The sequence below is a fragment of the Equus asinus genome, chromosome 2, assembly GCF_041296235.1.
Source record: "Equus asinus isolate D_3611 breed Donkey chromosome 2, EquAss-T2T_v2, whole genome shotgun sequence".
In the NCBI taxonomy this organism is placed as follows: Eukaryota; Metazoa; Chordata; class Mammalia; order Perissodactyla; family Equidae; genus Equus; species Equus asinus.
Window position 1 is genome coordinate 150976010 of NC_091791.1, and position 115851 is coordinate 151091860.

A 115851-nucleotide genomic window follows, 5' to 3' on the forward strand; every position below is an offset into this window, starting at 1 on the left:
CTCCCTAAGGGGGAAATTCACGCCTCCTCCACATCTGTTCTTCCAATATTATCAGACCGGACTAAGAGAATTAGCAGATGAAATTGTGTATCCATATAATTCCCCATCATCACTATAGTTTTATCAAAAGATTTAAAGTAAACTCCAGAAATCTATTTCTATCTCTGTTTCTAGGATCTCCAGCAGGAGACAATTCCCCTGCAATGCAGTAGCTTTGGGGTTTTTCCAGAATCAAATCCCAGCTCCACCACTTACAGCTGTGTGATCCTGTGCAGTTACTCAGACTCAATGAATCTCAGCTGTCCTCATCTGCAAAATCTCCTCATCTGCAAAACGGTGATAACAATACTGTGGTATGGTGATAACCTCCAAAGGCTGTTGTTCCGAATTAACATGTGTCAAGCCCTTGGCATATATCAGACACTCAAGAGAGCTGGGGCTCTGAATTTAGGCTTGGGAGTAAGCTGGAAGTAGATCTTGGATTAGAAATTCAACCAAGATGAGAATAAGAAAGAAATTGGACAAAACAAGGGGAAAAAACCCAGCAAGCAATGAGAGCAGGCATGTGTCTGACAGCAGGACTGCACCTGAGTGCTGGTCACCAATATCTTCTTCCTTGAATTCCTGGATCAGTAGGCATCGAAATGCATACACTCCTAAGCAGCATCCTTATTAAATTAATGTATACTAAAACACTTTAAAAAATATAATATGCTAGAGCAACCTAAAAGACAATGATGTCAGATGCTTATAGTTGCAATAAATAGAGATTTGTTAAGGTTCTCTCATAAATGGAGGAAGCAGGGGACCAGAAGATGGTATTGTAGAATATCCATGGAAAACAGGAATTTTACCAGTAATCAAATCCCATAGGAACCCAAGAAAAGCTCAGCACTCAGGTCACACAGAGCCTTGTACAGGAAAACTGCTCAGGATCCAAGGCATTTTGAGCGGTTTGATGATCTTGTCCCCTTTCAGAAGTAGTTCATGGATCCCTACGCCTCCCCAGTTAACACTCAGCTGCTCTCTGTCAGCCTCTGTGTGTCTTCTCCTTGCTCCTTCTTCTCCTAAACAGCTGATGATCTCTGAATGAGGACTCTAACACATATTCCCAGACGGTAATTGGCTAAGCCAAGGAGAGTCTCTGAAGTCCCCATGCAGGCAGAGTTTTTCCTGCCAGGCTAATTTTTCACCAATTAGCCCACGGGTTGGCTGCCCTTGGGCCAGGTCCCCACCCCAGATCCTACCAGCTGAGGCCCAATGTGGAGCGTCAGGGAAACAAAAACAGGGAACTCCTGGGGCTTTCGCCCACAGCAAGGTCTTTGGCCTGGAATGCTTTTCCTAGAAGAGGATTCTGAGCATGGTTGACGATGATATATTAATTGATTATCACTGGAGAAGGGAAAAAAAGAAAAAAACAAAAAACAAAAAACTCATGCCTAACATCAAACTAGGAGACTCAAAAAGCTAGGAAAATATAGTGTTAAATCCTATCAAATGTTTCACACAGATCAGTTTCAAACACCTCACTGTTTAAAGTTCAAAGCATACAGAAAATCTTGATTTACTTAAAAAGCTATAATTAAAAATGCTTAGGCCAAACTGCTTCATCGAACCATTTGAGACAACAGACTTTGTAGAACGAGGTGAGCTACGAGGACCTACCACAAGATGGCAGCATTATCCCATCTGTGCTTTACCAGGCGGCAAGTCTAAGACACGCTCATCTGTTGAGCCTGCTCTAAAACTGCCCAGCTCTTCCCTGAAGCCATTCTTAAGAGTTCTGGACAGGCCCTAGCTGATAGGGCAGGTGGAAATCTAAACAGTAGATGTGGCATTGTTCCTCTACAGTCCAGTACACCCATGATCTCTGAACTCCTTTGATTCCCAAGATCTTGGGTCTGGCTATCATTATTTTTCAGTCTAATTGAATATGGAATTAGTCATAGAAGCAGCGCCTTAGGTATCCAAGGATTACAGTCTCCTTGTCCATGTTTGATTTGCAGGAATTAAATCTTTTTATTGTAACATTCCTTATTTGGCATTTATGTAATGCAGTTTTTTATTATAGCTATTTTTAATGTCTGCACAATCTCACACTAGATTCAATTCAATCTCAACTCTGATGATTATTTCTATGTGGCAACTTGGCTAGACCACAGTATCTAGATAATTGGTCAAATACCAGTCTAGATGTTGCTGTGAAGGTATTTTTTAGATGAGACTAACATTTAAATCAGTGGACCTTAAGTAATACAGATTACCATCCATAATGTGGTGGACCTCGATCAATCAGTTGAAGACTGAGGTCACCTGAGGAAGAAGGAATTCTGCCTCTAGACTGCCTTTGGACTCAAGCTTCAACATCAACTCTTCCCTATGTCTCCAGCCTGCCAGCCTGCCCTGCAAATTTTGGAAGTGCCAGCCCCTACAATCATGTAAGCCAATTCCTTAAACCCAGTATCTATACACACACACACATCCTATTAGTACTGTTTCTCTGGAGAACCCTGATTAACACACCAACTATAGGCCAGGCTCTACTGCATGGAATAAAAAGGTGATTAAGAAATATCCTCATCTTGAGAGCCACATGAACACATAACTAATGCTGTACATATGAAGTCAAATGTATTATGAGGTAGTATGGGAACAGAGAAAAAGAAATTCTTTGGAAAGTGGTCTGAAAAACCATAAAGTGACATTTGAGTTGCAAAGAATAAGTGTCCAAAAGGCAGACATTATAGGATAAAGGATCCCAGGCAGAGGAAACCCTGTAAGCAAAAACAGACGTGCAAAAAGGGGCAAACTAAGTTCCTCCCACCCCACATGGATATCTGACTTCCAGATACTATGTATAACACTCAACGTTTCTTCAGCTCCTACTATTCTGTTAAGGGTTTTTATGCGTAAATCATGAAACCTTATAACCTTATGAAGCTAGAAACACTTATTATCCCAACTTCACAATTTAGGAATCTGAGGTACACAGGGTTTCAGCAAGTCCAAGGCCCCAAATCAAGCAGGCATATAAACCACAGCAGTGTGACTTCAGAGTCCACAATCCTAACCACTATATTACTAAGATGTTACATACTTTAAAATGTAGAACTTCATGATCAAAGCAGAGGCCAGGAACCTTCAGGTCTATATACACATTTTTGTTTCTTAGTACTCCCTTGCACCAAGTGTTCAATATACTTTTTGACTGTCTTTTCCAAAGTTCTAATAAAAGTCCAGCCTAGAATAGGAGTAAGCAGCACCCATACATGCTCAGAGTGGCCTTCAGCCCCGTCCTCGTGCACATTTGAGCACTGCAGGCCTCCTGAAGCACGTGAGGAGTGTATTTATGATCTAAACCAGAAGGAGCAGCTACAACCTTCTCTTCCGTTTACAATGAACTGACAGTAGGGGGCGACCTTTCACTACTTTTATCCTAAAATACGTGGATATTTTAATAATTTATCATCCTATAAGCCTCCCTTATTCAGGGTACACGAAGGATACATTGCCTTTCCCATCTACATCTGTGCTGGCCTTTCCTTTCCTCTTTCTCCATTACCACACCCATCCCACCCAAAATGTGACCTGCCTTCTCTTTGCCTCCCTTCCTTCATGTTGTGTTTGTGTGCTTTAAGAGCTTTTCAAACTAGTCATTGGAACTGTCTCCCTTAAGTACTCCCTTTACTCTCTTAACGGCTTTGAAAATAAACCTAGTCTCAAATGCTAGCACCCAAATGCTAACCTGAAGACTACATGGCATCTGGCCTCACACATGCAAACAAAGCTAAAACAGTATGAACAAGCTAGCCACACAACAAACCTTAAACATCTGGTTAACATGAACAAACTTGTAATACAGGAACTATCTTCATCCAAAAGGAAAAGCTATAAAGTAAGTACCTAAGTAAATACATGCACAGTGAGGTCTGGAGGTTTTATGATTAAGAATCATGGCTTTGGAGGAAATTATATACATACGCAGCAGCAACAGTGCTAGGATCTGAAAAGGATTTCGTGAGTGGACCAGCCAGTTCCTCACACAATTTACAGAGAACATTAAGAGGAAAATGACAGGAGAGGAAAGCAAAGCAGTGGAATGTTTGAAATAATGTACCTAAAGGGAACTACACAGTGCTGGGCACACAACAGTGCTGGATAAATGACACTGGATAATTCAGAGACTTTTTTTTATTAAATGTGTAAAAAGTAATCCTCATTTCACAAGCTCAATATCAGACAAATGTATGAGGTGTATAATTGGCATATTTACAAACTGTATCCACCCAAACGCTCACTGCGGACACAATCCATATTACATTCAGCATCTGCATATTTACATGACACCCAGTGCAATGGAAATACAAAATTAACGCCTATCATTTTAGTTCAGTACAGATATGATATAGTTTCAAAATAAAGGTAATTTTTTCAGCCAAAAAACAGAATCCTCCCAAGTACCAATTCATTATTTTGTGCAAAAATACAGCAGGACTAATTATAAGGGTTCCACTCAGGTTTAGTCAGTAAGATATGTTTCTATGCTCCTAAAATACAGCTACAGTTTTAGGTTTTAATTACTAGAGTAACAGTACTTCTCACTTACAATTGACCTAAAAAAGTAGATGCTAACATACATTCCTGACACTTTAAAACATCTTCAAAACCCAAATAATACAATTCTAAAAGTATCTATGTGCCTTCCCATTCATCTGATAAACGTGATTTTAATACAGGTCACCAAAGTTCAATTAATTAACCAGAATTCTATATCTATGTCCTGCCTGCTATCTATTTCAGTCTCAAATCCGACTTTATATCAAAAGCAGCAATTCAGAATTTATTTCATAAGATTAATCCCAAGAGTTACTGGGTAGCTTTTAAACTATTTCACTACTTACAAATATAACACTAGATAGTCTAGACTGGTGGTTCTTTGCATCAGAATTATCCACGGAGCTCTTTAAAATTTACATGAGTCTCCCCTACCAAACTAATGAGTAAGAATCTTCCAGAATGTCGGTATTTTTTTTAAAGTTCCCAGGTGATAATGATATGCAGTTTAGTGTGGGAACCTCTGACCTAGAAAAGCCAGACCAGTGCAGTGGTTCTCAACTTTTAAGGTACATCAGAATCACTTGGGGAAACTTTAAAAAAAAAAAAGGCAAAACAAACATTTGCTTCGGTGGATTGAGAGTGGTGTCCAGGAGGCAGCATTTTAAATAATCATTGCAGTTGGTCCACAAACCACTCTGAGAAACAACGCACAGCCTTTGTTAGATTATAAATGAGTACATTCAGCAATTTAGGTGACATTGTCCTGCAAGTTCTAATGAATCCTGCCCTAGGAGTTTCAGCTAGTGTTTGAGGACAACACATAGCCTTTTTAAGTAAAATATATCTATATTCTTAAATATAAGGTCAAAGTCAAGTGAAGTGTGAGATCATAATTCATTCATAAAGAAGGCAAAGGCTTTCAAACAAACTAAACCTTTAAACAGACCAGTTCTTAGCACTCAACTTAAATCCAAGGCCCTCTCCATCATTAACTAGCCTGAGAGGTGATCAGAGGTAGTGATTCCAGCTTACCAAAAATGTAATGCAGATCATAAAAGATACACATTCTAATCATACAGCCTTACAGGTTCTGTACAGTCTCTATGGAACAGAGATTGAAGACCAGTTGGGTATTAAATAATACTAAAACAGTGAATAATATACTCTCAATATTAAACAATGAAACTTCATAATATTTCCCTCACATAATAAGTTTCTATATATAATACTGGACGGAAAAATCTAGAAAACACTAAAGGTATCATGCTGCCTCTTTTGTGTAGAAATTATCTACTAATTTTTCACCATTCCTGTCATTATCTACAGAATGGGCTGTTGATATATACCATTCTACTTCAAGAATTTTTTAAAAGCACAAAAAAGTAACCACATTAAGGCAACACAGCCAATCAGAGGATAGACAGAACCAGCGATGAGACCTCCCATTTGGAAAGATGGGCTGCTCCTCTGATAAACCTGACAACTGTATCTCAGTGTGTGACAACTCAGTTACTAAGTATTACAAATATTTAAGCATTTGTGTGTGACAGTTCCACCACCACTGCCACACTTTAGGAACAGATATAACCTCCTTTGAACCCAGAAGTTCCGTAAGAACTAAACAGCAACAACAATGCTAAGAAGCAGACAGAGCATACAGTTAGCCAAATCTATCTGGCATCTTGCTCACCTATCCCATGTCTAAGACGCTATTATTTCCTGTGTGCACACTTTCTAGCATGTTCTGCACAAGGGCTTACACCACCTCTTTTCCAGTGGCCTACGTGATTAACCAGTTGACATTTCTTCTTAACCAAGTAATTAAAAGGCAATTGCCAAAATCCAGCAATGTACCACCAGAAAGGCAAGTCATTTCATAAAATAAGAAACTGTAACTTTTAAATCCACACTTATTAAGAACCTAAAAAATTCACACTAATTTTTAACCACTTAGAGTCTAGACTATTAAAACAATCAAACCATTCTCCAGTTTATAAATGATTCAAAGCCAAAAGAAGGAATTTTAAAATTAAGCAAAAGAGAAGTTGAAAAAGTTACATATAAATATCCAAACCAACACACATTATGTCTTCTACTTAGAAAACAAGCTTCTTTAAAGGCTGAAATGAAGATATGCAGACAGGGCTTCTGGGAAAAGGATTTCAAAATGTGACACACTGGTATAAGGCACCACTTTAACTTCAGTCACCACTTAAGTCATCTTACATCCAAAGAACACGGGATAGTGGAAGGAACACACACACACGGCCAACTCCTCACGTCCGTTTAGCTGGTTTGGCAGTTAACTGCTTTTCTCTTTCAAATTCCTTCTCTCGTTGCTGTTCCCTTTCCAACTCTTCTTTTTGCCTCTTCTGCTGCAGCTTAAGTGCTCTTTTCTAAAAAATTTAAAAGCCAAGAGAACACTCAAGGGTTATAGGTTATAGCCTAATTTAAAAGTAATATTGCTTTGAATTGAGGTAAACAATACATATTAATAAATTTCATGTTTAACGTTTAAATTTGTTCTGGGTAATTTAAGGTCTACTTTGATACAAAAAAAAAATGTTACTCCAAACTCCTGTTAAATGAGAATTGCAGTGACATATTCAGAGAATATGAGCCTACTAGCCCAGCTACTAGGAGACAAGCCCAGAGTGGGGTTCAAGGCTCTATGTTTTAAAAGAAAACAATGTACCATGAATTAAGTATGTTACTGTATATATGTCAGAAAATGAATACTGAAGAAAGACAGTGAATCTCTGCTTTTATAACAAATGTGAAAGAATTTTCAACTCACTTTTAACTTTGATGTCTTTTCATGAAGCATCAGCATCTCTTTTCTTATATTCACCAACTTGGCATGATAGTGTTTCGCTTCAGTGAACTTAACGGAAAAGGAAATGAAAAGTCAAGTTAAAACAGACTGAAATATCAAAATGCATAAATAAGTCAATGCCTAAATTACAGTTCATTCTTTTAAGTTGGTCAAATTTTTTAAAGCCTTAGTCCTTTCCACATTTTAATTCCAAAATTCAAATTTCATTTAAACCATTAGTCAGATTTTGAAAACACCTGATTCAGTTCAGACAGATAAAAAAGAGGTACTAAACATGAAATAGGTATTTATACTGTGTACACATAAAATTTTGCTTTAAAAACAGGCAATATATAAAATTCCAGGAAGACTATCCAATAACACTACTGGTTTCACTTTAGAAAAGTCAAGCCCTCTCCACTGGCTTCACAGGGGAGAGAGCGAGCCGCGGAACGTGGGCCAGTTCAAGTGAAGCGTCTGCCCATCAGGGAAAATCAAGCCGTGCCCAGGGAGCCCTGAGAGAGCTGTGGACAAGTTGCGTCATGTCCTTGGGCTTCTGAAGTCAGACCAAGCAGAAGAACCTCTGTGAGGACATTTTTCTTCCCAAGGAGTGATAAGTATAGACTTTCTATCTCAGCCAGAGAGGGGACAGAAGGAAAAAAGCACCTCACTCTGAGGCAAGGTAACAGAAAGAGAAGACCAGCTAACAAAAATGAGAGAAGTGTCAGTGGAGATTAGCCACCTTCACGTAGCTACAAGTCACAGCACAGTCTGATGAGCTCTAGAGCTTACAGACCCTCTTCCTCTCTCTCTGGGCCTTCCAGTTTTCAGTTCCTAAATGAGAATCAAAACCACTCTTGGGCTGAGAGAAGAAAAACGAGTTAGACTTAGTTTCTGCCCCTTCAGACTGAAGCAACAGTATTACATCTGCTTCGTTCATTCATTTATCATTCATTCATTCAACAATTACTGGTTCTGCTGCACCATGAACTCAGTGGGGAAGACAAAAGTAGGTCAGTTGAGCCCAGCCCACTTCCTTCACAAGAAGTCAGGACTACTGAGTAGAAGACTTTGTATTTACTACCACAGGCCCCTGCCTAATGCTAGAGAAGACGGACTTTGTTTTTGATTGTTGTAAACAGAAAACATTAATAAGCCACATTTGTCCAAAGAAAAGTCCATTTTTTGAGGTGCGTATGAAAGTCCGCAAAATCATGCAAACCAAGCTATTTCTAATATTCGAGGTAAAAAGGAAGGTAGCCACAAGTTTCTTATTCTTGTTAATTCCGTCTCTTAAAATAAAGAGTATCAGTTCCTCTTATCAAAAAGCTAGAGCTTCTGACGAAATTCAACAATTGTCATTTACTGTCAGAATGTGGCTTTGGAATAGATATAAAGGGTCCGAAAAGGACCCTCAAAGGGTCTGTTTCAGCATTGATTTGTTATGGCATTATGAAAATGCCATACAATTAAATAAAATGCTAATTTTAAAAACCATGTAATTGCTAGAGATGCACATTCCTTACTTTTACTTCTCTAAGTCTTTAATTATGAGATCTATTTCAGACTTCCATACATAAGTTTAATTTGCTATCAAAAGTTCAACATTTGAAAGATAACAATTGAAGACAATGGAAGTTCTAGTAAAATAAATCCAGGTTTCTTGTTAAAAGATAAATTCTAAACTTTAAAAATTAGAAGATCCTAAACATACATAAATACATAGTTGGGAGAATAAATCTTATTTCTCAAATAAGATGTCATTAAGCTAGGTCAACTAAATCATACTTACCAAAGCATTAATATCCAACATGGAATGACATTCTTTAAATTTTGAAATTTCTTGTTCCAGTGTGTCTAATAAGACAACTTGGTTCTGTCTGAAACAAAAGCACACAGCCAAAATAAACTTTACATACTGTAAGTTCTGGTCCATTAAAAGGAGTTACATTCATCTTGGTTAATATTAAAGGTGGAAATAAGGTTGGAAATTTATTGACTCTTCAAGGCTTATTTGGTTTAGCATAACTTTTTTCAAAATAATATTCCAAGCCACATTCTGATAACTAAATGTGCCTTTTAGTTTTGCCTCAATTTCAGACCCTAATAACTAAAATCATCAAATCATTTTAAATTATTTTTATAATGTTATTTCTAGCAACTCTCGGCATTATCCCAAAAAAGTTTATACTATCTTGCCCAAGAAACTTGATGTTTTATATATATTAAAATTGCAACATTCCCATAAAGGAAATGAGGAGCAATGACTTTTCAGATTAGAGCTGGAAAAAATGCAGTATCAAGCGATAAATAAGAAACAAGATGAGGGGCTGGCCCCCATGGCGCAGTGGTTAAATGCACACGTTCCGCTTCGGCGGCCTGGGGTTCACTGGTTCGGATCCCGGGTGCAGACATGGCACCGCTTGGCAAGCCATGCTGTGGTAGGCGTCCCACATATGAAGTAGAGGAAGATGGGCACGGATGTTAGCTCAGGGCCAGTCTTCCTCAGCAAAAAGAGGAGGATTGGCAGCAGATGTTAGCTCAGGGCTAATCTTCCTCAAAAAAAAAAAGAAAGAAAGAAACAAGATGGAAAAAGCATAGGACTAGGAATCACAAGATCCCCTGCCAATAACTAGTTGTGTGATCTTGGAAATTTAGTTTCTTTCTCTGGGCCTAAATTTCTTCATTTATAAAGTGAGAAGGTCAGACTAGATAACTTTTAAGGTTCCACATTAAAATTCTGACTCAAAACCTGTTGAGGAAGAGATGCCAACTTCCCTAATATTCCTCTCAGATCAACCAATGGATCACAGGAAAAAGTGACCCTGAGGGGTCACCTAATTGAAGATTTTAAAGAAAACTACAGACAAACAAAAATATGACGTGATTTCCTTGCAAAACTATGTTAAACAGAACAGAGCTGAAAAAAAGAAACAGCAATGAAGAGCCTGAAGGGCAGTTACAACATCACCACCCCATAAGGAGTTTGTCATATCCCACACGTCACATTCAGCTCTGACTAGAGATCACAGAAGGTGAAATACAGAATGGATGAGAGGAGAACCCAGGCAGACAACGATGTGAGATAAGCAGGACAGCAAAAACAGGCTGTTACAACCGGAAAACAATAGAGAAAAGTCAACAAAACCAAAAGCTGTTCTTCAGAAGATCAATAAAATTGATAAATGTCTAGGCAGACTAACAAAGAAAAAAAGAGAGAAGACACAAATTACTAATATAATTAATGGAAGAGAAGTGATCACTACTGATCCCACAAACATTAAAAGGATAATAAAGGAATACTTTCAACAACTCTATGTCCACAAATTTGACAACTTAGATGGAAATTACTAATTCCTTGAAAGACACCAAAAACCAAAACTCACACAAGGAGAAACAGATACTCTAAATAGGCCTATATTTATTAGAAAAATTGAATCAATAAGTAATAGCCTTCCAGAAAGTACTAGGACAAGATGGCTTCACTGGTGATTTCTACCAGACACTTAAGGAAGCAATTATACCAATTCTCCATGATCTCGTCCAGAAAACAGAGCAAAGGGAGCACTTCCTAACTCATTCTATGAGGCCAGCATTACCATAAAACCAAACTAGATAAAGACAGTACAAGAAGGGAAAACTATACACCAATATTTTTCATGAACAAAGATGCAAAAATCCTCACCAAAATATTAACAAATCAAATCCAACAATGTATAAAAAGAATTATACACCATGACTAAGTAGGATTCACTCCAACTATGCAAAGCTGCTTCAACATTCAAAAACCAATCAACATAATCCACCACATCAACTGGCTAAAGAAAATCTGCACCGTCATATCAGTTGATGCAAAAAAAGCATTTGACAAAGTCCAACACCCATTCGTGATTAAAAACACTTTCAATAAACCAAGAAGAGAGAGGAACTTCCTCAACTTGATAAAGAACATCCAAAAAACCCTACGGCTAACATTACACTTGTGGTGAGATACTAGATGCTTTCTCCCTAAGATCAGGAACAAGGAAAGGATGTCCACTCTCACTACTCCTATTCACCAGCATACTAGAAGTCATAGCTAATGCAACAAGCCAAGAAAAGGAAATAAAAGGTATACAGATTGGGAAGGAAGAAATAAAACTGTCTTTGTTCACAGATGACATGATTGCCTATGTGGAAAATCCCAAAGAATCAACAAAAAACCTCCAGGAACTAATATGTGAGTATAGCAAGGTTTCAGGATACAAGGTTAATATACAAAAGTCCGTTGCTTTCCTATATACTAGCAGTGAACAATTACAATTTGAAATTAAAAATCAATACCATTTACAATAGCTCCCCTCAAATGAAACACTTTGGTATAAATCTCACAAAATATCTACAGGGTCTATATGCAAAAACTATAAAACTCAAATGAAAGAACTCAAAGAAGATCTAAACAATGGAGAGATAGTCCAAGCATATGGAATAAAAGACTCAATATTGTTAAGATATCAATTCTTTCCAACTTGATCTATAGATTCAATGCAATCCCAAGCAAAACCCCAGCAAGTTATTTCATAGATATCAACAAACTGATTCTAAAACTCACATGGAAAGGCAAGGACCTAGAACACGGAACACATACTGAAGAAGAACAAAGTTAGAACACTCACACTGCCCAATTTCAATAAAACTACAGAAATCAAGACAGGCTGGTATTGGCAAAAGAACAGACACATTGATCAATGGAACAGTATAGAAAGCTCTTAACTAAACCCACACAAATATAGTCAACAGCTCTTTGACAGAAGCAAAGGCAAGGCAATAGAGAAAGGATAGTCTTTTCAACAAATGGGTGAGGGAGCAGTTGGACACTCATATGCAAAGAAATTAATCGAGATGCAGACCTTATACCTTTCATAAGAATTGACTTAAAATGGGTCACAGATCTAAATGTAAAATCTAAAACTTCTGCAAAAGACACTGTTAAGAGAATGAAAAGACAAGCCACACACTTGGAGAAAATATTTGTAAAACACATAAAGGACTCGTATCAAAAATATACAAAGAACTCTTTTCTCTTTTTTCTTTTTTTTTCTTTTTTTTTTTTTTTTTTTGCTGAGGAAGATTTGCCCTGAGCTAACATCTGTTGCCACTCTTCCTCTTTTTGCTTCAGGCAGATTCACTCTAAGCTTACATCTATGCCAATCTTCCTTTATTTTGTATGTGGGTCACCAGCACAGCATGGCCACTGACAAGTGATATAGGTCCACGTCCAGGAATCAAACCCTGGCCGCCAAAGCAGAGCACGGTGAACCTAACTACTAGGCCACAGGGCCAGCCCATACAAAGAACTCTTAAAACTCAACAATAAGATGATAAACAATCCAATTTAAAAATGGGCAAAAGATCTGAAAAGACACCTGTTATATAATCATGAATTTGTCTGATCTTTGTCCCAGGTTTCTGGCATGGCAATTCTAAAACCCTTTGAACTTTCCAAATGATAGGAATTTATTATTCATGAGCCTAAGTTTATGTTACTGAGGTGACTTATGGTGGGCCCCCCAGAGCTTCAGGATGAGGACTGGACAAGTCAGAAAGATTAATTATGTGGTTAGAGGGTTGGGGCTTTGAGCCATGTGGTATCAGCCCATTCTCCAAGGAAGGGAGGGTGACTGGAGACTGAGTTCAATTATTTGGCCAATGATTCGATCAATTACACCTACGCAATGCAGCCCCAATAAAAACTCTGGAGACCCATGCTCAGTGGAGCTTCCTGGTTGGTGAACAGACTGATGTGCTGGGAGGGTGACGTGCCCTAATTTCACCAGGAGAGGGCACAGAAGCTCTGTGTTTGGGATGCTCCCAGACCTCGCTCTGTCTCCTCATTTAGATGGTCCTGACCTGTATCCTTCATAATAAAACTACAATTGTAAGTACAGTGCTTTCATGATCCATAAGTCTAGACACTGTAGAAGAAGGTTCCAGAGAATATTTAGCTATAATGTAGTGGGGCAGAAATGATTGAACTTCCTTTGCCTTGAAGTTTTGTACAATCTAAGGTAAATATGCTGGGAGTGATTATGAGGCCTTGATGCAGTATCTGAGGAGTGATCTTCTGAGGAACAGGTATTTCCTTGGAAGGTCCAAGCCTGAATTATCTCAAAGGAGGCAACTTACAACTGCACCTCCCCAGCTACTTTCAGGGACCTGGATCCTAGAACCTCTTCTTTCTTTCTTTCCAATGCTCTTAAAATGACAAATACATACAAAAGAATATTCATAGCCTGTCTTATATATAAAACTAAATTTCTTTCTTGGCCTCCCTTATCCATTGTTAGCTATAAAGTAAACTTAATTTGTATCTACTACTATCTGCTCCCTCACCTCTGTAAGCCTCTTTCTATAATGGTAAAGTGGCTTAATGAAGATTAAACTGTGTGATGACAGAGCCAGGACTAGAACCCAGGTGCCTCTCTCAGCCCAGCAGTCTTTCCCCTACATCTTCATCTGCAGTGAAATTGCTGGAGAGATGGATGAAAGAAGCAGCTACTAGGAAACACGTCTCTATTTCCTTTCTCTGAAATTTGCTTATATTTCCTTAATACTCAAGAGGTATAGTAAGTGCTTATCCATCACGTTCAATTGTTAATTCTGCCACTACCTGTGTAATCTTTTTCAAGTTACTTAACCTCGCTGACTTCAGTTTCCTCAACTGTCAATGGGAATAATGTTAGATACTTCATAAAGGGGGTGTCAGGGTTAATTGAGATATGGTATATAAAGTGCTGGGCATGCAGTACATATAGACAGTAGCTGATTTTATCATCATCATCATTATCATCATCATCATTGGCTGGCTGCCTAGGAAGATAAATGGGGTTATTCAAAACACTAAATTTTAGCCAATGTCTTCATCAACTAAACTCTGCAAATAAACATGGATTCCCAGCTTCTTGTAAGTAAAGTGTGATCCAGATATGCTTTGCTTGCAGAGTTTCTCACCTTCCTTCAGTCTATCTTACCTTATCCAAACTCCCCCACAAAATCTTTATGACTTTTTCGCCCTAAGCATTGACTGGCATCAAAATACAAGGCATACCACACACTAGGGATAAAAAAATCTCACTTGGAACTAGAAGAAAACTGAGAATGTTGCCAACTCTTTAACTAAAGTAATGTCCCACATGTGCTAGAACATAGTACTACTTTGATACTCATTTATCACTTTCAAACCCAAGGATTACAACATTACTTACTAACATTTATTAAATGGACACAGTTGATTATTCCTCTCCTTTTGCCCTCATAAAGGCTTGTGAGATAAATTTTCAAAGGGTAGGTCTTAGGGCAGCAGCACTTCACAGCCAGTTGAAAGCTGACCACCACAAAAAGAAATGACACGCCAGCCTGGGCAATCCAGAGAGGTCCTGACGCAGGAGGAAGCAGAAGTTAAGTCTGCTATTTCTGGGTGGGAGCTGATAAAGTCAGAGTGTATATTTTTGCATACTGATCCCACTCTGTGGGTTCTGTTCTTCCTTATCCTATTCCTCTCTTAACATATCCTCCAACTCTTTATTTAGCTAGTAGAGTTAGCTACCAGGAATGAAATGGGTCATCTCAAAAAAAGATACTTAACAATTTCTGGAAACTCATGTGAACGGACAACTGAAAAAAGTGTGACTTTTACAGAGGCAATCTTTCAACTGTACTCAGAAACAGTTTTATACCCATCCTGCAACACTCCGACACACAATACTTTCATAAAATAATGGTAAAACACCAAACTAATCAGAGTCTAGATAAGATTTAGGGGTACTTCTCAGAAGAGATCATACACTCTAGGAGTATTCATTTCGTATTTTTTTACATTTGTACCCGTCCACTTCCATTTGCTATCACTAAAGATATAGAAATACTTGATTGTATTAAAGGTTACAAAATATACCTTCACACAGAATACACTCATACAGTAAATTACGACTACGCCCGAGGGGAAAGGAGCGCTTCTGTGGTTTCTGTTAGCTCACGTGAGTTCCTGGAGGGCCTGTTTGGATCTCTGCAGATCGGGCAGGTAGTGAGAAAGCAATCCTTCCGCCAGCTGCTCCACAGCTTTGTCGTCTACCATCAGGTCCTCTACTAACCCTTCGTCTGGAGAAGTGTCACTTAAACCTGTTCCCAAGCAAAAATCGAATTTAGGAAACTTTTACACTGACACAGAGAGTGGGAGGGAGGGAGGGGAAGGAGAGGAGGCTGGCAGCGGGTTCAGAGCACACACACACGATACTACAGCATCCTGCTTTTCTGTTTTTTTAACATTTACCTTCTGAGCTGCCTCTAAAAAGTGGGTTATAAGCACTCAAAAATTGTTTTTAAGCTACTAGTATAAGGTAAAGTTCAAGTTAAAAGAATACTAACACAAGCAAAATTCTGTATATTTGCATATTTTTCAAGTAAAGGATTTAGTTTTCAATGGATTATTAAAGGAGTCTGAGTTCTAAAAATGGGAAACAGTCACTAAATTAAAGTAAGAAATTCTCACTTTCAGAAGCATACAGAAATTATATTTTAAAAAATGCAATGCCTAAAAATATTTTTTTTCAATTCTACGCAAGTAAAAACATGGGTCAATATTTACTTTGCCTATTGCTTGATATATTATTTACATGTAATGGGGGGGGTTGTTTTATCATTTGTTAGAGAGAAGAGGAGAGATTTTCTAAGAATTTCTCTTCTCTTGAGATTCAGCACCTTAACTTCTCATAGAAAATAGTGTATGACTGTCTAGCGTCATCGATCTAGACGTGATGCCAGGTACTATGCCTCATACTCTTCCTTTGAATAATAGCAGTGTAAGCCCTGTGCCAGGCATTCAAAAATGTCTAAAAGGAATACCCATCAATCACTACTCCTTCCAAGAAAAGTACAAAACAATTTCTAAACCAGGTTCTATTAATGGTTTGTGAGATTTTAGAATCACTAGTTTAGAGTGAGAGAAAAAAAAAAAAAGTGAGATGGTCACATTACCAAAATTGAACTCTAAAAGCATTTTTAAACTATTAAACTCTGAACATCTCTCTTCAATCATAATGTGTTAATAACTGGTGACATCAAATTAGAAAATTATATAGAATACATTTATCATGACACATTGCTTTTAGACCATTTCCAAGCATAGTTTTTACCACAGATTTAAATTTTGGCAAGATTGAGAAAAACAATATGCTGCCATGTTCAAAATAAGCTTTCAGAGATGAGAATAAAATAGTGTGATTTTTATTTTGATCCTGAGAAACATGAACAAACTTAGGAATTCTCAAAGTTGCAAGGCAATATTCAAACAAGTAAGAGCTAACTAGAAACTGAAGCACTCCATAAGTGAAATAAAAATATAATGGGAAAAGTGGCTCATTAATGAATACTGCCATTGCTGTACCATCAGATGGGATGTGAATAAATTATACACGAGAATTAACACCATGGCTTAAGGCTTGATTACAATAACAGTGCAAACAGCAGCAACTTTAAGAAAATACAGAAAACATAAGTATTACAGATAAAGAGAAACACCCAAATAAGGATATTTCAACTTTAAGGTATAACAACTAATATACTTCCCTTACAATATATATACATTTAACTCTTAGGACATCCCTCCCCCCAACTTGCCCCTGCCCCAATCTTCTGGTGAATTATTGGAAGAGTCTAAGTTACTCAAGTTTCTGTATACATTTAGTTACTAAGTTCAAGGTACTTCATTATGAGAGATCAAAGAAAAAAGGGTCTTCACCGTATTCATACAGCAAATCTATATTATGTACTAGGTTCTGAGGTTACAACAATAAACTAGGCAAATCCCCTTCCCTGAAAGAGCTCAATCCAAAGGAATCTTAGAACGCGAGAAGGGCCATTAGAGAGACAGAGACTGTCAGGGGAATTCAGAGGAGAGAAAGATCACTCTCATCAGGGAAGTCTGGGAACAATTCCTAAAGGAAGTGTGGGCATTTGAGGCTGAAGAAGTTTTAAAACTGGATGGAATTTTCATTTCAAGTGTTACTCATAGTAAAAATTTAAAACACAAGAAAAGGGGGCATAAACTGAAAAGTAAAAATATTCCTTTTCACTCCTTACTCCAGACAGAGTCACTCCGGAGTTTCTTAGACAGCCTTCAAGAAACTGTCTTTGCATACGCACACATAGAGCGTTTTTATCACAAAAGAACTATTACTCATATTGTTCTAAACTTTTAAATATACATCTTAGGTATTTTTTCCATATCAATATATACAGATCTACTACCTTCTTTTTAACAAAATAGAATTCTACCATATTTGTTTAATCAGTTCCCTATTGTTTGGGACTAAATGTTTGTGTTCCCCCAAAATTTACATTTAAGCCCTAACCTCCAACGTAATGGTAATAGGAGGTGGGGCCTTTGGGAAGTAATTAGGTTTAGAGGAGGTCATGAGAGTGAGGCCCCCACGACGGGACTGGTGTCCTTAAAAGAAGAGGAAGAGAGACCAGAGCTCTCTCCCCCCACCACGTGAGGACACAGTGAGAAGGCAGCCATGCGCAAGATAGCAAGAGGGTCCTCACCAGGAAACTAATCTGCCAACACCTAGATTGTGGACTTTCCAGCCTTCGGAATTTCCAAGAATAAATGGCTGCTGTTTAAGCCACCCAGCCTACTACGGCATGTTGTCAGAGCAGCCCAAGAAGACTCAGACACCTATGAATGGGTACTGAGGTTATTTTCACTTTTTGCTATTTCAAACAATGTGTCAGTCTTTCTGTACAAGAAATTCTTAGACTGACAGGACAAAGGGTTTATGAATTGTTAAAGTACACAGTGCAGAACTGCCTTCCTAAGAAACGGCACCAATTTATACTCCTACCAACAATCTAAGAAGAGGACTACTATTTCCACATGGGTACGAATTCTAAAGAGGAGAAGGGAGTCAATATGAGTAAAGAAAGCAGTACAAGGGAAGGAGGGAATATGGGATTGCTCTGGAAAGAAAAGGTAGTTTGGGATGTCTGGAGTATGTGGCATATAGCGTAGTGAGCTATAAGATCACGTGGCCAGCCTATAAGAACCCTTGAGCGCCAAGCTAATGGGCTGGACGTATGTTTAGTGAGTAGCAAGGAGCCACTTAAGGCTTCCAAGCAAGGAAATGACACAAGTGGAGCTTTATCTTGGGGCACCGATGGGCAGGAGAGGGATAGATAGACTGGAGGTGGACTAGTATTACAATTGTTGTGCTAAGGGTGAAAATACAAAGAGGAGGTGGAAGTTGGATAGTAGAACCCCCTAGACCTAAGAGAGGCTGGAGGCAAGTGAGAGGAAAAAGTCAACAGTAATGTCAAAGTATCAAGTGAGAGTGACTTGGCACCATTAATAGGATCAGACATCTGCTTTTATTTATGTACATGCTGTATGTAAGGTTAGTGCAAAACAACCACGTCAAAGTATGCAAGCAGATGGAGAAGCAGGCAAGAGTTAGGAAAGGGACCCCAGCTTCACATACATATAGGGAAGTCATATTTATAAAAGCAACTTATTAAGGAGTGAAGAGAGGGGGAGATCACTGAGGACAAGCAAGACCAAGAAAGGGATGAGAGCACTATTTTGGGATAATCCCTATATTTCTGAAACAGGAGGTAAAACAAAAGGCACATCCAAAGTCCTGCGGCCTTTCTCATCTAGGGTTCCCTATCCGTAACACAGAAACTGCTTTGAGCAACTATTTTCTCAATTCTCCCAAAGATGGTACATAAATAGTACCATTCTGGATGCAAAGCAAGTCAACTCATTACATTCAATGCATGCCTTAGAGCATTAGGACTTAAACCTCTCCTGGAACTCCAGATGAGAAAGACTGCTGGAGGAACAGGGACACAGTAATGTCAACCAGCAAGACAGGGCATTCCATGATTGAGCGGTCAATAATACTGGATACATCAATTCTCTGAATTTCAAACCGATCATCCTTCTGACAAATTCATCCTCAACCACTTACGCCTAACAAAGAACCGATGTGCTGGAGTCAGCGCACAAACTCAGAACGACTTCACCACCAATCGCCTCCCACTGCACCCCATACACCGCTTCCCCTCCAGGCCTCCCGTCCCGCCCACTCCACCGGGCAGGGGGCTCGGCGCGCTTCCCCACTTCTGCACGCGGGCAAGAGCCTCGGGGCCGCAGCTGCCAAAAACTGCTTACTCCCGCGGGGCGGCCCGGGAGACCCAGCCACTTGGTCCCGGCCGCCCGCCCCGCCCCGCAGCACGTACCCAGCGTAGGCTCCGCGGCCCCCAGACAGTCCGGCGGCGCTGTCAGGACCCCGTCCGGGGGGGACGGCCCAGGGACGCTCATGTCCCTTCCGCTGGTAACAGGCAAGGGGCAGCTGTGTAAACTGTCAGATGCAGGAAGGAGGAACCGAACGCATCCAGCGCCCGGCCGGACAGAAGCGACGGTCGCACCGGAAGTGACGAAGCCGGAAGCTGGCAGCCTCGGGGCACGTGACCGCCTCCACCACCACCACCACCACCACCCACCCCCCCCCCCCTTAATCCCCCAACACCATCCCACGCTGGGCGCTCCCGTGACTGGGCGCTGACGTCCTAGTTGGATGGAGGAGGTGGTGTCAGTAGACTCAGCGATGCTGGCTTCCAGTCCCTGCTGCCCTGTTGTAGGGGGCGGGGGACAAGAGGGCGGTGGGCGGAAGGGCCTGCTCCGGGTGGGTCTGGAAGACGGCCAGAGCTTTCTGTTGATGGTGGATGAGCTTTCAATTTGTTCACTGAGGCCATGCCCAGCTTTTCAATTCTGTGTCCGTGTTAAAGCAACACCTTAGAACGAGGACTGCGTGCTTTGCCTGCGAGTTGGACTATTAAAAAAATTCCGTGTTTAGCTCTGTGTGAGCTTCGGCCTTGCTAATGATTGGGAGATTTTCCACCATTCTGGTTTCCTCTTGTTGATTGTTAAGTGGATGATTTGAGGCCCGAGTGGCAGCATCTACTGAATGAATTCAGCCAAATTACTGGAAATTGTACTTGCTCAGATCCTGTGGGATGATGTCATGAATTTTGATGGAAAACAAATTGGCAGAGGCAACCTCACACCAACAAAACAATCAGCTCTGCCCTCCTACCTTAAACTCTTTACCTCGCCTGTAGTTGTGACCTTCTAATGTTGCTCCTCAAAATTGCCTGTCCAATTTTCTACGCTGCAGTCAAAGCTGTCTTCAAAAAAATGAGAATTTATGTCAAGCCTCAGAAATTTGCACCTTACCAGTGCATTCACACTCCTTCCTCTTTTGGCCTCCTTTCTTCTCAAGTTTAGCTCCTCCTTACTACCTGTGGTAGGCAGAATAATGGCTGCCCAAAGATATCCAGTCTTAATCCCCATAATTTATGAATATAAATTTCATGACAAAGAGGAATTAAGGTTTCTAGTCACCTGATCTTAAAATAGATTATCCTGGATTATTGAGTGGGCCCAATGTAGTCACCAGGGCCTTCAAAACTGGAAAAGGGGAGGCAAGAGAGTTGAGTGAGGAGGGAGATGGGACTATGAAGAATGATTAGAGAGATGTAACACTGCTGGCTTTGAAAAGAGAGGAAGGGGGCCACCCACCAGGATTGTGGTGACCTCTAGAAACTGGAAAAACCAAGGAAACAGATTCACCCCTGGAGCCCCTGGAATGGAACTCAGCCCTCCAGCTCCTAAATTTCATCCCAGTGACACCTTTGTTGGACTTTTGACCTACAGAGCTGTAGGAAACTAAATTTGTATGGCTTTAAGTTTATGGTAATTTGTTAACCTTGGCAACAGAAAGTAATACACTACCTTCAAACATCCTTTGTCCCATCTGAGCATACTCCTAAAACTAAGCCCTTTCACGTCTGTCATGCTCTTGCTCATGCTTCAGCCTGGAATATTCTATTCTTTTCAAAGTCCTACTCATCTTTCAAGGCTTGTCCTAAATAATACCTTTACTTTAAAATCATTCACGATGTTACCTCCCCTTTCATTCAGAAGTTACAGTAATAACCTTTTCTCATCTACAAAGCATCCTCCTGCTATTTAGCACTTAATCTATTCTTGTATTAGTCAGTTATTTCCCTTGACTTCCTATATTAGATTGCAAACTCCAAACAGAAACTCTTATTCACAGGGAACCATAATAGGTTCTTAATAAATATTTGGTGAATGAATGAAGTATTAATTCCAGCCTCAAATCCCAAATATCTATAATCTCCAAAGTCTGCATCACACAAGATGGCACTTGGTAAACTGCCTGGTAACCTTAGCTGATTCTTAGTATTATCTCCCAACTAGTTACTGAGGCCCTTCAGAAAAGACCCATGTTCTATGGGTTGTCTGTAACCTCTTTATCTCTTAGCACAGAATTAAGCATAATACGTGGATTTTTAAATGTTGGTTTTTTTAATTTAATGGATGAAATTAAACTAACACTCTGCCTATTTTTATCATCTTTTCCTTCTATTTGTCTTTAAGGGAAAATTCACATTAGAAATTTTGATGAGTGTTCCTTTTCAGCATTGTAACTTCACTTAATGTGACAAAAATGAATCAGACAGACAATAAGGACTTTCTACCAGACCCATCTTGCTTTTCTCTTTCTCCTTTTCCTTCTTTACCCCTACAGATTTCAGCTAAGGGATCAAGTGGTTGTTGAGGACGCTCTGTGTTCCTGTCTCCATTAAGCAGGTACTGGGCCCCTATACTACATGTAACACAGAGTTCAAAATCCAAAGGTTGGAAATTGATGCCAAGGAAGTAAATACAGTTCATTGAGTTACATATGTCTTTCAAAATGCCTGTTATTTCTCCACTGGTAGTGGCCATTCTCTTTTATGAACCAAAGTTATAATCTAGTCCAAATGGCTGAGTACCAAAAATTGGACCAGGCACTTTAGGGTGTAAAAAAAGAGGTAAGATTTTGGTTCCCATCCATCAGGAATTTATGTTCTACCATTTATACATAGCATTAGTGAGCATGACAGTAAAGTGCTAACTTATGTGGAACAGACCTAGAGGATTGTAAAGGATGTAATGATACTGTACTAGTTTCCTATGGCTGCTGTAACAAATTACCACAAACTTGGTAGCTTAAAACAGCACAGCTTTATTATCTCACAGTTCTGGAGGTCAGAAGTCCAAAATCACTCTCAGTGGGCTAATGTCAAGGTGTCAGCAGGGCTAGTTATTTCTGGAAGCTCTGAGGATAATCCACTTCCTTGCCTTTTGCAGCTTCCAGAGGCTGCCCACATTTGCTTGGCTCATGGCCCACATCACATTACCTTTTCTCCCTCTACTACCATTGTCACATCACCTTCTCTCCTAGTCTGATCCTCCATCTACCTCATGTAAGGACATTGAGTCCACCTGCATAACCCAGGATAATCTCCCCATCTCAATGTCCTTAATTTAACCACATCTGCATAGTTCCTTTTGCCATGTAAGGTAACATTCACAGATTCTGGGGAATCAAAAGTGGACATCTTTGGGGAGGCCATTACTCAGCCTACCACAGATGTGCAGTTGTGGAGTGTACAATTTGGAAGTAACTAGAGAAATTTTAAAAACTTAAAGGAAATGAATGTAAGCCATACCTTGAAGGACAGGTCAGGTGTAATATGCAGAGAAAAGCTAATAAAACCTACCAACAGGAAAAAACACCATAGTTAGCAAAAGTATACTTCAGAGTCAAGGACCTTACTACTGACCACAAACACAGGTTCGTTACCCAAGGTGAGGAAGGCCAAATCACTGAAACATCAGGCCTGTGATAAGGAAAGAGGTTTATCACGGAAAGGCAACCAGACGAGGAGATGGGAGTTAAAACTCAAATCTAATTCCCAGAAGGGAAAAAGGTAAGAGTTTTTATCTGGGGTTTTAGGTAGGGGAGAGATGTGCTGGGTTTTTAGGTAGGGGAGGGGAAGCATGTGACTTTGGCTGGTATCTTCAGCCTGTGTTTTGTCTTGAAGATTGAATCTCTTTTTTCCTTGACAGTCTGGACTTTTCTGGTTGGTTTTCATGCTCAGCCTTCATTTCGCCTTATGAGACTGAATATTTTTCTTTCCTCTTGATGTCTGGACCTTGACTTCCTGGGAAAAACAGCCCCCTCATATGCTAAGGAGGGACAGAAAGACCTGGTTAGGTTTAAACAACAGTTAATTATGTTGAGTATGCACAGCTGCAGTCAGCAGAACTTATCTCAAATTTTTTCTCTCTTTTAACTCATTCGTTCTCGGTTTTGACCTTAAGGTGCTAACTGTCTTTTGGAGGAGACAAGAGTAGTGCAGATTAAATGGTTAGTAAAAGAACCTAATGGAGAAAGGTATTGTATAGTCTTTTAGACTAAAAGAACTTTTAAGAAAACAAAAGATAACACAAAATGTAGTCATATAGCTCTGAAGAGGTTAGTCCAAAGAAACGATATCCAGATAGAGTTAAACACTGTATATATTCATGCAAAAGGAAAATAAGTCCATTGGATTTCAAGGACCTTGAAATCCAAAAGAAGGAGAGCAAATATAATGCAATAAATACGTCAAAACTGTTTATCCACCTTTCAGTTTTGCTGTTTTCCTTAAATTTTCCTATATCCTTTTTTTCCTAACCAAAAGGGATTAGGTTGGTAGGAATTTCAAGTAAATAAAAACAAACATTAATACGTGAATATTTTCTATTTGTTTTATTGATCAGGATGACTTATATTTAGAATGTACTAGGATTTGATAAAATCTACTCCCAGTTTGACCTACTTCTCTCACAGGATTTGCTTCCCCTCTCACCTTTATCTCTCTCCATCCTTTTCCAAAAATAGAAGAAAGAATGGTGGGGGGCGGGGGGCAAAAGGCTTTGAGTGAGAAAGATATAGGGACCAGGAGCTACAGAGAAAAGGGATGGAAAAAGGGAACATACACAGGAGAAAGATGTTACCGCCTGTGACCTTATGATTCCAGCGGATTAAAGTGTTGAAAATTTGAAAAAACTCATATAGGGTGATGTGTTTGCAAAATAAAAAGGAAATAAGGGTACAAAATCAGAGAAGTTGAGATACTAAAAAAAAAAACAGTTTACCATTTTGCCTATGGGTAACCAATCTGAGAAAATAATATTTTATCAAGCAATTTTCACCACTTTTCTCTTCATATATTTACATGAGAAATGTTCTTTCACATTAGCAAAGTGCTAAACCACTTCCACCCAATGCAGCTCTGCTACACTCTCCATCGTAACTTCCTTGGATTACGTAAAAACCATATTTTATACAGATTATTTCACCAACACATTCTCCTAACTTTGCCACCAAAAAGTTTGTAAAATATGTGCAGAGGTCAAAAGCCATGGCTTTTGAGGGTTTTTTAAATAGACTTTTTTAGAACAGTTTTAGGTTCACAGCAGAATTGAAAAGAAGGTACAGAGATTTCCTATATACCTTCTGTCCCCACACATGCATAGCCTCCCCCATTATCAACATGTGCACTGGAGTGGAACATTTGTTACAATTGATGAACCTACAGTGACACATCATTATGACCTAGAGGCCACAGATTAGAGTTCATCTTCATATTGTACATTCTATGGGACTGGACAAATGTATAATAACGTGTATCCACCAGTACAGAATCCTACAGCTAGTGTCGCTGCCCTAAAAATCCTCTGTGCTCTACCTATTCATCCCTCTCTCACCCCTAATCCATGGCAACCACTGATCTTTTTACTCCATAGTTTTACTTTTTCCAGAATGTCATATATTTGGAACCATACGATACATAGCCTTTTTAGATTGGCTTCTTTCACCTAGTAATATGCACTTAAGGGTCCTCCATGTCTTTTCATGGCTTGATGGCTTCTTTCTTTTTGGTGCCAAGTCATATTCCACTGTCTGGATATACCAGTTTATTTATCCTGTCACTACTGAAGGACATCTTGGTTGTTTCCAAGTCTTGGCAATTATGAATAAGAGTGCTATACACGTCAATGTACAGATTTTTGGTCAGACATAAGTTTTCAGCTCCTTTGGGTAAATACCAAGGAGCATGATTTCTAGATCGTATGGTAAGAGTATGTTTAGTTTCATAAGAAACCACCAAACTCTCTTCCAAAGTGACTGTACTATTTTGCATCGCTACCAGCAATGAATGAGACTTCCTGTTGCTCCACATCCTCAAAAGCATTTGGTGTAGTCAGTGTTCTGGATTTTGGCCATTCTAATAGGTGTGTAGTCCTATCTCACGTTTGCTTTTTTGTATTTTGTATTTCCTGATGACATATTATGTGGAGCATCTCTTCATAGCTTATGTGTCATCTGTATATCTTCTTTGGTGAGATGTCTGTTCAGATCTTTTGCCCGTTTTTAAATCAAGTTGTTTATTTTCTTATTTTTGACTTTTAAACTTCTTTGTATGTTTTGGATAACAGCCCTTTATTAGAAATGTCTTTTGCAAATATTTTTTTCCAGTCTCTGGCTTGTCTTCTCATTCTCGAGAGAATTTTAAAAATGGAAACTTGAAGGGAACCTAGGACAGTGTGTCTCCATGAAAAGAGGGCAAGTTCTCAAATCTCCCACAAAGGCACTTGATCAGTTTTGACATTTATTACTGAAGGATGCAGCAGTGGAAATAGCAAAGGATTTGATGTCAAAGGATGTTTCAGTCATAGCTAAGACATTTATTAGCTGTATTAGTCAGGATTTTTTGGTTGCAAGTGAAGAAGTCCAAACCTGCCTAAGTAAAACAAGGAATTTATTGACTCACTGCACTTGAAAATCCAGGAGTTGATCTGGCTTCAGGGACAGCTGTATCCATTTCCTCAAATGAAATCAGAAGTCTTTCCTTCTTTCTCTTTGATTATCCACACAGCTCTCCTCTCTGTTGGCTTCACTCCAGCAGCTCTCAGTGTGGTAGGAAAACAGCTCCAGGTCTCATGGTCCCTACAGCTCCCAAGTGAAGCCAGCTCTCTCCTAGAATTCGTTTATTTCAATTTATTTTAAAAAAGTAAACTCAGGGGCCGGCCCCGTGGCCTAGTGGTTAACTTCGCGCGCTCTGCTGCAGGCGGCCCAGTGTTTCATTGGTTCGAATCCTGGGCACGGACATGGCACTGCTCATCAAACCACACTGAGGCAGCATCACACATGCCACAACTAGAAGGACCCACAACGAAGAATATACAACTATGTACCTGGGGGCTTTGGGGAGAAAAAGGAAAAAAGTAAAATCTTTAAAAAAAAAAACAAATTATTTGGATCACATGCCTGTCTGTACACCAGCCTCTACATCCAGGGGGAAATAGAGGGTCCTGATTGCCAGTGTGGGTCACATGTAACAGAAGGAGGCAGAGCCCTATGATTGACAGTCCTTCTAAGAGTCATAGAAAGGCGCAAGGGTAGTTCCTTAAAAGAAAATCAGAGTCCTGTTACCAAAAGGAGGAAGGAAATTGGCCCAACCAAAGCGACAGATGTCAACTATGTCAGTTACAAGATTTTAGTCAAGTCACTTAATCTCTTTGAGCCTCTGTTTTTTTCATCAGTAGAAGATGTAGGGAGATGATAATACCAGACCCATTACTTGACATTTCTTGTGAGAATCAAACACTTGATAAGACATACGAAAAGGACCTGTGAGCTGTAAAGCACTGTCACAAATAATAGCAGCTGCTAACTAAGTACTTACTATGTGCCAGAAGAAATATTATCATTTCTGTTATCCGTGCCTTGGTTATGTCAAATGACAAAACTAAACAATTTAGTAATGAGTTTGATGTCCTTTATTCAAGGGGAAAATAGTCTCTGGAATGGGGGAGTCCAGTGCCTCACAAGCATTGGGGGCAAGAGCGAGTTTTATAGGGCGGTAGAAGAGACATAGCAGGGACAGGGTATGACTGGCTAGGAGGTCGGGGATTTCCTTAGAAGGCTGCGGGTCCTGTTTTCTAGGGTGAGGTACGCTAGCTACAGCGGAGTTGCAGTATAGTGATTGGCGGACGTCAGGGTTCTTTGACAGGTGTTTCCTGTAAGTGCAGGCTGACAGGTTTAGATGTATGATGTGGGCTGGGCCACTGGGGTGGTGTCCATTTTGTGGGTTCCGATATACAAATTAACTTTATCGTTATATGTATTCACCCACCTTAATTTGGTTTCTAAGATAGGCTTTAGGTTTCTTAAGTAACCTTTCAAGCTTAATTTGGTGTCTTAAGTAGACTTCCCTGGTGAGATGAGAGAGACTAAATGATTTAAATGAATACCTGGGAACTTGGCAATTATATGTTTTGTTACAAACTCACTTATTTTGTACAAATCAATGTCATACGATAGGGTAGTTTTTTAGGGGTAAATCTCCATGGCTAAGCTGGCAACTAAAGTTCCAGACTTGCGGAGTTAGAAGATCAAGTCTTGAAGTATAGGGACCACCAGCAACACCAAGGCTTTCTTTACCATCAACACCACTTTCAATGTTTTGCTTTTATTGGGGGGTGAGGTGTCTTGTTTTCTATTTCTTCTTTTTAGCCTTATGATGTCTGACATGACATTATTCATGAGTAAATGAATATTCATAGTATTGAGCGGTAACAATTTGAAATATTGTCAGCATTTTTGGACGATTAGTAAAACTAGTGGCAAAAATTTTATTCATTGGAAAAACTTTGTCTTAAAATTCTCTTTTCATGTGCTTATATTGGTTCAAAAGACAATGGTTCTTCCACTTTGGGTTTTCACAAAATCCACTTGTTAATCTTAGTGTATAGATATCAAAGTGACCACCAACCATTATTGCTTTATTTTCTTCCTGTGTGATGCAGAAAGTGGGATTTTAATGACTATAGCCAGCATATATTGTTCCAGGACTCAGCTTTTCTTTTAAGATAGATTTATTTAAATTAGCTAGGACATATTAATCATGCTTCATTCAAAATTGCTAAAAGTAATACACGCATTAGCTTTCCAAAATAGCCCTATTTCTTATTTAAAGTGTGCTCTTCAAAGTGTTTCTGTTGCTAACTATAACTAATTTCCAGAGATTCTCCAGACCAGCTGGTGAGAAGATATATAATAATTCAATTTTTTGGTAATGTGGTGAGGTCAATAATACAGTCTCCAGTTCCTTTTTTAATTTAAAAATTCCAGTGGATCAAGTTATTTTTAAATTGTTGTCCTAGGGGCCAGCCCAGTGGCACAGCGGTTATGTTCACACGTTCCGATTCTTGGCGGCCCGTGGTTCGCCGGTTCACATCCCGGTTGCAGATATGGCACGGCTTGGCAAAAGCCATGCTGTGGTAGGCGTCCCAGTATAAAATAGAGGAAGATGGGCAGGGATGTTAGCTCAGGGCCAGTCTTCCTCAGCAAAAAGAGGAGGATTGGCAGTAATTAGCTCAGGGCTAATCTTCCTCAAAAAAAAAAATTGTTGTCCTAGTCTTTGACTTTCCTGTAACTTTCTTGTCAAAACCTTTTGAATTATTTTATGAAAGTGCTATCTTTAAAGTTAATTATTCACTTACCTTCATCTTAAAGTATTTTTTCTAAACTGCTCATTTAATTTACTAAATGAAAGAGCACATTTAAAAGCTTTTTTTATTAACAGGTAAAGATTTCAATGTGTCATTTTTCCTTTTAAGTTTTCAGGAAGTCTCTATTATGTCTTCCCAGAGGAAAAAATAGACTCTAATTTACTTAATGAGACAAATATAATCTGTCTATATTTCAACATAAACCTAGTAGAACTAATTCCTTAGTGACTAGGCAGGATTCTGCCAGTCTTTGTTGCCCTCAGATCCATTCCTCACCTTTCCCCTTTCTGCTCTGTATTACAAGGGCCTGTGTTCCCCGGTCCCTGTGTCAGCTGGCTCCCAGTTGGGTTTGGCCAATTCAGGGCACTTGTGGAGACTGCAGGCTGGGCGATTGGGAGACTGAAAGGAGAGAGTAAAGGAGAAATCAGGGTCTTTGTCCCTCCTTCCTCTCTGCCTCAGGAGGCAACTAGAGCAGTGACTGGCTCTCGTGTCTGGTGCTAGCTCCCCACTGGAGAGTCCCACCATGATTCCAGCTTTGCTGGTATGTCAGTCAACAGTCAGGGTCCAGTCAGGAAAGAGAACCCACACAATAATGTGAATAGGGAAAGTTTAAAATAAAGAATTATTCACTATAACAGACATTGGGATAATGCAGGATTTAGTCAGTAAGAAATAAAGAGAAAACTAAAGAATACAAGCTCAGCAAATATAAAGAGCAGTCACAACCCCAAGGCGCAGATACAGCGTCTGAGTACGATCCTCCCCAGCCCCAGCAAGATGAAGGTCGAGATCTTGTTGGAGACAGAATAGCCTTGGCTCACCGGATGGTAGAGACATTTGCTGCAGGGCCACCCCAGCAGAACTTGCTGAGGTACTGAAGAAGCCAGCTACAGGGAGAAGCCTCACCTTGTAACTCACTGCAAAGCCACTCTAGGGGATGCTGGGGAAAGTGCCTACAGGAGATACTGTGTGCTACTGGCTAGGGGATACTGCAGAAGCTGCATGCACTGCCGGAGCTGGACGCTGCAGAGACCGTGCATGCTGCAGGAGCTGGGCATTGCAGAAGCAGCACATACTTAGCCACACTGGTGAAAGAAAAACAGAGAGTCAGGGAGAGGAACAAACAAAACAAAACTTTCTTCCTGCAGTGTCTCACCAGCACCTTCTACTGACAAAGTTGATCATGCCAACTGATGAAGGAGAAATACTTGGAGAAATATTTACAGGGCCTATATTAGCTTGCTATTGATGCGTAATATATTACCACCAACCCAGTAACTTAAACAACACAGATTTATTATCTCATAGCTTCTGTGAGTTAGGAGTCTGGCACATTTTGTCTGGGTCCTCTGCCCAGAACCTCACAAGGCTGAACTCAAGATATCAGCTGGCTGCATGCTCATCTGGAGGCTCAATGAGGAAATGATCCACTTCCAAGCTCGTTCAGGTGGCTGGCGGAATTCAATTCCTTGCAGATGTAGGAGTGACGACCCAGTTTTCTTGTTGGCTGTCAACTGGGGACCACTCTCAACAACTAGAGGCTGCTCTTGACATGTGGCTTCCTCCATAGGCCTTCTTTTTTTTTTTTAAGAAATTATTTTTTTTTAGGAAGATTAGCCCTAAGCTAACATCTGCCGCCAATCCTCTTTTTTTCTGAGGAAGATTGGCCCTGAGCTAACATCTGTGTCCATCTTCCTCTACTCTATATGTGGCACGCCTTACACAGCATGGCTTAACAAGCGGTGTGTAGGTCCGCACCTGGGATCCAGACCAGCGAACCCCGGGCCACCGAAGCAGAATGTGTGAACTTAACCACTGCACCACCAGGCCGGCCCCCCTGCATAGGCCTTCTTAAACTTTGAATCTCTTCTCTCAGGAAGAGTCCAGTCCCTTTTAAGGGATCACCTGATTGGGCCAGGCCCACCAGGAAAAATCACCCTTTTGATTAACTCAGAGTCACTTGCTGTGGAACTTCAATTACATTTACAAAAGTCCTTCACCTTTATCATCTGATACAATCTAATCATGGGAGAAAAATCCATCATATTCACAGTCCCACCCACATTAAGAGGAAGCAATTACATAGAACATGTACACCAGGGAGGTGGGAATCTTGAGGGCCATCCCAAAATTTTGCCTACAGGCAATGAAGAGTGGATTTGGAGTAGAGAGGCAATAAATTGACAACTGGAACACCAGGTAACCCCAACCCCTGGGTTCCAGAAACACCTCCTCCTCTCCATCCGAGGGGAAAGTGGCTGCCTACCCTTGCTAATCTCTGGATTGCCTCGCCGTCCCCTGTTATTTTTCGGTTCTTCTATCACCTATATTTTACAATACCCTGTACCAAATTCTTTGTTTGAAATACTCAGAATAATTTCTCTTTTTCTAGTTATACCCTTATTAAGACAAAGTTTTTCTGGTATCTTTTCACCCAGGCAACTTTGGGTAAAACCATAAAAGTGGCAAAGTTTATACAAGCAACTGAGGTCTGGACTATCTGCGTGTGCAATTTACTTGTGTCCTCTCACCCTGCTCATATGCAGTCCAGATACAGCACTTCTGTATTACAGTGGGTTGCTGTTAGGCCCATCTGACCTTATGACTTGGTGGGTCTTACAGAATCCAGCTCATAGTGGTCGGTTCTGTCCACAAGGATACATGGTTGCATAATCACATGCTCTGTTTCTGTCAAGGCCCAGTAGCACACTAGGAGCTGATTTTCAAAAGGTCTATAGGTTTTATGTATATGATGGGCCTTGTTCCAGAACCTAGTCTATGTGGGGCTTGCCATAAACTGCACCGCTAATCCCTCCAACATCATAGGGTCTTCCAGATCTTAAGTTCCAACCAACAGTGCTGCTTGCACCTTGGGCTCTAGGAAGTCTTCCATGTTACTCAGTAAGCAGGTTAGAATGTGGAATATGCTGCCTCCAGAACCCAAAGAAGTCTACCAGGTGTTGGGCTTCCTTCTTCGTGGTGGGAGGTACAGTCACACTAGTTTGTCCTTTACTTTAGAGGGGATATCCTGGCACACTCAGACCACTGGACCTCTAAATCTTCACTGATGTCGCGGGCCACTGAATCTTCATCAGGTTCATCTCCCACCCACTGGAGAACAGGTATCTTTCCAAGGCCAACCGCATACTTGTGACTTCTTGCTTACCCAGCCTAATGAAGCCATAAATATAATAGACCAATGTGATAGTCTGCATCTCCAGGGGGTCCAGGTCCATTTGTACTATATTGTGTAAGAGGATGGAAAGTTAACATAGCCCTAGGACAAGAACATAAATGTATACTGCTGTGTCCAGCTGTGCGCAAACTGCTTCTTATTCTCCTTTCTTACCAGGGTGGGAAAAAAATGCATTCATCATATCAACAGTCTGTATCTGAGATCATATTAATCTTCTCTAGCAGGGATACATCTGACGTAACAGACTTCACCCCATGGGCCCTGGATCTGAAAACTGACTCAGATACAGAAACTGGGCAAGGAATCATGACTTTCTATTTGGCTGGCTGCTCTCAGCCTCCTAATCATCCTTGATTTTTTCTTCTACAGATTGAGCAATACTCAAAACTCTTTATTGGTCATCCATTCACCTTGCCCCTAGACACACAATCTCTTAGCCATCTCCATAGCTCTCTCTGTGTCAGACTCCCTGAGGACCACTCCACCCTTTCTGCTTATTATGATAACTGCGTCTGCTTTGCTTCTGTTGCTTAGGTGCTACCACCTGGCCTCTGTATCTTTAGGACCCTATCATCCCCATAGCTATCAGGGAGCTCAGTCTTCTAACAAACAGCATAGCTTACTTCTGTAGCCCTGGCCTACAGAAGATAGTCACCACTGAGTTTCTCAATGATTCTGGTGCCCCTTGTATCAGCACATTCCTCATCACTTTAGTAAGTGGAGTATCGTCTCGATTCTTCTGGTTTTTTGGACTTCAGGTGGGTTTTTCGGACTTACATATCTACTCTAGAATGCACGTATCTCTGTGCCTTTTAATCCTTTACTGTTTTCCAAAGCAGTCTGAATTTTCTACTTCACTTTTTCAAAGCTTCCTCAAAACCATCCATGCAGCAAGTTAACACTATTTCCCAGGGTGTTAAACCCTAGGTTAGAGAAGAATGTGTCTATATCCGTAAATTCTTCTTTATCCAATGTTACATCTCACCCCCATTAATCCAGCATCCTTAGGGTCCAGTCCCATATATACCCTCTGAGCTCCTGCCAGTACAGGAGCTATGGCTAAATCCTGGGGCTCCACTAGCATATGGTCCATTTCCTCCCCTAGCAGCTAAACAAAGTGCTAGGTTATATTGTTTTGACCCTAGTAATTAGTCTGGTACCAGCAGGGGAGATGGGGGTTGATTATGGGGAGTGGGTACACATTGTCTTACAAGGTAAGGACCTCTATCATCTTCAAGAGGAGGAGGATCACTGGCATTTAACGGGAAGGAAAGGGCTACTTCTTCAAGCCCAGAGGATCCAGGGGAATCCAAGGATGAAGATTTTCAAGTTCATCAACCCAGATGAGATACCCCCATCTCCAGTTTCAGGGTCCCACTCCTTCCTGTTCAAGACCCTAACCTTGATGTAACAGACTTGGTGTGGCTGAGAATTCACTCTTCTATGGAGTTTTGCTACTATTGTAAACTCCTGAGCCTGATCTTCAACTTTTGCTACCATCGGCTACAGGATTTGAAAGTCTATTTATATGCTGCCAAGAAGGCCCTTGGCTTTCACATTCATCTTGAATTGGAGGTTAATTGCCCTCCATATTGCATTACTTTTTCTCCAATGCTTCAATAGTATACAGCAAGAGCCATTTAATTCCAGAGTCCTTATAATTACTACTTCCCCTAAACATCTCAAAGACCTGAGTTATTACACCTTGCGGTGCACTCTTTCCACTAGAGCCCTATCCCAGTTCACCATCAGTGAAAATTGTAACCATTGCACAGCTGCAGCATGCCAGGCACTATCAATACTCCACCTACTATGGGTGATGGGATCCATTGCTAGCCAGCCAGTGAGCTGTCAGTGCTAGGACAGCATGGGCACCAACTTTCCTAGAAGGGATTCCTCAGGAAACAGATTCTGAGGCAGAGATTTGCATGTAAGAGGCTTATGGGAAGGTTCTTTCAGGAACGATAACTGTAAGGAAGTGAAGGAGGTAGGATTGGGAAGAAGGAGATGAGTTGAACTGCTTAGAAGTTGCATCAGCGGTGTTAGTTGATCTGTGGGGAGCTCTGGAGGTACAAATGACCCTTCAAGTTGTCTTAAATAGAGGCAAGGGGCCAAGTCTTTGTACACCTTCAGCAATTAATCATTGGATACAGGCATCCCCTGGGAAGAGGTGTAAACTTAGGCAAGTCAATGCCCTTCAGCAAGGAGCTCAGCTGTGTGAGCCATCAGCGGCAGCACATCCAGCTTGTGGGAGAATTAGCACCTCTGTCCTGAAGGAGGAATCTGGGCAGCAAACCACAACATCTACTATAATTAGTTTCTGCTAACACCAGACAGATTTACAAGCCAAGAGAAAAAGAGATATATTGAAGCCATCCAAAAGAGATGAGACAACTATCACATTCTTGAAGGGGTTTGCTTCTAAGACAGGAATCCTGGGGAAATGATGGGTTAATGATGAAAGAATACTTTTGACATTTATAAAGAAGAAAACTGAGACCGTTTATAACTTCCTTGACATCCATGATCACGCCTTTCTCTGAGACTCTTCCTACCTAACTGATCACTCCCAGTTCCCTTCACTGACTCCTTTTCTGCTGTCTTCTGCCTCCCCGCACCCCTAAAGATGTGGCCTGTGTTTCCTCTTCAGCCCTCTTTTCACTCTGTACTTTATTCCTTGTCTATTTCATTTTATCCCTTAGATGTGAATGATATCCAGATCTACACTGCCAGTTCTCACCTCACTTCTGAGCTCCAGAATCTAATTTCCTGCTACCTGCTGGCCATCCCTTCCATCCCACCTCAAATCCAGTACATTCAAAACCAAATTCCTTAATATAACATTCAAAGGCCATCACAATCTGGCCCCTATCTAATTGAGATATTCCTCCTCTACATTCACTGACATTCTGCCTTTTCTGCTGGTTATTTTCTAGATACGTGTGCTTTTTTGTGTCTTTGTACCTTTACACATACTGTTCCTTCTGCCTGGGATGCCCTATTTATCCTTTTCCATTTATCAGAATTCAATGCATTGTCCAAATCCCAAGTTTCATATTACCTTATTTAAGAAGTCTTTCTTAATACCACCATCAGAATTAATCTCTTCACTTTGTTTATACCTCCAATAAAGCAGTTACCATAGTCGACCCTGTATTCTAGTTACTAAATTTGTATCTGTCTCTCTCACTAGGTTGTGAACTCTCTCAGGACTTGAAGGTCAAGTTGTTTCACTCATCTTTAGACATTCATTACCTAGCTCAGTCTGCTACCCATGGTAGGATTTATATTAGTTAGGGTACATCTTTAGCAGCTGTAACAAAGACTAAGGTAATAGTGGCTCAAACAAGATAGAAGTCTATCTCTCTCACAAAGGGACACAGGCTCCTTGTAGCTTGTAGCTCAGTCATCACTTGAATGTTGGCCTCATCTATATGTCCCAGAGAGCCCCACCATGTCCACATGTCAGGCAGCAGAATGGAGAAGAAGGGTTGGAGAGAAGGGACACACCCTCTCCATGCCATGATCTGGAATCGTGTAGACACTTCCACTCACATCCCATTGGACAGAATTCAGCCATGTGGCACACTTAGATGTGGGAGAGGCTGGGAGATGTAGCCTTTCACCGAACAGCCACATACACAGGTGAAACATTGGGAAGATGGGGAGAATGGATGTTGGAAAGCAACTAGCAGTTTTGCCACAGAATCAATGGATGCCTGCTTTTAAAAATAACAAACACATTCACTTCACTCACAGAAGCATGTAGCAGATTGGGAAAGAGGAAAGGCAGAAAAGAAAAGAGGAGGGACGACTGCAACAAGATACTTGCTGAGTGGGAAAGAGAAGAGAGAATGAGAGGGCATCCGTGTGCCCTCCTCCTCAGTTGGCCTTACCACTAGATGCCCCTGGCTGGCTGGGGTCCAGTTCTCTCTCAATAAGATGGCCTTTCCTCTCTCAGTAAGGACTTCTTCAAAGTCACTTGGGCCTCACAATGGGATTCGCATTTCTGATTTGTGTCAGAAATAAGAAACAACTCAGGATGGTCACAGCCAATGATGATTCCAAGTAATTAGGTACCTCACCTATTAAGAGCTCTTTCTCCTTCAAATACTGTTTACCCCAAACTTTCTAGAATAGCTGTGTTTTCCCTTCTATTTAAGGGAGGAAGAGGACAGGGAATGGGAAGATAGACCCACAGGAAAGACTTGAGGAGAAATTTCCAGTCCTCTGCTTATACCGTATTCTCTGTATTAACCAAATTTTAAGGGCTTGATTTATTAGTGGGACTAGGGTTTGTCCAATGTCCTTTCCATAATTTATTTATTCTCTCTCTCTCTCTTTCTCTTTCTCCCTCCCTCCACCTCTATTGTGCTATAAATAACTCAGTAGCCCTAATTGTTATAAAAGTCATACATATTTCTTAAAAGGAGGCATATCCCAAAACTCAAAACAACTCAAATATCCACCAAGAAGAGAACAGATAAACAAACTGGAGTTCACACAATGGAATAGTATGCAACATAACAAGGATCAAATTACTGGTGCACACAATGTGGGAAAATCTCAAATTCATCATGCTAAACAAAGAAGACAGACACAAAAGAGTACATTTTGTATGATTCCATTTACACTGGAAAAACTAATAATAAATAAATATATAAAACTAATAATATATGTATAATAAATATATAAATATATAATAAATATATAAATAAATATATAAAACTAACAAATATAAAAACTAATAATAAATAAATAAATAATAGAACTGGCAAAACTAATCTATAGTAATGGAAAGCAGAAATGTGGTTCCCTGGGCCTGAAGGGAAGGGGGTTGACTAATTAGAGGCATAAGGAAATTTTTTGGCTTTTATTTTTATTTTTCATTGTGGTAAAATACACATAACATAAAATTTACCATTTAAATCATTTGTAAGTGTACAGATTTGTGGCATTAAGTACATTCACATTGTTGTGCAACCATCACTACCTTCTATCTTCAGAATGTTTTCATCTTCCCCAACTGAAACTCTGTACCTATTAAACACTAACATCCCCCCTCTCCTTAACCCAATAACTACCATTCTCCTTTCTATCTCCATGAATTTGGCTACTCCAGGTACCTCATGTAAAGGAATCACACAAAATTTGTTCATTTGTGACTGGCTTATTTCACTTAGCACAATGTCTTCAAAGTCCATTCATGTTGTAACATGTGTCAGAATTTCCTTCCTTTTTAGGCTGAATAACATGCCATTGCATGTATATCCCACATTTTGTTTATCCATTCATCCATCAATAGACATGTGTTGCTTCCACCTTTTGGCTATTGTGAATAATGCTACTATGAACATGGGTGTACAAATATTCGTTCAAGTCCCTGCTTTCACTTCTTTTTGGTGTGTATTTAGAAGTGGAATAGCTGGATCATATGGTAATTCTATGTTTAATTTTTTGAGGAATTGTCACAGCATTTTCCACAACAGCTGCACCATTTTACATTCTCACCAGCAATGCACAAGGGCTCCAATTTCTCCACATCCTTGCCAACACTTGTTATTTTCTGGGGTTTTTGTGTTTGTGTGTGTGTGTGTGTGTGTGTGTGTGTGTGTGTGTGTGTGTTCATTGCGGTAACGTTGGTTTATAACATTACATAAATTTCAGGTGTACATAGTAATATATTTCAATTTCTGTGTAGATTACATCATGTTCACCACCCAAAGACTAATTACAATCCATCGCCACACTTATGTGCCTAATCACCCCTTTCACCCTCCTGCCTCCCCCTTCCCCTTGGTAGCCACTAATATAATCTCTGTTTCTATGTGTTTGTTTGTCATTGTTTTTTTTTTTTTAATAATAGACATCCTAACGGATGTGAAGTGTTATCTCATTGTGTTTTTGACTTGCATTTTCCTAATGATTAATGATGTTCAGCATATTTTCATTTGCTTATTGGATATTTGTGTATCTCCTTCGGAGAAATGCTTATTCAAGTCTTTTGTCCATTTTTCAATTGGGTTGTTTGTTTTTTTATTGTTGAGTTGTAGGAGTTCTTTATATATTCTGGATATCAATCCCTTATCAGATGTATGATTTGCAAATATTTTCTGCCTTACCATGGGTTGCTTTTTCACTTTTTTGACAGTGTCATTTGATGCACACAAGTTTTAAATTTTGATGAAGTAGAACTTAGCTATTTTTTCTTCTGTTGCCTGTGCTTTTTGTACCATATCCAAAAAGTCTTCCAAATCCAGTACAATGAAACTTTTCCCCTATGTTTTTATCTATGAGTTTCATAATTTTAGCTCTTACATTTAGGTCTTTGATCCATATTGACTTGTTTTTTGTATATGGTGTAAGGTAAGGGTCCAACTTCATTTTTTTGCATTTTTTTGATCCAGTTTTCCTAACACCACTTATTAACAAGACTGCCCTTTCTCCATTGAATGGTCTTGATTCCCTTGTTGAAAATCATTTGACCATATAAGTGAGGGTTTATTTCTGGGCTCTCTAGTCTATTCCTTTGGTCTGAATGTCTGTCTTCATGCCAGAACCACACTGTTTTGATTACCCTAGGTTTGTAGCAAGTTTCGAAATTGGGAATTGTGAGACCTCCAACTTTGTTCTTCTTTTTCAAGATTGTTTTGCCTATTCAAGGTCTCTTGGGATTCCACATGAATTTTAGGATGGATCTTTCTATTTCTGCAAAAGATGTTGAGATTTTGATAGGGATCATATTGAATCCATAGATCACTTTGGGTAGTGTTAACATCTTAAACAAGGAAATTTTCTGATGATGGAAAAGTTCTATATCTTGATTGTGATGATACTCACGAGTATATACCTTGATTCAAAATTCATAGTGCTGTATACTTAAAATGAATATGTTTTATTGCATGTAAATTACACCTCAATAAATTGATTAAAAACTTTTAAAAGATACCCATAGACTGGGTGCTGGAGAAATCTGTGCCAATGGACACAAGCGAAAAAAAAGAAAAAAAAAAGCCCCAAGAAAAGCCTTTTCTCTCTAGACAAAGCACCCAGAAAGGAGCAGCCTAACAAGACAGAAAACTGAACAGTAACCTTGGGCCACAGGCCTTTAGGCCTCTTCCTACAGAACCAACATAATTTACATCCTCCCTTGATTTTTTGGATATTGTATTCTCTGACCTTCTTCTGTCTTTTCAACTACCTCTTCTAAGCCTGTCCTAAGCCTTATCGTCTTCTCCTAATTGTCAGTAGGCTTCAGCCTCACTCAAATGAAAGTAATGACATAGTGCCCCAAATGTGACTATCCAACCATCTACATCCTACATCCAAACCCACGAGCAGGCTCTGAATTATTCCTGCATCTTCAGGCCTCACATTTGCTCATGCAGCTCGCTCAACCTGAAATACACTTCTCCATCCATCAAAATCCTTCTTAACTTTCAAGTCCCAGCTGAAGGGCTCCGTTAAGCTTTCCCAAATCTCCCAGTCAGAATAACTGCTCCTTCCTCTGTTCTGTGCTTGTTTCATTCTATCCCCTGTACTAGATGCCAAAGTCCTTTGGCCTAGGAATTGAGTTTGTTTATTTTACATGTATCACCTGCCAGTGCCCTAGATAAATTTGACAGATGAATGAATGAATAATTTGGTCTTCAAATTATAGGATACTCCTAGAATTTTATAGGACTCTTATAACTTCATAAAGCTCTTATAGCTTTATAGAAAACAGATTAAACATGAGAGAAAGGTGTGGTCCATAAATATATGTATGGGGCCATGGGGGTGTGTGAAGCCCAAATGTAGATATATTAGGTGTAGATCTCAAGGTATGTTCTTGGAAGGAAACCTAGAGATGCTCATGGAGAGATGTTGAGCAGTTATGTTGGTGGGGGTGGTGGAGGAACATACGCAAATAAAAGAAAAGATTAGGAATGGTTTATACATGAGGAGATTGAGGGGGAGATGTGGGACAATGAGAAAGAATGACTATACCTGTGGGCAGTCCTGGCCTTTTGAATAAGCAGGGGTTTTCATTCCCATCCCTACTCCACCTTAACTAACACATACTTTAGCTATTTTTATCTCATTATTGTTTCATTCCTTTGCTTCTTGAAGATTTCTTCATAAAATGAAAATACCCCTGGGAAGCATTCAGCTCCCATCAATTAACAATTTAGTTACCAATTAAGCCAGTATGTAAAAGCCAAATCTTAAAGAAAATAGGGTGTGGTGGTCAGTTTTATATATCAGCTTGGCTAGACTATAGGTCCCAGTTATTCAATCTGTCCTGAAGGAAGGAAGGGCATCAAAGAAGTGGGGTGTACAGAGTGGTTATATACCCTCAAAGAGGATGTTTCACATATGATTGAAAAGTCCCTTTTATGATAGTCACGAGACTGCTCTGTCAGCACAGCAATTGATGGACACAGCAGGGTGGCAGGTCTGTATTCTCAAGCTGCGTGGTCACAGGTGAGCGCAGCAATCAGTTCCCAGCCTAGGGAAAGATGCCTATCCTAAAGGAAATGCCAATGTAGGGGGAAATTGTACCTTTATCTTAAGGGCGTTTGTTCTTGCCATGGGAAATGCTTAAAGCTGATACACAATGCATGCTCGATAGCCTTGTCAGGCCCTTTTGGAAAAACAAAGTCATGCCAAATTAGGTTTACACCAAATGGCTTCCTCATGTACTCCAATATATCCTGTTGCTTGCCATTTCTATTTGTCAAATCAAACACTAATTTAGGTGTTACAGTGAAGGTATTTTGTAGATGTGAATTAAATCCATAATCATTGACCCGAAGTAAGAGAGATTATCCTAGATAATCTGGGTGGGCCTCATTCAATCAGTTAAAAGGTTTTAAGAGCAGAACTAAAGACCCTCTGAAGAAAAAGAAATTTCTGTGTGGATAACAGCTTTGGCTCGTGCCCAAGAGTCCCAGTCTGCCCTTCCTGATGGCCTACTCTATCAGTGTGCCTTGCCAGCCACCACAATAGTGTAAGCCAATTCCCTGCAATAAATCTCTTATTATATATCTCTTCTTGGATCTGTTTCTCTGGTTGAACCCTGACTGAGGGTTGGCCTGGGAGAGGCTTGTGCAATGAGGAGTAAAGGAAGAGGAGCAGGCAGCAAACGGGGTGCTGACAGAGGAGATGATTTGACAGTTCTGCCCAAGGCAGGCTCTATTTGGGAAAATAAAAAGAAAGGCCAGAAAAGACAGGAGCCAGAGCACACTGAGAGTTCAGAGTAAAGAAAGGTTGAAAAGATGGGGAGATTGCACCGCATTCTCACTCTTCTTCAGCAGCTTTAGTTACTGGCTGCAGTGGGAAGGAGAGGGCGTATGGACTTTCTAATGGAACCTGGTATTTGCAGATTTTGTGAAAGTTATTCCTTAGAACAGCACAAGCTCACTTTGGCTTCTTTGTGAATTTCTCTTTTTTTGTGTAACCAGAGAGCCAAATGCATACCTTTGTGGTTAATGCTTCCAGACTCATCTACAAAGTTAAAGGCATCTGGGAAAAAAAGAACAGAGAGGGAATTGGGTTCTTTCTATATCTAAAGTATTTTCCCCAAATACCATGAATAACTCTGGCAAATTTTCCAGAAACTAGTAGGTATTCTAAACTAAGTATGTATTTGAATAACTCAACATCAAGAATATAATTTAAAGTAGGAAAAATAGGATGTGTGGATAAATACACACTTACATAAGCAAGTTAGTAAAAAAGATGGCAATGTATATGAGCTTTGAAAGAAATAAGAAAATGACCCTTGACTATGGTACAGCCTTCAAGGAACTCTAAGAAGGCAACTACATGGGCGTGATAAAAACCAGGAATAAGTGAAAAGTTAGAGACCAAAACTGGACTGGCTTAAAACTGTACCAAAAATTAAAGGAGTCAGCAATTGGATGAGAAATATAAAAAAATAAGCTAGTAGGCTAGAATTTTTCACATAGAAATTACATGAAAAAGAAGTAAGTTGAAATAAATTAGAAAATCTTTGTAGTAAAAGTTTCTTCTGAAGGAAACAAACTGCTGATACACACAACAATACGGATGAATCTTAAAAAGATTACGCTGAGTGAAAGAAGCCTACGCTGAAGAGCGTATCCTGTGTGATTCCTTTTACACAGAGTTCTGAAACAGGAAATACTGATCTATGGTGGAAACTAATCAAAACAGTGGTTAGTTCTAGGGGGTAAGGAAAGGGATTGACTGACTAGAATGAGCGAAAAGAAACTTCCTAGGGCAATTATTAGTCATCAGGAAAAAAGAAATTAAATGCAAGTTAGAACTATGATGAATCACTCCAACGAAAACTATGCCCAAGGGACAGCCCATGGCTGAGTGGTTAAGTTCATGCGCTCCGCTTTGGCGGCCCAGGATTTCACTGGTTTGGATCCTGGGCACGGACATGGCATCGCTCATCAGGCCATGCTCAGGCAGCATCCCACATAGCACAACCAGAGGCACTCACACCTAGATAATACAACTATGTGCTGGCGGGGGGTGGGGGGGGGGGACTTGCGGGGAAGAAGAAGAAAAAAAAAAAGGAAGAAGAAGATTGGCAACAGTTGTTAGCTCAGATGTCAATCTTTAAAAAAAAAAAAGTATGCCCAAGAATAGGCATATAAATCAATGGAATAGAACTGAAAGTTCAGAAATAAAACCATACATTTGTGGTCAATTACTTTTCCACAAAAGGACCAACACAATTCAATAGGAAAATAACAGCCTTTTTAACAAGTGATCCTGGGACATGTGGATATCCACATGCAAAAGAATCTGTTTGGACCCTTACCTCACACCATATACAAAAATTAAATCAAAGCTGGTTATAGACCTATACATAAGAGCTAAAGCAATAAAACTCTTAGAAGGAAATACAGGTATAAATATTCTATGACTTTGGATTAGGCAATGATTTCTTAGATACGACACCAAAACCACAAGCAAAAAAAGAAAAATAGATAAATTGGAATTCAACAAAATTAAATGAAAAAGATGGACAATACCAAGTGTTGGTGAGGATAACAAGTGATCCTTCATACTTTCCTAATGGAGGTATAAAATGGCATAAGCACTTTGTATAACTGGCAGTTTCTTACCAAGTTAAAGATATATCTATCCCAGCAATTCCACTCCTAGGTATTACCTAAGAGAAATGATGGATAACTATGAAGATTCTCATGAAATTCTTTTTGTGGAGAATGTTGTTGACTCAGTAGCCCCAGTGCAAGGAAGTTCCTCAGCAAGATGACAGCAAGGAAGTTCTGGTGCTGCCTATTTGGGGGCAGAGTTAAAGCTAAGGGTCCCTCTTTGGAAATCTTTAACTACCCAGCTACCAAGAATCATTAATAAACCTTTACAAAAAGACAAAGTGATATTTACTGAGTACTAGGATATGACAGGCACTGTGTTACGTGGTTAATCCCATTTAGGCCTCACCAGAACCCTAGAAGTGAATATAACGATAATATTGCCTTCATTTTCCAAATAAAGTAACTAAAGTTCAGAGAAGTTAGCAGCTTGCCCTTGGTCACCTATGTAAATACGTGATTGTACATGCCATGGTTAAAAGAAGTAAATCTGTTTATCTTTGGGTTTCCAGTGTCTAGCACATATTGATTGTATAAATGAATGAATGAACGAACTAACAAATGATGTAAACACTTGACTGTCTGACCTCAGAGAACACATGAGAATCTCTATTCTACACTAACTCCAACTAACAGCTCTATTTCTAAGACAATTTTATAATTCAAGTTTTTGTTTTGTTTTACATATAGACGCTGTAGAGCTTTAGCTTTGACAAGCCAGTGAAATTTTTTTTTCAAAATTCTAAAAGGCTAGCAGGGTCCCTAAAATTAACTTACTGGAAATAAAACAAAAAATATGTAGTAATTACTTAAAGAAGTCAGTAGTAATTACTGTCCTACTCTATCAGGTGGGTAAATGCACATGTTGGTAGCAGAGGCACTTACAATACCCATATTAGTTAAAATAAATAATACTAGCTGCTGTAACAGATGCACCCTGGAATCTCCCAGTCTTAACCAAATAAAAGTTTATTTCTCCTTCACCATATAGTTCTGTGGAGGTCAGTAGGTTGTGGGGGCTCTGCTCCACATAGTCATTCACGGACCCAGACTCCTTCATCGTAGTCTGTGCCTTCCTCTAGATACTCAGAGTTCTCTCTATTTACCTTAGAGACTGGGAAAGTGAGGATTACTTGAACTTTTTATGCGGTGGGCATGGAACTGGCACATATCACTTTTATTATGTTTTATTAGCCAGAACTCAGACAGAAGGCCCCAACTAACTGCAAGCTATATGCCCCAAGGAAGAAGAGAACAAGGATATTGACATGGATGCTGACAAGAATGAGCAGTCTGTGGAGAAACACCCCAAACTGGGGGGAGAAAACTTTTGAAACGCAACAAAAAGGGATGTTAAGCCTACTATGACATCTAGAATATGATATGGCTGTTTAAAACAGATAACTATTTATATAATGAAAATGTCAAATAAAATTAAATTATAAAGAAGAAGAAAATAGGTATAAATGGATCACAACCAGGTAAAAATATACGTATATTCATTGTTAATAATCAAAAGAATCAGAATTCTTTTATATCTAAAGTTTAGTGCAAAGAAAGAAAAAAAAAAAGGAGTAAAGGAAGGTAAACTGACTCCATAATTGTGCTTAATCTGCCCAGAAGGTGGGCTAAATGGAGATAACAGGGGTCAATGGTCCCTGTTCTGGCCACTGATCGCTGTGTAACAAACTACCCCAAAACAATTTTATAGGTCATGAATTTAAGCAAGACTCAGCTGGAGAAATCTGTTTCACTAAGCATTGATGGAAGACACTTGGCATTAATCTGGGAGGTGGAGTGGTCTAGAGGGTCCAAGATGGGTTCACTCATATTTCTAGCATCTTGCTAGAAGACAGGCTCAGTGGGGACTGTTGACTTGAGCATCTACACATGGCTTCTCTAAAACAGTGGCCTCAGGGTAGTTGGACTTCTTACATAACAGCAGGATTCCTGGGGAGTGAGGGTAGCTATACTTATATCAGATAAAATAGACTTTAAATAAAAAACTGTCACAAGAGACAAAGAAGGACATTATATAATGAGAAAGGAGTCAATACACCAAAAAGATATAACAATTATAAATATATATGCACCCAACATCAGAGCACCTAAATATATCAAAGCAAACTGACAAAACTGAAGGGAGAAATAGACAGCAATACAATAACATTAGAAGGCTTCGATACCTCACTTTCAATAATGAACAAAACATCCAGATAGAAGATCAATAAGGAAACAGACAACTTGAATAACACTATAGACCAAATGGACCTAACAGACACATACAGAACATTCCACCCAACAGCAGCAGAATACATATTCTTCTCAAGGGCGCATGGATCTTTCTCCAGGATAAATCATACGTTAGGTCACAAAACAAGTCTTAACAAGTTTAATTAGACTGAAATCATACCTGGACATAAAAATTGCTCACTAACAATCAGAGATTCTAAACTGCGTGCATATGAGGTTTTCTGTAAAAATCTACCATTCTCTATACATTTTCCTGAGGGAGATAAAGAGGAAAAACCAGAAGATTTATATGATGTGTCAGCCCAGCGCACCTACTATTACATTTGCCTAACCTCATTGGACATGGCAGAATCTCATACATTCTGTGAGCTTTGATGGGCCAAAACAGTAAGATAGCCAGGAATTATATTCTCCTTTCTTAGTCACAACAATACCACACTTGTCATCTTTGTCAAGGGCATAAATATCTACTCATCCTCCAACCAAATTTTCTTAGAAAAATTACCACTTAAATCATTTAAGTGGTTAGATTGCACAGGCCAAATTTAGATGGGCTGGCAGTTTGCAATTAACAAAAGCTTTGTAATTTGTGGGATTAATTTTTTTTACTACATATTTCCCAAGTTCTCTTAAGGTGTTTATAAATTTAACTTCTTTTATTTAAAAAAAAAGGTGAATAATTTCTAGAGATCTGCTGTACAACATTGTACCTATAGTCAATAATAATATATTGAACACTTAAAAATTTAAGAGGATAATTTTACGTTGTGTTCTTTCCACAATAAAAAAAACCACAAAAATAACTGAATTGCCAAGAGGATTCTAACAAGTATCAGGGTTAGTCAAGACCCCAAGTCCAGGACTCCAAAGTGTGGGACGGATAGCTTGTTACAATCATCAGATACTGGATTTGGGGACTTAAATCCCACACACTTGGTGACATTTGCTCAAAACTAAGCAGAGGAAGGAAATCTAACAATATAAAAAGAAACATGACAGCTCTGTGGTGACGCTAAAGCATGAGAGTGGAACAACTCAGTTCACAAACTTCCCTTTTGTAACAATACTAAGGAGCAGAGAGCCCATGAATTTCCTCACTACAAGTCAGTGTACACAACACAGTCCAATCACACCTGCCTCTTCCAAGGCAAAAAAGAAAAGGGCAACGGTCAGAATCACTGTAGCTTTGAAGCTGCAGAATATTCCATATACCTCCATATTCAGTGCATGCTCCTCGAAAAAAAATCAAACAGTACATAGAAGTCTAGAATGTAAATAATGAAAGTTGTTCTCTCCTCCCCACTTTGATATCACTTTGATATGTATCCCTATACTTTGATATCATTTTGATATGCACCCTCCCAGTTTGGTGGTCACATATACCTACACACACACACACGTGTATGCACACGTGCACACATATAATATTTGGAATAAATGGTATTATCCTAACCATATCATTCTGCAATTTTTTTCCTCACTTAAAATTGTACACATGTACCTGATTTTTTCTATTGGCTGCACAGTATTACATATGACTATTTAAACAATCACTCATTGATGGGATACTTTTCATTTTATTTCATTTCTTTTTTCTATTTTTAAACATTGTTATTTATAGAAGTAATACTTCCACAGTTTTAAAAATTCAGACTGTAAGAAGAGTCTGAAATGAGAAACAAAAATCTCCCACCTCCCGTCCCCACCGACGCCACCACTCCCACACCCTTTATTCACAGGTTTTATTACCAGTTTCTGATTTAAGTTCTACTGCTGGTTACTACTGAAACTGTATGTAATACATTTCTACTTCTTTTTCTTGATTTATCAACTATAAGTATTGTCTATTGACTCTTCATGATGAAAAATTAGGAACGTCTGGTTTAAATTAGTAAATTCAGACATAGAGGAAAACAAAATATGGCATTTGGTTAGGGAACAGTCTCAGCCTGCTGCTAATAATGAGTCATCTTTTGTGGCAACACAACTTGGTTGCTACAAGTAATATTTTAATTATAGAAATATAGTAATTTAGTAATAACTTGGATTTAGCTATAGATAAACTCCTCCAGGATACGGAATGTCTCAGTTCACATCATGGTCCTGCTGTGAATTAACTTTGTGACTGTAAACACAGTACTTAACCTCTCGGTGCCCTAGTTTCTTATCTCTTCAAATAGGAGTAATAACTATCTCACAGATCTGAAAGAGGATCAAATTAAATCACACCTTTGAAAGAGCTTTGTAAACCACAGAGGTATCATTAGCACCTTTCCCTTTGGCCATCTCTGTCATTCCTGAGCCAGTGCCAGGCAAACAGGGCAGACAGGTCAGGCCGCCAGGTCAGGAATCCTCACCGCGCCCTGGTGCTTCTCAGGTTTCAGCCCCTAAGAGATCTGATGGAATGGTGGTGCCAGCCAGAGCGGAAGCTGAACCAGCAGTTAAATTAGCAGGGTCTATCAAGGATAAGAGGTCCTAAAGCAAAATCAAAAGGTGGAAGCAGGAGAAATAGATGCCTGTTGCCATTGGTGGTAGCAATGGAGGCACCAACGCCCTCAGAATAGGATTGAAGTGCCTGACATGGGGATGCGGAGTGCGATGGGAGAAGCCCGTGGGTGTAGGCATCAGATATCTAAGTCTTTGAGACAGTCCGTGGAAGCAGATCCTGAGACAAAAGGGCAGAAGGGGAGAGAACGGATCCTGGCTGCAGACAGGAATATATCATTGCCATGGGTTACTACCACAGTCCCAGGGTACAAGAGTCACATGGGAGAGCTCAGACCCAGAAGCCTCTGGAGCCCTCACTCTGCTCTCTTGAATTCAGCTTTCATTCTCTAAAAATGATCTTTCTTGCGCTAGCTCACTCGTAGACTCATGAGGAAAGTTGGTTCTGTAATTAATCTAAACATTTCCATAAGAATACAGCAGCTAGAACTTTCTTGTCAAGGACGGCACTTCACAGTTCTGGAGCGCACCCCCTCGCTGTGAGCCAGTAAGTCTGGTTTCGTCAGACTAGAGGTTTGTTCCTGGTGTTTTGGGGCTGGATAGGCTTTAACTGTGCTTTGTGCTGGATAATGGACAGCTCTATCTGAGACATGGTTGAGATGGGGAGGGAACAACTGTGACTGCCCCTCAAGATTTGAAATGAGAGAATAAGCCATCCCTAAGGTTATTCTAGAAAAAGTTAAATGCAAAGGAGGGAATCATTATCTATTGGAGTAAAGTAGGAAGCCATAAATGAGTAAATAAAGAATTTAGGGGCGGGGGCCGGCCCCGTGGCCAAGTGGTTAAGTTTGTGCACTCTGCTTTGATGGCCCAGGGTTTCACCAGTTTGGATCCTGGGTGTGGACATCGCACCACTCATCAAGCCATGCTGAAGCGACATCCCACATGCCACAGCTAGAAGGACCCACAAGTAAAAATATACAACTATGTACCAGGGCGCTCTGGGGAGAAAAAGGAAAAATAAAATCTTTAAAAAAAAAAAAAAGAATTCAGGGGCGCTCAAAGATGCTCTGGGAGTATTCTTAGGGAGAGGGAATTGTATTGTAGTTGTAATTTTGTAAGCAAAGATCAAATCAATTGTTTTTGCAGAAAGTTGTGGAAACAGAAACAGATGGTTCAGTCACTTTGTATGGTTAATAGGGCAGTAATCTTTTGTGGTACACATTGGCATGTTACAAAAATGATAGTAATTATAGCAATATAGTGGTGAGGTGATGCTCTTGATGTAGACAGAGTCCTACAAGAGTACTGGACAAGAAGGTAGAAGATGGAGCTTCTATCCAGCTTAGGGCAGCGCAGAGAAAGCAATGTCTTTTCAAGCAAGTCTAAGGGATGGGAGCCCTGCCAGGACCCAACAGGGGTGGATCTCCTTGGTGAAAATGACCTCAGAGCATGGAGCCATTATTAGCTTGGATCCTATTGCTGTAACTCCCTATTGCTATAACTCCCTATAACTCCCCTTGCTTGGATTCCAGGTGTACCAAGCAAAAATTAGCTTTCCATGTTGTATTTCTTGTTCAGGTAACGTGAACATCCAGGTAACCTATTTTACTTCTCTCTGTAAATTATTGTCATTTCCTTTATATTTTTAAATTTTATATTAAGAAAAACTTCAAACACACGGAAGTAGAGAAAATAGTATAATGAATATATATAACATACATAATATATGATGAATAGTATAAAATACCCATTGACCAGATCAATCATTATCAAGATTTTCCCACACTTGCTTCCCTTTCTTGCACTTTTAAAAGTTAAAATATTTTAAAGCAAATTCTAGACCCAAGTCACTTCATCCCCACTTACATCAGTACGGATCTCTAAAACACATGGACACTTTCTTACATACCCACAATATTCTGCTTTGCATTTATTAGTCTCTGTGAGCCAGGTTAATGGGAGGTGAATGCATTCTCAGGGAGCCCACAAAATCAACTTTCTGACTCTGATGCACAGCGAACTCACTAAGGTAAATGCCACTGGGACGACTCTTCTGGTCACTAAGATCCCTCTGTCTGAACATGACTTTAATGATTGAACTACAACAATCCAGGTCTCCTCACTTCTCACATGCACAAATCTACACACACTTGTGTACACATGAACGCATCATTGTGCTCACACAAATACACACACACAAAACTAAGGGCAAAATGAAGTAAACCCCTTCTGCACAGTAAAATAGTCGGTCACTGTAGCAATTCTGGTAGGCTATCCAGATAGGTAGGGATGCTATCTATAGAGAGAACACAAAACGCAAAAGTAACATCTATGTTTGCTTGGAAAATAGTAAATGAGAACAGCAGAGACCTAGGAAAGTACCGGCTTGTTGGGAAGGGAACTGAAAACCATAAGGCACCACCAACAGAGGTAGTATTTCATGCCAGGACAAAATTTTGCTGGTTCCACTTCCATCTTGGTGTGTAAGAATCTCATTAATCTTCCCCATCATACTCAGTTGTCTCCACCCAACCCACGGGGCCAGGGCACTGACTTCACAGGAAGTCCTCTTTCTCTTCCTTTCTTTCCATCTTCTCTACCTCCACACCCTTTCCCCAAACCTAACTCCCCGATGTCCTAATTTTTAAAACTAGGGACACATTTCTTTGGCCTAAGTCATGTACAGCATGTAGCACAGTGTCTGGTATACAACCTCTGCTATAGTCTGAATGTTTGTGTCCCTCCAAAATCCACATGTTGGAATCCTAATGCCCAATGTGATAGTGTTAGGAGGTGGGGGCTTTGGGAGGTAATTAGATCATGAGGGTGGAGCCCTCATGAGTGGAATTAGTGCTCTTATAAAGGAGACTCATTCCACCATGTGAGGACACAGTGAAAAGGTGACAGCTATGCACCAGGAGGAGAATCTCCACCAGAACACAATCATAACTGTGAGAAATAAATTTCTGTTGTTTACATGCCACCCAGTCTATGGCATTTTGTTATAGCAGTCCAAACGGGCTAAGACATCCTATTAAGAAATATTGGTTGGATGGATGGATGGATGATAAGTGGTTTAAATGAAAGGATAATACTTTAAGACCTACCTGAGTTCTGATGCAACTCTATTATGACCTTGAGGGGCCATTCGCCAAAATGGGTAGCCAGTCCTAACAACTAGCTGCTCACCCAGGAGATTAGAAAAGTGAGAATGGGACACAGATACCTGCCCTCCACCACCATCACCAACCACCAAGCATAAGAAGGGAGGAAAATGTCAGAGTGGAAAGATGATGAGCACTTACCTGAGAGAAACCTGAATGCAAATCTTGACTCTACCGTTTTCTAATTGTGTGACTTTGAACAAATTATTTTAAAAATTTCATTTGTCCCACGTACAAATGGGGATAATACTGTCTACTATGCGGGGTTGTTATAAGAATTAAATTAAATAACGTATGTAAAGTTCCTAGCACAGTGCTTGACACATACTGGGCACAAAATATTATAATTTTTATTACATAATGTTATTTATAATCATTAAGAAATCCCTGGAGGGAACCTGGGAAGTTATGGTTTATTTGTGAAATAGGCTAAACACTTAAGATTTACTTCAGAGAAGGATAGCAAGATGGAATCTTTAAGGAGAAAACTTGACAAATTAATTTATTTAATTTTAGAGGAAGTAAATAGCATGTAGATAAAAGGGAGCTACTTAATCTTATCTACCTTGAGACGTTAAGAAAACTTTGGACAAATTTCCAAAGGAGAGGCTGACATAAAAGTTGCAGGAGATTGGGATGTTTTGTGAGGCAATAAGGAACTAGCTCAGAAACAAAAACAATGGGTGGAGCCTATTGATTCCAGTCAGGGGAGGGCACTCGAGGGCCCAAGTGACAGCTCCTGGGAAGGCAGCAGATCCATGAAGGGCGTGGTCATCACGTATCTAATTTTGGATTTCTCAGAGAGGAAACAGGAAGGTGGAGTCCTGTGTACTTGGGGAATCTGGCCAAGTGGTACTTAGGCGTCAGGCAACCATGGAATTGACATCAATGATAGGAAGTGGGGAAGGGGACTACCATTAATCTAGGTGACTAGGGCAAGCCATGTGTGAAGGAAAAGGAGTGAAGAAAAGCATTTCAAATAAGGCAACAGCCCTACAATTTTAAGTGAACAAAAGTGAGGCCATCTTGTTTTGCTAAATGGCCCCAGCCCCTCCTCTGTGTGACTACTCGCTGCTCTGCACGTACTCTAAAAAATTCACATGCTCTCCTAACTTATGATGTGTGTACTAATCCCCGACAGCTTGATAAATTAAAACATTGTTCTATAACTTTCTCTCCAGGAACAGGCTGACTACAGGCGGGAAACACACCTATAAGGTATCCATCACAGCTGACAGAAGAATGGAACAATAAAAGACTCTGGAGTCTGTCATGCCTGAAGGAAACCCCCTCCTTACCGCCCATTTTCCCTATATAACTTCCTTAAGATTCTGTAATCCTTGAAGACAGGATTTTGAGACATTAGTCACCCGTCTTCCAATTGGCCAGCTAATCTAATTAAAGTTCCTTTCTCCATCGCTAACTCGTTGTGATTAATTGGCTCAGATCACAGGAGCAGAGTGATTCCATTCTCGGACAATGGCTGTGGTCAGAGCCCCAAACAATGCAAGTTCAGAGCGGCTACAGCTCAGAGTAGCTGAGCTGAGGATGCGGAAGAGGGTGGAGACATGGTCAGATTTCCATTCTGAAAAGTCCAAGGTATTTTAACAGGAGCCACTGGGAGGCTTGGGCAGCCACAAGAAGAGCATTGTGATGGGTTCTGGGACCCCAGCTACACTCCAGCTATATGAGGACAGTTAGGCTGTTTAAATGTTGCTGCCTTAATAGTACGTTGGGAAGTGGGGATTAATGGAACCAAGTAAAGAGCCTCAAGCATCTGTGCTAGGAAGAGGCTTACTGGGACGTGTGTAAATGACCTGGAGGAGGGAGTAGACAGTAAAATCTCTAACAACACTTTCAACCAGTGATGGGTCTAGATCAGGGTCAGCAAACTACAGCCCACAAGCCAAATTCAGCCTGTGACTATATTATGCAGCCAGTGAGCTAAGAATAGTTTTTACATTTTTAAATGGTTGGAAAAAAAAGTCCAAAGGAGACTGATATTTTGTGACACATGAAAATTATATGGAATTCACATTTCAGTGTCCATAAGTCATGTGTTATGGGAACACAGCAATACTTGTTCATTTACTATTGTCTATGGCTGCCATCACAACACAATGGCAGGGTTAAGTAACTGTGACTGACACTGGGGTCTGACTGCAAAGCTGAAATTATTTATTACCTGGCCCTTTATAGAAAAAGCTTGCCAATCCTGGGGCTAGTCAGAAGAGCCTAGATAGCTCACCATGTGGTCAGACAACTGACAAATGAGTCTTAGTAGGAGAAAGTGCAAAGTAATACACTTTGGGATGAAAATACCCAAATTGTTTATAAAATGAAGATAGGGCTCTGAGCTGTGAGATCACAACTCAGTCCTAAGCACAACTGGGAGGACTAAAGGCAGTGAGAGTAATATTAAGTGAATTTCCTGCCCTAGACTATAAAAATCAGTACACACTGGATGGAGTTGGTTCTCTGCAGACTTCACCTGATAGGGGCCTGGGGAATGATTTCAGGAAGACTAGACTAAAATTCAGCTGAGAAGAAAGGCTATATTATTTTGCACTTTCACTTAAAAATTATGTATCGATACAGATATCAACAGCCCTCATGTAATCTAGGGGAAAATTAGTGATAAAGATTTAGAATTTGTGATGTGTATACAGGACTATTGGGAGATGGGATATCACCCAGACTTTGTCTTATTCAACACTATAGCTCCCGTGCCTAGTTGACTGGCATATGATAAGCATTCAAATAATATTTGTTGAAGAAAAGAAAGAAGGAAGAAAGGAGAGGGGAGGGGAGTGAAACTTTTCCCTTCTTCCCTTCTGGGTTCCTTGGCAAGGAATAATTAAATTAATAATTAAATTGACATAAGACAGATTAACAGGAGAAAAACATTTAATTTCATATGTGTAAGAGCCCCAAAGATATGAGACTCAAAGCAGTGACCAAAGCAGGTAGCTTTTATACCTTAAAGAAACAATAAATTTGTGAAGAATTGATAAGACAAAGAAGTTTGGGCTTGGGGTAGTAAATTAATGAGGAAGTAACAAGGTTTGTTTATACAGACTTCTTGGCCTTGAATGCCCCGTCTCCGGTGATAAGGGTCCTTCTCCCCTCCTGTCATAGGGAAGATATCTTCACATGGGAGACTTATTTCTGGCTTTCAGGGAGACAAAGGAGGGTCAGAGTATCCATCTTGTACTGGCTGTTTCTCAATTAACTTTAATTTAAAATAATCAATATGCCAAAGTGGTATATTTTGGGGTGGCATACTCTGCTCTCCTTCAGAAGGAAGGAAGGAAAGGAGGGAGGGAGAAAAGAAGAGGAAGAAAGAGAGAGGGAAGGAGGAGGAAACAGGAAGAAGAAAGGAGGGGAGAAGGGAGATGGGGTAGAATCTACAGGGTTTGAAGGCTGAACAGGTGTCAGCCAGATGCTGATGAGGAAGAGCACTCCAGTAGAGAAACAGGAGCACAAGAGGGCAGAAGATGCTGTGAGGCCCAGAAATAATGTAATTTCAATCTCCCAGTCACCTTTGCTCCAGCTAAGCTAACTTGGTTTCTCAATATCGCTGGTCCTGTCAAGGGGCCATCTAGGGCAACAGGAAAGGCGAATTCCCAAGGATAATTACAGCATCAACCACTCAGTAATTTGCTCAGTCCCTCAGGGCAGTTGTTTAGCATACACTGATTTCCCCAGCCGGATCCTCAGGTGTAGTTTCCACACCTGCAAAGTGACAGAACTGACCTGAAACCTTGGCACCTTGGGTCATGGTGCTTTGGGGACCCTACCTGGGTATGGCTGGCCTCCGTCTTGGACACCTCTGACCTTTTCTATTTCAATGTAACAGAAGTCAAGTCCAGAGAATTCCCTGAGAACACCCAGCCCAATGTGTTGCAGGGCTCAAAAGGAACAAGGTGTCTTTCCCAGATAAGATTCTCTCCCTGCCCAGCAAAGACTCAGCCAATATCAGGCTTCCAGAATCTATTTTTGCTGCGAGGTAAACTCCTCCTAGTAAACTGAAAATCCCATGTCCTGAGAACTCCCTCTGTTCCAAGCAAACCAGGACAGTTGGTTACCTGACAGACAGGTTCCTCATTTACAATGGGCCTCTTATCCTACTGTTCCCCAGACCTCACCGGGGCCTGCTCCAGAGTTTCTGCTGCGTGAAGTCCACCGCTCAGAATATTCAGCTTGGCTCCTTCTGGGTCAGGGGAGAACACAGCATGGGATGGGTGGGCCCATGGGGACAGGGTTAGGATCAGAGGAGACCAGGTGATGAGGACAAGGGGTTCCTAAAGAAACTCAGCTGTTGTTAGAGAGTTGGATCAAAGATTTCTCTTTTATCTAGATCCTGTATGTGTTCCTGAGCATATAGAATTATGTTCAGAATTATTAATGAGGATTAAACAGTACCTGGTAGCAGGAAAAACTTTCAACATTTACAATGTTTGGAGATAAGAACTGCTAAAAGGAAGGTTACTTTAAACCCTATTTTCAAGTAAGCAGAATGTGAGTTATTAAAATATAGATAATAAAGAGCAGAGTAAAACTTTGTTGGTTGGTATAAAACAGCTGTAATAACTGCAGTAATTTATATCTAATTACCATGTGGAATAGTGATTATGAGGCATTATTGTGTCGAGTAAATCATACACTAAGATCTCTGTGATTAGGGTACTAAATTCTGCTCAGTCATGTGTGCTCCGGTATTTAGTGTAAAACCATTAAAGGTAATTCAGGTTGGCCTAGTCTTGGGTTTTTTTTGTGGCAGGGCATAGAGTTAAACAGCAGGTGAACTTGTTACATTTGGTCCTGGAAGGATGAATATAAAGACACCTTAAAAAAAAATTAACCCCATCTTTATTTATAAAGGAATTCTCAGAAAAACTCAAAGAACTTTGCAGATTTTAATCTAATTAATCCTCACACTAATCCCAGGAGGGAGTTCTTACACAATGGCCTTCATTGTTTAAAGCCATCTTGTTAGAGGCCACAAAAGAGTCACTTTGTCTGCAGTTGCCTCTCTTGTCCTGACTTAATTCATAAATGTTATAATGTTCTTTGAAATAAGTCTAGTATAAACATAAACTATTAGTGTATTAATAATCTCCATTCATTATGAGACAAATTGATCTCATCACTAAGAATTTCTTAGAAATGACTTTACACACCGCCTTAAAGAAATAGAGATGTTTATTAGAGGGGAATTCAAAGTTATGGGTGAACTGTTTATGATTAAAATATTTTCGTATATTAATCCACACATATTTATAGGGCTCCTGCTATGAGTACAACATTAGGTGCTATGGACAGAAAGACAGCTTAGGATAGAAGTGAAGTAATCGTAATAGTAATGTGTGTGGTGGTGATCTCGAGGTCTAAGTGAGTCAGAACATCTCATTACTAAAGCAGGGACTGGAGTTCAGCAGTCCTAAGAAGGGACAGATACAAGAGGAGGATTCTTGACCGCCAGCATTTGCCCACCCTTGCTTTGCATTTGGTTCAGATGGCATGGTCTTTAATAGTTCTCCCTAGTAGACTAGTTAAGGGAATATTTTCACATACAAAAGTCTCATTGGGTACAAAATAGGTAGGACATATATTATTTCCCACCGATTACAGACAAGAAAATGAGCTCCACAATAGTAAAGCTGCTGGGGATCACAATGAATGGATGGCAAAATTAGAAGCTGAAGCGGGTTCCCCAAGTTCTCATGTGTGCTCTCGTCTAAATGAAGCCTTCCCAAAGCACTTCCAAAGTTGGCCTTCCACCCTCACCCTCAAGCTCCCCCAGCCCAGCCACCACCTCCAGACTCCAGCGCTGGAGCACTTATTCCTTAAACCCTGTCCCATCTGGGACCTCCTACTCCCTTGCATTTCAGCCAGACATGGTTAGAGAAATCTACAGGAACGTTTATTTTAAAAAGGAAGGGAAGGGGCCAGCCCAGTGGTGCAATGGTTAAGTTTGCATGTTCCGCTTTGCCTCAGCCTGGGGTTCGCCGGTTCGGATCCCGAGTGCGGACATGGCACCGCTTGGCAAAAGCCATGCCGTGGTAGGCGTCCCACATGTAAAACAGAGGAAGATGGGCAGGGATGTTAGCTCAGGGCCAGTCTTCCGCAGCAAAAAAAAAAAAAAAAAGAGGAAGATTGGCAGTAGTTAGCTCAGGGCTAATCTTCCTCAAGAAAAAAAAAAAAAGGAAGGGAAGACAAATATAGAGATGTGAAAACAACATACTTAATTGAGTGCAGGTTTCAGTTCACAGTTTGTTTTTCCCAACAGAGCAGATGGGCTCCTTAGGCAATTCTCTTATCCATTTCGGGTCTTTCTTCTCCTCCTCTGGAGGAGGGTTAAACTGAATCTCCAGCCTCTCTGCCAGCAGAGTAATCCATGGAAGGAAGAAGTGATTCACCAGAGTCGTGTATCACATGACTAACCCTCGTCTATCCACATCCAACAGCTTTCATCCCTTCGTGAAAAAATAAGGGAAAACATTCCAAAAATATCCTACGGGAACCTCCTAAACCACATACTCCAATGGAGAAAGGAGTTCTCAGGATGAGGAATATGCAGCACTTGAATCTGTCAGCTGAGTGGCACCTTTTCCCACATTTTGATTTAAAAAAACTTTCCCACTTTCTCCCCTCCATTTCCAAGCAAGATTTCACAGGCTGATGCTGAGGTCCTAAGGTGCTGACAAATCTTTGATATATGAAACAGGGGTCTTCCCTCGCCCACCTCAAGGAGTCTACATGCTTTTGTGCAAATCATTCCATTTGTGTGCAGAAAGAAAGGAAGGGGGACAGTGTAGAGTAATGGTTAAGAGCTGGACCTCTGAAATCAAATTGCTCTGGAACAGAGTTCCTGCTCTCTTTGCTGGCTGCATGACCCTGGCCAAGTCAGTTACCCTCCCTGAGACCCCATGTCTTCATCTACTTAAAAATTAATTATAATCTTTAAAATTAATAATAGCTAGCATTGATTGAGCACATACTATGTGCTAGGAACTATCTATGCTACTTTTACATGCATTACATGCATTATCTCATTTAATCCTTAGCACAACCCTGTGAAGTGGTGACTATTATCATCCCCATTTTATAGGTAAGAAAATTAAAGCACAAAGAGGTTAAATAGTTTGCCAGAGATTATATGACTGTAAACAAAAACAGAATTCAAAACAAGCAGTCTTCCTCTAAGACCCACGCTTGGAATCGCTACCTTCTTCACAGTGATGTTGTAAAGATTAAACGAGCTCATAAAAGTCAGGTCCCCTACATAGTGCTGGTTCTTCAACAAGCCTTAGATAAATGTTAGCTGCAGTATTATTTTTAGTGTTGTCATTTGTTCCACGAGATATCTGGGCCAGAAAATAGGTTTTGACATAAGAAATTTTGTGTCTATTCCAGTTAACTGCCCCAACGTATGTGTTTTGCAATTGAACTGACAGGCCTCTGCTATTACCTAAACAATCTGTGTGTTATGGGCTACCCGGTTAAGAGACGGACTAAATGGTTGGTAAGTTGCCCATGCAAAAAAAGTTCTTCATACTGGAAAGAAGTATGAAGTCTCTTATAAAAGAATGGCATACTGAGCAACAGCTAGCAGAACTGTAGGAAGCACCCAGATTATAAATGGATTGTTTCACAAGTTCATTTGTCTATTGTTATAAACTCTGAATACATAGAAATAAGGTTGCAAATGGTGGTTACATTCCAAGACTATTCACAGAAGTCTATTTAGCCCATTTTAAAGCTCAATGATAGAAATCATGCCATTAGCCCAAGGGCAAGCCTAGGCTCATGTGATAAAAGAATAAGAAAAGTGTCTTTCCTGGTACAGAGGAACGTTGATATAGAGATATTCATTACCTATTTCTGTGTAACAAATTATGCCAAAACTTACCATATTAAGACAATAAACATCATTACCTCACAGTCTATGTGGGCCACCTGGGAGTGGCTTAGCTGAGTGGTTCTGCTCAGGATGTCTCAAGAGGTTAAGGTCAACTCACCTCGGCTGCAGTCATTTGAAGGCTTAACTAGGGCTGGAGATCCCCTTCCAATATGGCTCACTCACATGGCCATTGGCAGGAGGCCTCAGCTCCTCATCACACGGGCCTTTCCATGGCGCTGCTTCAGTTCCTCATGACACGGTAGCTCTGGCTTTCCCCAGTGCAAGTGACCCAAGAGTGACAACAAGAAGGCAGTTCAATGCCTTTTATGACCTGGTCTTGTAAGTCACACACTATCACTTTTGTCATATTCTATTCATTATAGGCCATATGCTATTCCTTAGGAGCAGCCCACACTCAATAGGAGGGGGAATCTCTTGATCGGAAGCATATCACAGAATTTGTAGACCTATCTTAAAATCACCATGTAGCTTTCATTGTCCCCATCCCTCTCTCCGGGCACCCAGTGATACAAAATAATAAAAATAAATTGGGATTCAGAACTGCAGCACTTCTCAACAAAGTCTCCTGTGAAGACCCAAAACAATCCATGCTCTTGCCTCAACTTTTCTTGAAAAACATCTATCCCCTTTCCTTAAATGGAATCTTATTTGAAGAATTTATACTAAAGAGAGAGTAATCACACTCCTGAAATCTTTGCTTTATTCATTAGTATCTCTCATTAGAATTTCAGGCAATAAAACAAACCAAAATTAAAAATAACAACCTTCTCCCAAACTGGGTGGATTAAAATATTTGAGGGTAGGAAAGCAACCGTCAGTAAGCTGTCTCCCTTCAGCTCATAATGACCTGAGTGCCCTGGCTACTGAATATTCTGGGTCTTGGGAACCATGGGATCTCTGATCTAGGTTTCCTAACCTGACTCCCATGGCTGCAGCTCTGCAGGAAAACGGTGGGCATTCAAAAGTGACGGACTGCCCTGGAGTCCAAAGGCAGCTGGCGCTCTTGCACCTGAGGCATGCAAGATTCTAAAGTGACAGGTTCATCTTCAGAGGAAAACGATGTTTCATACGACTTTTTATTGTGTTTTTTAACGTGAAATTTGGTAATCTATATAGACTGTTGTCAAAATAGGACATTTATATAAATGGATAGATAGGAGTTGCAGGCAATTCAACTCCAAGTAGGAGCTAGGGGCTTGATCTATGAGTTCTGACAGGGTTGTTGTTGTTTTAAATCTTATTTGAGTCTTAAAACCATTTGAGAATATGATGAAAGCTAAGGGACTTACTCAAGAAAATACATATACCCACAAAATTTTGCACATAAATTTAAGGCTTCCCGAATCCCCTAAAACCCATCCAGGGGATGTGGATTAAGAACCTCGTAAGATTCCAAGGGAGAAGGGGTGGAAGCTTATTGCCATTCCATTTTTCCATTAAAATTTAGATCCAAATCAGAAGCTACTGCTGAGAACTTAATTCTTTTTCATTTTTTTGTGGTGGTTGTTGCTGTTATACAGAACCAAAGGCCAGAACAGACACCTCTAGTAGATTTTCTGTGCTTGGGGTTAGAGCATATTGCAAATACCTTAGAGGCAAAAGGAACGTGGCAGTGAGCACACAGAGAAAACACATTTGCTGGAAAACAATGGTAATTATAAAGTAGGACACACAACTGCTGGGCATAAGCCTTGCCCTCTCCAAGTCGACCTGACTGTGCAGCAAATTTGGCCAACCTGCCAGAGAGGCAGCAACTGCTAGGCTTCCCCCTTAGCAAGAAAGCGCTAAATTCGTTTTCTGCCGAGCATCCGCAGCCAAGATCTCACCCCGAGATCGCCGAGGCCCTCCTTCGGTGGAGCAAACTCCCGGCAGCAAGGCCCAGCCCCGGGCGGGATCGTTCCAATCTACACACTTGGCCCGCACACCCCGCACACCCCGCACACCCGGCTCCGGGAGAAGTGGCAGAGCCGCGCCGGAGACTGCAGCTTGGTCTGTGAGTATCCCTCGGGCAGCGGCGGGCGCACAGGGCCCGACGCCAGGCCCGGGGCATGAGGCGGGGGTCGCGGCGCGCCCCTGCCCCGCCCCTCGCGGGCGCCCCGCCGCGCGCTGCGGGCCTGCGTGTCCTCGCGCCGACCCCTCCCTCGCGCGCCTCGCCCGCGGCCGCTCCGGCGCACGCGCGCGGCCTCGCGCAGGGCGGGGAGAGGCGGCAGCCTAGGGCGCCCGGCCCCGAACCTGTCAGATCCGGGGAGCCGGGCTGCAGCTGCTGGCGCGGCGGGCGCCAGGACGGCCCAGCTCCCCGTCTGCCCCGGCCGAGCTGTGCGAGCCGGGCCGCCGAGCCGGCCGGCAGCGGGGAGATGAGCGGCGGCCCCGCGGCAGCGCCCCAGGTAGACGCGCCGCCCCCTCGCGGAGCCCGGGCGCCTCCGGGCCGGCCCTGCGCCCCCGCCGCCCGGGGCTTCGGAACTTGTGGGCAGTGTTGGGGCGCCTGTAATTTATAACGTGTTTCGTGTTCCCCAGGATGGGGAGGAACGCGCGGCAGTGTCTCCGGGAACTGGCGGCCCGGTGAAGTAGGAGCCGCCGGCAGCCCGCCTGCAGCCGGCCGTTCCGCGCCGCCTCTGCCATGGCCGGATCCGGCGCGTGGAAGCGCCTCAAATCTCTGCTGAGGAAGGATGATGCGCCGCTGTTCTTAAATGACACCAGCGCCTTTGACTTCTCGGACGAGGTGGGGAACGAGGGGCTTTCTCGGTTTAACAAACTTCGAGTCGTGGTGGCCGACGATGGTTCTGAAACCCCGGAAAGGCCTATTAACGGGGCGCACCCGGCCCTCCAGGCCGACGACGACTCCTTGCTGGACCAGGACCTGCCTTTGACCAACAGTCAGCTGAGTTTGAAGGTGGACCCCTGTGACAACTGCAGCAAACAGAGGGAGTTACTGAAGCAGAGAAAGGTGAAAACCAGATTGACCATTGCGGCCGTTCTTTACTTGCTTTTCATGATTGGAGAACTTGTAGGTGAGTTGTGTTGCCAACTCACTTTCCATTTAGCTTGCCTGGAGAGTATTTGTCAAGCTTTTGTTACATATGATTTGAGGTTTAAACCTTCTTTTCAGGAAGCTTGCTATTTATCAAGATACTGATCTCATGATATGAAAAGGCCACATGGTTTCAAAGTGCAGATCAACCTAAGTCTAACATAAACTTCCAGAGATAACTTTGACTTCTTCTTCTAGTTCTCCAAACACTGTGTCATCTCCCGTAAAGTTAAGGACATTATCATCATTGTATATCACGTAACTTCCTCTTTTTAAAAAAAATCTGATAAAACACCAGGTTAATTTTTGCAACGTTTAAAATAGTCAATGATTCTAAAATTACTTAGAATCATAAAATTTTGCAGTATGAAGGGACCTTATTGAACACCTGCTCCACCTTCTTTTTCCCGCCTAAGGAATCTGAGGGCCCAAAGAGGTTAAGTAAGTTGTGAGGACCTTTAGGTGGTTAATGGAAGAGCCACATCTACATTTCCCAGTCTCTTGATTTTTTTTCTCTACATCTGATTTAAGTGGTCTTTTTATACTGTTTCTGTATTTATATCCAAGAGATTTGCGAAAGTAAATACTACCAACTAACCTGAAAGGTTTTCATTATAGGGAGTATCTGAAAGGAACCAGAGGGCTCCCCTAGGATTTATGACCTTGGTTTTATTTTTCATTTTTTAATTATTCAAGTAGAACATTCTCACTATAAAATACATTCTTAGTTTAGAGATTAATTTCACAGTCACATTAGCGTAACTGCTAACTTCTCTTAGTTTACAAAGTGACATTAAAGCAGGGAGCTAGTCTCCCATGTTGTCTCCATGATGAACCATGACGGGAACAGAGGTGGCAGTCTAGATCTAAGATGCTGGCTGGAGGTTAGATGTAGGAAGATTACGTACATTTCCTACCTCATTTTACACCACTCCTCCCCAGAACTCCCTTCAGCCATGCTGGCCTGCTTTCTCCCTACAACCCACAAAACTCTTTCCTGCCCGTATTCAAACTGGCTAGTCCCTCTTCCTCAATGGCTTTCAAACTTTTTTGACCTCACAATAGCAAGAAAAACACTTAGCATTGTGACTCGTGAAGGCATGCGTGCATGCATATGTATGTATGTACACACATATACACATTTGTATGAATATATATATAACTGAAAGTTTCATTTCATGTGATGTGTTCTAATATTTTTTCAGTTGTAGTCCCAGCCCACTTAATTGATTTCATGGTCCACAAATAGATCAGGGCCTGCAGTTTGAAAAGCACTGCTTTACACAGACTGCCTTTTCCCAAATCTCTTCACTGGTTTCTTGTCGTTCATGTCTCATCTTAAAAGATACCTCTGAGAGACCTTTTCTGACTGACTAAAGTAAACCCTCTTCTCCACTGTTCCTGCCCCAACTTTAAAAGCCGTCAGCACTGAGATTATCTTGTTTGTATATTTACTTGTTTAATATCTGTTTTCCTCCACTGAAATTTAATCTGAATTTCCAGCACCTAGAATGATGACTGGCACAGAGTGGACACTCAATAAATTTTTATGGAATTAATTTTCGTTGTGTTACAGACTTTTAAATGCTTAAGCTGTAAACAAATTAAAAGATGGGAGTAAAGCTGTGGCCAGGTAAGACATGGTCTCAGCATACTAAGAGTCAATGACTTGCCTAAATTCACACAGCTAGAATAGATAGTCATTCAGACTTTGTGATTCTTGCAGTTAATAATTAATATTTGAAGTAAAACTCACAGCGATCACAATTTTCCCCCTTAAAATTAATTTAGAGTTTATTTCACCTAAGTAAAAATTATTAAATACAATTGTCCTGACTTACCATTTTTGAAGACTCTTACTTGGTAAATGTTGTTTTGTGAAAGCCGCAATAAGTATTTCCTTTCTAATATGAAAATCTTTTGTTAAACAATACAGAGATGTTAGTACTTAGGATAGGCATTAACAGTATTATTCAGAATGTTCCATAGAGTTAAACTGTATACAGTAGAGCATTTATTAAAGTGTGTCAAAAGCACCTAAAAATAAAGCGTCTTACGTAGGAAGTATAGAGTAATAAAAAAATGAAGTAATTTAAAGATCTGAAAGAGGAAACTTGATTTTGAATTTTGGCTTTGCCACGAACTTGCTTTGAGACCTTATACAAGGTCCATTCTTTTTTCCCTTCTATTCAGCAAGTATTTTTTGAGTACTTACTATATGCCAAGCACTGTGCTACGTGTTCTGGATATACAATGGAGAACAAAACTATTATGACCCCTGATATCAGAAGCATTTAATCTAATGGAGGAAACAGATGTTAAATAAACATAAGTAAATTTAAAATTCAAATGGTCTTAAGTGCAGTGAAGAAAAAGGACAAGGTAGTATAAGACACAGTGACCAGTGAGACTAAGTTTATTTATGAACCAGGTAGAGTTAAACCAAAAAAAGATAGTAGGAGTTATTGAGCAAAGGAAGTGGAGGAGGAGTTTTCCAAGTGAAGAGAACAGCATGTACAAAGATTCTAAAACCTTTAGTTCTTTAAAAGGAACCAAAAAGAAGGCCAGTTTGGCTGGAATGTAGTAAGGAAGAGGGAAAAAGGCAGATCAGGCAGACCACATTATATGAGTGTAGTTTTTATTCTAAATATGATGGGAAGCAGTGAAGGCTTTTAAGCAGAGAGTGACATGATGGGCTTTACCATTTTCAAAGATTACGTTTTAAAAGATTGGCTCTTATGTGGACAATGAATTGGAGGGTGCAAGAATGGAAGCAAGTAGAGGCTGACCCCGTAGCTGAGTGGTTAAGGTTCCATCCGCTCTGCTTTGGCTGCCCGGGTTCACCACTTTGGATCCCGGGCACAGACCTACTCCACTCATCAGCTATGCTGTGGAGGCATCCCACATACAAAGTAGAGGAAGATTGTCACAGATGTTAGCTCAGGGCAAATCTTCCTCACCAAAAAAAAAAAAAAGAATGGAAGCAAGTAAACTATTGCAGAGGTCCAGACAAGAAATGATTATGGCTTGGACTAGAGTGGATGGAGAAAAATATACTGATTGAGAAACATTCTAGACATAACATTGACAATATTGGTTAATGGTTGGAATGTGGGGGTTGAGCGGAGAGCAGTGTCAGGGGTGATTCTGAAATTTCTCACCTAAGCAGCTGAATGTATGGAAATGTACGTCATTTATGAAAAATAGCACGATTTAGGAATGGACTCAAGGGTTATTTTAGACATCTTATACATATGTGAAATAGCCATGTAAAGATGTCTAGTGAGCTGTTACATATGAATCTGCAGTTCAAAAGAGAGGTCAAGGTAGAGAGAAATACAGTATGTAATGCTATAGGAATGGGAAAAATTTACCCAGAGAGCCCAAGTCTTGAGGATCTCCAACTTTAGAAGTCAGGCAGAAGGCAAACAGGTATCCCAGAATCCAAGAAAAGAGAGTATTTCAAAGTGGAAATAAATACGTTGAGGCTGCAGAGAAGTTTAATAAGATGAGAACAAAAACATCCTTTGGATTTAGTAACAGAGTTATTGATTCCTTTGACAACTGCATTTTTATTGGAAATGAAAAAGCTTGAAGAGTGAATGCAAACAGACTTCCAGGTAAAGATAGTAAATGAACTCATGCATCTAATTGTATTCTCTCCTGAGGCCTCTCTTAAACTAAAATAAAGGGATACATACATATATACATACCTACCATAAAGGGATATATATATGTATATATTCTCATATATGTATGTATTCTTGTGTATATACACACTATATATATATGTATATACATACACACTGTAAGTAGATACTTATCCTATACTTACTACTATAAGGTACTTATACTGTAAGTAGATACTTATAGTGTGTATGTATATATTTATAGTCTTCCTCCACACAGATGGGAAAACTGGAGAGGAGACAATAGCACAACAAACTTGGAAAACTAGAAAGGAAACAGATATAAGCGGTAACTGACCCGAGAAAGCCAACTCCTAAGCAAGCAGTGGGGAACGCCAGGAACCAACCCAGGTTACACGAATGGATCAGAAACACCTAGAGAACTTACTAAAACACAAATTTCTGGGCCAGAGTTTCTAATTAAGTAGGTCTGGGATACAGCCTGAGAATTGGATTTCTAACAAGTTCCAAGGAGTTGTAGATACTGCTGATCTGGGGGTTACAATTGAGAACTACTGTACTAGAGAATCCTAAGTAGGCCCAGAATTGGTCCTACCAGGTATCCTTAGAAGTATGAGTAAAGAGGAAGGCTAAAATAAGGAGATCTAGTTAAGACGGTTTTAAGAGCCAGTCAGATATAATAGTATAATAATATAATTGGTATCCACAGAGATAAGAGAAGATCATTTATCCATGAAACAAAAACAGGCTGCTTTAAAAAATAAATTCAAGGTATATAAAAGAGCTTTTGAACAAGAAAAACATTAAAAAATTTCTTTAAACTTGATAGAAGATGAATTAGGTAATCTCTCACAGACTAGACAAAAGGATAGAAATGTAAAATAGGAGAAAAAAGGCAATAAAATTAGTATGTCAGTTCAAACTCCAAATAATAGTTTAGGGAATAGAGAAAGCAGAAGGAAAGAAATCATCAACAACATAGTTTAAGAAATTTCCCCAGAACTGAAAGCTATACACTTACAGGTTAAGAGAGTCAACAAAAGCCTAGAAAGTTGGGTGAAAGTAAATCCACACCAAGGTACATCATTGTAAAATTTCAGAACACAGGGAACACATTGTTATCTATTTCCTCAGGCAGCTGCAGTGTTAAACAATTGCCTATGATTGTTTTTGACAAACTCTTCCTGGGGTTGCACAGGGTGGAGCTCCAAGTCAAGTCAAATAAAAACAGCTTTGCAAGTATTTTCTTCCAGGGAACCACCAGACAGGTCAAATAATGACAATTCTCTGGGAATGGAGCTTTTAAAGAGTTCCAACCCCAGCCAGTCTGTCCCTAGGGCTGCCAGACTGAGGTTCTCATTGTGATTGCTGCATGTTGGTTTTCAAGGCTACTGCTGAGCTGGAGAGGGGGAGATGGTTATAAGGCAAGTTAAAATGCCACAGAGCTCATTGTTCTTACCAAGATTCAACTGTTTTCCTCAAAAAAATGCTACCTTTATCAGCCTCCGATTAATTTCCAGAGTTCCAAAAAACCTGATTTAAACAGTTTTTGGCTGTGTTCTCATTGCTTTTATGGAGGACATGATTTTCAGAGGTCCTTACTCTGCTATTTTCGCTGATCCTGTGGCTCTTTAAATTTAGTTAATTAAAATAACAAAATTCCTCCTTTGCACTAGCCATATTTCAAATGCTCAAAGCCACAGTAGGACTAGTGGCTACTTGATTGGATAGTGCGGATAGAACATTTCCATCATCTCAGAAAGTTCTATCAGACAGTGTGGCTTTAAGATATTATCCTCATTTATAGATGAGTAAACTGAGGCTCAAAAATGTTTGGTAACTTGCTCAGAGTCCCGAGATTCCAAAGCCCCACGTTATTAACCACCAAGCTGTATTTTCTCTCAGTGATTTCCAGCTTTTTTATGTCAGGGAATACATAAAAATGATGTTTGTATAGAGCACACTGGAATAAATGGATGTGACTGCAAGATCACCAGACGCAGTTCTGCTGCTGCTCTTGGCTCTGCACACCCATCCCAGGAATGGGGGATCAAGAGCTCAGCACACTTATGTATCACAATCCCGTGATCATGAAGTTCTGCTCTACATTATAACAGTGATTCTCAGAGTGTGATTCCAAGACCAGAAACATCAGCATCACCCAGGAACATGTTAAAAATGTAAATTCTCAGACCCCATCCAGACCTACTGACTTAAGAAATTCTGGGAGTGGGGTCAAGCAATCTGTAGTTTAATAAACCTTCCAGGTGATTGTGATACACATAAAAGTTTGAATTCTCTGGAGCCAGCCCTGATGGCCTAGTGGTTAAAGTTTGGCATGCTCAGCTTTGGGGGCTGAGTTCGGTGCCCCCAGCACAGAACCACACCCCTCGTCTGTCAGTAGCCGCGCTGTATCGGCAGCTCACATAGAAGAACCAGAAGAACTTACAACTATATACTGGGGCTTTGAGGGGGAAAAGAAGAAAAAAGGAGGAAGATTGGTAAACCCTCCCCCAAAAAAAAGCTTGAATACTCTGAATTGTGTTATAAAAAGCTTATTCAATGAATGATGCTAGGAAAATTGGTTGTATAATGGAACAATACACACACATATGAAATGTGTTTTATATATGTTATATATATGTGTGTGAAATATATCTATATATATATGAAAGTCAATATAAAAAATTGTATTCTAAATACTACCTTTTATCCCTCTATTGGGAAACATTGCTATCTATATCCAAATGAAAAAGTTAATTTTTATCTTTTGTTTTGAGCTAATTTACATTTTATGAGTTTCTTCAGTTTTATATTCAAATCCTCTCAAACAAGTGAATACCTACGTTTTCTTCAGCTTTATTGTAATATTTAGATAGTGTGGTTATTAATTTCACTGTCTAATAGTAGATTTAGGAGGTTGAGTAAAAGCTGCAGTACTAACACCTAAAATTTCTCCTTATGTGTTAGTCCCTCATTTAGTTGTTCTTAACTTTCTTAAGGTCATTGACTCCTCAGAGAATCTATCATAGAAATGGACATTCTCATCAGAAAAATATACACATATTTAGGGTTTTGCATAAAATTTCAGGATACCTTGATTTAATTGTAATACAATAAAGATTTAGTTAGAAGTTCATGTTTTGTAGGATGTTACATATTTTTGGTTTGATTGTTTACATTTTTGTTTTCATTAAGTTATTTCTTCTTTCCTCTCACCCCTACCCTAAGGTGGATACATTGCAAATAGCCTAGCAATTATGACTGATGCACTCCATATGTTAACTGACCTAAGTGCCATCATACTGACCCTGCTTGCTTTGTGGCTGTCTTCAAAATCACCAACCAAAAGGTTCACCTTTGGATTTCATCGCTTAGGTAAGTAATTGGGAGTTTCTTTCAGTTTATAAAATTTTATAGTAGAACTACAGTGAACTATAACCTTTGATTAACTGAAATCTTCCTGGTGATAGCCTGTTTGAACAAAGCAAATGAAAACAAATGAACAAGGTTTATTCAGATACTTATCTTCCAGGGTACATTCAGGCCAGTCAGCTAACCAGTTTGCACACATAAAATTTTATGGTAATCATTAATCTTCAGATGTTGTTCCCTATGTCTTTTTGAAGACTTTATCAGAAAAAAGTTTACCTTCAGCTTATTGAACCAAGCAAAATCACATGGGTTTAATTTGCTAATGAGCATTAACTTCTTTCTTTAGGTATTCCACCCAAACCTACAGTAGCCCAGATTTTAAGCATTCCTATAATATGTATAATATATACAATGTCGCTCACCTTCATTGTGGCCATTGTATCAACATAATTCTGTAAATGCTGACAAAGATTCTTTCTTGACCAAACTTTAGTCAGTCTCCTGAACCTTCTCCCAATCCTGTGTGTGCGTTTCCTTATAAAATCTAGTTTTAACAAGAACTCTGCTAAGCCAATTGAACAGAACCCCTCCTCTCAGTATCTGATGGGTTATCCCCCAGCTGATGTTTCATCACCCTGACCTATCTTCAGCGAGAATTCTGTTAGGTCAGTTTAGCCAGAATCGCCCTTACCTTGATGTTTCCTCTTAGTAGTTTTCCATCACTGACCCCCACCCTGCTCCTCGTCTATAAATTCCCACTTGCCTATACAGTATGCAGAGGTGAACCCAATCTCTATCTCCCACTGGAAAATTCCATTGCAGTGGTCTCCATACCTACCTTGATAGCTTCTTCCCCTTGAATAAAGTCTTCTTTGCCGTGTTTTAACATGTCACTGATTTTTTTTCTCTAACAATATTTTTATTTTCCTATTTTAAACAAATATTAATATTTAATTGAGAGGTTAAGATCACACGTTATCCACAGAACTCTGCTTCTTGGTGTGTTATTGTTTTTAAATTTTTTACGTATTTTTAAAATATCTATAAAACAGTGGCTTGAACTATTTTATGAAGTGCCATGTGATCAGCTGTCATTTGCTTAGAACCCAAAAGTTGACATTTAGGCAGCTTCAGCAAAACCTGTCTTAACCAGAATTAACATCTTGTTTTGTTTTGTAGAGACACTGACATTCTTGGCTAATATATCAATTAGTTTCTCCCCTTCTTTGTTACTTTTTAGCCTAATCTTAACTCAGCATCTAGGTCTTCCAAAATTTAGTCACTGGATCTTCTAGTGTAAAACTTGACATTGTACGTGAATGGCTGGCTATATTCCAAGTAGCTATCCAGGTCATCAGGTTGGGAAACTATCTGGCCTCCCCACCCCTCAGCACTCTCGGCTGCTACACAAGAAAACTAAAGCCTGAAGTGAGGTTTTTTCTATTATTTGTTAAGCCACTGCATAGTACATTTGGATGTGTTCCTGAAAGAAACTCCACTGCTTTACAACTTATTATACATTCATTTGTTTACTGATTGCCTTGGGGTTCTTTAAACCACTTCCAAATTGTTTTCAAACTTTAATTTTTTGTGATTTAAACACCTGCAGTTTAAGATCTAAAGCTCAAACGTAGCATCATGGAATGGAGATTTTACCTTCTTACACTGTTTGAAAGAGTGCGTTTCATTGAGTCCTGTGGTTCTTAATCTCCTTTAGGTTGTAGGCCCGTTTGAACTCTAATGAAAACAGTGGAACTCTCCCTCCAGAAACGTGAAAGAACAGAACATATAAAGTCCTACATATAAGTTAAGAACCCATAATCATGAAAATCCTGTTAAATATTGAACAAGTCTTAGTATTTATCTAGATGGGTTCTTTGTTTCTTCATAAATATCAAGCGCTATGAAAAGGTGAGAGAATATAGAACTGACTGGTCCTATTGGGTCTCTGGAAGTTTCTGTAGAAAGTCAGATCTCTCGCTTTCCTTAAAGGTACTAAGTTCAAGATATCTAAGTCTAGATATCAGCATTTGAGGCCTGTCTCTCCTGAGAATCCATTGAAATGAAAAGTACCAAATCAGCAAAGGGAAACAATAGGTCACCAATAAACAAAAAATTTTTAGAAATTTCTGGAAGTTGGAAAGTAGATGGGAGTGGGTTGAAGGAAGAAACAAGCCAAGATGCTGCAGCCTGGAGTACACTGAGCTAGGAACTGGATCCGCCCAACAGATCTCCAAAGAAGACTCAGGGACAGAGATGAGCAGAAGTGAGAATTGGCGCTAAAAACAAGGAAGATTAATTGAGTGACTATAAATGGGAAACTGCTCCCACTAGTCCACTATGCCTCTACCTTCCTCCCACCCCACCTCCACTCAGGCAGCCTGCATTTTCCTCCATGTAAAACACCAGATAGTTCTTCCAGAAAGAAATTGAACGAAACGTTTAGGGAAAGCTGACGCTTCCAGTCTGGGTGTTGATGCTCCAAAATAAGTCTTCTTTATACAAGAATTCAGGGTTCTGCAGCCTTATGGCTTGGTCCTCCACCTACTCACCCTAAATAATGCACATGTCCTCATCTGCCCTGCCCTACACCCCTTATACACCAGCCATTTTAACTAGTTTATGGCGTATCCTTCTGGCATTTCCTTTTTGCCAAGGACAGTTTCCCTGTCCTTCTGCCCTAAATGTGAACGGACAACCAAGGATCTTTCAGCAAATTAGGAAAACCAGCAGCATGAAAGAAAATGACCAAAACTAAACTAACACAAAAATTAGTCCTAGAGGAAAAAAGAGATGACTTAAGGAACAAAAGAAAATGCTTTAAATTATCTTATTAACATATTCAGAATAATGAAATGGTAAAATATTTTTTAAAAGAAAATTACAAGAAAAAGCTCTTTGAAATTGAAATATTCCTGAAGTTAAAAAAAATTTTTTTCAATAGAAGGACTAGAGAATATAATTAAGAAAATCTCCCAGGACATAGTATAAAAAGATAAAAACATGAGGAAAAAGTTAAAAACTATAAAAGAATAATCTAGGAGGTCCAAAGTTGTACTATTAAGACCCTCAGGGGGACCAGCCTGGTGGTACAGCGGTTAAGTGCACACATTCTGATTCAGCAGCCTGGGATTCACCGGTTTGGATCCCGGGTGTGGACATGGCACCGCTTGGCAAGCCATGCTGTGGTAGGCGTCCCACATATAAAGTAGAGGAAGATGGGCACGGATGTTAGCTCAGGGCCAGTCTTCCTCAGCAAAAAGAGGAGGATTGCCAGCAAATGTTAGCTCAGGGCTAATCTTCCTCAAAAAAAAAAGACCCTCAGAAAAAGAGAACTTAAAAAATAAAAGGGAATGACTGTTTAATGGGGATGGGGTTTCTTTTGGGGGTGATGAGCATGTTGGAATTAGAGAGTGGTGGTTGTTGCACAACCTCATGCATATACCTAAAGCCACTGAATTGTACATTTTAAAATTGTTAAAATGGTGAATTTTATGTTATATGGATTTTACCAAAGTTTTTAAAAGTCATCCAAAAAATAAAAGGAAGAGAATTGTTAAGATATAGATAGATGAGTATTTTCTAGAGCTAAGGAGGGGATCAAGCCTTCATACTAGACAGGCCTTTGGCGATCTTCTTTTTCTTCTTTTGTATTCAAAAATCTTGTTAGGATATCTCTAGATATAGAACTTATTTCACTTATTCTGCTCTTTGAAGCAATAGTGGAAATAATGGACGAAAAACTTATGGTGACTTGGGGAGGATTGTAAAGACAATAAAGATATGTAGAATTGAATAGAGCTATAAACCAAAGCGGTGGCTGTCCTTGTGTTCCACAAAATACCACTGCTTCATGAGTAATCTCTCAAAGTTCTGTGGGGGGAAGTATGTTTACATTGGACACATTTAAATAGTATAGCTCTTGTGACTTCTAATACTGAGACTTAGGGATTCAGGTCCTAGAGAACATTGCAGAAGGAATCCCCCTAAGAAACTTCTGGTTTGTTACTGTTGTTGAATTTTGTTTTGTTTTGATGGCATATGGAGTGGGATGGGGGTTGGTTTTTTTCTTTGTTGATTTATTTTTTAAATATGTAAAACATAGGCTGCAGAAGTAAAAAATATATATATATTTTTTAAAAGAAATGATTTACTCAGAGAAGTCTTGCTGTCATTCTCTCCCCTCCAACCCATCCTCCCTCCCACTCCCTATTAGTAACCATTTTAATTAGGTTCTGGACTATCCTTCCAGCATTTCCTTTTGAAAATATAAGCAAATACATTTATATGTTCATGTCTGGCTCCCTGCTATCCTTTCTTCTGCCAACGGCAGCATAGTGTACACCTGGTTCTAAACCTGGAGGGGTGTGTCTGTGAATGATAGTCAGACATTAGTATCATTCCCTAAATTTATTTCCTTTTTGTGTTCTCATAACACTTTATACATACCTAATACCATTTATCACATTTCTATAGCTATTTTCATGAAACTCTGTCTCATTCTAGACCATGAATTAGGTAGGGACAGGAACAGGTAATATTAAAATCTATGTGTCTGGACTAATAAGTGCTGTATAAGAGACTGTTAATCGAATTGTTGCATATTCATGCTGAGTAAATAAGGATATGAAAACTGTGATAATTTAATATAGCTCATGATCCCCAAGTCATTTGTGTTTGGGGTAAATTAAACCAATTACCAAATTGGGAGTAAGGGTATTTTTGAAATTTTGGGACTAAATATTTGAATCTTGAAAACGTTTATCTCTGTTCTGAAACTGTGATCATGTTCACAGTCTAGACTATAAAAATTTATTTGATCCATAACATAGCAGGCAGTACAACCTGACTGATAGGTCCTTTGGGTGCAGAAAGCAATTAGTCAGAAGGGAGTTTCCTCTTCCTTCTCTCTGTCGGGCTGGTCCTATTTGTTTGTTTTGGTACTTACTACTTTAGTTTTAGGTTCAGATCTGAGATCGGCAGTTTTCCTAGCTATATGACCTTTTGGAGAGTGATTTAATCCCTCTAAGTACAAGTTTCTTCTGTAAAACAGGGATGTTAATACTTGTATTGCAGAATTGTAAAAAATACATGAGGTAAGGTGGTAAGGTACAAGTACCTAACACGGTCTCTGGCACAGGGGAAGTTCCCAGTAAAAGTTAGTTCAGGTCTTCTTTTCCTTCCCTCTTCTACCTGCCAGTATATCATCTTACCGGGACTTCTCATAGCTCTCAAAATGGTCCATGCTCCAGAATTGCCTACCTTCCCTTCTCCCGCAGGCAGATTCTTACTCTCTCAGCATAACTCTCTCAGCCAGGTAGTAGGGGAAGGTAAGATGATTCACCCTGATGATTAAATGACAGTTTCTAAAGATGTGCTTTTTAACTCAGGTCTTTGGTAACATTTTTGTCAATATAACAAGATTTGTTTTAGCAAAAATCATTCAGTCAAGGTAAGAGAAGGGTGGTTTTAGATTTGAGGGGTGAGCCGAGATGGCTGTCCCAGGGGTCAGGTCTATTCTCTTAGTACTTTCCTTTCCTCTGTGGGAACTCACGAATTGTGTAAAATCATTCAGGTTTTTCTTTTCCTTTTCTTTCTTTCTTCATTGCTTTGCAGTGAGCCATAATGGCAGCTCTTTTGTGGGAAAAGGGAAAGCAGGGTAGGAACCATATGTGAGTTATTTTTAAATGCCTGGATATATTTGACTATGGGTATGGCATCTTATTCTGGAAGTTAATAAAATTTAGAGCTTAATGAAACCACACTGTAGGAGGACACCCACAAATCCTGGAGGGCACCCACAAATCCTGGAGGACGCCCACAAATCCCAGACGAAAGGGATGTGCTGCCCCATCCCCCTGCTTACTCCCTACTTTTATCCTTCTCTGTGGATTATGAGCATAACTGACTTTATTTATATGGCTTTTCTTCCAGTTCTTGGGCTGAAGAGGCTGCATGGATTAGATACAGATAGTGATCATGTGAAAGGACTGTACTAAGCAGAGTTGTCTGTGTTTGAAATAAAAAGCAAGATGTACACTTTAGTAATGCAAACCATCAGCCTAGGTTAGTGGCAAAGCGACAGTGCAGGAGTCTTTCGTAGCAGTGTGTAGTTCTACTGAGCCAAGACCTTGGCAGATCTGGCTAGATGATGGTTGTCCTGAGGTAGGTATATGGTTATAATGCTAATTCTATGTAGTTTGTTATTTTATCCCCTGATGCTAAAGGAGCACAAAGTATTCAGCTAAAAAAATCTCTTCCCCCATACATGCAGCTCAAAAAAATCTCTTCTCCCTAGTTAATGATTCATTTTAACAACTTCCTCCCACCCCGACAAGAGTTATACCTATTAATTATTCACATCTTAGTGAGAATTAATTCATATCACATGAACATCTATAGGAAAAGAATAGGTAGTTCCTAGAAATGGGAGTTTTTACTGAGGCAGAAGGAAGACATGAGAAGGTGGTCAAAGACGGATAGCCAAAAGTCAGCTTGAGGGTACTGGGCACCTTGGGTATGGGGTAGGGGAATGGTAAGAAGGCAGGAAATAGGAGATTATACAATAGGAGGTGAGAGGATCCAAGACAAACTTTGCAGTTTAGCTTGGCATTCTGGTGGCAACAGTGGGCCACTGAAAATCCTATATGATGTCTTTTTTTTTTGAGGTAACATTGGTTTAGAACACACAGATTTCAGGTGTACATCATTATATTTTGATTTCTGTGTAGACTACATCATGTTCACCCCCCAAAGACTAATTACATCCATCACTGTACACATGTGCCCTGTCACCCTCCTCCCTCCCCCTTACCTCTGGTAAGCACCAATCTAATTTCTGTATCTATGTCTTTTGTTGTTTTTATCTTCTACTTATAAGTGAGATCATATGCTATTTAGCTTTCTCCGTCTGACTGACTTCACTTAGCATAATACCCTCAACGACCATCCATGTTGTCACAAATGGCAAGGTTTCATCTTTTTTTTTCCTTCTTCTCCAAAAAGCCCTCCAGTACATAGTTATATATTCTAGTTATAGGTCCTTCTAGTTCTGCTATGTGGGATGCCACCTCATCCTGGTTTGGTGAACGGTGCTAGGTCTGCGCCCAGGAAACAAACCAGTGAAACCCTGGGCCGCCAAAGCAGAGTGTGCAAACTTAACTACTTGGCCATGGGGCCGGCCCTCACCTTTTTTTTTTAATAGCTGAGTACTATTCCATTGTGTATATATACCACATCTTCTTTATCCCTTCTTCCTTTCATGGGCACTTAGATTGTTTCCAAGTCTTGGCTATTGTGAATAAAGCTGCAGTGAACATAGGGGTGCATATATCTTTACACATTCATGTTTTCATGTTCTTTGGATAAACACCCAGCAGTGGAATACCTGGACCATATGGTAGTTCTATTCTTAGTTTTTTTAGGAGTCTCCAGACTGTGTTCCAAAGTGGCTGCACCCGTTTATATTCCCACCAGCACTGTATGAAAGTTTCCTTTTCTCCACATCCTCTCCAAATCTTGTTATTTCTTGTCTTGTTAATTATAGCCATTCTGACCAGCATGAAGTGATATCTCATTGTAGTTTTGACTTGCATTTCCCTAATAATTAGTGATGTTGAACATATTTTCATGTGCCTGTTGGCCATCTGTATAACTTCTTTGGAAAAATGTCTGTTCAGATCTTTTGCCCATTTTTTAATTGGGTGGTTAGATTTGTTGTTGTTAAGATGTATGCGTTCTTTGTATATTTTGGATATTAACCCCTTATCAGATATATGGTTTGCAAAGATCTTTTTCCAATTGTTACGTTGTCTTTTCATTTTGTTGATGGTTTTCTTTGCTGTGCAGAAGTTTTTTAGTTTGACGTAGTCCAATTTGTTTATTTTCTCCTTTGTATGATGTCTTTAGCCTGAGTATAGTAGGGTTGTCTGTGGCTGAGTTGAAATACAAATACTAGTTTGGAAGTCCTAGGAACATCGAGTACAGCTCACTGATTTTCTTTCTGTTTCTTTCCTATCTTCTGTTGGAAGAAGGTGGAAAAGAGGAATAGCATGAAAGGAAGTAGAAGAGAGAATGTATCTCCACTCTCCTTCCGTGTTCATTTTTATAGACCTCTGAACCTGTCTTTAGATGTTTGCTATCTAATTCTTTGAGGCAATAGAAAGACAAGTGTTACATAATTTAAGGGAAATATACTCATTATTGGCATCATAGCATTAGCAAAGTTAACAGTTATGATAGGCCAGTACGTCTAGGCAGCACTCATGAAAAGCAAGTATACTCGGGTTGAGTGTGGTTTACATAGTTGAAGCAAATTGCTACTCATTCACTGAATAGGTGCTCAATAGTTACCTGTTGAATGAATGAATAGTAGTGTAGAGTGGGGAGACAGGCAGTAAATATGTATACAGGCACAACATAATCATAAACTATATTAAATGCTACAAAAAGAAAGAATAAGGTACTATGATGGAGGATAAAGAAGGGCAGAGAAAGACTCAGTGTTTTTCATACGAACCCTGAAAACCTCTAGTTTTGGCAATTTATAGATGTGTTAAAATGTGCTGTAAACATTTTTCATATTATATAGTGCTATCTTTTTCATTTTTCTCCCAAAGCCCCCCAGTACATAGTTATGTATTTTTAGTTGTGGGGTCCTTCTAGTTGTGGCATGTGGGATGCCGCCTCAGCATGGCTTGATGAGCAGTGCCATGTCTGCACCCAGGATTCTAACTGGCAAAACCTGGGCCACCGAAGCAGAGCGTGCAAACTTAACCACTCGACCGCAGGGCCGGCCCCCTATAGTGCTATCAAAACTTGATAACATCTATGTTTTATCCCATTTAATTTTTTTTCTTACCATTTATTAGCCATTCAGACCAAAACTGTTTATTACCTGTTTGTCAAATTCAGGGTATGTTTTGGTCTTTATTAGATCACTGACCATAAACATTTGTTTATATTTTAGCTGAATGAAAAGACCCAAGTGATGTTAGAACAAAAACACGTATTCACTCATCTTACTCCCTCCTCTAATGCTACAGTTCAGCCAGGTGGAGTGATTTAGTTATTTGTGTGTAGAGTAGCAATATGTTAGAACTACTATCATGATAGGTTTTCTAGAATTTCCATAAAAGTCTCATTCAAGAGTTTTTCATTTTGCTAAATTTCCATTTAGTCAAGTTTATCTAAAGCTAATGGGGTAGTAACCCTCACAGAAATCTAGAGTTTCAATTGTGAAAGTTCCTGGGTCTCCTTTAGGAAATGAAAAATCCATGTTATACACTCCTTTTGTCCCGAAAACCTTTATTGTATGTTAGTATGTGACTGGAGACCAACCCAGAGTATGAAGGAGAAGACTGGAGCAAATCATAATTTGGTGTTGATTGAAAGCTTCCCTCCCTCTTAAACATCTGGGGAAAAAACATCTTGCCTATGTTTATCTGCATTCCATCATGTTAAAAACGCTATGAGAAAAATATTTGAAACACCAATTAGTCCTATTCGTGATATTTCACCAAAGTTTAATTTATTCACAATGAAAGAACTTTTTGTTCTTTTTGTCAGATTAAATGATGTTATTACTATAAGGATTTTTAGCTGTAGAGTATTATCTGTGCCTTATACTTTTCAATCATAAATCTCAGCCCTAAAAATCTACTTAAAATTTTGGGGATTTTTTTCTTTTGCATTTATCAGTATTCTGTTGAGAAGAAATTTTGACAAGTGATTAAAATAAAAAATAACAGATGAATGTCTTTGCTTTTCACCAAGGGAACCAGATATGAGGCATACTCCTTATTAATTGCTAGAAAAGGGGTATCATTGATAGCTGTGTCTTAATATGTCATTTTGGGAATTTCTAGCAATCAGCTGAATTCTATTACTATTAGCTGTGGGCAGGCATTGGGGTCCCTTCTGTGCTACTCACGTGGGTGAAAACTGTGGCGTGGAAAACCAAGTTCCCAGCTGCAGTCCTCAGGGGCCTGGCGGCCTTCCAAGGGTGGGAATCCTCCCTGCCAAGCAACTCTGTTCATGCTTTACTGACTTTCATTTTATTTTATTTTGAATGTGATTTTGCCTTATGTAAGAGTTCACAAAAAGGTAATTTTAAGTGTTTAGGAAAATTATCATGGGATGTGGGGTTGCCACATGTAGCACACACATACACACACACTCTTACATGGTGCCCAATATGTCTGAAATATTGCATGGGACATATACTGAAAAATTATTTGTGGGGCCGGTCCCGTGGCAGAGCAGTTAAGTTTGCGTGCTCTGCTTCGGCAGCCCAGGGCTTGCCACTTCAGATCCTGGGTGTGGACCTGTGCACTGCTTGGCAAGCCATGCTGTGGCAGGTGTCCCATTATAAAGTAGAGAAAGATGGGCACAGATGTTAGCTCAGGGCCAATCTTCCTCAGCAAAAAGAGGAAGATTGGCGGTGGATGTTAGCTCAGGGCTAATCTCCCTCAAAAAATATATATATATTATTTGTCGTTTATCTGAAATGCAAATTGAACTGAGCATCCAGTATTTTACCTGGCAGATTTACAGGGTAACTGCATAATTTATCATCCAAACCAGGACACTTTTGAGAGTGAAATGGGGCACTTTTAATAACTATGCTAGGACAACAGGCATAAATTGGGACGATCCTGGGAAAACTAGAAAGTGTGGTCAACCTAATTATAGGTGGGTTTGAAAGAATTTTTAATTATTGGTTTTAGACTTTTATAAGCAATAACATGTCATTAACTTGTATAGCTATGAATCTTTATAAATGGAAAGTGTATTGCTTCATAATTCATATTAAAAATTTGACTAAGGCATCTTAAAACTATGGTGGTCTAATTGCCAGCTTCAACCTTGACACATGATTAAAGTTCTTTGTTTTTTTGGAAGAGTTTGAGAAGGATTGGTACCTTTTTTTTTTCTTTTTTTGAGGAAGATTAGCCCTGAGCTAACATCTGCTGCCAATCCTCCTCTTTTTGCTGAGGAAGATTGGCCCTGAGCTAACATCCATACCCATCATCCTCTATTTATATGTGGGACGCCTATCACAGCATGGCTTGCCAAGCAGTGCCATGTCCGCACCCAGGATCTGAACCAGCAAACCCCAGGCCACTGAACCGGAACGTGCGCACTTAACTGCTGCACCACCAGCCGACCCCTGGATTGGTACTTTTTAAATACCAATTTTAAAGAGCATTAAAGTTCTCTCTCTTTGTGAGTAAAAGGAGGAAGCTACCACTAGTACATGAGATTTTACAGTTTAAATATTTTTAATTATTTCTTCTTTCTTTATACCACTAGTACATGAGATTTTACAGTTTAAATATTTTTAATTATTTCTTCTTTCTTTATATTATTTGTATGCGTGTATTATACCCTCAGCCAGCCCTGGTGGTCTAGTGGTTAAGATTCTGCGCTCTCATCACCATGGCCTGGATTTGTTTCCCTGTCAGGGAACCACACCACCCATCTGTCGTCTGTCACTTGTCATTTTGTGGTGGCTGTGTGTTGCTCTTATGCTGAAAGCTTTGCCAGCCGATATTTCAGATACCAGCAGGGTCACCCATGATGGACAGGTTTCAATGGAGCTTCCAGATTAGGAAGAAGGACCTGGCCACCCACTTCCGAAAAAATTGGTCATGAAAATCCTGTGAATAGCAGAGAATTGTCTGATAAATTCAAGATAAGAAGATGGTGCAAAAAGACCAGTCCAGGTTCCTCTCCTGTATACAGGGTCACTAAGAGTCAGAATCTATTCGACGGCACTGACAACAGTAAATTTTACCATCAGCAGTTATAACTTAAGAAATTCCATGTATTTTCTGTCTTGTATTTGGCTTAATTCTTCTCTTTTAGCCTATTTACTTCTTGTTTTTTGGGATTTACTAAATAACCTATTATTCACATTGAGCTTATTCTTCTAAATTGTATACCTTTTATCTTCTCTTGCTCAACCTAACTTCATCCTACAAATTCATCCATAAATATTTGAGTAACTACCACATGTCAGTCACTCTGCTGAGTGCTACAGGAATGTGACATGAAATGAGACTTGCTCATATCCTCAAGGAGCTTAGAGTCCACTGAGTATCTCCACCGCCTTGTACGTTTCAGTTGGTCTTGTCTCTGTCTTCTTCAGCCCTCTGTCTCTGGAGGTATGAGGATTAGTATGTTAGGTGTACTGTGGTTTTGAATAGGAATTGTATGTTTTTGTCTTATTCCAACATTTCTTCTTTTGATGCACAGAATTTTGTTGGAGTTTTGGCTACATTAATGAGATGTCTTCAGGAAACAGCTTATAACTGCTAGATAATTTTTCTGTGTTGTAGTTTATGAGTTGGAATAAAAATGTGTCAAAGTCCAACATACTTGAACTGTCTGAAACCTTTGAGCAATGAGTTGACCTGGATAACAGTTTTCCAGATTGTTTTACCTTTCAACACTTAACAGGATTAATGTCTGGTTTCTCTAAAAGAAAAATTTTCTTTGAAAGTATTTTCTTGCTTTTATTGTTTTGAGTGTCAACACTTGTTTAATATAATAATGTTAGTTAATTATTTAAAAATATACTTCACATTGCCCTATTTTTTATTTTGCAAAGATATAAAATTATTTCTACTTTATCACATGTAGAAAATTTATATAATTAAAAGCAAAATAGTGCAGAGTCTTCCCTGTCCTAGCCACACATTCTCCTCACCCATTCTCCTCATAAGCAGTTTTGTATCAGTATTTTGTAAATCCTTCAAAGGTTGCGTGACAGATTATTATTTACATAATTTTTTTTTAATTTTCACACAAATGGTAACATACCATACACACTGTTGTGTACTTTGTTTTTTTCACCTAACACCATATCTTGGAAATTATTCCTATCAGAATATAAAGAGCCTGACTCCCTTTTTTTTAAACAGCTGCATAGTATCCCATGTTACAAGGCCCCTACTAATCACTTTTTTCATTGTTTCCAGTTGTTTGCTATTATATACAATGCTTGATGAATAGCTTCATAACATACCTCATTTAGCACACGTGCAACTCAATTGACATGAGTATGTCTATTACTAGGAGAGGAATTCCTAGGTCAAAGTGCATTCATAAATACTTGCATGCCTTAAAAAATGTGTTTGTTTTTCTTTAGCCTAAAGGTAATATGTGTTTGTGGTAGAAACGTAAAACATTTCAAATACTAATGAAAAAATGAAAGTGAAAAATAAATTCCCCAAGCTCCTAGTCCCACTTCCCAGATATAGCACTGTTTCTTGAGATTATCAATTTGCACGATTTTTGTTTTTCTTTTTTCTTTTTTTATATAAATGGCCATATGGTATTCTCTTATAGGTATATATCATAATTTACTCATTAAGTTCCTCATTGGTAGACGTTTAAGATGTCTCCAGATTTTTGTTGATACTACAGACAAAGCTATGGTGAAAAACCTTGTAGATACCTTTGTATACATATGGATGTTCTTCTAACAGATAGATGCTAAAGTCCAGGAATATATGCATTTTAAATTTTGATTAGTTTTACTAATCGCTCTCTAAAAAGATAGTTCCTTTTGCTACTTCCACCAGTATATCCTTGCTCTGGCTATTATCAAACTTTTTAATCTTTGCCAATTTAGTAAAGGACAAAAAAGAATCTTATTCTTATTTAAATTTTTTATATTATGATTGATTTTGATAAATTGGCCATTTCTGTTTATTTTCTGTATATTACTATTTCTAAGTTTTTTACCCATTTTTCCTATGGGTTCTATATGTTATTGATTTGTAAGTGTACTCTTCTATTAGGAAATTAGTCTGCGGTCATGTATCTTACAAATATTTCTTCTTAGTTTTTCACTTTTCCCATGTGTATGGTCTGTAAATATACATAATTCCACCCTAAAAAGATGCGGGGGAGGAGGGAGTGGTGGGAGCGAATTAATGGAGGATCCAAAGCAAACTGCTAAGTACTTTTTAAATAAGAAAAATAACATGACAAAAATGATATAGTGCTTTTAGCTCCTTAGAGGAGAGAAGATATAAGATTGTACAAGATTTAGTTTGTATGAAGTCTAATAACCATGCTCTAATATATTTGTTTTTTATATTTCTCCCTCCAGAGGTTTTGTCGGCTATGATTAGTGTGCTCTTGGTGTATATACTTATGGGATTCCTCCTATATGAAGCTGTCCAAAGGACTATCCATATGAAATATGAAATAAATGGAGACATAATGCTCATTACTGCAGCTATTGGGGTTGCAGTTAACATAATGTAAGCTCTGCCTTTTAAAAAAATTTAGTTGGCTTTACTTTTTAGAGCAGTTTTAGGTTCACAGCAAAATTGAGCAGACCGTACAGAGATTTTCCGTATACGCTCTTCCCCCACACATGCATAGCCTCCCCCGTTATCAACATCTCTCAGCAGAGTGGTACATTTGTTACAACTGATGAACATTGTAAAGCATTATCACAGAGTCCAGAGTTTACGTTAGGGTTCACCCTTGGTATTGTACATTCTGTGGGTTTGGACAAATTTATAATGACATATATCCACCTATATAGTGTCATACACTCTATATCGTTTTCACAATATTTTCAATTACTGTGAATTTAGATACATGCATTCAGTAATGTGCAATGATATTTTTATATATTTTTAAATTATATAGTACATTAATTTTTCTTATAAATGTTAATAAAACACTGTTGGAATTATAAATTCCTCATTAGTTTGCTCAGGTATACTGAAGTTTGACTAACAATCAGGAATTTAAGTAGGACAGTTTTTTTTTTTTAATTTAACTTTTATAATACTTTTATGTTAACTAGATTTTTTTTTTCCTTAAGATTTTATTGTTCCTTTTTCTCCTCAAAGCCCCCCGGTACATAGTTGTGTATTTTTAGTTGTGGGTCCTTCTAGTTGTGGCATGTGGGACACTGCCTCAGCAAGGCTTAACAAGCAGTGCCATGTCTGTACCCAGGATCCAAACTGGCAAAACCCTGGGCTGCTGAAGCAGAGCGTGTGAACTTAAGCACTCTGCCACTGGGCCGGCCCCAAGATTTTTTTTTTTTAAAGATTGGCACCTGAGCTAACATCTGCTGCCAGTCTTCTTTTTTTCCCTTCTTCTTCTCCCCAAAGGCCCCCAGTACATAGTTGTGTATTCTAGCTGTGAGTGCCTCTGGCTGTGCTATGTGGGATGCCACCTCAGCATGGTTTGATGAGCGGTGCCATGTCTGCGCCCAGGATCTAAACTGGTGAAACCCTGGGCGAAACTCTGCACCAAAGCAGAGTGCACAAACTTAAACACTCAGCCATGGGGCGGCCCCCCAAATTTTTTTTTAACTACCAATGTTTTTTCCTAAAAACTACCAAATTTTTAAGTTATATACTTAATCATTTGGATCAGGGGTCAGCAAACTTATTCTGTAAAGGGCCAGATAGTAAATATTTTAGACTTTGAGAGTCACACAGTGTCTTTTGCACCTACTCAATTCTGCTATTATAGAACAAAAGTAGCCATGTTCAGTGTATAAACAAATGAGTATGGCTGTGTTCCAATAAAACTTTATTTACAAAATCAGGCGGTGGGCCAAATACAGTCTACAGATGGTGGTTTGCCAATCCCTGCCCAGTGGCTTCCATTCATGCTTAGAATAAAATCAAAAATCCTTACCATGGCCTTTTTAATAAGATCCTTCTGACCTCTCCAACTCATCTCCTAGCACTCTCGCTCATTTTATTCTAGCCACAATGGCTGTCTTGCTTTTTTTTTTTAAGCATATAGAGCACATTTTCATCTCAGGGCCTTTGCCCTGGTATCCTTTTTGCCTAGAACACTCTTCTACCACCACTTGTTTCCTGACTTCTTTCAAGCCTCTGCTCAGATGGAATCCGAGAGAGACTTTCTCTCACCACTTTCCCCATCACTCTCCATCCCCTTGCAATGCTTTACTTTTCTTCAAAGCATTTGCATTGCCTGGCAGTACATTATGTATTGATTTGTTTATTTCTCTGCCTTCCCTACTAGAACATAAGCTCTGTGAGGGTAGGGACATGTCTGTCTTATTCACTGTTTTGACTCCAGCGTCTAGAACAGTACCAGATACATAATAGGTGCTCAAATATTTATTAAATGAATGAGTTCCATGTTGCCTCAATAGTGTCTGATTAGTAACAGATATTTTTGTCAATAACATTAGGAAGAATAATAATGTTTTATTTTATTTTTAACAGAATGGGATTTCTGTTGAACCAGTCTGGTCACCATCACGCCCATTCCCACTCCCTGCCTTCAGATTCTCCTACCATAGGTCCTGGGTATGGACACAACAATGGGCAGGATAGCCTGGCGGTGAGAGCTGCTTTTGTGCATGCCTTGGGGGATTTGGTACAGAGCGTTGGTGTGCTAATAGCTGCGTACATCATACGATTCAAGGTAATATGATTGTTCATTTTTCTATTTTAACATACATTTAATTTCAACATTAAAACTAATGGTGATTGTCTTTTATCAGTATCCTGTACACCAATGCCAGTCCTATTCATTTGCATTGATGCAGGCTTGATTGAGCCATCAGTCTATCTCTTTCACGGGCACAGAAGAAAAGAGTATCACCTCACGGGGTAACTTCTCTGTACTTGGCTTTGGTGGTGCCTTCACTGGAGAACTCAGTTTTAAGCCTTGTCACTGAACTGCTTGGTACTGGAATGCACACTTGACTAGAAATCCAGAGATAGGGTTCTAGCCTTGGCTCTGCCATTAAAATGCCTTGACCTTGAGCAAGTCCCTCAGTTCTAAACTTGAGTTTCCTCCTCTTTCATATGAGGGGCTTAGACCAGATAGATGGCTGCTAAAACTCCTTCCAGCTCTGATTGCCTGTGGTTCTGGGTGGAAGATTTAGAGACGGCACAGAGGAAAACAAGAGAACAGATGATTAAACTTCTAGAAATAGGTCCTACAAGGAAGGGCATTTAAACAGTCTAACAAAGAGTGAAGACATTTCTCACTTGCAATATCCAAGATCCAGTCCTGCTAAAGAAAGCTACAGAACAGGAGAAAGAGTATGCTGTGCTTTCCTTTACAGTCTGTTTTATGTCTGTCTATGTTTAATCACACAATTTTGATCTGTCACCTTTCAGCCAGAATACAAGATTGCCGATCCCATCTGTACATATGTATTTTCATTACTTGTGGCTTTTACAACATTTCGCATCATATGGGACACAGTAGTTATAATACTGGAAGGTAAGATCTCACTAACATCCCCATTGTGGGCTTATTACTTCCCTAAATCAGACTGGGGGTTAGGGGGACACTCAAGGGTAGGAGCCATGTCTTTTCCTTTCTTTTTACTGATACTTATCAGGCTGTGGTAACACCACCTTACGTGCATCTGACATATAGGAATCAATGCACTCTCCCTGTTACCTGTGGGATCCTTATAATAGCTAAGAAAAAGAGGTTAAGGCAGACGTTATCCCCATTTACCAAGAAGAAAATTGAGGTTGAGAGGGGTAACATACCTTGATTAAGGTCACTCTGCTAATAAACTGTGGAGCTAGGACAAGAATGCAACTCTGATTCTTAATGCAGTTGTGTTTAGTCGTTTATTAATTCCTTAATTTCCTTTTAACTTGCTACTTTATTGTATTTTCAACATCCCTGCCTTACTGATATTATGTATAAGTGTGTAAATATAAGTTCTCAATAGTAGTTTATCATCAGTAGATGTTCCTTTCTTTTCTTCTTTTTCTTTTTTTTGTCTATCCTAGCTGATTTGTTAAATGAAGTATTCTGGTTTGCTTGACATTCCTTTTTAGTAAGAATGAACATTTTTTTAAGTGTTTATTAACCTCTTGTATATATCCTGCTATATGTGTGTGCATGGTTTATCTTAAAGTATTAATATATTTTAAAGTGTTTGTTTAAACTGAATTTGGTAAAGCCATTTGGTTTCTTTGAAAAAAAGTCCTATCAGTAATGTGTAACTTTTTTCCCAAAGTAAACTTTATTTATAAGTGATATATTCTGAACTAATAGGTGTACCAAGCCATTTGAATGTAGACTATATCAAAGAATCCCTGATGAAAATAGAAGATGTATATTCAGTGGAAGATTTAAACATCTGGTCTCTCACTTCAGGAAAACCTACTGCCATAGTACATATACAGCTAAGTATGTTGCTGATGGGAAATACTGGGGTTGGTGTACTTCTATCTTTGGAATCTGTGCTTATAATTAAGTAGGAAGACTTTTCTGCTGAAAGATTTGTTTTAAGGGAGGGGTGAGGCTCTTAAAAAGGTGAATTGCTGGTCAATATTGCTAGCAGAGCAGTAATTTTTTATCTCTTTGATTTTTTGATCAGATTCATTTTTGCCTTCAGATTAAAGGCATTAATATATTTACCATGTTTTTCCTACATAAGAAAAGCTAGACTCCGTTTTTATTTCTTTAAATCATTTCACAGACTGATGCTTTTTATTTTTTTAATCAAAATAATACATGCATGTGATTTTTTTTAAAAGTGCAAAAGATGAAATACTTGTAACTGATGTCTTGTATTCTTTCTCTACCTGACAGTGGACTAGTGAGATTGGAATAATGAGAAGCCATTCTGGCTTTGTAGACTGACATACTTCTCTAACAGAATAGCTTCAAGAGAATAGAAGTCAAACTAACATAACTATGTTGACGTCATATTAAGGTTGTTTTTTCCCTGTGTCTTACTCACTAATGTGTAACTCTATGCGATGAATAGTAACGATATTTTCTTGACATTGCAGTTCCTGGAAGTTCATCTAAATGGGAGGAAGTGCAGTCCAAAGCAAAGCATTTATTATTGCACACGTTCGGCATGTATAAATGTACTATTCAGCTTCAGAGTTACAGGCAAGAAGGGGACAGAACTTGTGCAAATTGTCAGAGTTCCAGCACCTAATTTGATATGTTTTGGGGACTACTGCCTTATTCTCCTGCAGTCACAGACCTGAGAGCAATAAATGCACAACTAATGAGAAAATGGGATCCCTGACAGCTGTGTCCATATCAAGCACCAGGCTCGCCAAAACGGTCACTCCAGCCTGACAGTGCTAGTTTCTCTTTAATGGTAAACTGAGACTTCACCATGATTTTCACATGAAGACGTTTCCAAAACACTGTTTACAGAATGAGACGTGACTCTACAGATACCTCATAGAAGACAATCCGAGACCGTACGTCATTAGTTATGACAGAGTACCTATCCTAGAGGAAGCATCAAGAATTCAGTATTTGCATTTAAAAATCCTTTTTAAAGACCACTTTATATCAAGCCAGTGCTGGAAAACTGAATTTTTTTTTTTATTATTATCTAATCTTGACACCCAGCCACCCAGCTTCTGGAATTTGACACCCAGCTCTCTGTTTTTACAGAAATTATTTCTCAACAGATTTCAGAAAGTACTAGTAATTATCCAGAGAGTGGAATAAGCATGTATTCCTAAGTGTTTCAGAGATGTTTTATTTCACAAATAAGTCTTAATGTTATTGTTATAGTTAATACTTTATAAACAACTTTTTCCAGATGTTACAGGGTTTTGAATCTCAAAGTTAGCATTTTTGGTTATTTGCAATCTTATCAAAACCAGATCTTTACATATTGTGGTCACTGTCATTATTTAGGAAATATTTTAAGTATTATTCTGAATGGCAGAAATTAATCTTAAACTCAAATTACTATATGATAATTTAAAACAAAATATAGAAGCAAGGATGGGGTGTGGCCTTTCAAATTTAAGTCTTCTTGAAATCGCTTTTACTGTTCATGGAATTATCTTCACTTAAGAACAGCAAGAGACTGCAAATGTAAACAGTGGTCCTCTGTCTTTCTAAGAACTGCCTTACATTTTGTACAGAAAGTTCGCTAGGGGCGTTGCTTCCCACCTCCATGCCAGTTAATCTGTGTGGGCTTTTTCAGGGTGAAACTCTGGAGGGCCAAGGTTCAGTTTGCAATCCCCACCTCTCACGTGTAGATTAACCACGTTCCTCCAGAGAGAATTTCTGTTTGATGATATGGGTTTGGGATGCTCCATGGACTCCAGAAACTCTTAAGATATCATTTTGAGGTTTTCCAATAATACCATAGCAGAAATGCTCAAAGGGATTGAGGGAAGAGACTCCTCTGAGAAAACAAAACTTTCAAGGGTTTTGACCTTGTGTGTGTGTGTTTAAAGCACTGGAATAGGGATGGTCATTACATCTGTGTGGGTGAGAGGCTAAGCAAAAGTTTCCAAACCAAAGGCAGCCTAGTTGGTACAGTTGTGTTAGAGAGGCAGCTGTGAATATTCACGTTTCATTTTGCAACTGTTGGTGTTAGATTACCTTTATGCACATTAGGAGTCCGTTTTCAACAGAGACAGTTTCTTATACCAAGAATGGATATGGTTCTAGAGCAGAGTAACAGACGTCAGCGCAATGTACCAGACAAGTTGTGAAATTGAAATCCTAGATAGGCATGCAGGTGACTTATAAATGAAGAATAGGAAACAGATTTTCATCTTTCTGCCATGTTCCTCACTATACATAAACCTAAGATAAAACCTGGATTTACCTAAAAGATTGTTAAGAGTTGATGGTATCCAGTAAAGGGTTGATAAGGGTTAACGGTACCTAATAAAACCCAGTAAGTGTTTTTTGAATTGAAAATTTTGCTTTATGGGATTCTTATTGTGAATCTACTTACAATAATGATTTGAATTTTTTCAAAAATTTTAGGAGCATATAAACTGTTTAAGTCAAAATATTCTTGAATAGAGAAGGCAAGTAAGAATAAACGAGAGGGATTTCAGTGGGCATCTGGGCATTTATGGACTTTGGGTACCTAGCGAAAGAAAGAATGTGCATTATATGCTAATGGTTTTCCCATATTTGCAGTTTCCTGTATCTGCTGAGCTTGTTTCTTGTAAACTTTCCTTTATCTTAAACAGGTGTATCTGACTTTTCTTATTAAATCCATTCAAGAATTGAAAAGGATCCTTTTGTAAAATGCAGAAACACTGAAAATTTTTGTAAATCTTAATTATCATGTTCTGCTTAAAATGAGAGGTACACATGAAGTTTCCTGCGCTTTGGTTTTTTTGTAGCAAGAACTACAGATTTTGTATTTGTATTTTACTGGGTCTGTGAGATTTGAGAACTGATAGATTTAACTTTTTGGAACTTGACAAAACCCACAGAGAAGGACGTGAACGTAGCAGATATGACCAGGGACCGCACAGCTTCTGACACAGAGCGTTTGGTCGGCTTCACCCGCTGAGCTACACCCTCGAGTTACACTCCTCAGCCAGCTCTCCGGGAAAGAGCTCTCCATCGTCCTGTGGAAAGCTGTGGCTGAGTTTGGATAGGCACCTCGCATTGTTAATTTTGCACTGGGAAAACAGATCACAACGTAAAAACTGGGCAGTTCTTCAGTGCAATGTGTTTTAATTAACATTTGCAAATAATCAAGAGTTACTTGTGTACATAAACCTATATTTCACAACTCTGGCCAGGTGCAGCCTTCTGATTTATTTTAGGAAAAGACCTATTGTTTCATTAATGACCATGCTGCCTTAGAAATATAATGTGGGGGATGTAGTTCGATAAGGCATATTTTAGAGGGCTTTGAAATGCAGAACTAGAAGCGACTGGATTCCTGCATACAGTTCCATTAGCTGTGCCTTGTGTAACGTGAGCCCAGATCTTCACAACCTGCAGCTCCCATCAGTATTGTTTGCCAAATCACTGGATTTCTTATTTTACTGTTTCCTCTTCAACTTTGGATGATTCATTTCCATTTTCTAAAACCAAGTTTCCTGCTGTTAGGAGTCTCAGTGTTCTGGCTCTGTCTCTGGAACCCAGGTGTCCTCACTGACAGTGTTTGCCTTTAGTAGACTTCTCCCAGAATAGACACAAGCAGGATCAGATATGTGAGCTTCCCTGTCATTTTAATGTGAGGAAAAACCATCTTTCAGAGACAAAGCACCACTTATAAATGTGTCTAGGTGGGGAAGAGCCTTTTTGAACAGCTGGTGGTTCCTGCTCCAGAGTTCTCTACTCACTGAACTTTAGAGTGTAAGTGTGGTCGAAATGGACTGCCCTGCGCACCCACAAGTGAAGATCTTCGCTCAGAAGACTGGGTCGTGTTTCCTCAAACCACCACTGTCACTACTTCAGGAGAGAGAATCATTCATTTCCAAAACAAGCACAATTAGCTAAATTTATTTTCTTTTTAAGCATTTATATTAATTGGTTCCCCATAACGAATAAGGCATTCTTACAGAATTTGAGCCCCTTTGGAATATGGTTTTAGGCAATTTTGCTGTTGACTATACCTTACACAGAGTAAATTTAAAGTTACAGAATGTGTTCCTAGATATAGGATTAGTTCATTTGGTTCAGTTTGTCTTTGAACCAAGCTTAGTTCATGAGCCAGTTGGGTATTAGTCACAAATGAATAGTGACACCTTGCTATATGCTGTGTTGAGGGGAGGCAAGTCTGATCTCCAAATAATTGATGAAGCTTAATATCTCTCTAACCAAAATACCATTTGCAAACCCTAACTACAGATCTGTTATGTGCATCCCACCAGACAGGGCTTCAGATGTCCTTTACAGATTGCCAGTCAGGGATATTGGTTGTGATGTTGTAGGAGCGTGCAAACTGGAGAGAAGAAATCGCTGTGGGAGTTCCGCTGTATTGAATTGTGTGGGTGCATTCAGGCCAGCATGTCATTGAATTCTCACTTACCAAGGGTTTAATCTGTTCTTCTAATTATATGGTGAGGACCAACAAAAATTTTCTGATTTTTGGTAAGATTGGAAAACATTTATGAAGGCTTTCTCGGTTAAATCTATGACAGTGTCAATTTAAATATTGCAATTAAGTATGTTCTGAAATAACTGTAACACAGAATTGGAATGTGCCAGTATGTCAGCTTTGCACCCGGAAGATACTGTATATTTGGAAAGCTTATGCTTCTCTAAATAAACAGATGTTAATAAGTAAGCCATATCACAGTTTAAGAAATTGTATATACTTTTCCATGTGCCCCTTGAGAAACCAGGTATTTTGCATATGATTGATTTTAGAAAGATTTTGAAGTTATGGTTTGTCCATGTAATTTAAGATTATAGCATATGTATATGTACTGTATTTGCAATTTTCAAATTGTAATTTCCTATACATTTATTAAATAAAGTATTGTTTTGCCATGTGGTTTATTAAATGAAAATGTACAGTCCCTTAAATTAAATTTCTGGTTTTTTTAAATTGACTAAGTAATAGTAGTAGGCCTTAGAACATAATCATCTCAAAAAGAAAAGCATTGGAGGGGCTGGCCCAGTGGCACTGTGGTTAAGTTTGAATGTTCTGCTTCAGAGGCCTGGGGTTCGCCAGTTCAGATCCCAGGTGCGGACCTATTGCACTGCTTGTCCAAGCCATGCTGTGGCAGGTGCCCCACACATAAAGTAGGGACAGATGGGCACAGATGTTAGCTCAGGGCCAATCTTCCTCAGCAAAAAGAGGAGGATTGGTGGCAAATGTTAGCTCAGGGCTAATCTTCCTCAAAAAAAAAAAAGAAAGAAAAAGAGAAAAGCATTGGAAAATAGATTATAACCTATCTAGTTTTAAAATCTCAGATTGTAATGCCCTCTTAGGTGTTTAAGAAATAAACCTGAAAAAAATCGTCCAGATAGGATAAAAAGAGATATTAAAAGAACCTTTATCTTTTTAAACCAGGTACTTTTAATGTCCCTACAGCCCCAGCAACAATGGCAGAAAGGAAAGAAAGCAGCCCCCGGGAGAGCAAGATTGGTGGGGACCGTGGTGAAGTCAGAATAATGACCTGACCAGTCTCCAATAGGGTGGACCAGGGGTCAGCAAACTTCGCCTCACTGGCCGCATCCGGCCTGCAGCCTGTTCTGTGTGACCCAAAGAGCTGAGAAGGGTTTTTACATTTTTAAATGTTTAAAAAAAAAATCAGAATAATGATAACATTTCATGATGTGAAAATTATGTGAACTTTACATTTAAGTGTCCATAAATAAAGTGTTACCTGAACCCAGCCACGCCCATTCCATCATGGCTGCTATCACGTGGCAGTGGCAGAGCTGCGTGTTTGCAACAAATATAAAATATTTACTATCTGTCCCTTCATAGGAAAAGTTTGCCGACCCCTGGTGTGCACTGCTGTACCACTTTAGGCTGTAACAGAAGATATGGACGCAGCAAGCCCCTCAAGAGCCGCCTGGAAGTTTCTGTGGGGTCAGTCTGAGGGCTACCTGAGTCTTTTCCTCCTTTCCAGAGGTCCTTTCCTCCCTCTACCTGTTTCCTTTTCTTTCTCCCCCTTGGGGAGCAAGATTTCAAACATCATCTATGTGCCATATGATCTCATGTTTATTAGCGAGGCAGTTTTCTACCAGGGTCCCCTGGATCAGTCAAGAATGCTTTTCAATGTAAAGCTCACTCACTTGACTTCTGAATTTTTCACTTAAGTTATGACAAAAAATAAAGGAAATAAAAATGTATGTATGTTGAGTACCTTATGTAGTTTGTGCCAACTGGCAGCTCACAAACAAAAAATCACATTTTATCTGCTAAATAAGGTGATAATTGGTTATCAGGCTTTTAAAATAATGTTCTTTAAAGTTTTCCAGTTACCTAGGAAAAGACTCAACTATTTTTGAAAAATAGTTTTAATACAGTAATAGATAAGTAATACAGTAATTAAAGAGATGTTATATATTATTTGTCTACCTCGCTATATTTCTATTTTGAAATATCACTTTTTTGGTCCATATCAGATGCTAAAATAAATTCTAATTTGGGGTAATAGCTTACAAGCTCCAGCTTATGCTAAACTTTCAGCTTTATTTAATATATTAGCAGAATAACATTTTTTGATTATAATTCAACTCCCACTATGATCTATTATAATTTTTTTTTTTTGAAGATTAGCCCTGAGCTAACTGCTGCCAATCCTCCTCTTTTTTGCTGAGGAAGCCTGGCCCTGAGCTAACATCCATGCCCATCTTCCTCCACTTTATACTTGGGACGCCTACCACAGCATGGCGTGCCAAGCGGTGCCATGTCTGCATCCGGGATCTGAACCAGCAAACCCCAGGCCACTGAGAAGTGGAACCTGCGAACTTAACCGCTGCACCACCGGGCCAGCCCCTATTATAATTATTATAAGTTATAAAGTAGACTAAGCACAGAGAGGAAGTATGAAGCCTCATGACTAAATATTATCTCTACGGAATCATGTGTTTAAGATTAGGAGGTTTAAAAATCCAGCCTCGGTGAACTATCACTAAAGATCTCATCGCTGTCAAGCAGCATTCTGCTTTAAGGCTCTCATGTGACCTTTACAGAACAGGAACTGTAAAGTTTGGCCTATGGGTATTACCCAACAGACACAAAGATTATACTTTGCAAGTTACCAAATAGCTTCCACATCTCCTGTCCTGGATTTTTCAAAAACTTGTTCTGGTTTGATTTTCAAATCCCTGTTGTCTGTGTTTCACTTGCCAGTGTCTGCATATTGGTTTGTGGGGTGATTTTTTTTTTTAACACTTTTGTTCGCTTTAACAAAATGCTGACACTATGGAAAAAATGTGCATGGGTTGGTTTTTCTCCAAAATATATTGAGCAATTTCTTTGTAAGACAATAGGATTTTTCTTACATAGGAAATTTTTAGAGACCTCATGAAAGCAAAAGGCCAACCCCAGAGCAAGACAGACCGCCTCCTGACTTGCCTAGTACTGAAGATCTGACGTCACCCTCCTCCATCATCTTTCCCTCACTCTCTTTTCAGAGGAAACCCGCTAACAGGGTAAATGGTTACAGGAATGTTTGCCCCTGAACAGTGGTTGCAGCAAATGTTTGGCCTCAGGGCAGGAAGAAGAACTGGGGTGAAGATGAGTTTCCTGGGCTTCCGTTAATTAGTCTGTCACATTCACCCGTGGAGGCTCCAGGGAAAACCCTGGTTCCCACAGGCTCTTAGTTACAGCATGCCTGAGTTTCAGTATTATTAGAACACGAGCCTATTCCATCCTCTCTTTGCTTTTTGTGTAAGAATATTTTCCAAAGTCCAGGATATTTTTAAAACCCCTCAAAAAGTATTACAGAATTTACAATGTTTTAACCATTCATATATATTTGGTTTTAGAACAATGATATTGATAACTGAAATACCATGACACCATGCTATTGAAATTGGGACGTCTCAAAAAGTTGGTTCGATTGGTTGGAAATGGTTTTTTTCTGAAGTGGATTGAGACTACTTCCAGATGCCAAGAATTGCTCCTTGAACACCGCCTCCCTGCCACTGAACATATTATGGAATAGAACACAAAATTCCTATATATTTTTTAAATTAAATAGGAAACGAAACAATATTATGTTTTTGGAGAGCATCTTGGGCCACACCCTCACCCCCACATATAGAAAATCACCGTCCCATTAGGGATGGCTTGAGAACCTGGACTGCAGGATAAAGTCCGTGCTCTTGGTGCTGACACACAAAATCCTCTGATCGGGTGACTTTACTCCTCCACCCACCTCTCCATCCTCTCCTCCTCCGCCATCCTACCTCCCGTGTATCAGCCATACCAAGCTACAGCCCACTTTTGGTTAACAGAGGAAATAATAATTGTTAACATTTATTGAGCCCTTACTGCATCTCACACACTGTGCTGTGCACTTTATATATTTAATCCTCATGATGGTACCTGGAAGAAGATTATAATCTTCATTTTGCAAATGAAGAAACTGAGACCAGGGAAGTTTAAGCAACTTGCCCAAAGTCTTAGACGTAGAGTTGTACTGCAGGAATAGAAGGTCACAGGCAACTCTTAACTACAGTTACGACTAGTAAATATATAATACAAAAGGGATGCAATGTAGGCTACTGTAGTTAAAATCACAGCCAAGCTTTAGATAATAGGTGTAGAAAAGTAATGTAAGTGTAATAGTTTAGGAGCTCAACTTTATGTAACTACGCACAAGCTTGGTAAAACGTAGCCAAAAGTTTGCTCTGTTTCTTAACTGAGTTCTTGTTCTTTGAGGCACCAGAATGGCACTAAATCAGGTCTCTGCATGTTCCCCTCACTCGCCCTTTATCTCTTCATTCCTCAGCCCTCACCCCCATGCCTGGGAGGGGTCAGATCCAAGCCGCAGGGGCTGGACTCCTCCTGGCCTTCCGTCTGTAGTGAGCCACTGCTTTGCAGTCAGGACAGAGCACTTCCCTGTCCACCCCCAGTCTTGTTTGTGAGGGGAAGGGGCCATTCCATGTTACAGTCAACGTACCACGGCACCTACTGGGCACAGCAGTCCCCCAAATCTTAAGGCTTGCATGGTTTGGGGAAACAGAGGGAAGGCTAAAGCCAGGAGAAGGGGCTGTGCCCACCACTGCACCATCACCAAGCCAGGGTGCAGACAAAGAACAGCTCAGAAATGCTGCATAGAGAATGTGAACTCATGGGAAACAAAACAAAAACACAAGCCTCCACTAATTCATAGAAATTTCCAGGAAAGCATTGAACTTCCCACAAGTCATGGAATTATGGGTTAGAGCTGATCTCATCCCGGCTGGGAGTGGGGAGGATCTAGCTGATATCTGGGTTAGTTGCTAGGTAGTTCCAACCCAAATAGATGCTTTCAGTGTGAGCTCACGCAGAGGCCGGCACTCAGAGCAGGCTGCCCCGGGTTTCTGGCCCGGCTCTCCCTCACTCACAGTGACATCTGGGGGAAAGTTACCGACTTTCTCTGTGCCTCAGTTTCTCCATCTGCAAAATGTGGATGATGATTGTCCCTCCTTAATGTGACTTTTATGAGGATTAAATGAGCTACCTAATGAAAGTGCTGAGAACATACAAAACTGGAATCTCAGCTATCATTATTACAAGTTAATTTCTTCACAAATGCACTACCTATTATTATTTTTTCAACTAATTGAGCACTGCCAGTCTTGCAGCTCCCAGAACAAGACAAACTTTCTTATCCTCTGCTCCTTTGTCCCCATCTTTATCTGGAAGATCTTTTCCCCAACTTGTTTACCTCACAAAAACCACCTCATCCTTAAAGACTCTCCTCAGGCATCATCTCCTCCAAGAAGACTTCCTTGCCCTCCCTCTGTGAATCGGGTGCCCTCCTCTGTGCTCGCCTCCCTCATGCGGTCACTGTGGAGAGCCACCGCTGTGTGATTACCCACAAGCCCCTGGGGCGGGACCTAGGTCTTCTCTTTGAATCCCCAGTGTTGGAGACACAGGAGGACTGTGTGAACGTTCCGACAGCTGGAAACTATATGCTCATTAAATATCTATTTATGCACAGAAAAAGTTTTTTATGGAGCCCTAGGAATCCCCACTGTCAATGCTCTAAGCTCTTTCCTATAAAGTAACTGAAGCTCTGTCATAAAACTGCTCTTCTATATAAATGTGCCAGATTGGCCATCCCCCCCGTTAGAAAGAATTGGTTTTTTATACTTAGGGTCTGTGTAATTATACTACAGCTATGCAAGTATTTATGGTTGTTTTCTTTATCTCTTTGTTTTAAGATTACAACAGAATTTAGACACTTTTCTCAAACACCCGAGACAATTATGCAATTAATCGCAACTAAATTGGCGTTGACGGCCAGCAGTTATTGTCACTTGCAGAGCCTGACAATCTTTCCCAGAGCCCAGTGGTAGCACTGAGTTGGTTCCTGTCAATTCTAGGCTTGCTAATGACAGCTTGTCTGTCTGTATACAAGACACTTTCTTTTTAAAAGATGGATTAATAAAGTGACTATTTTCAGCTTGAAATTGGGGAAGAGCTCATGCTTTCAAAGTATTGATGGATTTTTTTTACTTACTTATTTTCTGGTGAGGAAGATTCGCCCTGAGCTAACATCCCTTGGCAATCCTCCTCTTGCTTTTTTTTTTTTTTTCTTTTTTGCTTGAGGAAGACTAGCCCTGAGCTAACATCTGCACCAATCTTCCTCTATTTTTTGCATGTGGGATGCCTCCACAGCATGACTGGCGAGTGGAGTAGGTCCACGCCTGAGATCCGAACCTGTGAACCCTGGGGCTGAAGCAGAGAGTGCAGAACTTTGATCACTCGGCCACGGGCCGGCTCCCAGGTAATGATGGATTTTAAATCAGTAATCTCACTATTTTAAAGCATGTAACCAAGCAGACACAAGTGCTCTGGATTAAGAGGCAGAAGAACTGGTTCTGGTCCCAGCTTTGCTGGGCACGTCTCATTGGACAAGTTACTCCGCTTTGCTGGCTGGCTGCATAGTAATAACAACAATAACAATAAATAACCGTGGATTGAATGCTTAGCACTGTATATGCTGGGCACTGTTCTAAAAACTTTTCACGTATTTCTTTTTTCTTAATCCATTTCAGGTAGAGACATATTCATTTTTCATTTTCAGGTATTAACTGTTCTAAAAGCTTTCAGGTATTTGGGAATCCTACCAAACAGTCCTTGGAGTTATTATTACCCCTGTATTACCGATGAAGAAACTGAGGCAGAGAGCAGTTAAGAAACTTGCCCAGGGTCGGTCTGGTGGTGCAGTGGTTAAGTACACACGTTCCACTTCCAGCAGCCCAGGGTTTGCTGCTTCAGATCCCGGGTGTGGACACGGCACCGCTTGGCACACCATGCTGTGGTAGGCGTCCCACATAGAAAGCCGAGAAAGATGGGCATGGACGTTAGCTCAGGGCCAGTCTTCCTCAGGAGAAAAAAAAAAAAAAAAAAAAAAGAGGAGGATTGGCAGCAGATGTTAGCTCAGGGCTAATCTTTCTCAAAAAAAAAAGAGCTTGCCCAGTCTCTCCTGGTTCTCCTCTCACGTGTCTGCGCTTCCTCCAGCTTCTTCACCTCCTCCTGCTCCTTAAATGTGGGAGTTCTCCAGAACACTGTCCTTCCTTCCCATGCCCCACGCTTAGCTGGGGAGAGCACACACCTTCCTGGCTTTACCCCCAGGCAAAGTTCCTGGGGAAGCAGCAACAGGAGTGGGATGGTTTCTATCATGTAGGAGCTGTGTTGAATGGAGGTGGAGCCATCCTCCTCCTAGGCTGCTGCTGTGGCATCTTCACAGCCACCAGACAGAGAAGCCGAGAAGGCAGAACCTAGAGCCCAGCTCACACCTTGTTTTTGCTGGGTGTGCTTCTATACCCAGGGGCTCCCAAGGTTTGGGAGGCAGAGCCTTTGCTTTCCTGCTAATCTGAACTGTGAAAGCCACTACTTATAAGCAAAAGAATCACAGGAGAGGAGGAAAGAGAGACAGTCCACAATGAGGGTGGTGGGCCCACTGGGTGGGCCAGGCTGCACAGCTGCTGTGGAGTCACCTGAGTGGGCTCAGTTGGGACCAGCCTCATGGCTCGCTTTGGCAAGCTAGCTTGGCTTTCAGGGTTGCACAGCGAGCTGCTGAGTGTGACCCAAGGTAAATATGCACACAGTAAGTACTCAGTAACTGCCAGTTTCCCTCCACTCCTCACCCTCCCAAGCCCCAGATACTCCTCCTCCAGCCAGCCCTCCTGGGGGCTGGATGGGTCCTAGAGGCTGCGTATTTCTGGAGACTTTGCACCCTCCGCTCTCATGTTTCTGCCTCTTGCTGACAGGTGCCTAGGGAAACTGAGGCTCGAGGGCACCACTTCATCTTAGCAACAATTACAGGGGGGGAACGTGAAGAAGTTTCTTGTCCCTTTTTGGATTCAGTTCTCTCATTATAAACACATAGCTCAGAAATGTAAACCAATGAAACAAAACAACTATGCCAGAAATCCCCTAATGATAGAAAAAATTATATTCAATGAACATAGGACAACAAAGCCAAAGAGGACTCATAATTAATAAATTCTGCTAAGAAACATGGATGAATTGGTTAGGAAAAATGAAAGTTGATTCACAGCTTTCACACCATGCTGCAGGAAATTCTAGATCAGGATCTTCTGTGGAACAGTGTAAAAGATTACTAAGTGATGTATGAAAAAGAGTTTTGCTCAAATACATTGGGAAAAAAATCTATCCACTACGTCCTTGTGCTGGGAACACACAGCATGCATTTGTCTCTTGGTTCACCGCTGTTTTCCCAGCCCCAAGAGTGCCTCACGCAGGTGCTCAATGAATATTTTGTCCAATGAATGAATTATCATATTTATGGTCTGATAAGTACTGTAATAGAGGAAGCTGTTTAGTTTTGTCTAATTCATTGTTTTCCAAATTTATTCAACCATGGAACCCCTTCAGAAAATGTATCAACAACCAATGAAAATAAGTGGAAACCAGCGTGGGAAACACCACTTAGAAGAAACACATATTCATCCCAATTTAGGAAGGAATATATATATTACTTACAATTGGGGTAATAGGAAAAAATGTAGAATAAGAAATGGAAAAGTGTCACCACAGGAACATTCAAGTATGTTTCAAAAGAAAATAATAAAAATTAAGGTCAAAAAAGTACCCATTAGAATAAGAGAAACTGTGAATTGTGAATAAAGATCCTACACAGACCCATACAGAGAACAAAGGCTCCTCGCTGGACAGTCATAGGCAAAGAACGTGTCGCCCAGCAGTGAGTGCAAGAGGAAATTATTCTCGAGCCTTTTCAAGGAAAATGTTTAGTTTCACTAATAATTAAAGAAATGCAAATTAGTCCACTTCCAGACTCTCCACAAACGTTAAACCAACAAGCTCTTAAAACCCTGTTTTAAAAGTCTACAGTTGGAAGGCTTTGAAGAAACATGCATTTTGGGGTGTTCTTCGGAAATTGGTGCAGTCTTTCTGGAGGGCAATCTGGCAAAGTTTACAAAACAGGGCATTAAAATAGCTGTCCCCTTTGACCAAAGTATCCCACTGGTGGAAATTTTCCCTACGGAAATAATTCAAGGGGGAAAAATGTTGAAACAAAGGTTTGCAACAGGGCAAAAATTCTCAGGGCGTAGAGAGAGGGGCAGACCCCCCCATAGGGGAGAATCTGAAGGACCTGGAGATATCCGACAGCCTGTGTCTGCTTTTCTCTATTCCCCAATTTCTCGTATTTTCTATTCACACTCTGGCCTATATTCTCTTGGTTAGGAATCCCACTCTACCCTTCCGCCTTTAACGTTTTTATTTTTTAACTTCATAACTGAAGTCTTACACGTATTTTTTTAGGTACTCAAAGAAAAGATAAATTATCACAAAGTGAACACACTGGTCCAACCACCCAGGTCAAGGAATGTACCACCCCAGAGGGTCTTCTCATGCCAGGTCCCAATCTCCACCTGCGTCCTCCACACCTGAGATCACTATTAATCTGACATCTAACACTGTAAAATGTCTTGCCTCTTTTTGATCTTCATATAATTATTATCATACAGAATGCATTATTCTATGCCTAATTTCCTTTGCTCAACATGGTTTGTAAAATTTATCTACATTGTTGCTCTGTGCCTTGAAATTCTTTTGTTTGCTTGTTTTTGTATGTCAGGTATTCCATTGTACTAACATACTACAATTTATTTATCCAGCTTGTTTTTCATGGACATTCAAACTGTTTGCACTTTTTGGTTATTACCAGCAACACTGTTGTAAATAATTCTGCATGTCTCATAGAGTACACGTGTATACGTTTTTGTGGGGTACCTACCAAACAGCCAGGCTCCCATGTTACAGGGTATGCCTATGTTCAAATATTTTTAGATAATGCTGAACAATTTTTCGAAGCTGTATCAATTTGCACTCCCACCAGTAGTGTATGAGAGTCCCTGCTGTCCTACATTTTTGCCAACTTAAGCGCTGTCAGTCTTTTAATTTTAACCATTCTGGAGGGTAGGCGTGGTACTTCATTATGGTTCTAATTTGCATTTCCCTGATGCAAATAAAGTGATGTGAAAGTCCTCCCCCTAGTGGGTAAAATCTGAATTACCAGGGAGATTTTTTTTTTTTTTTTTAGAGTATTCAGATTTCTACAATACCCGGGCCTTCCTCCACATCTCTTCTTTCCCAAAGTGTCTCTAAGAATAAAAAGTGGACCATCTTTCATAAAGTCATTGTCCATTGGATATCCTCTTTTACGAAGGGCCTCTTTAAGTTTCTTGCTCATTTTATATTTTTTAATATTAACTTGTAACAGTTCTTTATAGATTCCGACACAAACCCTTTGTTAGTTACAAGTGTTGTTGCCCAAGTTTTAAATCAACTCATTTTCACCCATACAAACAGGAGGCTCAATGCAAGTTCAATTTTGTCATTCTCAGAAGTGACCAGTAGGTGGCGCCCAAGCATCGCGCCTGAGCCTTCCACGGGCTGTCCCCGCATTTCAGCTAAATCTCCCAAAATATTTCACAAGTAAGCAAACTTTAAAGAGTGAGAAATCAAACTTAAACCATTGTACAACTAGATGGAATACAGTTAGAATGGGGTTTCTTGGTAGGAACAACACATTAATCGTTTTTGCTCAGAATAAAAGAATAAAAATGTCTTTACCAAAAGGCAGGAAAGCTGGGGTGAGGCTGCCCTGGGGCTGTCGGAGCACCAAGTGGATTCCTTGGAAATACCCTCTGAGAGCAACCTGCAGGCAGATGAGAAAAGGCCATAACTACCAGGCATGGCATTGGGACACTGTTTCACTGTTCACAAAAGGCAGGGTCTGCGAGGACAGCAGAGCAGGGGTCTTTTCGGGGGGGTTATAAGTATTTTTCCACCTCCTTTCCCTTATTCCTCTTTACGATTTTTTCATTAATTATATTTTGTGATTGCTGAAAACTGACTTGGTGGGCCTTAGAAACCTGGTGGGAAACCAGACCCACTCACTGTGATGGAAATGGTGTTCACAGGTGAAGATGTTTGAACCTGAGACCTCATAACTGAGGAGCAGCCTGCCTCCCTCTGCCTCTCCTTCTGCCTTTCTCAGGGTGGATGCTCCCCTGAGCTGGCCCCCCACTCAGCCTTGGACAGGCCTTCCATCCTCCTTGGTCTTTCCCAACCCCCTACCCAATGAATGAATATATGAATGAATGAGTGAGTGAGTGACAAGGTCCTAGCCTTTCTGAGCTTAGAAATCAGAGCATACAAATTCCACACCCAAATCAAGACCCCAGGAGAGAACGTGGAAGCCCTACAGGTAGAGGGAGCGACTCCAAGAGGGAGCTGTGTGGGGCTTGGCGTGATGGGTTGGCTTGTAATCAGCTGTGATTATGAGCAAGAGGAGAAAGCATGTCTAGTTGAGGGAAAGACATAAACCTGGGCCCAAAGCATATTTGGGATGTGGTGAGAAGGTGACCCCTTTCCTCCAGCCTTCACAATGGTCATCAGCAGGAAGACAGGAACATCAAGCCAGAGATTCAACTCATTTCCTGGGGTAGCCAAGACAAGGTTTTCCCCACTGGGGATCACCACCTCTGATGTCCCCAAGACCTAGCGCAAAGACTGGCACACTGAGATTGCGTTAAATGAACTCATGGGTGCTTTTCATTCTCTTCTGACCCATGTCTGTTCAGACCCAGCACAGCCTGCCTTGCAGCCCATGGAAATAAAGAAAGGCTCAGGAAGAGGCTTGGTTCTCTTTTGTTTTCTTCGCTGGGGATGACTGGACAAGCTCGTTTTCTGAGCAATGTGGAAGTTCCAACCCTTACTGGATTTCACATCTTCAAAGGCGAAGGTCATTGCACCACTCAAACTTCCTGGTTCTGGGGGCCGCCAGCGTAGGTGTCCAGAGGCTGGGAGCTGGGCAGGCGCAGGGCCCACAGGTCCAGGTCAGGAAAGCTCATGTCTGCTGGGTGGGAGGGGGTGCCCGGCGCCAGGCTCTGCTCCTCCTCCTTAGGAGGAGAGTCTGACTGTTACTGGGGATGCTGAGGCTGCTGCCCAACACCCGCCACCCCAGCTGACAGTGCCCAAGGCCTGGGCAGGAAGAGGATCCCAGCCGGAGTGCACATCAGTGTAAATGTTGCCCCCTAAACTTTGGCGTTTGGAGTCTCCCCCTTTTCTCCTGGCCCCAGTGGCACTCAGTGGTTTGCTGGAACCAGCTCATACTGCTTGCAAAAGCTAATTGTTAAATTTTCAGGAATTTTGCAAACCAGTGGTGAAACAGCCATTATTTTCAAAATTGAATTATAAAACCTTACAAGAAAATGTTATATTTTTAAAAAGCAACAAATACTCAAAATTTATTACTTCCTAATTATTTTTCTACACTCATAGTTATATATGCTCTTGAGGCTATCCCTGCCCACCGTGTCTGTGTGGTGGGAATATTATACGATAGTGAGCTATTGCACATCTCTTCCCAATCCTGCATTCAGTGCCACCATCGTTGGTAGCTTGAAATTGGTCATGGTGGGAATATTCACACCACCGAAATCAATAAATGCCACCCATCAGGGCTTTTTGCCCCGAGCGCCTATTGTCACACATTGGCTGGCACACCGAGGCACCTCACCCACGGCTCACAGAAGCTAGTTGTGCAGCGGCTGGGAGGACGGCCAGCCCTGGGTTTTCCACCTGCTGCTGCCAGCTCTGGACCTTCTTCTGAGCCAGCCCAGAGGGAGGAGAGGGAGGGGGAAGCAGGGAGGAAGTGGAAGGAATCTGGAAACTCCCCTGGCTCCCCCAGGGCACAGCCGGAGAGCCTGGCTCACTGGCAGGTGGGCAGAACCGTCTGGAGGGATTCAGGGGAGAAAAGTCCGGGGTGTGGAGGGTAATAAGCAGAAAGGAATAAGTGACTGAGGTGAGCAGACAGTGCAGCAGTCCAGGAGGCGGGCCTCGTGGAGTCACAGGGGAAGTCACAGAATGTTGCACTGTTGTGACTGCAAAAGAGAGGGGGGCCAAGAACACACAGAAGTTGGAGCCTGTGGAGCTGGGGTTTCAGTGAAGCCTCTACAGTGCTGGTGCCTGTCGCCGGCCATAGTAATGAGGAGGGTGGTGGGCACAGAGAGGAAGTCCTGTCCTGAGGAAGGAGCTCCTGGTGCTGCCTCATCCTTAAAAGTTCTTCTCTAGGGGCATCCCAGCCCTCCTCTCCACACCCTGCCACACACTTGCCCTACATCTTCTCACTCACACCTAAGGCTTCCAGAACCCTCTATCACTGGAGACACTCCAATTTCTTTCTCGAGCTGGATGTCTAAACTCGCCACCTCGTCCTCCAAACCTGCTGCTCCCGCAGGCTCCCATCTCACAGAGGGGCAGCATCGAGTGTCAGCTGCAAACTTAGGAGGCTGCCTTTGTCCACTGACCCTCACAGCTCAAAGAAACCCCCCCCATCTCCTCCCCACATCCTTCCTCAACTGCCCCGCCACCTCCCAGGCCTCTGACCACTGCTTTCGAAATTCAAATGACTTTTTCTTTCATGTTCCCCATGTTTTGAAAGTTGCCTATGACACTGCACTTATAAAGTAATATACTTTCCGCCCTTTTGAAAATAAAATTGTACGTACAACTTCGAATCAGAGCTTCATCCACCAAACGCCCACTGAGCAGATAATTATGCGCCAGGCTCTGTGCTGGGCACGAGGGATGCAAAGCCAAATAGGGCCCAGCCCTGGGCCTCTGGGTCTCACACCTGCTTAGGAGAGAGTCACACAAAGAGAGAATAAACCGTAACAGTGCCCTGAGGTCAGGACAACGATGGGGTGTGCACACGGTCCTACGGGACGTTGGTGGTAAACCTGCCAAACCCAGAAGGCTGGGTGCCCTCGCTGCCACCTCGCTCTCCCTCACTCCTTCCACCCAGTCACTCCCCGGACCCGTGGAGTAGCACCTCCTTAAACTCTCCAATCTGTGCCGTCCCCTCGTCCCACAGCCACATCTTGAGTGTAGGTCGCCACCCTTTGCCACCTGGACTCTGCTCCAGTCATTCTCCAGACCAAAGCCAAAAAGGTATTCCTTGAACACAAAGCCGACCAGGTCATTCCCCTCTTTAAACCCTTCAGTGGCTCCCTGTTGCCCTTAGGATAACGTCCAAACTCTTTCTCATGGCTTCACAGCCCTTTCTAGTCGAACCCACATTCACACCAGAAATATTTCTCATGTATTTGTCCACTTAGCGCCAATTTAACTGAACACTCACTATGCGGTAGGTATTGTGGTGGGGACCGCTGTCCTGCCGCGAACATAGCGCACACCCTTCCCTCTCCTGGAGCTTGTCATCTAGCAGGGGACACCGACAGTAAACAGACACTTGTACAAGTAATTGATTGTAAGTGTGAAGACTGCAGGAGAAGGAACATTTCCTCGTCAACTCCCTGCTTTGACCACCATCAACTCCTCGCCATGCCAGCCTTCTCCTCTGTCTGGGCTGCTCCCTTTCCTGAGATGCCCTCTCCTTCAGGTGGCCAGAACTCTGTAGCGCTGCCGGTCAAGATTCCCTTCTCTGGGGCCCTCCCTGAACCTCTTCCATCCAGGGCCCATGGATCCTGCTGTCACCCTGAGCGAGTGCAGAGCACAGGCCCTGTGTCCTCCAGGCCTGGCACAGGACTGGCACCGTAAACCCTCAGTAAGTGTTCACTGTGTGAAGGACTTCTGGGTCCTCTTAATCTGTGTGTGAGTATTTGCATTTCAAATAAAATAGGTATAAAATCATTGACATCAATTTCACATATTTACAAAAGTCTGGAGCTGAGTGCTAATAAAGGTACAGGGAAATATTCCTAAAGCCCTAGAGCAGGATGTTTGTGAACCGAGGCCTTTCTGGTGACTGTGACTAGGAGTGTGAGGTCTCCGGGAGGCCCAGGGCGGGTGTGGTGTGGCTGCCGAGGTGAGGAGCCCAAGGCTGCGCTGCCCTCTTTGCTGGGGCTGCCATCTTGCCTCCCGGCTCTCGGCCCAGAGCCCTGGCTGACCTCCCGCTGTCACCCACCACCCTGTCCCTGGACTCAGCTCCTGTGGGCTACACCTTGCTGGGGAGAGGGCAGCTGGGAAAGGAGGGGAACCCCCCAAGGGGGCTGAAGCAGCCGGACACGAGCTGCATCTTAGGGCAGCTTTGCTGAGCATCTGGGCTCCTCTCTGCCGGGTCTGGGGAGGGACGCTGCTCCCCGAACTCCCCAAGCCCACGCACCTGCCCGGGCCTTGTGGCTGAAGCAGGTCTAGGAGCAGCAGCAGCTGGGTGGGGAGGCAGCCTTGTCACCCACCCACTCTGCAAAGCCTCCTGTCCCCTCTGGAAGAGGTTTTGTTCTATCTGGGAGTCCCCACCCTCAGCAACTTATCCACAAAATCCCACGCTGCTCCGTCCTTCCTTGGAATCAGAGAGTTGGAGGATCGCCTGGTCCACTCCCTTCATTTTACAGTTGATGAGACCGAGGTCCTGAGAGGGAATTAAGTGCCCAAGGTAGCACAGCCTGGCCGTAGGTACGGGCAGAGCTGCGCTTTCAAACAAACAGAAAGGGCAGTCTCCTGAGTCTCCATCAGCCCGGAGCCCCGTCTGCCAAGCCTGTTTTGGGTTGCCTGCCCCAACTTTTCCAGCTGATTTGAACCCCAAAGCCACACCCCCAACAAAGGAAACTCCAGGAATCACACCACCCCCACCTATACCCTCCTCCACACCCACTCTCATTCATCTGCCCTTCTGACCCAGAGGTGGGGGCAAAGCTTGACCCAACCTGACAGGCCTCTTCCAGGCAGGGACCAGGCGAAGGGACAGCACACTGCCTCCACGTCAGGACCCACCTGGGTGAGGAGTGGCTGCCAGGCAGGCCTTCGAGAAGGAAACCACGCACAGGTGTGTGCTGTTTACCTTCCTGCCTCACAAACAGGACTGGGCGCTCCCTGCCTGACAGCTTAAAGCCCCAGCCTCTCGCATCCACACAACCGGCCTGTCCCGCGTCATCTCCCGCCACTCCAGAGCCCACGCTCTTTCCCATCCTGTCACCCCGGCCTCAGACGGCACCACACCCCTGTGCCTCTCTGGCTTCGTAGTTAGAGAGATCTGTCTCAAATGCCGTCCCTGCTTCTCCTCACGGCGAGCCCCTCCTGGTTAAGACCCAGCTCAAAGGTCGTCTCCCATCCTCCGTGCAGATGCTTCCTTCCCTCCTGGCTCCTCCCTGGCATTTGCGCAGCCTCTGTGCCACAATCAAGAAAATACAAGGTCATGAATCTGTGTCCCCACTAGACCCTCAGCTGACAGCAACAGTGTCTTTATCTTCACATTCTTAGAGCCCAGCACGTCGTAGACACTCCATAAAGGAATAAATTGCTAAACAATGTCAATATGTGGGCCCCGGATTTATCCCAGAGCTAAATCAGGAAGCAAGGTTTACTGTTACACATGGATTCCTTCCAATGCCTTTATTCAACAAATACTTGTGGAGGGTTGCTGTGTGAAAAGCACCGTATAGACGAAGTACTGGGAGCTCAAAGCTGGAGTGGACACGGGAGTCTGCGGGGGAGGTAGAGACAAGCCGGAGAGAGTATGAGTTATCAGAAAATGGCTAGCACTGACTGGCCACTGCTGTTAGGAGCAGATTATCATATCTAATCGGCCCTACAAGGTAGGCGCTTTATTATTCTTCCCACTTTACATACGAGGAGACTGAGCCTTTCGGAAGTGGAGAGACTTTGCGATGGCTCAACTAGTAAGTAGTAGTGGAGGCAGGATTTGAACCCAGGCTGCCCCCACACCCCACATGCTCAGACAGAAAGATCTGGCATAAGTATTTTATTGTCTTAGTTAGTGGCCCTCAACCTTGTCTGCACACTGCAAACACCTGGAGAGCTTCCAGAAGTGCTGATGCCCACTGGTCCCACCCCAGACATCCACATGGTGCAGCCTAGGCACTGGGGGCTCTCGTGTGCAGCCGGGGCTGAGGCCCCCGGCTCTAAATGGGGGAGCCCAGTGTCAAGTGTGTAAGGTGTGACCCACCTGCAGCCGGGACGCTCCCTGGTTGTTTCAAGGTCCTGTCTGGGGAGATGTGGAGCTTTCCTATCCCCTTGGGAGGGGCCTCAGATTGTGTGGGCAGGGCTGGCACTTCCTCCCTCGCATTTTCTCAGTGTCTCACCAGCTGTGAGCTTCCTGTGGCCTAAAAGTTGCCAAAGACATCTTCCTGGGGAAATTCCATGGTTTCCACGCAAGGAGGCGTGGGTTCTCCAGGATGCCACCCAGCTTTCAGTATGAAGGAGCCAAGATCTGTGGGTCGCAGTGAAGACAGTGGATGAGAGGCCTCCAGGTGGGCAGCTGGTGGGCTGACACAGCCGGGTGGGAAGAGACCACACACCCCTCAGACCCCAGGAGGCAGGCTCTGTCGGGCAGAGGCAGCAGAGCGGGAGGAGGGTCCTGGCTCCACCAGCTGACTGCTGCCCTTGGCAGACGCTGGACGCCACACACTTGCAGGCTCCAAGGATCGGCGAGAATCCCCAGAGCTGGGGAGCCCGGTTGGGTGGATGCAGTCAGCAAGGCTGGGTTTCCCCCTCTTGGGCCCAGGCTGTGACTCAGGGACAAATATTGAAACCAGATGGTGACCTCAGCTCCCTTGCCCACTGGGGAGCATGACCTTGCCCCAGAGCCCTCTCAGGAGCCCAGGGAGCCCAGGGTCCAGTGGCACAGAGGTTGGCAGCATGACATACATATGCGGGGTACACAGAATACTGCCATCATGAGCTGGGTGCCCCAAGCGCCCTGTTCCTCACAGAGGTGTTATGAGCATCATTTCATTGAATCCTTACCACAGCCCTTGAGTCAGGTGCCATCCCTTCTCAGGTTTCCAGAGGCAGAGAGCTTGGGGCTTCTCCCGGATCACACGGTCCCTCAGTCAGCAGAGCTGGGTTCGTGTCTGCAGTTGCAGGGTAAACGGACTTGTTCACCCTGGATCTCCCAATGACAAAACTTCCTGCCTCTCAAGTCCTAAGACTAGATGATTCACGGACCGTGTGACCACGCAGGGCCATCACTTAGGGTGGCCACGTCTGTTCTTCTAATCTTAGGGACTAGGACGTGCCCTGTGGCTTCACCCCATAGTGACCATGTGGGGAACAGCTTTCTTCACAGGCAGGACAATGGGTAAGACCCCACAGCGGCCACAGTGGAGGGTGGGGCTCACCCCCAGCCTGTACATATTTTTCAGGGCAGAGACCCTGGTTTCGTTATCTTTGTATAAGCCCCTCCCCATATTACCTAGCACAGTACATGGCATGTGTACTTAATGTACTTAAATGTTTTCTGAATGATTAAACCCAGTGACGAATCTTTTTGCAAAGACTTGTGCCATAATTGATCTGTGGAATACTGAATTTCAAGGATTCCATTGATTCACAAATATATGTGATGAGTGCCTGCGATTTGCCAGGCACATGCCCGCTGCTAGTGCTCCAGTGGCAAGCAAAAAATAGCTCCTTGTGGAGCTCCAGTTTAGAGGGGGAAGGAATTAACTAATTTCCCAAATGCACATAAGATGACAGCTGTGAGGGGCTGGTCCCGTGGCCGAGTGGTTAAGTTCGCGCACTCCGCAGCAGGCGGCCCAGTGTTTCGTTAGTTCGAATCCTGGGCGCGGACATGGCACTGCTCATCAGACCACGCTGAGGCAGCGTCCCACATGCCACAACTAGAAGAACCCACAACGAAGAATACACAACTATGTACCGGGGGGCTTTGGGGAGAAAAAGGAAAAAATAAAATCTTAAAAAAAAAAAAGAAAACATTTAAAAAAAAAAAAAAAAAGATGACAGCTGTGATAAGGTTGCTAAGAGAAAGGGCCACCGGACTATGGAAGTGTAGGCAGAGGGCCTGTCTGGGGGCAGGGAAGTCTTCTTTGAGGAAAATCTTTGCAGGTCAATCCACCCACCAACCCATCCATGATGGCCCATGTGCCAGAGTTTGCTCAGCAAGGAGCCTGGCACATGGTGGCTGCTTGAGTGGTTTTCCCCCGAGGTCCTGCAGAGCAAGAGGAAACCCTGCATCCCCTGAGTGCCCAGTCCTCAATCCACACCCGAGCTTTTAGGTGCAGGTTGTCCAGTCAAGAAGAAAGAGAATTTTTGCCTTTTTATGCAAAGCAGCTTAAACTGAAACTGACCTCATCATGAGTGTCTGAGGTTGTTTCCAGGAAGTGGTGAGCGAGGGAGGGGATGAGCCAATTCTTCAGGAGCCCTGGGGACACACCCAGATTGCCCAACACCACAGGGCATTGCAGCCCAGCCACCTCCTAGGCCTCGTTGTTGGCCATGGGGCCCCGAGGGGATGTCCTCGCCACTGCCATTTCCTCTGGAGCCCAAGGTCTGCAGGAGACGACCCCAGACGGAATCTTCTCCAGGGTCAGATCAGGGCGAGGTCAAGCGCAGGCCTAGAGGAGGGACCCTTGGACCAGCCAGATGAGGCACACAGACCAAAGTGTCTATCAACGACCAGGGGGTGGATGATGACTGTCCTTTCTGATGCTTTGTCCCTGAGCCACCCTCATCCATTTCCAGGGCTCTTTGTTCACAACAATAATCCTCCCGGCTCTGGACACGTGCTGTCTCCTCCCCTCGGCTTCTGTGTGGCTTTCTGCTCAGTTCTCCTTTCTCTCTCCTGACTGGCTTCTTTCCATCTCTACTCTCTCAATAACTTGGGGTGCAAGTGCCCCTAGATGGCCTCTCAGCCCTGACTGTTCTCCTCAGGTGTGTGCCTCTCACTCTAACTCTTGTCTGTCTCACTTGCAGCTCCTGAGAGAGACAGGCTGACCTCATAAACCTTTTCAAGCCAAGGCCTCGTGGGGTCGTTGAGAAGGGGACTGACAACACTGCAGGTCCTCTACGCTCTAATCTCATCCCCTTCTGATCCTCCTGATGCGGGGTCGGTGAGCCGAGGAGTCGAAAGAAAGATTTCTTGGACTCTCAAGATCTGGCAGTAGTGCTCTTTTATTTAGAGAATAGTGTGGAATAGCATGGGGACAGGACCCATGGGCAGTCAGGCTGCTGCGTGGGGACAGGGCCCACGGGCAGGAGGAGCCGCTACTGCTGCCCCCGCTACTGCTGCTGGCACGGGGAGCTGCTGCTGCCAGCATGGGGACAGGATGTATGGGCAGTCAGAGCTGCTGTGTGGGGACAGGACCCACGGGCAGGAGGAGGTGCTGCTGCCCCCGCTACTGCTGCCAACATGGGTGGAGAGTAAGGCTAAATTTAAGGCATGGGTATGTGAGCCATCTCTTTACAAGACAACGGAAAGAACATGTAAAAAAGTTAAAATGGTATCAGTGCAGGTGGGGTCTGGCCATTGGGTGGTCCCACAACTTTTAGATAAGAATCAAATCGGATTAAGTAAAGGCCAGAAGCCACCACCCTAAATCAGTTACATGAGGTTGCCAGACAGTAACCAACTTAAGTTCTTGCCTTCCCCATTAAGAGCTTCCAGAGATAAGGCCATCCTGCCTTCTTCCTGGCGCAGAGAGGGAGGCATCTTTACAGATGGAGGTTTCCCTTACAAATGTAAACGTTTCTCAACAAAGGGCAAGCAAATTCCACTCCTCAGAGCCTGTTTCTCATCTGCAGTTTTAAAATTAACCAGCCTAAAATCCTCATCACTCTCTCCTTCCCGCTGCTCAAACTGTTTTTCCTTTTGGATGTAGAGATGGCTACTACATCATCACGGGTTCTACCCGCCTCCACGGCTGAGAACAGAAACGCTGTGCTCAGTTTCCCAAGCTTTGTCCTCCAAAGAAAAACCCTTTCTCTCCCAACATACTGCAAACACGTGCAGTCTGGCTTTCAGGCTACGGGCTCAGCTATAGATTTTAGAGCCTCTACATTGAAACTTCTTTGTTCTGGACCAGAGCTTCTCAAACTTTAGCCATGCATGACAACCTGAAGAGGTTATGTGTTAAAGCACAGAATCCTGGGCCTCCCCCAGAGATTCAGACCCAGTAGGTCTTGGTGTGGCCCCAGAATTTGCATCACTTCCAGTTGGTGCTGAGGCTGCCGGTCCACCAACTGTACTTGGCGTAGGACCGTTCTTGCATTTCAGTCCTCACCCTGAGGCAAGAATGTTCTGGCTTAAAGTTAGAGGGAAGAAGAGCAGTGAGAAAATGATGCAGGAATGAAATATCTCAGTGAAACGCTTCTAAACATTAACTTCCCTCGGTTTACCCCCTGAGATGAATCTCCCTCAGCAAAGCAAGGTTCTGAGAAGTTAGGAAACTTGCCCACGGCCCCCAGGTCTTGACTGGCAGAGCCTGGAGTTGGGTGCTGACCTGTCTACTTGCTCCTGGCCCACTGTGTCAACTGTGAAGCTGAATTAATGTAAGGTTTGATAGTCACTGGCAGAACCACTGCCATTTGTCCTGACACAGGCGGTCAATAATGTCATCTCTACAGAGAAATGAAGATGTTCTCTAAGGTGTATGCACCTACCCACACACCTGATAAATCCATGCTCCTCTGGTCAGGGTGCCGGGATGTGTGTGACTGACAGGCAGTCAGGGCAGCCTGGCCAGGAGAGGCATTCCCACCCTTGAGTCTTTCACGCCTGGCTTGACCCTGCTCTCCAGATAGCAAGAGTTCCACTGATGGCTGAGGACCAGCTGAGAATCTCATTGGCTGGGGGGGGAGTTCCCCGCTAATCACCAAATGTTGTAAGGAGCAGAGAGCTTCAGCACAGTGGCTCTCAAAGTGTGGTCCCCAGAGCAGCAGCAGCCTCATCTGGGAACTTGTTAGAAACCCAAATACTTGGGTCCCACCCTGGAACTACTGAAGTGGAAATTGTGAGTTTGGGACCCAGCAATCCACATTTTAACATGTCTTCCAGGAGATTCTGAGATACAGCTAAAGTTTGAGAACCACTCTTCTACTGAAAGAATTAGCCAGATTTCTAGTGTGGTTTGGAAGGATTTGGTTTGGTGACGTTGAGGGTTTCTTGCTTGCTGAGCGAGCCCTAACATATATCAGTGGCAGAGGAGTTGGTGAAGCATATACTAATCCAGCTGTGAAGTCAACTGTGACCTCCTGCCTCACTTGGTTACAGCCTTGCCCTGGAGAGGAGAGGCTTGTTGCTATGGTAACTCTGCCTGGGCCCTTCCTCTGTGGGTGGTCATATTTGCATCACTTAGACACCAGGTAAAGCCAGTGTCTGGACTCTGCACCCAGATCCGTCCATACCAGAGCCCAGAGAGCCTATTTGTTGTCATGGCAGGGACAGACTGAACCACAAGCCCTGGCCCCATTGGTCTTGTTGGTGTGTTTTTTTTTTTTTTTAAGATTTTATTTTTTTCCTTTTTCTCCCCAAAGCCCCCCAGTACATAGTTGTATATTCTTCGTTGTGGGTCCTTCTAGTTGTGGCATGTGGGATGCTGCCTCAGCGTGGTTCGATGAGCAGTGCCATGTCCGCGCCCAGGATTCGAACCAACGAAACACTGGGCTGCCTGCAGCGGAGCGCGCAAACTTAACCACTCAGCCACAGGGCCAGCCCCTTGTTGGTGTGTTTTTTACAATCTTGAGCAACTTCCAATTTTGGGTTTTTGGGAAAAAAGCAAATCAAACGTAATATATGGTGGAGGGAGGGATTACTGCATATGGCATAATTATGCCAGCCTCTGTTATCTCTTGAGGCAAGATAGCAAGTAAATGTGGGACATACCATAAAACTCCTCTTTTTTAAGTGTCCAATTCAGTGGTTTTTAATTTTAAAAGTAAGTGATGCCACACGAGAACTTTCTGGAGTGATAGAAATGTTCAGCAGCTTGTTTTGAATGATGGTTTCATGGGTGCATGTAATTATCAAAATGCTTCTAACTAACAATTAAGATCTGTTCATTTTATTATATCTAAGCTATACCTCAATTAAAAAAAAAAAAATAGGGGCCAGCCCCGTGGCCAAGTGGTTAAGTTCACACACTCGGCTTCAGCAGCCCAGGGTTTCAGAGGTTTGGATCCTGGGCGCGGGCATGGCACTGCTCATCAGGCCATGTTGAGGTGGCATCTCACATAGCACAACCAGAAGGACCCACAACTAAAATATACAACTATGTACTGGGGGGCTTTGGGGAGAAGAAGAAAGAAAAATAAATTGGTTAACAGATAGCTCAGGGGCCAATCTAAAAATAATTATAATAATTTTAAAAGTAAATGGTGCCACTTCAAAAAAATCTAAAACAATTAGAATTTGAGAAATGTTTAGTGGTTGACTCAATGAACTTGTCTCCAAAATAACAAGCAAACAACAGATCAGATTTGCCTTGTGGCAGGAACTCATTTCTCAGTCACGTTGACAAGGAGAATTCAGAGAAGCAAAGGCATTATAACATAAAATGAGTCAGGTTCACCTGCCTGGGGCCGTACAGCCTTAACCAACACCACGGAGCAGCATCAACTTCACAATTACACACGACAAAGTAAAGGAAACATCACACACATGACTCGATATAAATACAAAAAAGTGGAGTTTAATTTTTTAAACAGTACTTCCTCTCTCCAAATAAGCAGTATTTTATTATATATACATATATTATAAGTCATAGTAGGTGAATGAGCAAATTGGTTTTCGAGTGTATGCGAGAGTTATCAAATTTGGGGTTTTCCTTAATTTTATTCTAATTTTCATTTTGTAGCTAAGTATATGCATGCACACAGGCAGATGGTGTAGTAACACACCACCAAAACAAAACAAAAAGCCTTAGTTTCTAGAGAGAAATTATATCATTGCTTGAGGCAGCTTTCTAAGCATGGGGAAAACACATTATAAGGGATAATTACCAGAAAAACGAATCCCAACGCCTCCTGCTATCTTAGGTACATGCGTTCATTTCACCCTCCTTCCTATTCAAACCGCACACCATCACTTTTGAATGTGAGAATATATGTAACGTGCTTGTGTGAATATCGTGATTATTAATATGGAGATTCGTCTCTAAGGATATATTTATATATTGTATAACATGTATA

At 41.2% G+C, this 115851-nt stretch overlaps 2 protein-coding genes across 3 annotated transcripts; one reads left to right on the forward strand and one right to left on the reverse strand.

Moving 5' to 3' along the window:
• Nucleotides 1-4176: 4176 nt before the first annotated feature.
• BLOC1S6 (biogenesis of lysosomal organelles complex 1 subunit 6) lies at nucleotides 4177-110595 on the reverse strand. Of its 2 annotated transcripts, XM_014847026.3 has the most exons (6): nucleotides 109672-110595; nucleotides 102514-102598; nucleotides 15388-15529; nucleotides 9165-9252; nucleotides 7355-7441; nucleotides 4177-6953 (listed from the first exon to the last, which is right to left on the reverse strand). In XM_014847026.3, the coding sequence occupies exons 1-6, from the start codon at nucleotides 109693-109695 to the stop codon at nucleotides 6834-6836; spliced, it is 546 nt and encodes a 181-aa protein (XP_014702512.1). In that variant the 5' UTR covers nucleotides 109696-110595; the 3' UTR covers nucleotides 4177-6833. The 2 variants fall into 2 exon arrangements, with proteins under 2 accessions (XP_014702512.1, XP_014702513.1); XM_014847027.3 differs by lacking the exons at nucleotides 102514-102598; nucleotides 109672-110595 and adding an exon at nucleotides 19649-19848.
• SLC30A4 (solute carrier family 30 member 4) lies at nucleotides 60996-89148 on the forward strand. The gene is made up of 8 exons (XM_044764956.2): nucleotides 60996-61357; nucleotides 61488-61981; nucleotides 68883-69029; nucleotides 83149-83302; nucleotides 85265-85466; nucleotides 86171-86276; nucleotides 87072-87206; nucleotides 87815-89148. The coding sequence occupies exons 2-8, from the start codon at nucleotides 61591-61593 to the stop codon at nucleotides 87967-87969; spliced, it is 1290 nt and encodes a 429-aa protein (XP_044620891.1). The 5' UTR covers nucleotides 60996-61357; nucleotides 61488-61590; the 3' UTR covers nucleotides 87970-89148.
• Nucleotides 110596-115851: the final 5256 nt, after the last annotated feature.

What these genes read in the sequence shown, in the direction of transcription:
- SLC30A4 (XM_044764956.2), top strand. Translation starts at nt 61,591, where the DNA reads ATGGCCGGATCCGGCGCGTGGAAGCGCCTCAAATCTCTGCTGAGGAAG. An exon ending in GGGGTTGCAGTTAACATAAT is followed by an intron (nt 83,303 to 85,264) that starts GTAAGCTCTGCC and finishes TATTTTTAACAG; the next exon opens with AATGGGATTTCTGTTGAACC. An exon ending in AGTAGTTATAATACTGGAAG is followed by an intron (nt 86,277 to 87,071) that starts GTAAGATCTCAC and finishes CTGAACTAATAG; the next exon opens with GTGTACCAAGCCATTTGAAT.
- BLOC1S6 (XM_014847026.3), bottom strand. Translation starts at nt 109,695, where the DNA reads ATGGCACCTGACTCAAGGGCTGTG. An exon ending in CACCTGACTCAAGGGCTGTG is followed by an intron (nt 102,599 to 109,671) that starts GTAAGGATTCAA and finishes ATCTGCCTGCAG; the next exon opens with GTTGCTCTCAGAGGGTATTT. An exon ending in TGTTGGATATTAATGCTTTG is followed by an intron (nt 7,442 to 9,164) that starts GTAAGTATGATT and finishes TTTTCCGTTAAG; the next exon opens with TTCACTGAAGCGAAACACTA.